At 37.6% G+C, this 144,179-nt stretch overlaps 2 protein-coding genes and 1 pseudogene across 4 annotated transcripts; 1 reads left to right on the top strand and 2 right to left on the bottom strand.

Moving 5' to 3' along the window:
* Window positions 1-5,842: 5,842 nt before the first annotated feature.
* On the bottom strand, window positions 5,843-11,796 carry LOC119630214 (uncharacterized). 2 transcript variants are annotated; one of them, XM_038018782.2, is made up of 3 exons: window positions 10,885-11,796; window positions 9,844-9,906; window positions 5,843-6,828 (listed from the first exon to the last, which is right to left on the bottom strand). In XM_038018782.2, exons 1-3 carry the CDS (start codon window positions 11,207-11,209, stop codon window positions 6,041-6,043), a joined length of 1,176 nt encoding a protein of 391 aa, XP_037874710.1. In that variant the 5' UTR covers window positions 11,210-11,796; the 3' UTR covers window positions 5,843-6,040. The 2 variants fall into 2 exon arrangements, with proteins under 2 accessions (XP_037874710.1, XP_062530828.1); XM_062674844.1 differs by having other exon boundaries at window positions 9,844-11,796.
* Window positions 11,797-22,914: 11,118 nt separating this feature from the next.
* Window positions 22,915-115,944, top strand: LOC101744934 (lachesin). 2 transcript variants are annotated; one of them, XM_038018783.2, is made up of 11 exons: window positions 22,915-23,174; window positions 43,939-44,095; window positions 57,598-57,704; window positions 77,396-77,603; window positions 83,451-83,612; window positions 90,221-90,343; window positions 98,105-98,279; window positions 103,286-103,395; window positions 105,961-106,023; window positions 107,641-107,790; window positions 113,784-115,944. In XM_038018783.2, exons 2-11 carry the CDS (start codon window positions 44,002-44,004, stop codon window positions 113,867-113,869), a joined length of 1,278 nt encoding a protein of 425 aa, XP_037874711.1. In that variant the 5' UTR covers window positions 22,915-23,174; window positions 43,939-44,001; the 3' UTR covers window positions 113,870-115,944. The 2 variants fall into 2 exon arrangements, with proteins under 2 accessions (XP_037874711.1, XP_012545610.1); XM_012690156.4 differs by having other exon boundaries at window positions 22,919-23,174; window positions 90,215-90,343.
* On the bottom strand, window positions 47,838-47,972 carry LOC119630293 (U6 spliceosomal RNA; annotated as a pseudogene).
* Window positions 115,945-144,179: the final 28,235 nt, after the last annotated feature.

The raw sequence follows: 144,179 nt of genomic DNA, 5'->3' as shown, positions 1-144,179 counted from the left end.
TTCTCTTGAATACCGTCTTAAGCAGTTGTTCACATGCTTAACATTAAGGAAACAGTTAACTTAAACATTTTTTTTAGTTAACTAAATAGTGACGTTGGACTGATATAATATTATATTATACCTAGTCAGGTCATAAGTATTGTCACACAGTAAAAACTTTTCTTTTAGAATGCTGGCCACAAAAAAGTTTATTGAATTCGAATTTAGAATTGTTCATGAAAATAAAAATATATACTTTTAGAATATTACTCATTTTTAAATATGGAGTGGACGCTTAAAGAAGACCGTGTTGCAGTTATTAAGTTGCATCGTTGCGGTTACGCGCCAATTCAAATTTTTAACATACTGAAAAATTTGAATATAACCAAAAGATTCGTTTATCGTACCATCAAACGATACAATGAAGACTCTAGTGTAGATGACAGGTCAAGAAGTGGTTGCCCTCGGTCTGTTAGGACTCCAGCAGTGATAAAAGCTGTGAAGGCGCGAATTCAAAGAAATCCCAAACGTAAGTAGAAAATATTGGCCCTTCAGATGGGGTTAAGCAGAACCACGGTGAAAAGGGTGTTAAATGAAGACTTAGGGCTTCGGGCATATCGAAAAAAAACAGGACATTGTTTGAATGCTCGTCTAATGGACCTGAGACTGAAGAGATGCCGCGCTTTGTTGAAGCGGTACGCGGGAAAAAATATCGGGAAATTCTTTTTTCGGATGAGAAAATTTTTACCGTAGAAGAGAGCTACAACAAACAAAATGATAAGGTGTACGCACACAGTAGTGAAGAAGCGAGCAACCGTATTCCGCATGTCCAACGAGGTCATTTTCCATCCTCGCTCATGGTATGGTTGGGAGTTTCTTATTGGGGCTTAACAGAGGTACATTTTTGTGAGTAAGGTGTAAAAACGAATGCAGTTGTGTATCAAAATACAGTCCTAACGAACCTTGTGGAACCTGTTTCTCATACCATGTTCAATAACAGGCACTGGGTATTCCAACAAGATTCGGCGCCAGCTCATAGAGCGAAAAGCACACAAGACTGGCTAGCGGCGCGTGAAATCGACTTCATCCGGCACGAAGACTGGCCCTCCTCCAGTCCAGATTTGAATCCGTTAGATTACAAGATATGGCAACACTTTGAGGAAAAGGCGTGCTCAAAGCCTCATCCCAATTTGGAGTCACTCAAGACATCCTTGATTAAGGCAGCCGCCGATATTGACATGGACCTCGTTCGTGCTGCGATAGACGACTGGCCGCGCAGATTGAAGGCCTGTATTCAAAATCACGGAGGTCATTTTGAACAAACTTTAGTGTCATAAGAATCTATGTTTTGTTAAGTTCATTTTGGTATATGAATGGTTACATAATGAATAAACTTGTTTCAATTATTTTACATTAAACATGTGACAGAATTTATGACCTGACTAGGTATAATAATATTATTTTAAAATTGTTTAAAAATATTTGCGTCAAGCGAATTCATATGTCATTTGCTAGATCATTGGTACACTTACAATTAATTACGATTTCTTCACTCTAGAAATAGGCATTATGATGCTACCCCCGTGAGTGTGTCCTCACTAATTATCAATTGTTTACTGTGCAGGCGTAATCATTTAAATGACCGTCACGCTAACTTATAATCTTGGAAAAGTTGCGTCTTTGAATACAACTGCAATATATTATTAAATAACGAACTGGTCTAGATAGAACAAGCAGTATTTTTTTTGTGTTATAAGGAAATCGCCGGACTTCCGCTTACGTCGGGGGGCGATAGGCAGGGCATGTCACAGTTGAACCGACTAACACCCCTTGTCAAGTATCACCTGTCCATTTCTATCGCGAAGCAATAGTGCTTTCCGGGTTGAAGAGTGTGACAGCCGCTATGGAATAAAATTAAGACTTAGATCTCATGGTTGATGGATGTCTTCAATTTGAATACATCAAAGTCAGCCAAGTCCAGTTAGTAATAGTATTATCTTCTGAGTCGGTCTCTTCACTGCTGGAGGTCGTGTCTAGTTTGAAATATCAAACACTTGATGCACTATGCTCTTCCACACCTTCCTGTCCTCGGCGGTCTTTATAGCGTCGGTTATTGCCAGGCCGGTGAGTCTTTACTAGATCAGAGCAGCGGGTAGGTGAGCGTCCGCGTTTTCTTCTCCCGTCAACCTGACCAACTACCATCAGCTTCTCTAATATATTTGGGTCTCTACGAGCGATGTGAAGTACGTGAGAATACATTGGAAACAGGTAGCGGTTAGACTTGTGGTAATACCGAGCTCCTTCAGAATAGATAAGTTGGTTCGACGTGCAGTCAATGGAATTCGCAACATCCGCCCAAATAGTCTACGTAAAACTAATTTCATTGATCTTTGTCGAATAGTCTGTCCATTTTATTGAATAAATTTCCACTTGTACGACACGAACTCTTAAGATATTGCTCGGATTAACCGAATCAGGATTCAAAGTCGATAAGTTGAATTAATTATTTCTTGTTCTTCTGAAAATTGCACGCTTTAATGGAACTTTAATTGAGCCGGATAAGTCTCCGATACTTTTATTTCAAGAAATGGAACAAAGAAACAATTTATTAGATTAAAGCATGCCTTGACGCTATCATGGGACATTCTCTATTGTCTTACAATGATTTTGATTGTACAGAAAGCGTTAATAATGATGGAATTTGTAGAGTAGATGAGGATATGAATGTGACGTAACTGTTGTTTATCTTTAGCTGATATTTAAAATAACTAGAAAAGGTATTCATTTCTTTGGTTATAGATTACTACATCTACAAATTTATGGTCAGAGTTTACATAAATGCATGCAAAGTTTATTGAAATTAATGAATTTGACTGACCCTTACGATATTCTGATTGTATTCAGATTTCAAAGGATTCTGTCGGTTTGTTTGAAGTGTTATGTTGTAAATTGGTATTTTTGCACTTTTATTCATCATCATTAGCCTGTATCTCTCCACTGCGGATGTAGGCCTCTCCCATAGTCCGCCACAATGAACGATCCTCCGCCTTCCGCATCCAATCTCTCCCAGCATATCACCGCAAGTCATCGGTCCAACGGGCAATGGGCCGGACATACGTGTCGCAGAACCGATGGCCGATGGAGCAGACGTGTTCTGGACTGGAGACCGCGTACCGGTAAGCGCACTTTTATTAATGTACACAAAATCCTTAGTCAACTAAAAATCATATAAAAATAACAACAATTGCATGAAAGCCTTCGACAACTTACTGTAGCCTATAGACCTCTCTGAAGTTTCCCGATATACACTTAACTCATACTTTTAAATTATACTTTTACTATTAAAACCTATAATTGACGACCATTCACTAATACTTCCATCCATCGTTGCTAATGTATGAATGCAGTTTGACAACGTAGTACGCAGCAAGCAATCTAAATGTGCATTTTATTTGAGAAGTGTTAAATCAAGTGTGTGAAGCGCATCGATACTAGGTTTTGTTGAGAGGAGCACGTTGTAAGTGCTGTGTTGCATAATGCAGTCGGCAAGTCGATGGAATTGCTATTACTGACTCGCAATAACTGAAAATGTTTTGGGGAAAGTTTTTACATTAACTTCGAACATCAATGGTAAGCCGTAAAATAAGTTAGCATGGGTAGAAACCAACTAATTTCAGTATTTGCTCTCTATAATATACATACATAGTAAAATAAACACAGACGTGGTAGACAGCGGCGTATGAGCACTCTCTTACTCTTCGGCGCGCTCAGTAATAAGCCGCTTATTGTTTGATTAAGCAAGCCAGTCCATACCCGTATCTCATCATTCAGACTCTACACTTTAGCAGATTATTATAAACAATATCTTACTTACTTATCTTATCAAAAAAAACCTTCCCTGACTATTTCAACTTTGCTCATCTTCTTATACTTCTGTCTACGCATCACAAGAAAATTATGCAAGATTCGCTTGGAACTTTTACAAGTACTGTATTTTAATAGATTTTTTACTTAATTTATAACATGCAAATACGCTACCTTCAATAAACACATAACATTTGTTTAAGGTCACTGATTGAGCAAACTGAAGACTAAGATTTCCGAAAAATCACAATTGAACTACCACAATAAGATAGCAGATATTCCGTGAACTCTGTACGAGCCGCAAGGGGCTTCACTTTAAACTAAGTTTAGCCTAATGTTTCGCAAAGGCTTAACCGACAGTTAGTAACTTCCCCATGCCCGAGTCTAGTTTATTCATAGGTCGTTGTGATCGATTCGTATATTACCATTTCAAAACAGCTATTGAGCTGGGAAGGTACGTATCTACTGTGTATTTCGCGAGCGGATCGGACTATATTTGAAATGTCATCAATAAATACTGTCAGTTGTTTGAAGCTATCGACTACGACTATCAAATTTGAGATTTATCAGCGCATATCTATATATTAATACGTGAAGCAAAAACTTTGTATCCCTTTTTACGAAAATTGCGCGGATGGAGGAGTATGAAATTTTCCACACTCATAGAGAATATAGAGAACAAGTGCACAATGCTAATCATTTTTAAAAACAATGCATAAAAGATACATTAAATCAATAAAAAAAAACATTACACACACTACCATGTATTTGACGCACACACGCATACTATTTATTTATTGTCAAACTTTTGTTCTTGACGAATGTGGTCAAATTGAGAATAGATTAAATATTGTTTGTATTTATTAATATTTTTCCATAGTGTAGTCTTGATTATAGAAATATAATAGTCTTTGAAAATAGAATCATAATAGTGTACAAACTTACAATTTCAATTAATTATAGTCGAATCTAGGCTACTACTAGGAATTATTAAAGTGCGTCTCTGATTTTGTGCTAAACGGATCGTTTCGAATTGGGTCTACTGACGATTTCTATAATCTTTGTGTCTTAGTCCGTATGTTCCGTGGGGAGTGCTCTGAGGATTTTAGAGATGACCCTTTGATCTAATTTTATTTTCGCACCACCCGCCACCGGAGCAAAGTTCCTGTATAATATTTAAAATAATTGCGTTAATTCAGCCTCATTTTGTCAAAAAATGTTTTTTGTGCTATCAAGACTTCAAGTATATTTTTCGCCCCGATGCTGTCACATATTACACATATAAGCCTTGAGATGAGTCCAGTCCTGAGTAGTAGACAACACGCTAGTCGCAAAAACTAAACATCACTTGGGCCATATGCTCCTTCGTGTTTACAGTTGTCGAAAAAAGTGTATGTTTTTTATTTTAGCTTGAAATGAATGAATGCGTTTATGTATATTTGACAGTTCACTCCATTGCAATGGATGCAATCGCAAATGAATCTGACTGTCGTGTAAATTAAACTATAAAATAACATTCTATAAATTAATCTTAAGTCCTAACTTAGCTAAACAACTGAGATACCTGAGACGGGAACTTCTAGATGCGCCGGTATAGAAGCGATATTATTTGCTAGCTGGTGGCTATGAGCTTGTTTACCGCGAACAACATTTACGATATTTGATTGACGAATACATAGGTTTATTTAAAATTAGACATTCTATGATACTCTTATGATTTTTCTTTTGTTTGCGTAATCTTTGAAATTCGTTTTGTTGCAAACTATTTCAAGGTACAAAAATCCTGTACTTGCTTGTTAGCTAATTTTTTTTATTACACTTGTAGGCAGATGAGCATACGGCCCACCTGATGGTGAGTGGTTACCGTCGCCCATAGACTTCGGCAATACCAGGGACCGAGCCAAGCCGCTGCCTAAGAATTAATGCACATTGTCTTTTGGGAATTGTGTTTCGAACTGCTCTGGGGTAGACCGGTGATGTATAAAATAAAAGAGTGGACTGTATTATTTGGTAAGTTTATAAAAAGAGTAAAACAAGATAAACAAGTAAGTGTCGCGGGCGGCGTTGCTGCACGAAGTGACGAAGCCGGTGTCAATCCGCTACCCCGCGCCGCTGTCCTCCTCCCGGCGCCCGCGCCGCGCGATCGTCGATGTCCGTGCATCGACAGACTGCCCGGGTTGAAGTATATATGGGTACTTCAATGAAGAGGGAGGGGACAGATGGAGTTGAAGCCTCGCACCACGGTCCCCGTCCTCGTCTTGACCTCTGCGACCCGTGTGATGCCGTCGCTGCCCGGATACGTCTTGGTAATGCGGCCCAAAGGCCACAACAGAGCCGGTAGCGTCCTGTCCTTCACAAGGACTAGCGTCCCTGGTATCAAGCTCCCTGTAGAGGTGGACCATTTAGATTTCTGCTGCAGCAGAGAAATGTATTCATTAATAAAGCGCTTCCAAAAATGCTGCCTGATGAGTTCCACTCGTTGGTAGCGCTCCAAGCGCGTGATGTTGCCGTCGGTAATCTGCGGGTGCGGAACTGACGTGAGCGGTCGTCCAATCAGAAAGTGAGCAGGAGTAAGGGCAGTTAAATCTAACGGACGGACGGAGGAAATAGGAGTAAGTGGACGGGAATTTAGAATGGCCTCAATTTGACATAAGCACGAAGACATTTCTTCATACGTGAGGTGAGTAAGACTGAGGAGTTTTTTGAGATGGCCTTTAGTGGCCTTAACCGCTGCTTCAGCCAGACCATTAAAATGAGGGGAATAAGGTGGAGAAAAACTAAAATCTATGCCTTCTTGAGACATGAATGACGCAATGTCTGAGTTTGAAAGGACGCCTTTGAGTTCGTTGCAAGCACCAACAAAGTTTGTCCCATTGTCGGACCATATGCTGCGGGGCTTGCCTCGACGAGACACGAATCTTTTGAGAGCAGCTATGTACGCCTCCGATGACAATGCGGTGACGAGCTCGATATGAACAGCTTTTACTGCAAGGCACACAAAAATGCATAAGTATGATTTTACTAATTTACAGCCTCGCCCTTTACGATCAGCGATCAAAATTGGCCCAGCATAATCCACACTACAATTCAAGAAAGGAAATTGTAAATCAGTACGAGTTTTAGGTAATTGACCCATGATGGGTTGAACATTTTGTGCTCTATACCTAAAACATTTTAAGCAGTTTCTGACGACAGTCTTAGACAGATTTCTGCCTCCTAAGGGCCAGTAACTCTGGCGTATGTGAGTTAGTAAGAGCTGTGGTCCAGCATGTAAGAGATGCAAATGTTCAAAATGGAATATTAATTTAGTCAAAGCGTGTTTACTGCAAAGAACTATAGGGTGTTTTATATTAAAGTCATATGGGGAGTTGTCAAGCCTACCACCAACGCGTAAAATTGAATTACTATCTATAAATGGTGTTAATGAAATAAGACGACTGCTACGTGGTAGGGACTTCCCTGATTTCAATATAAAATATTCTTCGGGGAACATTTGAAGTTGAGCATTATGTATAATGAGATTTAATGAGATTTGTAGTTCTTCATTAGAAAGATTAGCTATATTTTTATTTGATTTGTTTTTAAAGTTATATATCGCTCTAAGTATGTAAGCAACTACTCTTTGTAAATAGCGTAAATTTGAATATTTAGTAATAAGATGATGAATTATGGAACTACCATGAGTTTTATTAGTATGAAGCGTATCGACATTACTACTAACTACATGACAAACTACGTCTGGTAGATCTTGTTTCATATTGGGTTTTTGTGGCCAATATTCTTGTGATTTAAATAGATAAGACGGGCCCGACCACCACAGCGAACTGGTGCTGATAGCATCAGCCTTCAGCCCACGGGAAACAAGATCCGCCGGGTTGTCCTTCGACGGCACGTAGCTCCAAGTACAACCAATCGTACTCTCTTGAATTTCGTTGACTCTGTTGCGCACAAAAGGCTTAAGTCGATTAGGCGACGTCGACAACCACGCCAATACAATTGTGGAATCGCACCAGAAATAAACGTTGTCTATACGCATGGTTAGAGAGTCACGAACTTTGGTACACAGTCTTGTAGCTGCTAACGCTCCGCAAAGCTCAAGTCGCGGTATTGTGGTGGGTTTAATAGGAGCTATGCGACTTTTTGAAGCCAAAAGTCGTACGCAAATAGACCCTGAAGCTTTAATTGAACGGATATAAAGACACGCACCGTAAACCTTCTCTGAAGCGTCGCAAAAGACATGAATTTCGTTATTTGTTGAGTCACTACATGAAATAAATCTAGGTATCTTCAGCTGATTAAGAGAAGATAAAGTACTAGTAAAGGAAGACCAAAGATGCCTAAGTTCTTGAGACACTACGTCGTCCCAGTTGTACTTGTCGATCCAAAGTCGTTGCATGAGAATTTTTGCTTCGACAACGCACGGACTTACCAGGCCTAGTGGATCGAAAATTTGACTTACAACCGACAACACGTGACGCTTTGTAATTTTACTACAGATGTCAATATTAATGGAAAAAGAAAGCATATCAACATTGCAACACCATTGCAAACCTAATGTTTTAGATGAAGTGTTGACGTTACTATTTAAGTCTAACATATTGTCAGTGGAAGCGTCGCCACGTTCTGACATTATTGCTGATAAGATACGAGAATCATTTGATTTAAATTTACGCAAATGAAATTGAGCTGATGACAAAGTATCAATCACGCCTTTACACAACTCAATAGTACCTGAGAGAGTGCTATTACCGCTTAAAAGATCGTCAACGTAAAAGTCGTGAATTATTGCATGTTTGACGTCTTCACTTACAGCTGAGGAAGCCAGACTGGTCAGGCATTTCGTGGCTAAGTAAGGCGCTGATGCTGTTCCATAAGTCACCGTGTTTAAACAATATACTTTGAGGGGAGCATTGTGATTATCGCGGAAAACAATGCGCTGAAGAGATCGCTGCGAGGGGTTTACCTCTATAGATCGATACATTTTCTCAATGTCCCCTGAGATTACATATCTATGCTGACGAAAGCGTAGCAATATGGAAAGTAAGTCGTCTTGCACTACAGGACCAATCATTTGGATGTCGTTCAGTGAAACGCCGGAAGTTGTGATCGCAGATGCATCGAAGACCGTTCGCAGCTTTGTGGTTGTGCTGGACTCACGAATAATTCCATGATGAGGCATGAAATAACTGACTCCCTTGTCAGTAGATGACTCTGAAAAATTGCGAACTTCACTTTCCTTAGTCATATGCCCTAGCTTTAGGTATTCATGCATGAAGTCTACGTAGCGCTGCTTGAAACCCAAATCACGCTGAAAGCGTCGCTCTAAGGATAAAAATCGACTTATAGCCATTTGAAGAGAGTCTCCTAATATTTGAGGATCCCTTTTTAATGGAATAGAAACTACAAAGCGGCCATCGTCGTTTCTATAAGTATTATGAAGAAAATGTTGCTCACATGCATTTTCTTCATTTGTGAGTGAGTGTTTTAATGGAACTGAATCGAGTTCCCAAAAACGTTCTATATTAAAATTGACGTCGTTTTTGATAAGACTACAGAAGTGAGATTGAGATTGAAGGCGTGGAGAATAAGCCACAAGACCTGAAACAATCCAACCTAATTTCGTTTCGTGAAGTGTAGGTTGATTCTTACCTAAATCGATGGTATTATGTAATAATACTTGCCAAAATATTTCAGCCCCTACAAGTATATCTACGACTGACGGAATGTTGAATGTAGGGTCAGCTAGATTTAGACCCGAAGGCAGAGGGACATGAGTTCTAGGTATGAAACGCGAAGGCAATACTTTTGTTACCTCAGGCAATATTAGACAACCTAAGTCGACTGTATAGTTACCGTAATAGGACTCGAGCGTGAGATTACAAGACTGTGTACTATAAGAGGTCTGATTGTTTATTCCTGTGATTGTAGTGGAGCTAGTACCGTGTCGTGACAGCCCAAGCTTGGATGAAAGGGCGTCTGTGACAAAGTTGGCGGTACTACCGTTGTCCAGCAAAACTCGGGCGGGGTGCTTAGTGCCATCGGCACCACGCACTCTCACCATAGCTGTGGAAAGCAATATAAAAGAAGCTGTATTACTGTGTTCAAAATTGGCTGAAAAAGCAACATTATCAGCGCCTGGCATGGGGTTTGACGCTGCGCTACGCTCAGGCTCTGAATGTAAAAGGGTATTGTGTCGTGCTTTGCAGTACTTGCAATGGGATAGCTTGCACGTTCTATCAGTATGACCTAAGCGTAAGCAATTCATACAAACTTTTAAATTCTTTGCCTTTTCAATGCGCACCTCAGTAGGTAAGCTCCTGAATGTTTTACAGGTGTAAAGCAAGTGATTTTCATTACATAATGGACATTTCGAATGATTTGATTGAATTTGATTGCTATTAGATTGTATGATGTAATTTGTAGATTTGTTATTGTAATTATTGTTATTTGTTTCTTTAGATTTAAGGTTGATTTTACTATTTTCTTCTATTTTTTCAAGTAGGTTAATTTGATTTTCAATAAAAAAAATAAATTGATTTAAAGTAGGGGGCTCTGAAAGTTTGTTACGATGCTCCTCCCAGTATCGGCTTGTGCTGCTGTCTAGTTTCTGTGAGATCATAAAGATGATTAATGTGTCCCAATGTTCAGTTGGCTGCTTTAAAGTTTTTAATGCCCTAATATTTTTATTTGTGACATCAATAAGGTAGCGCAAGCTTTTACTGGACTCTTTGGAGCACGGTGCAACACTAAACAACGCTTGAACGTGGTTGTGTATTAACAGCTGGTCCTTGTCGTACCGCTGACATAGCAAGTCCCAAGCGTTATTGTAATTTTCACTGGTAAAATCTATATTTTTAATAACTAAAGCCGCGCTGCCGCGTAAACAGGACCGAAGGTAATGAAATCTCATAATATCATCATTACATTTATTATTATGGATGAGGGAAATGTAGGTATCTTTGAATTCGAGCCAACCCTGAACGCTACCATCAAAATGTGGCAAATCAATTTTGGGCAATCGAACATTTGTGTGTACCCTACCTGAATCTTCTGAGTTGGTAGTTGCTGAAAGCAGGCTTCGCGCCAGTGCCACCGCAGGATGGTATTGGTCCTCGAACTCACACCGGGATTTAAAGTCGTCATCGGGTGCGTCCAACAACGTCTCGATCTCCGTCTGTAACTTGTCGAAGTCGTTGTATAAACACTGAATACGCTCATAACGTCCTTCCAACTCAAAACGTTGCAAGTCGGTCAAGCTAGAAAAACTAGTAAGAGGTTTAATATAATTTCTGAAAATAGTAAGTTTGGCTTTAATTGCACCTCGTCGCTTAATAAGAGTATCTAAATCCTCAGAATGTTGGCTCATAATGTATTATAATAAGCAAAATAAACAGAAATAATAAGAATAATGAAATAAGAATTAAAGAATAAGAATGAATTTTGATTGTAAGATGAGGGTAGTTTTTATTTTGGCAAATTGAGGCGAAAATTAGGTAAAAAATTGAATGCGCTAAACGGCAAAAATATGAGGGAATAAAGGTTGTCTGATTGGAACGAACTCACTCAGGTATGCAATCCGTCCAATATTCCGAAGTCCAATATTCACGACTCCTTGCAGCTTCAACGTAGTGAACAGTAAAACGTCCGTTCGTTTTTAAATGGCCAACCAACGCCGACAGTTTGTTGTACAGGTTTTATTCCGGTGAGTTTTAAGCTGACAAAACTAAAGGACCATGTTTCGAACTGCTCTGGGGTAGACCGGTGATGTATAAAATAAAAGAGTGGACTGTATTATTTGGTAAGTTTATAAAAAGAGTAAAACAAGATAAACAAGTAAGTGTCGCGGGCGGCGTTGCTGCACGAAGTGACGAAGCCGGTGTCAATCCGCTACCCCGCGCCGCTGTCCTCCTCCCGGCGCCCGCGCCGCGCGATCGTCGATGTCCGTGCATCGACAAATTGATTAAGAATGGATTCTAAACTATCAGTTGAAACAGTTTGTCATATTCGTCAGACATGATGATATAGCTTTTAAACCATAATTTTCCTATTCATAATCAATAATAATTTTCGCGCGGTAGCCTATGCGTTGAAAACATTTTTATATTATATCTTCAAAATTTAAGTAAAGATGTTTTTACCACCTTTTTAAGCCAACAAGCATGCTTCAGTATTATTTATAAAATATAAATTTAAACAGAGTATTGATTTGATCATATTGTTTTTTTTAAAATTATATTTTTATTTTTTTAGTCAAATTGTACAAAATTAATATTTATCTATCAATATTAATGTTGAACTTTTTAACTTATGTTAATACTTTAGTTTGTTGATGAAAAGTTCTTCAATTATAATATTATGAATGTGGAACTTATGCTTTGAAATGTTGAACGTGGAATGTGGAACTATACAAAAGGAAAGAAAAAAGTATTTTGAGCACAAGTGGTGCCGTGTCCTCTCATGTATGATTCTGTGAACAGTGAAGGAGTAATTAAGCGAGTAGATTAGTTCGCGCGAGATTAATCTAACGATTTAAGACAGTTAATCACTTTGCCTATGATTGAATGTACTATACTAATATCATTTGATACTTTAAGGTAGATCGGGCTGGGTATTAAGCAGGAAAATAGTAAGTATTGTTACGTGCTAGGGTTTTGGATAAATAAAAATTTTACCGAATCACAAGCTAACACTATATTCAACACTTAGAACACTTAAAACACTCAAAAAACTCTTTAAAACTCTCAATTCATTTGTTCTGCTTCGCTTCAGGTGATTCCGTTATTTAAAATACTTGTGGAGAGAGAGTACTTAGCGGTAGGCAGCGGCTTAGCTCTGACGTCCATGGACGACGGTAACCACTCACCATCAGGTGACCGTGTACTCGTCTGCCTACAAGGGTAATAAAAAAAACTTTACAGATTTTGTAGTCATTACAATAAAGTTTTATCATACGTTGAGATCGACGAGGTGTCACCATTGTGGACACGACCTGGACACGGCGGAGCATACGCTCGCTATCTGCCCCGCTTGGGAGGTGCGGTGCCGTGTCCTGGTCGCAAAGATAGGACCTGACTTGTCGCTGCCTGGCGTCGTGGCATCGATGCTTGGCGGCGATGAGTCCTGGAAGGCTATGCTCGACTTCTGCGAGTGCACCATCTCAACGAAGGAGGCGGCGGGGCGAGTGAGGCAAAGCTCTCCTCACTACGCAGAAACCCGCCGCCGCCGAGCAGGGGGTCGGGACCGGGGTCGTATCCGTGACCTGGCCCCCTAAGAGCTAGGGGTCCCACCCGTTTTATGCGGGGAGAGACCCAGACGTGGGGTGGCGTGCTTTGCACGCTCACCCGCAGTAGGAAACCGGATGATGGTAGACCGCGTTCCCCCGACCGCTCTGGGGGAAGGTGTAACGCGGCGCCATCAAGGCGGGCTCTCGGCCCGCTGAACGAAGGAACCGGTGGTCGTGTCGCTGGCGGCCACCGGTCCGGCGTCCGTGGGACGGTGGGATGGATGTAATGTGCTCTGCGTCAACCCTGTCCCGCCGTCTCAATAGCCCCGACTGGGCTCCGGCCCGGTCCAAGGTAGGGCGCCGGTTGTGAGCGGCAGGAGTTTTTAGTGAGGTTCAACTCCCACATACCCCACCTGCCGCGCGGGTGGGGATACGGCGATTTTCTCCTGTGGAAAAAAAATATCATGCGTTGAGATAGATTAAACCGTAACAGTAGTTTTAATCGGTACTAATAAACTATCTTTTAATTATGTGTCAGTCTGTTAGATTAAATTAACGACGGATATGAAACTTCTTAGGACATAACGAATGGAAATCTAGATAAAGCTTTGAAAGTAAATACATTGGCAATTTACATACAACCGACAAAAATACACAATGTTCTTTCGAATCAATATTGTAAAACAATTTATGTAATATTCATAACGAGGCATGCAGCATGTGTTGCGAATTGCCTTCGTTGCTGCCCATACAAGTGTCTTTATATGAGCCGAGCGAAATTCAGGCGACCAAGCCTATTGGCCTTGGGGTTGCTAGGGCAGGAACCTGAAAATTTCCCCTTTTTTTAAAACTCTATTTGGGCTGATGACATCACGGCCCTTGTGCTGATTACCGCAGCTTGGTATCGACATTTCTGGCGTTACCCACTTCAAGATAAAGAGGTAAAAGTCTCAAATTGTCAGACATAGCGTGCTGTGCGGTATCACAACAAGTCCTGTGGCCAGTATTAAGATATTAAGAGGAGGAAAATGGAAATTATTGCTAACTTGGTAGTTAGGTGGGATATTAAATTGCCATGCATCTTAGGAATCATTCTGAAAATGTGCTTCGTAGAAGCGCCTGCCTTCAATTGGAACACATGAATATTTCGCGGCAAAAATAGGTAGATCGTCAATTCAAAATTTGAGGGAAGCTGTAAGTACATAAACTGAGTAAGAATCCTATTAAATTTTTGGTATAAAAATATTAGTCTATTTTGGGATATATTTTTTTATCTAGTAACCCTACCGGACATTGTTTCGTCGGGAAATTGAATTCCCCTGTAAAATTCAATATGATTGCCAATCGGCGGGTTACAGCGTGCCTCTTTTGTGTTTGAGTATATTTCTTTCAAGGAAAGACTTGCATATAAACTGCATTGCAACATGAACTCTATGAGTTGAAACATACGGTTCATTTTCATATCTTGTATTTTATTTGAAGAACAGGTGTAGATCACTTTTATAGATAATTTAATTAATATTTTGTTGGGAACCGATGCTTATTCTGTAGGTTTTTTGGTGTTTATGTTTTTCGCCAAAAATAAACTCCAAATGGTTATGCATGACAATCAGACTACAATTTGTTTGATTTTTTGTTTTGAAATCAAGTAAGCTATAGGTGCATGTTGGCGTTAAGCCAGGGTTTTCGCACAAGTTTTTTTACAATGAAAATACAATACAAGTCTATAAAACTTTAACATTACTTGTTTAATACAAAAAGCCACGTCTTAGTTCTTACACAATTAGCCATTTTGTGATGGTTATAGTAACTACAACTTCTTTTATACAGATAAATGTAATTACTGCGAAATAATTCACAAAATATAGCTTAATATTCACAATATATATTTTAGTGATTTTTACATGACTGACATTAATTTATTTTACATGAATTACTTTTAACTTACATATATAAACTAACATTTTTATTATCCAGTCTAATAATAGATGGCGCCAACATCATTTGCATAACAATAACAATACTTAATTCATTTATTACTGTTAATTATATAAATATAATATAAATTATTATTAATATTTATGCTTTATTAATATTTAATTTATTATATAGTCATTTGTGTTTTTAAACAATAATATAAATAATAATCATATTCTGAACCTTTTTACATCAAAACAGTGTCTGCTAAATATTAAATATGGTAGAATAACAGTTTCATCTTGCTAATAATAAATAAATATTAACATAGAAAAAGGGTGCGTGTACTTATGTACGCGCGTAAGAAGTTATACTTTATTTTTATTAAATTTATATATATATTTTTTTTAAATATTAAATAATTAATAATAAATATTTAACGTTAAAAATTTAAAAATATTTAGTATGAATTATATTAAATAATAGTTTTGTCATTTATATTACTAAAAAATGAATGCTGATAACACTTTTTTTTACGAGTGTACATGCGCGAAAGTTCACCTGCGACTATATTCAGACTCGCCAAGTTACGTCGGTCGTATTGTAATGAGCGATTTAGTGGGCGACTTCATTCTGTTAATTTTGTGTCAACGTGCGCGCGCATCGTAAAATTTCACTCTCATAAATTTTTCATAACGCGCCTAAAGAAGTATAACTTCAATAAACTAGAATATATATTATTATGTTAATTATTGCCAATAGTAGCGTTTGCGCCTATATACACATATGTTACTAACATGACAAATCTAAGAAATGCACTTTAATCTAATTGAAAACAAACTGCCCTCACAAGATATAATTAATACGAATACAAAGGATCGGACTTTATCAAAAACAAATATTAGATTCCAAACTCTGGAATCAACTGACCAAAACTAGTTTCGGATAATATTTGTCGAGTATCAGCGAAACGTGAGTGACCGTGCATGAAGCTTTGAAGCATTCTGGTTTCGGCAAATTGTACCTTATGAGTACTAAACTAGGGTACCGTTTAGAGAGGCAGAGAAAGTTTTCTTTTTGTCTGGTTTTGTATTGTTTGTGGAATAAATTCTTTTCGAAAATTGTTATCATAAGTTTGATTTAAAAAAACTTCACCCAAGAGAAACTGCTCTGTAAAAGTTCTTAAAGAAAAGCATTACTATTAAGAGTTTGAGAACCTTCATTCCGTGATCACGATCATTTATTTTTTCTGATTATATTAGTCATTTCACGAAAAGTATGTATGATAAAAAAAAATTTATTCAATCTGATTCTGTGAAATTGAATGCTAGCAGTTAAGATAGATTTGCTGGCCAATAAGGCATGTTGTCGGACTAGAATACCTACCTCTCTTGCATCTCTTCACTGGATCTCATAAAAATCGACTATGATGTTCACTGAACGATGGTTAGTAGCGTTCTCTGTGTATCATATTGGCACTTCAGATTGGTACACTTTGATCACTGGTTCACATTTACCAGTAGGTACATAGACAATATTTAGCTTGTGATATTTATGAGCTTCGGTGACCACTCCGCTGGCACGGACACCAGGAATGTTCAAAGTTCGCATAATTTTTTTTTTATTTTTTTTTATTGCCTCAACGAAATAAATAAATAAAATGTAACTTTCCAGCTATCAGTTGTAAAATGTAACTTTCCAGTTTTCGTTACCAGTTAGCTCATAATTAATCTACAATTTGGATGTCCTTTACCTGAATGGTATTATATACATCATGCATATTATATACATCTTTCCACCCACGCCTACTACTGGACATAAGCCTTCCCCTTTAGTTTACACTATTTTAATTATGCAGACGCTTAAATAATTTAAACAATCTGGGATTACTGGAATAATTAGTGATTTAGAACAAATGGGTTTATGGATGACCCCCACGTGCGACCGCTGTCAACAAGAGAATAGAATGGCCACGACAAAGGCGCTTCACTAGCTACCCACTCTATATTAAAGTATATACATATATAATATAATATCATCAATGAAACTACACTTATCCGCTAAATACTACATATATGTCGTTCTCTACAAATAGGACATAGGTTCTTTACAATTTGATAACGGTAGGCAGCGGCTTGGCTCTGCCCTTGGTATTGCTGAAGCCCATGGGCGATGGTAACCACTCACAGTCAGGTGGGTTGTATGCTCATCAGCCTACAAGGGCAATAAAAAAAAGAATAGTACTTCAAAAGTGTTTGCTCATGCACATGAAAAAAAGAAATCGTTTAAAAAAATCATTATAGCACTTATCTAGTTTTTAATAGTCGATTTACGATAGGTCACGAGTGTGATCGACAAAAGCTACGCTAAACAGCTTTGTAAGTCCGCTGAAGCAGAACTTGAAGACGTCGTTAGCAAGTCACTACTGATAAGAATTTCAATAGAACATGTCTCATTCATGTGCGTCTCACGGGGCCTTTCATGATCCTCGCTCACTCACACCTTCTTTCGTGAGGTGTATTTACTTATTCTGTATTTATTTAAAGTTGTTTAAATATTTATCCAACAAAATTTTCGAAGCGGCCGTCACATTTTGACTACAGGAGGGATCTCACAGTAACACAATTAGTTTATCCATCTTTGGATATTTGATTAAAATAAATTAATACGTGAAGCAAAAACTTTGTATCCCTTTTTATGAAAATTGCGCGGACGGAGGAGTGGGTATAAAATTTCCCACACTTATAGAGAATATAGAGAAGGAGTGCAGAATGTTAATATTTTTTTTAAATTATGCATAAAAAATACATTAAATCAATAAAAAAAACATCACACACACTACCTTCCATGTGTTTTATTTAACACACACGCATGCATACCATTTGTTTATTGTCAAACTTTTCTTACTGCTTACAGTCTGTGGTCAAATCGAGAATAGATTAAATATTATTTGTCTTTGTTAATATTTTTTATAGTGTAGTCTTGGCGAAATTTGTGATTATAGAAGTATAAAATACAATCATAATAGTGTACAAACTTACAATTCCAATTAATTATAGTCGAATTTCGAATACTGCGGGACCACTGGTTTGATTAAAATTGGCTAATTACAAATAAGTTAATTAACATTTACAGATTAATTTTTACCTTGGTACAGCTTGCAGTGTCTCATTTTACACGTAGGCATAATATAAAATTGTTAGAGGGACGGGAAAAACTAATTTAAATAATATCAATGGTTAATTTGATCGTCATACACAACTAAAATCTGTAGCTTTGAAGCGAACAGATGATCGGTAGCCGCCTATCCAAACTACGCAATTTTAGCCCCGTACCCCGCATTAATATACTGAATCAATCTAATTTGTCAATGAAAGTCAGAATCAGACTTCGATTGCGAAATGAATGTCTTAAAATGCTGCTTGTATAAATATAACTAGATGATGACCGAGCTTTACTCGGTTTTTTTTTATAACACCATCTTGTTGTGTCTTTAAAGCGGTTAGTTGCCCTTAATTAAGAAAAATAGTATTCTTATTCGCCAATAGATATCGGGAAGAGTTGATTATTGAAAACACGAATAAAACAACATTTTCTGAAAATAAATCGTAGCTAGATCGATTATCGCCCCCGAAATCCCCTGTACACTAAATTTTATGAAAATCGTTGGACCTGTTTCCGAGATTCAGATTTCACTCAGTAAACAGCACGGACTAGGGATGAGCACGAAACCGGCTGTCTCCTCTTTTTCTCACAAAATAAGCTTTCTCTCACTCCCTACACAGTTTTCGACCATTATTATTGTTTGTGCATCAATCGTGGCAGTGATGCTTACATTTATCATTTTATGTTCTTAGAACAACTCTCGTATTAATTATGTTCTCATAGTAAATTATCTTTAATTTACAGTGCTATAATTATTTATTACTATTTTATTAATAATTGTTGAGGATAGTTTACAGGTTCAGTTTATTAAGTGATCTCATTTATACATCTATTGCGTAGATAGGTGGACGATCTCACGGTCCACATGGTATTGACTGATTGCTGGAGATCATAGACATAACAACTTGAATGCCATTACCCGCTTTGATATCTCACTCGTGTACTGATTACGCAAATTATATTTTTGCGGTTTTGATTTTTATTGCACAACGTTTTTCCTACATCTTGGAAGTAATTCTTGAATGTGAGCTAAGTACGTATTTCATTAAATATATTGGTACATACATCGCTAGATATAAGTAGACCAGGCGCCTTATCCTTTAGGCCACGATTATACGATTATCAGCCTAGATTCACCACAGACCATTCCGGAGTATATTATTATGAATAAATAAAGCGGCATTTTAGCGGCCCGTATTTCAGATCAAAACCAATTAACGTCAAATCAGTAATATCGGGCTACAGTTGCTTACCGATTCCGTGATTTATTCATCTCGAGGGGTACCTGCCATTCGATTAGATTGGCCCAATATAGTTCTGTATGGTAACTTTGTATGTAATTATTGACGCGCGTTCTTATAGAATTTTCTCAATTTGATTTGTATTGGATATTTTGTTGTTTAGACAAAGAAAATCAATATGTTAAATAAGTACATCAATCAATCATTGTCTATAGGGCAGGAAAACTCATATTGAAACAATATGGATTTAAGTAATAATTTATATTTAAAAACTATTCAGAGTCACAATAAATTTTATTTTAAAATCTAGAGATCACAGAGATTAAAATAAATTTTAACTATTTAGTGTTTTTTCTATTTTTATAGTTATTTTCCTAAGATTAGTAAAATAAGCGGATATAACTTTAAAATCATGAAGGAAAACCTTACCTTTCTGAAAATACTGAAAGCTTTTCAGAAAATGTGGAAGACTAAACTTTAATCGAATTTTACTGTAGAGTTACTCAAGTTCTGAGTTCAAGTTACAATAACAAAAACTCATAACACATTGAGCGTCTTATTTTCTTTATTTATAACGCACGCTTGTTTAACTGGCTCTTACCACAGTTTTTAATTTCAATCTATTCCCGAAATTTCAGCACAGCTCAAAACACCTTGATCAAGGCTAGATAGATATAGACTAAGATATTTTTTTTGTTGCTTAGATGGTTGGACGAGCTCACAGTCCACCTGGTGTAAAGTGGTTACTGGTGCCCATAGACATCTACGACGTAAATGCGCCACCCATCTTGAGATATAAGTTCTAAGATCTCAGTATAGTTACAACGGCTGCCCCACCCTTCAAACCGAAACGTATTACTGCTTCACGGCAGAAATAGGCAGGGTAGTGGTACCTACCCACGCGGACTTACAAGAGGTCCTACCACCAGTAAATGATTATGATCATTAGGAGCAGACAAATTTGTCTATCCTGTTTCTAATCTTTTTTTGGTTGTTACAACTGTTACTGGATAACTAAGATTTAGGTCTTACATAAATCTCTTTATAGATCTGTTGCATAAGATACTAACGACAAAGACATTAAATTTCATTAAAGTATTAACATTGATGGTCGTAAACGCAGATAAAAATACACTTGACATTTAAGAGTCATAAACAAAAAACTAACAGACTGACATACAACGTAAATAGTTTAAAGCCTTACCATCCAGAGGGACTGTTACGCGGGTACTCCCTAATTGCGCGATAAGCTGATTTTTTCCTCTGAAAACGTTGTTAAATATTTTACTGCTTTTTCTGCTGTACACTTCACAAGTAGCAACGCCAGCTGTACTAGCTATTGTTGTAGTTACTTTTATTTATTTATTTATTGCTTAGATGGATAGCTCGACGACAGCTGGACGAGCTCACGACCCATCTGGTTTTAAGTGGTTATCGGAGCCCATAGATAACTACAACGTAAATGCCGCCACCCTCCCCAAGACATGAGTTCTAAAAACCCCAGTTTTTATGATACGACGGCTGTCCCACCCTTCAAACCGAATCGTATCAAAACTTCATGGCAGAAATAGGCAGGGTGGTGGTACCTACCCGTGCGGACTCGCAAGACGTCCTACCACCGGTACTTGTATTTACTACCGCTAAGAAATGATCAGTGCAGTCTTCTTAATTACCTGTTTCTTTTATTACTCTTATGTTACGGGTTGTGTCATGGTAAAGCTAAAACACCTATGAGGAGGCAGTCTTCTCCCGGTGATGGTCACGGGGCGACCTAAGGGGGTTGAGACTGCGCCGCACGCTACCGTCACTCTAGCGCGCTGGCACCAGGAGGACGGGACGTCGCGTCGGCGGCTGCGGACTGCGATGCGGTCCGCATTTTCGCCGTCGCTATCGTCGCCGAACATACTGTGGAAGAGCAACCCGGTCGGCGGTGTATCGCGTTCCGACCCGGCAGGCTGGTTCTGGCCCAGCGGGGTATCCCGGAACACCAGCGGCATCGCCCGGGCGGCCTGGTAGGCCCGCCGTACCGCGGAGACTGACGTCGTTGGTCGTCGACTATCGCCTCGACGACCAATGTCGTCGGGCGTCCTCGGGGTGGCGCCGCGTGTCTGGTTGTAGAGTTGACCGCGGGAACCCCCCTACTCTGACCGGGTTTTGACCCCGGACGGAGATAGGACGCCGGGTGTAAGAATGCAGGGGAGTCGTTTAGTGGGTGGGCACTAAATTCCTTGGGCCCGCAGTCTGCTCTCAACACCTGCAGATCGTTGAGTCTCACATACCCCGCGCGCCCCCTAGGCGCGGGAACCTCGCAGGAGGTTCAGTCCTCGGCTCGAAAAAAAAAAAAAAATGGGAAAGCTAAAACAAAAGTTAGTATTGGTCTATTACAAATAAAAGTTTTGATTTGAATATTTATTACTGTAGAGTACCAAGCTGATCCACGGTCCATGGTATTTTTTACTTCGTGAAACCCATAAGCAGCCCGATGGGAATGCCACCACCTGCCTCGAGACATGAAGCTTAAATCTTAGTCCTTAGTCTAACCCATCATACCGGATTGCATGGCTGTTTCCCGGTAGAAATATCTAGATCGGTAGTACCTAAATGCTGGTAAATACACGCTAATTAATTAATCTATATATCTATACACTAGACCTAACTTAAATTTACTTTATCAATTATAAAATAGAGTAGTATTTTCTTAGATCTTAATAGATATAATTATAACGAAAAGTAGATAATAGTTAACGTAATATTCAAATGTCTACGAATGACACCTAGTCATCCGTGACCATAAAAACTGCACAGTATTTGTAACGTCGAAAATAAGGAAACGAAATTAAGAAACAATAGATTAAATCATAAAATGAGTTTTCATTATAAAATACAGATCAATATCTTTTTATTTAAAAATCTGAGAAAAAAAGATGTGTAGTGTCGTGTAGACGGGAACGAAGTTCCTTATTATAAAAATATTAATTTTATGTTCTATTCGAGGTATAAAGAAAATAAAACTGGAGGTTTCGCAACAACCCACGGTCATTCGGTAACGTGCGAACTTATTGTGGTACACTTCATTCACGGTTGTTTGCATAAGAGTTAGTGTATTGCGCAAACGAACGCCAGAGCGCCAGATCTCAGAAGGTCGTGGTCAATGAACGATAAAAATATATTTTATTTTTTGTACGTTATTACAAAGTTAAGTCGGACACTGTGCGCATTACTAATAAAAATCTTACGTTACGGACGCTTTTCCCGGTTAGGGTACCCCTCCGTCCCATAAGGAACTTCGTTCCAAAAATAGTATTAATATAATTTTAGGGTTAAATTTAATATCCGAGATGTTCATTACAAAGTGTGCGAGTGAAAAATGGTCGCATGTCTCATGACGCATGAAATCGCTCATCAAAAGCGGAAGAGGTAATCCCAACGCATTGCTGCACCACTGCAAAAGTTGAACGACCGCACGCATGCGCGTCTAATCTTCTACATCCGAACAACCAACGGGACGTCTTCCCAGCATCCGTCCCTAACTGCGATCAAATTTCGATCTTAGCATTAAACTGAGTAGATCCTTTACTGGGGTTCGGCTGGGCTTGGCGTGTGTGAGCTTCGAAGGCTCAGTATCGTGTCGCTCGCCGCGGAGTGAGTACGTGTGTGTCAAGTTAATGACAAGTCGCCCGCGAAAAGTTTTTCCACGAGCTTTTTCAACCGTGTCGAATTTGTTTTGGATGTGAAGTACTGAAAGGTTTTTTTAGTGACACACCAATATCGGATAGTGTTTTAAGGTAAGATATATTGGTATTTATTACTTTTCAATTGGTGGATTATTCGAAATATTGCCTTAACAAAAAAATAAGTAATGAAATTGATACAAACTTGGGTATGTTTTTATAAATATATAACTTATATTCAATTTCATATAAATATAACCAAGAAATTAGAAACCATTTTAACATGTTACAAAATAAATAAAGCTTCCATAATAACATAATTTAGTAATGAAATTGATACAAAATTAAACCTTAGATATACGTGAAGGGCTTAATTTTAATCAGAAATCTGAAGACCGCAGTTTTTTATAAAGCTGAGATTGAGATTATTTAAATATATCTGAATTTGATACTTATTTCTGACTAGTGCTGTATTTTACTTAGTAAAATATGTCCAATATTAATCGGAATGTTAAATTGAAAGGTCAACATGACATGATCGTGGGTTTCCTTTTATAATATTTACGGATTACGGTGGCCGTTTATAGTCAGATGGGACGTATCATATTATGACCGGTACATGATTAGGTACGAGTATCTGCGTTCTTGGATTCGTATTATTATTGTCATCGTTTACCATGTCATCTCGAAGGGCGGCCATTGTACGGAGCTGAATTCTCAACCTATTTATATCCTTTTAAATAAATAAGTGGGAACAAATCACGTCGAAGTCGTCGTGGCCCAAAGGATAAGACGTCCGGTGCATTCGTATGTAGCGATGCAACGATGTTCGAATCCCGCAGGCGGGTATGAATTTTTCTGATGAAATACGTACTCAACAAATGTTCACGATTGACTTCCACAGTGAAGGAATAACATCGTGTTATAAAAATGAAACCCACAAAATTATAATTTGCATAATTACTGGTGGTAGGATCTCTTGTGAGTCGCCCGGGTAAGTACCACCGCCTGCCTGTTTCTGCCGTGAAGCAGTAATGCCTTTCGGTTTGAAGGGTGGGGCAACCGTTGTAACTATACTGAGACCTTAGAAATTATATCTCACGGTATGTGGGGCATTTACGTTGTAGATGTCTATGGGCTCCAGTAACCACTTAACACCAGATAGGCTGTGAGATCGTCCACCCATCTAAGCAATAAAAAAAACGTATGGTTATGCGGCCCCAATTTAAGATTTCCTGTGCTATTGGTACCACAGACTGAAATACATACTTATACGTTTAAATGTGTACATATATAGATAGTAAATACCCAGACAAAGAGTAAACAAACCTGTTCATCACGTAATATTTGCCCCATGTGGGAATCGAACCCACGACCCTCGGTGTAAGGGTCGGGGGCGTTAACTTCCGCACCATTGATTCATTCGTGTCTTTAATTTTATCCTTGTTTATTTATTCACACTTATTCTATAATTATTTAACGGCCGTCTGGTGTAGTGCTAAGTGACATGGTCACTACACAAGGGGTTCGCGGGTTCGAATCCCGCCAAGGGAAGATATTTGTATGATAAATATAAATCTCTTTTCCAGGGTTATGGATGTATGTTAAATATATGTATGTGTATAATAAAAACCTTACATTTATTTCCGTTATCTGGTACCTGTAACACAAGTTCTTTGCGAACTTATCACGGGACCAGTTAACGTGGCGTGATCGTTAGTAAATATTATTATCATTAAAATTTGAGAAACACAAAAAACTTGAGACAGCTATTTCCAAATGTTTTCATTGATAGCACCTGTCAATAGGTTCCAAAAAATATATAGAAATATCGATAAAAATTGCGGACTGTTTTGTCTGTGTCTATTAGTAAATAGATAATTAGATAGATATATAAATTTTGAGCATATGCTTCGAAACGGGTGGCGGTATCTAAGTTGCGTTTCGGAGACCACTTAACATTACCCTGAGCTTGACCGCCAAGCTACAGCAACTCCAAAAATTGTATCTTTTGTGATGCTACTAATATTTAAAAACGGCTATTATAATTTAAAATTTCAAAATAATTTCAAAAGTAAAAAAAACGCGATTAACTTTAGATGAAGTATACCCTGGGGACAGTTGAGTGATCAGATCTCATGTAGCATCATATTTTAACAGTTATAATTTCTATTTAGCGATCTATACATATCTCTTAGAACAATATTTCCATTATTAACAAAATATTGAGTTGGTATTTAAGATTAAGAGAGAACTATGTATATGTAAACTAACTGACCCGGCACATTTCGTAGTGCCTCAATCAATAATTAAAAGTCCTAAACTTTTGTATAAAATAAACTTAAAACAAACAAAAGGAATCCGTCCGACGGGGGACACATCAAAGGAAAAACAAAATTGTTATTTTTATTTAATTACGAGCATTTTCATATTTATCTACCTTTTGAACCTTCTCTGGACTTTACCAATAATTCAAGACCAAAATTAGCCAAATCGATCCAGCCGTTCTCAAGTTTTAGCGAGACTAATGAACAGGAATTTATTTTATATATAAAGAAGATTAGGGACGCAGTATTCTTAGCTCTTGCTAATATATTAATTCATCTCAGAGGATATTATAGAATAACTACGTCTCTATAGTTAACAATATTCATAATAGTTTCATTAATAAGATTTCGGTGATATGATAAAAATATATCTGGTTAAAGCTAAAGTTTCTTTCACTGAAATAAAAAAATATCTTAAGCAATAACTTTTAAATCTCTCTACGCACTTTTTAGTGTACTGGTTGTGCTTTCAATGAGTTCTTTTTACGTTTACATACGACATGCCCACGAGCCACCTGATGTGAAGCGGTTACCGGATTTTATAGACCTCACAATGTCAACGCCGGCCACTTTCAGATATGAGGTTAAAGTCTTTCGTCTGTTCTCGATACCTCGTCTCCCACTCTTTATTCCACGTTGCCCATATCTCCCTACTAAATATCTATATATATAAAAATAAATTGCTGTTCGTTAGTCTCGCTAAAACTCAAGAACGGCTGGACCGATTTTGCTAATTTTGATCTTGAATTATTTGTGGAGGCCCAGAGAGGGTTTAAAATGTAGATAAATATGAAAATGCTCGTAATTAAATAAAAATAACAATTTTGTTTTTCCTTTGATGTGTCCCCCGTCGGACGGATTCCTTTTGTTTGTTTTAAGTTTATTTTATACAAAAGTTTAGGTCTTTTATTTATCGATTGAAGCACTACGAAGCCTGTCGGGTCAGCTAGTATTAAAATAAAAGAACCGAATCTAACCATAAACAAAATAAATATATCGGTTACCCATAACAGACCATTTATTTAACAAAAAGATGTCCACCACAAAACGTTACCTAGTGTTTGTAACAGGTTTTCATCTGTCAGCCGCAGAGCAACGCGGAAACACTCGTAACGTAACCATTTAGTTTGTGTTCGAATTGTAACGATACAATGTGAAATGGCCGTAATTGTGATAAATTAGACTTTAGCAATTGATACTAGAATTTAGTACGTATTCTATACGTCCGTATTTATTTATATATTTTTATTATTTAGATGTGTGGACGAGCTCTCGGTCCATCTAATGTTAAATGGTTAGCGGAGCCCATAGACAGCTAATCTTATGATGACTGATTAGAATTACTCTTAGAAATCCAGACTGAAGTCGTCGTGACCTGAAGGATAAAGCGTCCGATGCATTCGTCGTATCTAGCGATGCAACGGTGTTCGAATCTCTCAGGCGGGTACAATTTTTTGTAATGAAATACTTAATAAATGTTCACAATTGATTTCCACGGTGAAGGAATAACATCTTGTAATAAAAATCAAACCCGCAAAATTATAATTTGCGTGATTACTGGTGGTAGGACCTCTTGTGAGTCCGCACGGGTAGGTACCCCCACCCTGCCTATTTCAGCCGTGAAGTAGTAATGCGTTTCGGTTTGAAGGGTGGGGCAACCATTGTACTGTAAAACCTTAGAACTCATGTCTCAAGATGTCTATAGGCTCCGATAACCATTTAACATCAGATGGGCCGTGAGTTCGTCCACTAACCAACGCAATAAAAAATAAATAAATAAAAACTTCCTTTAACTTTACTTATTCCATGGGTGACGGTAACCACACTCTCAATTAGGATATTGCTCATTTATGGTAAAAATAAAAGGTTCTCAGACCTCTTTATGTTTAGAAACATCCACTAGCAAGCTTCCAGGGTCAGTGGGGCGAAATCTCGCTGTGCGGTTGTGGGCTTGTAGTGCAATGTAGTGGCTTCGTAAATTAATTTGACTTAGAAAGCAAGTAGAGTATTGAAATGAGATGATGAAATACAAGCCTAGATTGTCATACCGGTTTTAGTTTACGAGCCCATCTTAATACCAGGGTATTTTACGATGCCTCAGTGTTCAGTGTGTCAACTTGTATCCCAGACCCTTCTAAGGGTAGATATAGTGGTCGTTAAATCGGGTCTATGAAGTGTTCCAGAGTTAATAGTTAATGAAGGAAACGACATACTACCAACTCCTGATTAGATATGCATGTTGGGATGTAGGGGTTTTCGGGTATCGTTTCTTTCGAATTGAACGGGATAGTTTTGTATTTAGTTAAATGTAAATATACTCTTGTGTCGTCGTAATGTGAAGTCGTCGTGGCCTAAAGGATAAGACGTCCGGTGCATTTCCGGTACCAATTTTTCTAATGAAATACGTACTTAACAATTGTTCACGATTGACTTCCACGGTGAAGAAAGACATCGTGTAATAAAAATCAAACCCGCAAAATTATAATTTGCGTAATTACTGGTGGTAGGACCTCTTATGAGTCCGCACGGGTAGGTACAACCGCCCCGCCTATTTCTGCCCTGAAACAGTAATGCGTTTCGGTTAGAAGAGTGGGGCAGCCGTTGTAACTATACTGAGACCTTAGAACTTTTATCTCAAGATGTGTGGCGCATTTACGTTGTAGATGTCTATGGGTTCCAGTAACCACTTAACACCAGGGGGCTGTGAGCTCGTCCACACATCTAGGCAATAAAAAAAAAAGTGTGCTTACATTAGGTAGCTGTTTTTGTTCGAGGGCAGACGTCCTCCCTACTTGAGCGGAGCGAGACCCGAAGACTCGCGCAAAGGTTCCATCGGGGTTGTTTAATAAATCCCTTAAGCCCATGTATACAGCTCTCCTCGTTGTGAGTATTTCCTAGGAGATTAAGACCCTGACACAAAAAAGCATAGGTATGTTTTTTATTGCTTTAGATGTAAATCAAATTATAACTCGCCTGGTGAGAAGGCGTTACCTTAGCTCATAGATCGAACGCCGTAATATCATTTGTGCGTAATAGTGTCGTAATATTAGTACAGATTACAATTATGATTTTACTACAAATTCATTTTTTTTATATTGCTTAGATGGGTGGACGAGCTCACAGCCCACCTGGTGTTAAGTGGTTACTGGAGCCCATAGACATCTACAGCGTAAATGGCACCATCCACCTTGAGATATAAGTTCCTAGGTCTACGTATAGTTACAACAGCTGCCCCACCCCTCAAACCGAAATGCATCACTGCTTCACGGCAGAAATAGGCGGGACGGTTGGACCTACCCGCGTGGACTCACAAGACGTCCTACCACCAGTAAATTAATACCAGTAAAGTAATTGCAGATTTAACACGTTTACTGCGGGGCCTTTTCTGAGGGACTCTCAAACGGTTCATATGAGGTCTTTTCAAGGTAAGATTGGACTTTTTTACAGTGTAAATGAGACCACAAAAAAGTAAGTTTTCGATAATTTCCATACGCAAATGTGGATCACCTCCTGTGGTGAGCGAAATAACGTAGTTTTAAGTGTCGCACAAGGGAACAATCATGCTAGGGAGCTTTTTAAACCGCATAACGCAATCGACGTGTTAACCTCGCATGTTATCATTCTAGAGAACGAGCTACAGAAAGGATATTTTCGACGGAGCCGGTGTTTGGGCAAAGTAGACTAACAGCCTTGTAGATTTTAAGAATTCGGATATACGCAAAATTATCATAATGTTGTTGTTAGGTGTTCTCCGCATTTCTTTGTATCTAATTGTAACAGGTACTGCAAAAATTGAATCTTATTTCATAATTATTATTATTGGAACGAAGTTCCTTATGGGACGATGCGGAGGTGTACCCTAACCGGGAAAAAGCGTCCGTAACGTAAGATTTTTATTAGTAATGCACACAGTATACGACTTAACTTTGTAATAACGTACAAAAAATAACATATTTTTTATCATTCATTGACCACGGTCTCAGAGCGTTCGTTTGCGCAAACTCTTATGCAAACAACCGTGAATGAAGTGTACCACAATAAGTTCGCACGTTACCGAATGACCGTGGGTTGTTGCGAAACCTCCAGTTTTATTTTCTTTATGCCTCGAATAGAACTTAAAATTAATATTTTATAATAAGGAACTTCGTTCCTATTCGGTGTCCCACGACACCACACATCTTTTTTATGTTGATTTATAGACCCTAACTGTATGTTACTAAGTACAAAAACGGCCACGTAATTTATACGTAAGCAACATAACAAATATTCTGTGTAAGTATCTGTTCAGTAATTCATTATTGCTAAATATTTAGATGAATATTTAAACGAAACTTTTCAAATATATATTTTTAAAGCATGTGGAGTGAAGTTAGTAATTACTTAGCAATATAAAGACTGCGTGTGGCATGTCAATTAAAATTTCCGACAATACTAGTTAAAACTGATCGGTTTTGCGGCAATGGCTATTAACAAAATTCCGTAACAATGAGTAGATTATCTCGCTACAGTCCCAATATAAATCACTAAAGCACAATTGTTTGCGGGATGTGTTCTTTCTATACACGTCAACAGCAGACGTTAAACAATGGCTGTCTAAAGCTTATCCTAACATTCGAGGGTGAATAGTAAATACAATATGGCTCTGAGCGGATTTGGTTACGGAACCGTGTTGTATCTTAGAATTGAAAATATAACAGGGTGCGACACGAGGCTTCGACGGCGATTATTTTTGCAGAAAATGAAACAAACGGCAAGTTTTTAGGATATAGTATAGTAGTTTTCGGCGCGCTCTTTGTGGTATCGTGGGCTTCGTTGAGTCGGAGTGGTGGAGCTCGATGGGGTTTGATTGGTAGTCGAGTCGATTTTGGAGGACGGGTCTTAAGTGGCTCACACCGTGTAGCCCCTCACGCGTCTGTCTCAAGGCATAGTCTCCCGGCAGGAATTGGAAGAAGAGGAGGACCTCGGTCTTACTCTCCTCACTTTTCTTCTCTGGAGGCGCCGGTCATAGCTCGGTCTGTTAGCACCCTCGACCGGGTATCCATAACCAGATTCCGCACCGTTAAAAAACAAAAATATGAAATATAGTAGTGCATGCACTCTTCTTGAAAAAAATATGTTATTGCTTGCAATAAGAACGATGATTTACTACAATCATTAAGTTTTCGTGTTAGTATGATTATAATTGCCAAATAGTGGAAAAAACTTAAAAAAAAGCGCGCACTTAAAGAGTACTTGGTACTTGATACTAGAAGAGGGGGTTTACATTTTTTGAAATGATTAAAATTCTTGAGATTGATATTCGTTATAAATTTTTTTTTAAAGAATGGGAAAATATAATTATATGTTTTCAAACCATAGGTGATAATGTGGCGGTGTGGTGGTATCAAGTTACCACCGGTCTGAATGTTTACGTCGAGAAATTAAGATGTGTAACGACTGCTAAAGTACCATAACTGTTTCAAATCAATTCAGACAACAATATTAGGTGTCAAAGTAGGCAGAGGTATTGGGACCGTGTCATATTAGAAGGTCATTTAGTATCCCATTTAACCGCCTTATGTTACTGCGTGTCAAAAGACTTAATTACACCACAACGAACATCTGGCAGTAGTTATGGTATATGATATGTGGTATAGTTAGACTACAAGATATTCAACAGATACCTGAATATATATTTTTATTTCCTACCTAAGCTGATGCTCTAGAGATACCATGTCAGCGTCGCCGGGCTAGTAAGTGAGCACACGGGGCTCAAACCTGACGATGTTGCTAACAAGACCCCAGGCAAGAACCGTGCTTCGCGGAATCTACCACTGGATCGGAAACGCGACTCACTGAGAAGATCCGGCAAGAAACTCAGTGGGCCGTGTCTATGGGTTAATTTACTCGCCCAGCCCTTTGTCGCAAGCGACGGATTCGACGAGAACGATGACCGGTGCTTTGAATACCTAAAAGCGCCGTTAGTGGATCGGGAGGATCCGAGATGACGTGTTTTGGGTGACGTCGATTGTTTACCATTTGGTCCGCAGGATCGGCTATGTAGTTACCGGCGGCCACAATGTTCTCTGTTCTCGTATCGTGCCACTTTACCGAAATGGCGCATTGATGCCGACTGTAGATACTTACTGATGGACTCTAGGTCCAAGGTCGTCGTAAAGGTTGACGTTCCGATGAACCACGAGGCTCCGACGGCTATCCTGCAAAAACGGGATTGAATGGCTTGAAAGTGTAACGGGCTAACGGGTGAACGGGGTAACGGAAGGGGGAAGGGCTAACGATAATTTCAACATAAATTTTCATATACCAAATCTATATATTAATACGTGAAGCAAAAACTTTGTATCCCTTTTTACGAAAATTGCGCGGCCGGAGGAGTATGAAATTTTCCACGCTTATAGAGAGTATAGAGAAGAAGTGCACAATGCCAATATTTTTTTTAAATAAAGCATAAAAGATACATTAAATCAATAAAGAAAACATTACACACACTACATACCGTGTATTTGACGCACACACGCATGCATACTATTTATTGTCAAACTTTTGTTCTTGACGTCTGTTGTCAAATTGAGAATAGAATATGGTTTGTCTTTGTTAATATTTTTTATAGTGTAGTCTTGGCGAAATTTGTGATTATAGAAGTATAAAATACAATCATAATAGTGTACAAACTTACAATTCCAATTAATTATAGTCGAATTTCCACTACTGCGGGACCTCGAGTTCTTTAACAACAACAACGTTTGGATCATCGCTCTCCCGAGCAATTTCCCCGCTCGGTCTTCCCTTGTCGTTACTTCCCAAAAACACAACACCTACGTTTATTAATCTGCTCAATATTAAACTAATTGAGTTGCGTGGAGGCCTGCGGGTATGGGTATCGTTTGAATGGACTCTAACATCGTCAGGACTCCGTGTACTACCCCGTGCAATGAAAAACATGTTCCATTGTTCAAATACTCTAGTTAGAACAATGGTCTTTGTAAGGAATTTTGCAGCTGTTTGCAGTTTCGGAGAGCCGATGTAGGGTTTTTGTTAAATGAGGGGTAGACCGTAATTGATATTTTCGGTCTTTAAATGTTTATCATAATTATATGAAGAGATTGCGTATATAATTTAAAATGCAATTTCGAAAAGGGCACATGTCGCCTAATTTGTCAAATACGTTTTTTCATATACACGTAGTTTTGAGGCTTACCTACACCCATTTTATAATGATTCCAGTAATTTTCAATTGATAATTAACACTAAAATATATCTCAAAAGTTAATATTTTAAATTGTACACTGCTTTAGAAAATAATCAGTTTTTTTTCATTTCCTGAACATTAAACATTTTCAGAGATGTACCCTTTTCGAAATTGCATATTCAATTTACTAAATTTCTGTATGAGATTATGTTGAGATTATCTTGCGACTATATTATAGAAAATTACAGAAGCCATTTAAACTGCAATGACTCAAAAATGACACTGAAGCTTTTCTTCCATAGCTTTCTTAAGGTTCAACTGGTTATAAGTAAATAGTCACACCCATAGATATGACAATTTGAACGTTCTATCCCACCTTGAGTCATGACGAAGAAGTCTAAATTGTATAGCCTAACTGTTTTTTATAACCAAACCTCATATATTATTATGAGGTTTCCGCGCCTACATGACGCGTGGGTTATGTGGGCTCAATGATGAATTGTATCCATTGTGTTCAGTTCCTCAAAGTATATATTGATAAAAAAGTATAAATATATTATTAAAGGATCCTCAGGGACGCGGCGACAATTGAGACATTTTACATCCACACGGAATAATATATTCTCTTTATACACGTTACGGTGGGTAGAATACGAATGAATCATAAATGTGCTAACCGCCGGTATTTATACGATCATATTGATCTATTTTAATACAAACTTAGTAAGTAATATTAAACATTGTTTATCTTAATTATTCTGCTGATTATTTACGTACAATTATTATTTAATAATATCGAATTGTATAACATAAATAATGTTATTGCGCCGGAAGCTGCCAAGCGGAAGGCGTCAATAAAATATTATAAGTATAAAGACATATGAATCAACTATTTACTTGATAATGAAATTACTAATTATACTAACTATATTATAGGAATAATAAGTTCTGTACATTTCCTAATTATTAGGGTGTACCTTAACTAGTTCCTAAATAATTTATTATGTGAGGCTGGAAGTGTTACTCGATAACAATACAGAAAACACTAATTAATAAATCACCTGTCACCCGACCCGGTCAAACACCGCAACCAGTTAATACGTGATTTGACAATTTTTATTCCACCTGTAACTAGCCTAGTCGATCCTTAAGCTATCTATTGTATCAAAATGTGGGCAATAAGATCTTTTTTTTATTGCTTAGATGTGTGGACGAGCTCACAGCCCACCTGGTGTTAAGTGGTTACTGGAGCCCATAGACACCTACAACGTAAATGGCACCATCCACCTTGAGATATGAGTTCTGAGGTCTCAGTATAGTTACAACGGCTGCCCCACCCTTCAAACCGAAACGCATTACTGCTTCACGGCAGAAATAGAAAGGATACGTTTTCATGTGAACTAACAGTGTCCTGCCACAAATAGTAACGCGTTTTTTTTATTATAATCAATATTTTAATAACTTTATCTTTTATTCTGCCTTGGACGGAGATATAATTTGGTATTAGCGTGAATGCATTCCTCTATTGCTCTTAAGTAATTAACTAACTTATCAATAATATCTACGTAAAGGCTAAAAGAGAGAGAGAAGATTATTTTTCTAAACACAGATCTCAGCATCCTTCATTAATTCCCTTTCAAAATTTTACTTCAATAGTTTGAGAACGTCACTTAAATAGTTTTTCTAAGTTTCGTTCTAAAATTAGCGATGATGGATCGCATTTGTTCGTTCAAAGTGACTACATTGTTTATAGAATTCACCATGTCTTTCTGAACCCCAGATTGCGAGCTCATGGTGGGACAAGACATTCTGTATATTACGCCAATCTTCAGCACTAATTAAAGCTCTTTCACATTCCGACCAGACTGTGGCACGTCTCGTATATATTTATTTAAATACTGTAATTAGCTTGAACCACGAACTCTTAATTCAAGTAATCCGCAAACAAGTCTCGAAACATTACAGTTTTCAGCGAACATTTCTCAGTTGCTTAATTAACCAACAAAATTAGTTATTGTTATGAAAAAGTAACAAAGCGGAGGAAACTTCACGACCGGAGTTGCTGAAGTGTTGGGGGAATCGGATCGGTCTAATTCACTAGCGATTTTTGTAAACTTGTTTGTTAAGCTCAATGGCCAAATGGTACTATCCGAACTACATAACTCATATTACGCAAGTTCGTGTTTTATTTAATTTATTCACTGCTTATTAGAAATAGACAATGATGTAAAATGATAGCAATAACATGTTTTTTTTTTCAGCATAAGTGATGATTAAGATGGATAATCATGTTTATCTGCTAACTTTCGAATTTTTAAAAAAAATAGTTCCAAGCCAGTACACATTACCAATCACGTTAATAATCTGAGACCCGTGGAGGGAGTTTTGAATGTAAAGGGATAACGATTCTTTAATCCTTTTTACGATATTAGTTAAACAAGAAATCTGATTCGCGCTAAAGACATTTTCAAGATAAGACATTTTCAAGATAAGACATTTCCATATAAAAACAAGCTCTGAACAACAACACTGGAAGAGTTCGTCCAATCAGTAAAATATGTTTCCGTTATGGTTTCCTTTAAAAAGACATTTGAACAGTTTTTGCAAATGTTTTTCTTTTTTCAAACATTAAGTGATAAAATTCAATACTTTCATAATAAATCACAAATTAAAAAAATATCGACTAATTACTTTATAATTGTCATCACCAAGAAACGCTCGCATCTCAAAACGTAGGCCAAGCCGCAAGGAAATTACACTAGAACGGAGAAAAGTTTATTGAATTTATATAATGCATAACAAATTGTACTGTATTTCTTTGCAATAGAGCACAAAATCAGTTCGAGCAACGAGCACAATAGTTAGCTGTACCACATGTTTGTCTTCAGTTAATTTGAATAAAACAGTCATGTTTTGACTGTCGTGATCATCGGAATGTAAATAATAATTAATTAATTCCACTTACTATACGAATAGGTTAACGCTGGAATCGACAAAATCAGCGTATTCCGGAAACATTACACCTTTATTATACACTGGCTATCGGTAAAGGTTAAGCAAATGATTTCTTGGTGGTTAAATGAAATAAGTCCTACCTGAAATGAACATAAAGTACAGAATAAAGGTTACGGTACTGTTTTTTATTTATTGCTTCGATGGGTGGAAGAGTTCACAGACCATCTGATGTTAAGTTATTACTGGAGGCCATAGATATCTACAACGTAAATACGTCACCCACCTTGAAATATAAGTTCTAAGGTCTCAGTATAGTTGCAACGGCTGCCCCACCTTTCAAACCGAAACGCATTACTGTTTCACGGCAGAAATAAGCGGGGTATCTAACCGTGTGGACTCACAAGAGGTCCTACCACCAGTAAATTTCAATGTCTCATAAAAAAGTAATTTAACTACTTAGAACCTTATTTTACATTATGTATAGTTTTTATTTATTTAACCGGTAGCTAAAGTTATCGGTAAAATAGTTTGTGAACATATTAAGTACACACAGAAAACATATTAGTTGCCGCAGGATTCAGCTAAAGCAGATTCAAAACGCAAGTTAACCGGCCCTCTTACCGAAGTGGATTAAAACAAGAAGGCCACGGAAGCTTTTGACATCAAAAGCCATTTCCCGATCAACCTCATCGTCCTGTACATGATATACAATCAGTGTTTTACAGATTAGATTAAGAAATGCTATCACGAAAAACATCCTAATTTGCTTGTTGGTCTACAGTTGTCCAACGGCAATAAAGAAGATCATTAACTAGATCAAGTTCTATGTCACGACAACGTTGAAAAAATTTAAGCAATAAACGAAAAAAATTGAACTCATTTTCAGATTCTCCTGTTAATACAGATTTAATATAAGAAGATGTGGCGAAAATGTTCCGAGTCACGCCCTTTATTACTCCGCTCGAAAGGTTTAAAGATATTTTCAATTTAATCGCATTATAATATAACCCTTGGAAATATTCATAACCGCAAAAAACGGGGGAGGCCTCGTCTCGAATAAAAATTGACGATTTCCAATAAAGGTTCGGATAATGTTTTAGGGTAGGCAGAGGTGAAAAGTTATAATATATCTCTTTGAGTCTGTGTGCTTTTGATAATTCTGCGATCATCCGTCATTCTTCTATGTGTGAGGCTGAGGGCAAAGCTTAGGGTCGACGATTTTCAATTGCATTAAGTTGATCTTAATTAAACTATCAACCATAGAATTGTTTTTCGCAATACAGACTCACCTAATAAAAGGCTCATTCCATGGCTAATAACCACTAAAACTCCGGCCTTACATATCCGACCCAAGGGACCGAGCAACGCAAGGCCGCTCTTGCCAAAAACATGTCTCGTCAGATCCTCCGAATCCACTCTCGGTGTTTTTCTCGGCTCTACAAGTATCGCTCACCGCTCTCATCAAACTAGTCGAATGCGACGAAGAGTTCGACGTGCAATCTAGCTCATAAGTTCCTCCGCAACAAAGTTCCTCGCGGGATCTTCTCAGTGGGTGGCGATAATGATCCGGTGGTAAATTCTGCAAAGCACTGCCCTTGCCACGGCCAATGTTAGCAATTTTCTCAGATCGAGCCCGTGAATAGCCCGTGAGGAGCTGGAATAGCCTCTTAGGCTACCAGCGATCAGATAAAGGAAAAAGCTAAGCCTCAGCAAAATCGAGCTGCTACGGCTACAGATCATTCTGTACCCAGTAAATTAACTTGGATAAAACACGATAGACGCCTCCCGACCTAGCGCCAGCCTCCTGATTTTTATCTATTCATTATCAAACCCTATTAGCACGATATTTAGAAAAAATAAATTAAAAAGGGAGTATTATTTGTTTCTTAACCATACCACTGTTGCCCGTAATAAAGCTCAAAGGAAACAAATCAACAACAACGTCACAATCTGAAATTTAACCTAGATACTATTGTATAATCGCGTATGAAACTCCAGGGCACAAGACGAGGTCAGTGGACTCTACAGTTTACACAGGCTATATAACCAAGCCGGATGGATGCGATAGTCGCCTCACCCTCGACTCAGCACGATCATTAATCTCCTACCTTTACGTACATCTTAACTGCTCGTTTTCATCGACCTGCATCTTGCTGTCGCGGACCAATAATACACTCTTGTTCGAAGGAGAGAATACTCGCTATCCTGATGCAAGCGTGAGCAACTAATTTTACGCTACAACTATTTAATTTACGTTCCTATTTGATTCAGACTGTGTAATGAACTTGCGCCTTGTTGTTCCCATAGGGATATAGCATGTCCTTGTATAAATGAAATTTGAGTCATTTGCGGTAGGCATTGGCTTTTTCGACGTCTGTATTGGACGGGAATACAAAAAAATTTCGAAAGCCTTGACCAACTGCAATGGGAATTTGAGTGAAAATTTCAGATTATTCGGAAAGTTAATTTACACATACGTACATAATGTGAGTGTATTGATGTTTTATTGATATTGCTAATGGTGTAGATAACAACAGTTGTATTGAACCCATGAACTACAACAAGAAACTGCTTCTGCTCTACGACAGGAGTGCATCAAATAAAAATATTTTTATTAATTTATTGCTTAGATGAGTGGACGAGCTCACGGCCCACCTGGTGTTAAGTGGTTACTGGACCCATAGACATCTACAACGTAAGTACCGCCACCCACTTTGATACACGAGTTATAAGTTCTCAGTTTTAGCAAATACAACGGTTAGCCCGCCCTTCAAACCGTAACGCATTACAGCTTCACGACAGAAATTGGCAGGGCAATGGTACCTACCCGTGCGGACTCACAATAGGTCTTGCCACCAGTTTTCGACCATTATTATTGTATTGATTGTGACAGTGATGCTTACATTTATCATTTCATGTTATCAGTGCAACTCTCGTATTAATTATGTTCTCATAGTAAATTAATTATCTTTAATTTACAGTGCTATAATTATTTATTCCCATTTTATTAATGATTGTTGAGGATAGTTTACAGGTTCAGTTAATTAAGTGATCTCAATCATTAATTTATTGCGTAGATAGGTGGACGATCTCACGGTCCACTTGGTATTAGCAGATGTATCACTCGTGTACTAATTACACAAATTATATTTTTGCGGTTTTGATTTTTATTGCACAATGTTTTTCCTACATCGTGGAAGTAATTCTTGAATGTGAGCTGTACCTAGCTAGTACCTGCCCGTGCGGACTCACAACACGTCCTACCAGCAGTAATAATCAAAATAATAAATCGAAACGGAAAACATCTTAATAAACTAATACGTGAAGGTAGCCTTAGGATGAACCTGCGGACAGAAAGTTGAACGAGGGGGTAGCGAGAGTCGACCCGGGCGGTCCGCCACGGACGGCAGGAACGCAGTCAGACCAACTCATATTTGACTTTTTACTTTTCGAGGTTTGGCTCTGAATTGTTGACAACGCACGCTGTGTTCATGAAAGAATAATTATATTTCAGAAAAAAATCCGCGTCTTGTTAACATTGTTATCATACTATTCGTTAATTAATAGTGACTTTGGAATGAGCTTTCGTAGATACTGCTTCCCGAGCTTTATGATAATATGTCTTTTTTAACATGAGGCTTAACGAATATTGTTAGAGATAGGCCGCGGATTGGCTATGACCACTCGATTTCTTGTTATCCATAATAATAAGTTCTTCTTTGTGTATTCAATTAAAAAAAAAACAACGCAATTTAAAATTATTGTTATTTAATGTGTCAATTTACGAGCTCACGATCCATCTTGTATTCAGTAGTTCGAAGTCCATAGGTGGGGTATCAAGTTGAAGTTTTAATTACATTTATATAGCCTCGCGGCAGAATTATGCAGTATGGTGATACCTACGTTCCGTGCTCACAATAATAACACCTTGCCACTAATCATTACGTGAATTTATAAATTTTGCAGATTCAATTGTTATTACGTAGCGAGATATGATAGAGCAGATGTGATTGGAAAAATCTAAATGGTACTTACGAGGCTTTCAAGATAATCTTGCTTTAATAAGATAATCTTTAGTATGATCTTCCTTAAGAGATTTGTAGCTGCCTACGATAATTGAACACAAGCATAGCGTATTGCTTGATCCGAATTCATTGGTTGGCTTATCCGATATGTGGGCGTATATGAGTTCGTTACATCAATATCTCATTGTCATTACTGCTTTTATTGTACTCAAGAGCCTATAATTTCGGTATTCACTTTCAAACTAACACGCCATGTTAATTTGATACTTTTATTTGTTCAGACAGTTAGGTATAGTATAGGTACTTAGGGTGAAGTGTGTTCGCGTTTTACTTTTCTGTTATTATTTAGTAAATGCAAAACATCTACCAATTCTCTTCCAATTCCGTTTCTGTTTTATTAACATTCATAGCCATCCAATTTTCAGTTCTGTTCCCATACGCAGCAGTCGAATTTACTTTATCGTCTTCCATATTGATACCAATACGCAGAGGGAGTATTGTTTTGTTTCCAGAGCATTCAAATATACCTTTTGTTCAAAACGCGAAATATAATAATGGAATTATGCTTTAACAACGATTTTAAAATTTTACTTCAAAGAGCTAAGGGTTTTTATTCTATAATATTCTCATTTTTATGAAAATTGTTATCAATGTTTTGAATGTTTTTTTTTATAATTAAATCATTTTAAACTACAATTTCTAACTGTAGAAATAATATGCAAATAAGGCTATGTCGATATGTCACAAGAAGGCCGGCTTGTGGCTTCAGTGACCACTGAAAACTAAGTAAGCCGTGAGTTCGTCAAACCACATACTATACTATAGCTTAAGATAGAATGCAAAAAAAAACCGGAATTAACCATCGTATCTTAATCGAGAAAATAGTGTTCCAATTACACAAAACACTAATTATTAAATAGAAAAAAAAGTTGTAATGATTACTAAACGAATGTAATTAGTTTAAAATAACAACGATGTAATATTGAACAGAAGTGACGCTGAAGTTTTTAGTCAATTTCTCTTTTGACACAATTGAATTTGATCGTCAGGGATAAATCAAATTTCTGGGCACGAAGGGAACGCTACTTCCGGGGTTGCTACGTACAGGTATTCCAGGGTTGTGATTGAAAGCAAAATGACTTTCATCCACCAAATCTGAATATTAAGGATTCACTCTAATTTCTACGACACCGAAGAAAAGCTATGCAGGTACAGAGTTTTTTTTTATTGCTTAGTTGGTTGGACGAGTTCACAGCCCACCTGATGTTAAATGGTTAGACATCTACAATGTAAATGCGCCACCCACCTTGAGATATAAGTTCTAAGGTCTTAGTATAGTTACAACGGCTGCCCCACCCTTCAAGCCGAAACGCATTACTGCTTCACGGCAGAAATAGGCAGGGTGGTGGTACCTACTCGCGCGGACTCACAAGAGGTCCTACCACCGGTGTCTACAGTGTCGTGGAATGAGCCACGCCACTGTTAATCACAAATTAGTTAGAGTTTATTAGATCTACACAATCATTATGTCTACTATACCTTAAGCATTGGCTATATACAAGTCATCTTGTAAAATTAAAGTCGCTTTTGTCGATGAAAATTGAAACTTGACGTTACCATAACAGGAGGACTTAAAATTGAAATCAACCAACTAAATCACCAAACCCTCTTTAAGTTTTTCGCTTGAACCAAAAGGACGATCTCATTCCTGTCACAGTTTAAACAATCTTTCTCGACCCAAGAGTAAGTTTCAACGGTACTCATTATAACATGCAAATTGACCATCTCCGTCTCAATGAACAGATGATCCTTGCGTCGTTTCATTACCATTATTAATGAGTCGAAATATTCAACAGCATGAGTTTATTTATTTGCGGCTGGATTTGCTCGAGTTTGTCCCCAAAAGTTCATATACTGGCTTCCCTATTTTAGCTGTGAAATACTTTTCTATTCTGTGTTAGAAGATGTTTATGTATGCTAAGTAAGATAGAACAGTAGCTTTGCAACTTTATAAAAACAACATGATGGAACCTTAAGTTATTTGTGACAGTTGAAATAGGACCGCGGATTCGCCTTGACGACTTCGCCGACTGGAAATCTGAGGTGTCTCCTTGTCTACTTGTAGTGTTGACCGCGGTAATCGCTCTTACCTCTCTCTCAGTCGTCTATTAGGTTTTTTTTATTGCTTAGATGGTTGGACGAGCTCACAGCCCACCTGGTGTTAAGTGGTTACCGGAGCCCATAGACATCTACAACGTAAATGCGCCACCCACCTTGAGATATAAGTTCCAAGGTCTCAGTATAGTACAACGGCTGGCCCGTCCTTCAAACTGAAACGCATTACTGCTTCACAGCAGAAATAGGCAGGGTGGTGGTACCTACCCGCACGGACTCACAAGAGGTCCTACCACCAGTAATTACGCAAATTATAATTTTGCGGGTTTGATTTTTATTACACGATCTTATTCCTTTACCGTGGAAGTCAATCGTGAACAATTGTTGTTCATAGAGACTTTAGAACTCATATCTCAAGGTAGGTGGCGGCATTTACGTTGTAGATATCTATAGGCTCCGGTAAGCACTTAAAATCAGGTGGGCCGTGAGCTCGTCCACACACCTATGTAATAAAAAAATATAATGAAAACACTGCGTGTGTGTTGTGTATTATCTATAGTCGGTGGTAAAATAAGTGGAGCGTCAACAGAACGATATGACCCCGCAATCTAATACACAAGGGCGTTGACCTCGAGCTCCAGCTTTTTAATTACCTACCAGATGGTAGCAAAGAATCTTATTCGAACAGTAATATTCTGAAAGTTATTTAATATCATCTCGTTATGAATCAATAGAAATTACACTTGTTTCTATTTTCTTAGATCAGTTCCTATGCCCGGTACTTTTAATTGATATCCTATGTACGTTATAGAGTTTACACATGGCCAATATTATTACACATTGTCTATATAATCCTTCATTTCGCAAAGTGGGCGATAACGTCCCCTTGTGGGCACTGCAGGCCTAAAGGTGGGCGGTAAGAGACTAAGAGACCCAGAAAAAAATGGGGGCGTTGTATAGAGGCTTGGGAGGCGATTTGTAATTTCGTCTAGGATTACTCTTAGACACCGACTGAGCTCTGGCTATAGTGGTTTTTAAGTAGGTGAAAAAGTGGGGACGGCAAAAAATAATTTATTCTCAAAGTGGGCAGTAGACAATATAAGTTTGAGAGCCCCTGATCTAATCTATAATCAATGTATTAAATTAATGGGAAAATATTCCGATGTTTTTAACAGCTATAATTCATTAACTTTGTAAGTTAAGTTAAACTAGAATAACGAATCCCAAAGCTCACTGAATCAAAAGCAACTACAAAATCTAATTACGTATCAAATGATTAATCGCTCCCACGTGACTTAAAAAAGAACATTAATCAATATTATATCTAAATAAGTGACAAATAAAACATATTTTATTGTAACGATAAGATCAATTCGACGTTGTGAGAGGTTATTAGCGTCGAGTGACAAATGGGAAATGTTGAGTCAACGATAGTATATTTTAGTTTCTAAAAGATAATACTTTAGTGAGTTTAGTTATATTTATTGTGCAATAAATAATATTATCTCATAGATAATGTATCGTAAATTCAAAAATATTCTTTAATCTACGTTGTGCTAACAGACACGACGACGGCATGTTTTTAGAAGTATTTCCGGTGTATGGTATATTAAGGTACACTAGGACTATCCTACATATTTCTACCGCAAAACATATCCGCCGAAACCTCGTTTCTCAAAAATCTGCCTTAAAAAGTTCTCAAAAAAACAATAACTGAAAAAAAAGACTATCGCAGATCATATAATATTATACTAGTATTTACCAGATAGATTACAAAAATAATCAATTAGTTATCTTACATTAATAAAAAAATGTGTGTATGTAAGTCACACACGGTAGAAGTGAAACTTATAAAAAATAAGAATAATCGCAAGGGTCAACCACCAATCACTCCGCAGTGGAATGGCGTAGCCTCACCCTGGGGGAACCACATGCATGATCACGGTATCTCTACGCCAGGCAAGTATACTTTAGCAAGAGAAATCCGAGAACGTCTATCAACTGTGTAACATCTCGTCATCGCGATTCAGGAATTGTTGAATTTACGTGCAGCGGCATCAGTTGATAACAAACTAAATAGAAATAACTATAAATCATCTTTTTTAGTATGAGGTAGCGCCCTCTGTGAATCGATATTTTAACTTCACGTTAAATATTTTCGTTTCATCGAGTTTGAAATAACACCCAACGATTCTAAAGAAGCTTCACTTGAAAAAGAGTTAGGATGTTGCCTAGTCAATGCTCTAATTTCGAACGTTTTTTTGCAGAAACTAAGTGAGCGACATGAGAAGGCTGAAGCGCCCGATGGTGTCGGCGTTTGATCGGTGTTGATGGTCGAGCCTGATGCGAGCATGGCGTGGAGACGGGGGCCCTGCAAAAGCTTCGCCATCAGCGTCATACAGATCATCACTATTATATGTCAAGGTAATTCTTAATTATCATGAAATTTGATTATCATCTATGAAAAAATTGCCTGCTGTTTGATTTACTATTTCAGTGTACCAGGTCTAGCGCTGATCGAAAATCGTGAGGTTTCATCGTACCTCTTTCTTATCTTCGCATCGATCTGCTCTAGCAGGAGCTTTCTTTTTTTATGAATATAGGGTTACTGGTGGCGCGGAGGCCTTTCCAGTTTCACCAGAACAGGTGGGCGAGCAAAGGCTCAGAGAGGAAGAGACAAAAGCTAATCTAATTTTCTGCCTAACACCCTAACTCCTAATAGAAGCGCAGCATATTGAGAAAATTATTAGTTCCTATTTCTGCTGCAATATAAATAATCTTGTGATGTGGGTTAAAGAATGTAGGTATGGTTGCAACAATGCAAGTGCGACTTTAAGGTTTAGGTTTTTTTTTTTTATTGCTTAGATGTGTGGACGAGCTCACAGCCCACCTGGTGTTAAGTGGTTACTGGAGCCCATAGACACCTACAACGTAAATGCGCCACACACCTTGAAATTGGGTATTTTTCTTCTTTGCAATCTTCGTCCGCCAATTACCACATTTTCTACACGTCCCCTAGATTCGGGACCCTGTTAGGAGGTCCGGCTCTCGGCACGAAAAATAAAGTACGTCTCCTCTCTGCTAACTTTACTACAATATTAAACTTTATATCTTTATACTCTATTTCCAAATAAACGAGATTACAGCATACCTGGTGTTAAGTAATTACCAAAGCCTAGACATCACATCATGAACACCACCACCCACATTGAGACTTGAGTATACTAGGATATCTTAATTTTAGGGCCATGACCACTTCCAAAAAATGTTATTTTACCTTGTGTTTATTGTACCTTGTAACAGACGTCATCGATGTCTCTCAGATATGAGTAACACTTGACTTCCATCAAGCAACTACTCAAGTTTCCATCCAAATAACTTACAGTATGTATCACATATATACTCATTTTAGTTGGAAACTCCACAGCGCGAGTGCACCCATTCTTCAACCGACTAATTCATCGCAACTCGGATGTGAGTGAAGAGATTTAATTACTCAAGTTGAAGGCCCTTCAAAATATTGTCTTCATTAAGAGCTCGTGCCCTTTGAGACTCGTTTTATTTGAAAAGTTCCTCCGTAATCTTGGAACTTAGTTAGCTAGTCTATTAACGTTTGTGACGCTTGTCGCATTAGTGTTGACGCGCCGAATGTGTACCTGAATGTTTGCGCTTACTGCCATACTTCGAGATGTGAGGCTGTGTATTCACTAATACCAGTTAGTGGTCCCCGGTAGTCGAAATTCGACTATAATTGATGGAAATTATAATTTTGTACACCAATATGATTCTATTGTCAAAGACTATTATACTTCTACAATCACAGATTTCACCAAGGCTACACTTTATACAAATATTGATAAAGACAAAACAATATTTGATCTATTCTCATTTTGATCACATACTCGTACTATAACTGACAGATTGCAATAAGAAAAGTTTGACAATAAACAAATAGTAGGTATGCATGCGTGTGTGTGTCAAATACATGGCAGTGTGTGTAATGTTTTTTTAATTGATTTAATGTGTTTTTTATACATAATTAAAAAAAAAATTAACATTCTGCACTCTTTCTCTATATTCTCCATAAGTGTGGGGAATTACATAGTCCTCCGTCCACGCAATTTTCGTAAAAAGGGGTGCAAAGTTTTTGCTTCACGTATTAAATAGATATGGAGTGTTGGAAATAAGGTGTTGCTGTGAGCTAGTGAGAGCTGGCACCCAACTTCATTTATCATGTTTCCAAGTGTTCATTTCAAGTCCAAGTCAATATTTCACCTATTCTCGGCCGACTGTAAGTCATTTATTCGGGTCGTCCGCTCATACCAGGTGAACAGGCCTCGCTGCAGCCAGCATTTCATTACCCATACACATAAACGACGGCCTGATAATAACCGCTTTTAAAAAAACTCATTCGTTCACACCTACATTCTTCACCAAGTATTTCAAATTTACAACTTTAAGTATATGTCGAATAAAATGAGGTTATGGGTGTAAATAAAAGGGAAGACGTGATTTCAATGTATGTAATTTACATGAAATACAAACGAGTAAATCGTGGCTTGGAAGGAAAGTATGCAAATGAATTTTACTAATGAAAAATAAGTCATAATTATTTCACGACTTTCAATTATGAACTCACAAGATTACCTAGTTGAACATTCTTAAATGCAAACCGACATAGATTGTACTCACAATGTTTCCTTTCCGAGAGCTGGAGCAAAAGTGCCGGTGTGAGAGGGAAGAGAAGGGTCGTCGTACCCCCTTTCGGGGGCACGGAACGGGCCTCGGGGCAAACCCCACTGCCCGGAACGAAGCTCCCTGCCACATAGGGCAGGGGTGGTATGGATGCAGGACGAGACGGGGGAGGACTGTTCGCAGCACGTGTACGGTTGCATAGCATCGACAAAATATATATACTTATACATAATACGATGGGCTTGATGTTTATTGGACGAACGATGCCCGTGGACGACGCACCCCAGCCCCGGCTGCTGTCCTCTGCTTCCTATGCTACAATTTTTTTTTTTTTTTTTCAGAGGGGAAATTTGAGGACGCGATGTAGGCGCTGTCGTCGGCAAACAGCGCCAACTTCACGTCGGCTTCCCACGCTTGGAGGTTGCCCTCGAGCGTGGGAATGTCGTTGGTGTAGAGAGCGTAGAGGACTGGTGCCAGGACGCTTCTCTGGGGAACGCCAGCCGTGACTGGGCGCACCGACGACTTGGCGCCCTCGACCGCGACAAGGAAGGATCTTCCCTCCACGTACGACCCCAGCAGTCGCACATAGGCGTGCTGGAGGTCCGTGTTCTGCAACAGCTTGTAGATCAGTCCCGCATGCCAGACACGGTCGAAGGCCTTCTCGATATCGAGAAAGACTGCGGCCGTGTACTGGCGCGCGTTGGACCGATCCGCCAAGTGGTGCATAACGCGGACCAATTGCAGCGTTGTCGAGTGACCGCTGCGAAACCCGAATTGCTTGGGTCTGAGAAGGATGTGCGGCGACACCCTTCTCAGCAGCAGCCGCTCGAACAACTTGCCCATATGCGACAGCAGAGTGATCGGACGATAACTGGAGGGATTTCTCCTATCCTTGCCGGGTTTGGGCAGGGCAATAACCTTGCCCAATTTCCAAATTCCCGGGAAGTGTCCTGTGGACAGAATGGAATTGAACAGCCGTGTCATGAATGACACGACCGTTTCGGGGAAGTGGAAAAATGCGAGGGAGGGAATACCGTCCTCGCCCGGCGCCTTGCGCCTCTTCATCCGCTTGATGGAGAGGCGCAATTCACTGGGAGTGATGAAATCACCATCTCCCAACGGTGGCACCGGGGAGGAGAGTAGGCTTGCTACGCTCTCTTCCACCGATTGGTGGAATGCGGCCTCTGAGGGTGCAGAGTCGTTGGGAGCGAACTGCCGCTCCAGCATTACGGCCAGGACACCGGCGCGGGCCTGAGCCGAGAAGCATCGGTTGCCCCTCTCGTCCACGAGTGGACAAGTCGGGGCAGGCCGATTTGAGAGCTGGCGGCAAAGTCGGTGGAGGGACACGGACGAGGGGTCCTCACGGGCCTCCTCGATCCGTTCCTCCCACGCATAGCCCCGATAGGAGCTAATCTTCGCCGCCATCTCCGCTTCCAGCTCATTAAGCTCGCGCTTGATCCTGGGACAACGAAAAAATGTGGAACGCTTCACGATTTTGCGTGTCATCCTTGCGCAGGGGATGGCCCCTGCGCAAGGATGCTAATCTGCCCTGCTAATCTTCTCTGTATCGTTCCAATTTTAGTATATGTACTGCCGAAGCAAGTACAGCCGGTGTGACGCAGGTCACTCCCTTTTTATACCATTTGTTCGACACCATAACATTTTAAGTTACCCACAATATTTTTACAAAAATAATTATTAAGGTAATCGATGGAGTTTTACTTTGTTAAATTGATTTGATTTTATTACAATTGATTTTAAAATATTAGGACTAAAATAATCTTATCAGCGAAAGTAATTCATGTTTAGAATTGACCAATCACAATAAATGTGACTACCACCATTTCAACAAAAATGGAAGTAGTTAAAGGAATTCGGCCTCGTAGTAAAACCGCCTAATTATTAACAACATTGACATTGCGACATTGTTCACAAATCAACAAATCGTCATTAAATAATTTAAACAACGATTTTATAACAAATAAACTTAAAATCAAGTTTCTAAAAATCGTAAATCGTGCGACATATATGTGGGATGCAGGCTTCAGACAATAAATAAAAGTTTCGCGTTTACTACTTCCACGTTTTATTTCAATACTATTAATATAAATTTTAATCGTTCCGTCGTGCTCGTGCTTCGTTCGTCGTCGTTCATCTATCTGTCATTCTGTCATCTCATACGTCATCCCCTTCCATTCTCGATATACCGCTGCGTTCACAAACATCAACTTGCATCCATCATATCATGCGTTCAATAAAACATCATTCCCACATATATGTTTTAAAAATGTAATTCGCAAAAGTACTTTGATTTCGCATCAGTAGAGACAAACGCTTAATCCCACGCTGCGTAAATGAGATTCGAAAAACTTAAAGCGAAAAAATACAAATAAAGCCACAAAATTTCAAACTAAGTTATAGGTTTGCAAAAGTAATTTGTTTCAGCTTATTTTCATTACATATAATGCAGTTCGCTTGTAATTTATAAGCGTGTGTACCAGTTAACACACTTCACATTAAGTTCCTTGCAGTCGATGCGCATGATTCTTCTATTGTGCAAGTTATTTCATCTTTAAAAACACATACTTAGTAACAGTGCGAGTGTGAGTTATTTATTTATGCGCGAAATGTACAGAAAAAAATATTTCAAGCTATATATTGAGAGAAAATGATTCTCAATAGGAAAGAAGTGCGTGTGAGAGAGAATCAAAAGTATGATAATAATTTAATACAATGAAAGAGTTCAAAGATATTAAAAATAAATATTTATAGTTGAACTTGCTAATCCGGCAAACGTTGTTTTACATTAAGTTGTACATTGTTTCTAGAAAATATATTTTTTGGGTGGACCACCCTTAACATGTAGGGGTATGAAAAATAGATATTGACTGATACCCCATATGCGTACAAAATTTCATGAGAATCGGTTGAGCCATTTTGCAGGAGTACGGCAACAAACACCGCCACACTAAAATTTTATATATTAGATATTTCAAATGTCAAAGTAACTAATTTTTTAAATCAAAACAATTTGATTCAATTTGATTGTCATGTCATCACATTGTCATTATAAATATGTCAAAAGCTAAACATATTGAGCATACCTGTTTTGTTGCTTTCGCATGTTTTGTTGTATTTTTTTTATTTTCTTTTAAAAAGATAAACTAATAACAAATTTTATATGGTAGTGGTGCTAGCATTTTTAAAGAGGCTGATATTTTTTAAAGGGTAGGGTATCTTGTAAGTCCGCACAGCTAGGTTTCACCTCCCTATTTTACCGTGAAGCAGTAATGTGCTTCGGCTTGAAGTGTTTGATACTGTAAAACTGAAATTTAGAATTCATGTCTCAAGGTGGGTGGTTGCATTTGCGTTGTACTATTACTATGAGCTCCGGTTGCCACTTAACATGTGGACTGTGAACTCATTCACCCATATAAGCAATAAAAAATGCAAAACGTACTAACAATAAAAATAGAATAAACATTTAATTCATAAGTCGTGTTGTCTAGTAATCAATCATAAAATAAGCGATATAAATATTTAATCATATTCCTAGTCAGAAACGAATGAGTTTCCATTTGTCATACAATATTAGAATCCAAAATGTTTCTTTTCAATCGTGAATTATTTACGAAATCCAAATAACAATCAAACTCGCCGAACGTTCGCTTCACAAAGAAACCAAAATATGTTTTTTTTTTCATTAATTCTTGAATAAGATCTTAATATCGCAGCGACGAAATAATCTTTTCCGACAAAAAAATAAATTATTCGTCTCACAAGTAAAACCCGTGGCTGACGTCTGTGAACAATACACCTGATATTTCTTTTAGGTAAAATATTATAACGTATACGTAATATTGTCTTTCATAAATGTAGATGACTAGTGTGCTCAATGCGAGTATTTAACGTTCTCGATAGCGTAAAAGTTAACTCAAATTTGTATGGAGTTGGAGCATTCGCCTACGTTTGCCGCTAGAGATGCTGTTTCACCTTCAAATTCAGCACTATGTCTTGTTTTGTCGTGCGCACATAACTTATGTTGCAAGCCAGATTTTGTTTCTTTTTACTTGTGTTTTTTATGTATCTTTTTAGCTTGTGATGTGTATTGTGAGCCTAATAAATAAAGCCAAATTTCAGTTAACTTTTACATTATCGAAAACGTTACAAAGCTCGCACTAAGCACACAGATTAGCTCTCAATACAGACAAGCAGTTACCGAAGACCAAACAATAAATTGAATACGGAAACCTTCACACCTGATTCAGAAGTCCAATGAGGTTTATTTGTTATTACTACTGTACTATATATTAAGAAATGTATGAATGGCTTACGAACACAAAAAGGTCAGAAGGCCAAAGCCCATGTAGATCGCATTGCTTTTATGGATCACACACCAGAGGAAGAACGAAGAGACGATCATGCTTTAGACAGGTACACTATGGTACCTCTATACTAATATTATAAAGCTGAAGAGTTTGTTTGTTGGAACGCGCTAATCTCAGGAACTACTGGTCCGATTTGAAAAATTTTTTCAGTGTTAGATAGCCCATTTATTGAGGAAGGCAACAGGCTATATAACATCACGCTAAAACCAATACAAGCGTAGCCCTAATAAAGAATGTTTCAAAATCGGGGATCTTTTCCCTTTTGAGAGCTTCCGCTGCGTGCGCTGCAGAAACGGTTAAAGTTTCGCTAAAATAATTTATGACAGAATTGTTCCCCTTTAAAAGATCTAAACAGCATATATCTATATGTTAAGGTTGGCTCACTATAACGTTTTTTATGCTAACCAAATTTATTCTAAAATAAAGCATTATTTGTGAACTATTCTACACGCATGAAGTCGCGGGCAAAAGCTAGTATAGTTATAAAAGCAGCTAAAGATGACCAAGATCAAGACCGTCTGATGAATATTCGGACAGACTGTTGTCACTGTACTGTTCTATGAGTAGAACATATAACTAGTCAGGTCATAAGTATTGTCACACAGTAAAAACTTTTCTTTTAGAATGCTGGCCACAAAAAAATTTTTGAATTCGAATTTCGAATTGTTCATGAAAATAAAAATGTATACTTTTAGAATTTTTAAATATGGAGTGGACGCTTAAAGAAGACCGTGTTGCAGTTATTGCGTTGCATCGTTGCAGTTACGCGCCAATTCAAATTTTTAACATACTGAAAAAAACGGTCATTTTGAATAAACTTTAGTGTCATAAGAATCTATGTTTTGTTAAGTTCATTTTGGTATATGAATGGTTATATAATGAATAAACTTATTTCAATTATTTTACATTAAACATGTGACAGAATTAATGACCTGACTAGGTAGTTAGAGCGCACAAACATCACAACTTTAAAGCCGCCACCCGTCTTAACCCCTTGCCGCCATGTATGTCACCGGTGTCCTACGCGGCGCACTGGAGTAATTATGTCGATTTCTGTTGCTACGAGGACGGCACTGAAAATTTCGGGAATTAACGAAGTGACACAACATTACTATTTAAAAATGTATTTATTGCTTTTCGAAGTATTCTCCGCGAAATTTGACACATTTTTCCATACGATGGAACCAATCATTGAAGCAACCATTCCATTCGGAAGTTGGGGTCTCCAAAATGGCCGTTTTGTAGGCGTCCACAGCTTCTTCAGGTGATGAAAATCTCTGTCCACGCAATTTATTCTTTATTTTATGGAAAGTATAGAAATCATTAGGGCTTAGGTCGGGGCTGTACGGCGGATGGTCTAATAATTCTATGATTTCTTGCTCTAAAAACTCTTTTGTTCTGTGTGCGGTGTGAGAACTCGCATTGTCGTGATGGAGGTTGATGCGGCGGTTGCAGTTCTCTTTACGGAGTTCAGAAACGACCTGTGGCAAACAAATGCTAGCATACCATTCTGCATTAACCGTTCTTTGTCCCTCAAGAGGAATAGTCGTAACATGGCCGGTTTTGGAGACAAACGTGGCCACCATTTTTTTTGCAACACTCCGTGAACGAACAATTTTTGTTGGCTTTAACTCATTTTCGAACACCCAAACTCGTGACTGGTTTTTTGTTTCGGGTTCGTACGCGTATATCCAGGATTCGTCACCTGATACAATGTTGTATACAGCATTTGAGGATCCTGCGTGGAATCTTTCGAGAGTTCTGACGCACCAAGTAACGCGAGCCGCTTTTTGCTCTTCACAGAGCGAATGCGGTATCCATCGGGAAAACAACTTTTTTACACCTAATTCTTCATGCAAGATTATTTGTATTTGACTCATGCCAATGTCTAAAGTAGCCTGAATTTCGCGGTATGTCACATGTCGATCTTCCTCAATCAGCTTACGCACAGCATCAACGTTTTCTTGGGTGACTGCAGTTTTTGGACGACCTTGACGGGGATTATCACTGAGCTTGACACGTCCACGTTGAAACTCAGCAAATCAGCGATAAATTGTGGTTTTGGATGGGGCTTTATCACCAAATGCAGAAATCATCCGGTCAACACACTGTTTTTGTGTTAAACCACTTCGAAAGTCATAATAAATCATCGCTCTTGAATTTTCTCGAGTCAATTCCATTTTCTCAACGACTAAACAAGTTTGACAAAACCTCGTGACAAGACCGAGAATATTTTTTTAAATCAATAAATGGTATTCGATTTTTAAAACCAAGGAGTTTTCAATTAAAAAGATTTTAATATGACAGGAACAGTGGAAATTTTCCATTCCCGATACTTTTAGTGCAGCCTAGTAAGCGCCTGGTTGCCTAAATTTTCCTTCGTATATTTTTAATGTTTTTTTTTATTGCTTAGATGGGTGGACGAGCTCATAGCCCACCTGGTGTAAAGTGGTTACTGGAGCCCATGGACATCTACAACGTAAATGCATCACCCACCTTGAGATATAAGTTCTAAGATCTAAGTTCAGTATAGTTACAACGATCGCTCTACCCTTCAAACCGAAACGCATTACTGTTTCACGGCAGAAATAGGCAGGGTGGTGGTACCTACCCGCGCGGACTCACAAGAGGTTCTACCACCAGTAATTACGCAAATTATAATTTTTCGGGTTTCACTTTTATTACACGATGTTATTCCTTCACCGTGGAAGTCAATCGTGAACATTTGTTGAGTACGTAATTCATTAGAAAAATTGGTACCCGCCTGGGATTCGAACACCGGTGCATCGCCCAACATGAATGCACCGGACGTCTTATCCCTTAGGCCACGATGACTGTGAATAACTGTAATGTATGTATGCTTAAGTTTTTTAGGTCTCTTAGAAATAGATTAATTCGCAGTATCTACGGATTAATCTTTCGCCAAGTCTACTAGATATTCCGGCACCTAAGGCGGCGTTAAGCTATCATATTCTTTACGATCTCAACGCATTAGCATATCGTGGTAGAGCTAATCACAATGCTATTGAAAATATTGAAATAATTATCACACAAAACGTGCAAAATCGATTTGAAATGTTGCGTATTAAATACCCTAGACCCAACATCCAGATGAAATATTAAAAACAATACAATTAATGCTCTAGACAATAGTATCGCTCATCAAAACAGCCGTTCGCCGAACTACGAGCTTCAATAATGAACACACTTCGCATCCTTGCTGATCTAAGTGGAAAATGACAAGATATCAGCATAAGCAGTTTGCTAATTAGCCTAATCCTAATTATAACGACTACTATAGGTGATTAATTAAATTGTGCGATATATATTAGGTTTTTACCAACGAAATCGCCTTTTCTATACTTAATATTATAAAGAGGAAAGATTTGTTTGTTTGTTTGTATTGAATAGGCTCCGAAACTACTGAACCGATTTGAAAAATTCTTTCACTATTTGGAAGCTGCACTATTCCCGAGTGACATAGGACATTGACTATAATATTTTTTGAAGAAAATTAGGGATCCTTATTAAAACGCCAATAATGTAACCAAAGGTGTAAAAAAATTACCTAAAATATTATTTATATCGCGTGCCCTGAGAAAACTATTGATGATAGAATAAAATAATGTACTACGACTTTGTAGAACACAATTGTGAGGTCACAACGTTTCGCGATAGCGTCCTGCCTATTTATGTTACGGACTGTATTATTAAGTTTTACTCTTATGTGTATGTTAATCGTTGTCCATGCAAATTAATATCAAAAGAACCGCGAATTCGTCTTAGCTTCTACACTATTAAGAAACAATTGTATTTTTATTAGCACACGGTCTAATGTTATACTATACATTTAAATAGATCCTTGATCTGATTTTATGCCTACGAACTATAATTTAAGAGGCGGTAATGTGTAAGACCCGAGGCTTCCTTTGTGCGTTGTTAACACGATATATTAAATGTAACTTGAACTAATGATTAGACCGTCAATGTAAGATGTCTAACAGTTCATTAGGTCGTGTGCTAGTTATGATATATTTATATTTAACAGCGTAGATGAGCAGAAAAATAAACGAAACTATAGTATTGTGATTGCTCAGGTTTCTAAATTTCTCTATTTTGTATCAATTGATTTTTGATAGGTAATGATTGATGTGAAATGACTAAATACTTTCGATAGCTTGATGAGCCCGTGAGCGTTTGTGTGTTTGATCGGAACCCATGATCATAAAAAAAAAATTAAAAGTAATCTAACCGTAGGAAATTTAATAATTAATATAGTTAAATTGAGGCTTATGCTCCAAACGTTAAAGAAGATTAAAGTTCTGCGATCCGCGAGAGTCTAAGACTTCACTGATTCATTGGAAATTTCTTCCGTAAATATACATATATGAATATACATAATATAATGAGTAGAATGAGAATGCGAGAATGAATACTGGTGGTAGGACCTATTGTGAGTCCGCACGGGTACCTAGGTACCACCACGGAGTAATGCGTTTCGGTTTGAAGGGTGGGGCAGCCGTTGTAACTATACTGAAACCTTAGAACTCATATATCGAAGTGGATGGCGGCATTTACGTAGTAGATGTCTATGGGCTCCAGTAACCATTTAACACCAGGTGGGCTGTGAGTTCGTCCACCTAACGAAGCAATAAAAACATTTATTTACAAACGTTGATGGCTTGTTCATGAAAACAAAAGTAAATAAATATCGATGAACCTTTTATTGCTGATTACAAGTTCTGAGATTAGGGTATGCATATATTATTTCGCTATGAGAGACGAAAATAATACGAGTAAAACCACAGGATATGTTTAGCAAAGTATAAAAAACTATAAATAGTGAAATTCACGTGTAACCTCATAGAACAGTCGTAATAACATTTATTCAGCCCTCACTGGGTTACGATAATATTATCCTTGATCTGTTACAACGAGGATGATGTTCATTTTCACATTTAGTTATTTCAAATTAATAATTTATATGGGAAATATGTTCACGGCCCATAGGTCGTCGTTTTTGTATCCTACCAAGTTAAATCTTCGAAAATTTTGTGGTGGAAATGTTTAGTGTCAACTTGCAACATGAATTCACCATTAAGACTGAAGACAAAATACTTTAAGTATTAGAAGTTAAGGGTATTGGAATCGAGCAGGAAAATCTCGAAGAGAACACGAAAGGCATGCCTAAATTCGATGAATACGTACTTAACAAATGTTCATGATTGACTTCCACGGTGAAGGAGTAACATCGCGTAATAAAAATCAAACCCGCAAAGTTATAATTTGCGTAATTACTGGTGGTAGGACTTCTTGTGAGTCCGCGCGGGTAGGTACCACCACCCTGCCTATTTCTGCCGTGAAACAGTAATGCGTTTCGGTTTGAAGGGCGGGGCAGCCGCTCTAACTATACTGATACCTTAGAACTGATATCCCAAGGTGGGTGGCGCATTTACGTTGTAGATATTTATGGGCTCCGATAATCACTTAACACCAGATGGGCTATGAGCTCGTCACGCTACTACGAACAGAAAACGGACAAACAGAAGCTTGTAGCTCTATAAGGCTGGACTCGCTTACCTGCTGATTAATAATATTGTACATTATCTTAGACATTCTCTCACAAAAATGTATATGAATACAGTAATAGCTTATTTTGATGTTTAATTCTGACACAGAAAAGACATCGTTACATTTTGTGATCTTATAAAACTTGTAAATGTCAATTTCTGGTTTCGCTAACAAATACCGCTTATAATTGTTTTTAAAATACAGTATCAAAATCACGAAAAACAGGCACCAATTTAATTCTCGGTGGGATGGATGTAATGTGCTCTGCGTCAACCCTGTCCCGCCGTTTCAATAGCCCCGACTGGGCTCCGGCCCGGTCCAAGGGCGCCGGTTGTGAGCGGCAGGAGTTTTTAGTGAGGTTCAACTCCCACATACCCCACCTGCCGCGCGGGTGGGGATCCGGCGATTTCCTCCTGTGGAAAAAAAAAACCACTTTAATTCTAGATATGACGAGATTTAAAAAACACATCTCGATTAAGCTTTCAAGATACCAGGGTAATTAAAAATGAAATTTAAGTTTGATTGGCATCGAAGTCAATAGTTGTGGAGTTATGTTCTTGTAAAGTCTTGAAGATACTCACTGATCTTTAAGCATAACGCCCGTTGGCAAATAAGTTTAACTTATTAAACTAACACCATAACATAGCTTTCAAAGAAATTGCTTTGAAGTTCGAGTAGTTTTTAGATAAAAAAATTATTGCACAGATAGGTGGACGAGCTCACCTGTTGTTAAGTGAATATCGGAGCCAATAAATATCTACAACGTAAATTCCGCCACCCACCTTGAGATATGAGTTCCAAGGTCTCAGATTTGACAGTACAACGGCTGCGCCACCCTTCAAACCGAAACGCATTACTTCTTCACGGCAGAAATAGGCCGGGTGGTGGCACCTACCCGTGTGAACTCACAAGAGGTCCTACCACCAGTAAAAATTTTATTTACGAATTTCAATTACGAGAAATTCATATTATTAACATATTTTATTAATTTTTAATCCTGTGAAAATTCACCTTGGCTGCGCGTTTGTAACCTTTTTTATCATTGACTACTTTTCATCCGGATTAGTTTCTTAACACAGACTTTTTCAGATCTAGCCTCTACCAGCTTATCGTTTGAGGAGAGGTGCTTTATTTCTAAGTATAGCCTCGAAGATATGTGAAAAATAACTATATTAATTTCAGTTCACAACTACTACCTAACATTAGAAAACGATGTTGTTCGTATTGAAATAAGGTTTCCCAAAAAATATCTAAATAAGTGTATTGTTTCAGTGTTAACAGAGGAGCCTCGGTTTGCTGAGCCCATCCCTAACGTGACCGTGGCTCTGGGCCGAGATGCCAGCCTCCCGTGTGTCGTGGAACATCTCGGGACCTATAAGGTGAGTGCTGCAGAGAATAAAAAAATGGCGTACGGTAACACACTTTTTGAAGTGAAACTTCTTTAGAATCGTTGTGATTTCAAACTCGATGAAACGAAAAAATAAGTCCATAGAGACACAAACACATAAATGTATGGCGAGAGAATGAGATATACGCATTATACGTGAAGTTAAAATATCAATTCACAGAGGGCGCTACCTCATACTATAAAAAGATGATTTACAATTATTTCTATTTAGTTTGTTATATTTAGAAGATTGTGTATATTTAGAAGTACTATTAACATGGTCATTGACCATATCAGTTACTCATTAGACTTTCTTCTTCTTCTTCTTAGTCGAATACTTCATTGCTGAAGGTCGTGTCCTTGAAAGCCCTTCGTGGCTCTTTGTACCCTCAGCTTCCATTTGCTTCGGTTTTCGGCTTCTCTCAGGGCGTTCGCAACAGAGAGTCTAGTGACCGCAGTTATCTGATCCGACCAACGGTTTGGTGGCCGGCCGGCGGGTCTTTTCCCTTCCACCTTGCCCACCACAATCAATCTTTCAAGGTTGTCTTGTGGCCGCCGAGCAATCATCTTTTTACGAAGTTGTATGCGATGACCAGATGTTTTGTCATTATTAGACTAAATGATTATAAATAAAACATTTGATTAATAATTATTTCAAAGTTTTACTACCTCACCTATTACTAGGAACTACGTGAGGTTAATTTTACTCAATTCAAACCGTAAGTTCATCAAGTTTTACAGCTTAAAGTTCGAACTTACTTCTAACTTAGGCAACGCTAGAAATCTCGGTATTTACTTTTCAAGTTAATTTAACAAACTCTAGTTCATTTTCACGCAGTTCAGACCACCAGCACTTGCCGAGTGATATAAGAAATGGGGCTCTGATTATTAAATTAAACAACACCTTCTAGACACCTACTACTACATAATATCTATACTAATATATAAATCTACACTGGTTTTACGGATATTCCGTTATAACTACTGAATCATGCATTCGATTGACTTGAAACTTGGTATTCATGTAGAAAATACATGTACTTAATGGATAAGCTAATATTTATATGAGTGCTGGACTCCCTACACCAGTTGCGGGGGCGTTAATGATGAGAATCTTTGTGGGGGTGACAAATAATAATGTTAATTTTAAATGCCCAGTGAAGCGGGCGGATACAGCTAGTTAACATATATTATTGTCGAAGAATGCAGACAAGTATGTGACCCTAAAAATAGGGGGTGATACTAATGGTCAACAAGGTCAGGGTCGTAACGAAGTTTCCACCTACTTTAGCCAGTTAGGGTTCTTCTAACGCCTTGCTTTGACAGCCCACGCTTGTATGGACATGACATGTGGGTCTGGAGACCATGGACGGAAGTTTGAGGGACGGGAATAGAATTTTTTTAAATGTGCTAGAAATAAGCCATGGTTAACTCAGATGATTCTACACCGAACATCCTACATCGTAAATCATAAATTTTCCAGCTAGTTTTTTAGCTAGTTCATGATATTTGAATATTATTGCAAGATCACGGGTAAACTTAAGACTAAGGTTACGATGTTAGGAGCAGTCAAATCTGCCTACTCTTTTTCTAGTCCGTTTTTGCGGGATACCACTGGAACTCGACAAGTCGTCCCGATAATACACACTTATGGTATCGATTGGTTTGAGATCTTCAGTCAAATTAATTTAATGAAACTGAAACAACCTGTACGTAGTACATAAACCGGTTACATAGTAATATTCGCATTGTAACTAACGAAGGTAACCCTGCTCTCCTAATAAACGAATTGTCAATTAAAGATCGAGGCAATTAACTTTGTAAAAGTATTTCTTGAAAATTCCTAAAATAAAATCATCCCTAAAGTATGTACGTATCTTAAACAAAGAACATTAAGAATTTAATTTTCTCAATTCTTCACACACAGTTGAAGGAAGATCGCGAGGGCAGATTTCCCGAGGGGTTAGAAGGAACCGTCACTCTTACGAGTGCGAGTACAAAGTTTGTCGTTTTGCGTTTTTCATAAAATATGATGTTGTGTGGTTCGATGTTGTTTCAATTTGACAACTTTAAATGTGTGGGTAAAAAGTTATTTATTACTTCTTAACAGTGAAAGTTTGGGCTCAAACGTTGAATGTACAATTTTGATACTTTTTGTTAATTATTGAAAATAATTTATTTTTCAAAATCCTTGTTTTCGATTTAATAATAATTTGTACATCTATAACTTAAATTACATAATGCCTGTAATTCATTTTCGTGTACATAAACACGAAGTGTATTAACGTCAATCCATTTTGAAATACATTCATTCAAATTGCTACGTCACGATTAAATCGTAATTCGGCGGTCGTAACCACCTATTACCAGTTTCAATGAAAGTATGCGCAATGGGAGAAGATTTACTGTACGAAATCAAACATTGAGGCTATGTCATATTATTTATTATGTAAATAACCTTTTATCCACCCACATAATCTTTTAAGAAAATTATGAACACACACATTACACATTAAACTAAAATTAGCTAAAACTAAAATTATGAGTTTAAAAAGTAGGATAGCCGCTACGCAGTACAATAAATTACTTCCGTTGCTTACGAGACGCAATAACCTTTTAACGCCAAGCGAACGGTGCGCTCATCCAACTATCATCTATCGCAATATAAAATAATAATTCAATAAACGATGAAATTACACACACAATCAGCAAAGTAAAGCTCTATCAAATTAAGAATCAACCATCCCTTAGAAACGGAACAGCGAAGACCAATATTTCCTTCCTAGCAATTTAGAGACCATGATAAATAGTCAGAGGGGGTTTTAGTGCAGTAATTTCAGGCAGTATTTCACTGAAGCTCGGTTATTCATTAGATCGCGTCATAGGTAAAGGTAGAGCGCGCATTACGAGAGTAATTACTGTCGTTTCAGTGATGCAATAGTCAGCAAGTGCACGCTTGGATCTTGTGCTTATAAATTTGTGTTATTTCATATTAATGTGTTGTATTACATTTTCGTAGTGAGGTAAAGTCAAACCGTTAAAGCTTTTTAATCATTCAATAAGGCTGAGGCAAACCTGAGACAGCATTGTAGTGGATTTTAATTGGAAATTTTGTAGATATAGTAACTACATGTTTCGTAATTATAATTTGATGTAGTAATGATTATAATATTAATATCTTACATATACATTTATACTTTCAATAGAATAATCACACGCTATCAGACCTACAAGACAAAGTGTATCTAGTTAGTTTCAGTTTTGTGAATTATAATTGTTATGTTTTTAGCTTAACCACCGCAAAAAAAATAGTAGTCCAAAAGAAAACATACGTACGTACTGCTACTACTACGACATGGTATACCATGTATGTATGTACTACATGCCCTGATTATTTACTTTTTTATTATTTAGATATAATGGATATATTAATAAATGAACGAGCTTATCTACCTACCGCGATTACTTACTTTTTATTACTTGAATTTTTTTTATTGCTTCGATGGCTGGACGATCTCACGGCTGACCTGGTTTTAAGTGGTTACCGGAGCCTATAGACATCTACAACGTAAATGCCACCATCCACCTTGAAACATGAGTTCTAAGTCTCAGTTTTTACAGTACAACGGCTGCCCCACCCTTCAAACCGAAACGCATTACTGCTTCACAGCTGAAATAGGTAGTTGGTGCTACCTACCCGCGCGGACTTACATTGACGTCCTCTACCATTATTAGGACATTATAATATCTAAAGGTTTGTAGTGGCATTTACGTCTTACATGTCTATGAGCTTCGGTAAAAAAAAAAGGTTACTAAACCCTCGAGACATAAGATCGAAGTCACAGTTGAACTGTGAATCTGATCTCTCACCATTCGAACCGGAATCCTTTGCGGTAGACGCAGGTATGTTACCTGCCAAAACAGGACCTGATATCAGTAAATAACCAGAAGAATGAAATGAAGCAAAATTTAAACAATATCTCAACTCGAAATACGTTTATAAATCGTGAAATCACACAACGAATGCACAGCGCTATTTAAGTTATTCATGAACTTGAAAGCTCCGAAGCTCGTTTAATATGAATATTCCAGGAATTTCAATTAATTAAAGGGTTTAATCAACCGTTTGATTTAGTAATGACGACCACAATACTAGTAAACCTCTGATAATGAACTAAAGGTTAATTAGGTCGTTTCAGTGCTTCCAGTGCTTTTAACTGATATTATTACTTATTTATTACTTGTATTAGTTTATGTGGGAAAATTTTGACTCTTAGTAGGGCGGCCGGCGAGACACGTGTGGTAGGTGGTAGGACCTCTTGTGAGTCCGCACGGGTAGGTACTACCGCCCTGCCTATTTCTGCCGTGAAGCAGTAATGTGTTTCGGTTTGAAGGGTGGGGCAGCCATTGTAACTATACTGAGACCTTAGAACTTATATCTCAAGGTGTGTGGCACATTTACGTTGTAGATGTCTATGGGCTCCAGTAACCACTTAACACCAGGTGGGCCGTGAGCTCGCCCACACATATAAGCAATAAAAAAAAATTACCAACGCACTCCACAGTCATCATGCTCACCGGTGTGAAGGGCAAAGTGGCTGATTACAATTTGTAACTAGACTTCACGTTTTTCATATCGACTACTTATTACGTGGGCTGCTGAATGAAATAATAGTGGCTTAAAGGTTAAGACGTCCGGTGCATTCGTATCTAGCGATGCACCGGTGTTCGAATCCGGCTGGCGGGTACCAATTTTTCTAATAAAATACGTACTTAAGAAATGTTCACGATTGACTTCCACGGTGAAGGAATAACATCGTGTAATAAAAATCAAACCCGCAAATTTATAATTTGCGTAATTACTGGTGGTTGGATCTCTTGTGAGTCCGTACGGGTAGGTACCACCAACCTGCCTATTTCTGCCGTGAAGCAGTAATGCGTTTCGGTTTGAAGGGTGGGGCAGCCGTTGTAATTATATTTGAAACCTTAGAACTAATATCTCAAGGTGGGTGGCGCATTTACGTTATAGATGTCTATGGGCTCCAGTAACCACTTAACACCAGGTGGGCTGTGAGGTCGTCCACCCAAGCAATAAATAAAAATTAAAAAGAACATTATGTGTCCATACAGCTCTAGCTGATCTAAAACATCATAGTGAAAAAAAATGTTAACTCCAAAATCCCGTACCGCAGTTTCAGAACAGCTACCATCTTAAAACGAACCAATCTCATGATACAAACTCGCCTGTCATATTTCACCCCTTCCGTAATTAAGTAAAAGGGGGATAGGGTGTACTCCGAAACTGCCTCAGTGGCCTGCATTCTGACAATTAACTTATTCATGAGTGTTCCACTGTCTAATTATTTATTTTATTTTACGACGCCCATTATCCGGTAACATCCCCCGTAAATACTTAAGCGTTGAAATTTCGAGCTTCCAAAGGGTTGTCAGTGTTTTATTTCTTGGATACTGCGCGAAGTAGTTCTCGAATATGTACCATTATTAGCAATCTAAATAATCTCGTCAGAAAAAGTATTGTGGCATAGGCACTCCTAGCAAGAAAACATCACGGCTTCTGAACTGACTCCATATAGATTCTTGGGCGCAATATAGAAAATACTACTTAAAAAATTATAAATTATTTCTGTTTCGAAATTCGTGTCTATTTTTTTAATTCCCTTGTAGACAGACGAGCCTATGACCTACCTGGTGGTGAGTTATTACCGTCGCCTATGGACTTCAGCAACACCAGGGGTAGAGCCAAGTCGCTGCCTACCTACGCTCAAAAATATCAGACGGGTTCAAAGATCATCTTATTTTAAATGATTACGTTCAACGTTCAATCATAAATATCACCAATCACCGTGAGGCAGGAATTCTAATTCTCACTTCTCTAAAACAACGGATGCCCCACCCTTCAAAGCGGAACGCATTACTTCTTCGCGGCAGAAACAGACAGGGTGGTGGGGTGGTGGTGTTGCTGGTTCACAGGCAATCTACCACCAGTAATAATACTACCAGAACCACCCATTTAGTTTACTAAAACGACTAACGCCATAATATTATTATTAACATTTATTAAAATTCTCAATTATAGATATTATAACGTTGATATGATTATACAACTGCTCAGCTACCAGTGGTCATTAAATGTTACATAATATGTCGATTTATACCAACGCTTTCTAATAAATAAAAAAGTCTAAACACAATTATGAAAGCAACTCGTCAACAGCGAACATCGAGCAATTAATAAAAGCAGGCAACAATGGAATAATTTACAGAATAAACAACAATTTCCCTAATTTCATTGACGTAAGCACATACTGAACTCTTTACATAGCCCTCGCGTCCCATAATCAAACGAATACGTTTCAATTTACTGAAGGTAACTTGATATGAGACCTCTTTCACAATTTCGTAATTAAAATGGGTCATGAGGCTCCGTTTTTGCATTACGAATGTAGAATGTGGAAGCTTTCGCGCTTTAAAATCTGTTTATGTTAGTTAGTTTTGATATATAACACAAAATAAATATAATGTTTACATGAGCTTTCGATAATTGTTCGATTTATTAAAACTTTGTTGTTTGTAATTTTTGGCGAAGGGCGCCCTTGTCGTCCGTAAGCTCGAAAATAAAGTACTAATATTCAAAAACATAAGGTATTCGAAGTGTCTGAAATTTTATATCGCAAATTCAATATTTAAATTAATGAAAATAATATTTAACGAGAAACCGTTTTAACTCTACAGGAACTGCAATTAGAAACCATTCGTCATCCTGCGTATTCGGCAAACTTTGCTCCATTTTATTCAAATTATTTTTTTGTAATTCACAATCCTTATACCTATGCGAAGAAACGTGTATATTTTTCTTTCCGACACTCAAAAGGGAACTAATGCTACTGCCTTAATTTAATACTTAATTTGCCCCTCCCGTCACATAAGGACGTTGAACCATACATTCCGCCAGACTTGTAATTGCCACATCTCATGCAATACAGTGCTCTGAGGAATTGTTCGAGATGATACCGGCATCTCGTTTTTACCATCGCACCGCCGGCCACCGGAGTAAAGTTCACCCATACTACCTGGAGCCTTTACGTTCATCCACAGTGCGTTTCCAGAGATCTTTTTTGCCACGTACCATCCAGCTATGGAATGAGCTCCCCTCCACGGTGTTTTCCGAGCGCTATGACATGTCCTTCTTCAAACGAGACTTGTGGAGAGTATAAAACGGGAGGCAGCGGCTTGACTCTGCCCCTGACATTGCTGACGTCCATGAGCGACGGTAACCACTCACTATCAGGTGGGCTGTATGCTCGTCTGCCTATACGGCAATAAAAAAAAATACATAAAAAGTAGAGTTAAACATTACGTAACCGAAACTAAAGTAATGGAAATACGAAACATTTATTCTGTTAAAAGTTGTCTTCGTTTTTTAAAATTGTCCAAATTGACAAACAAAAATTGTGTAAACACACAGAGATTATAAAAACAATAACGATAGTTCATGGTACAAGCGTACAACATACTAATGGAATTCTTCGGGGCTTAAAGGATAAGGCGCGCACGGTCACTCGTATCGAGCGATGCAATTGAGCCGATGTTCAAAAGACTACCGTGTTAAGCGAACAACATCGTGTAATAAAAATCAAGCCACAAAAATTGTATTTGCATGTTTACTAGACAGTTGTGACATACGCCTATTCTCAAGATGGGTGGTGGCTTGCACTTTGTAAGACCTATGGGCTCCGGTAACCATTTAACACCAGGTGGGTCATAAGAACACCAGTACTCTAAATAAAAAAAGTGTGCCTTAATGTGTAAATCATTTTCCGTATCTGAGTGCTCGATTCATACACACACACATATATACACAAACACACAAACATAATCGTACTTTATTACACTGAAAATGATCAGTGAATGAGTTTGAGCGCACACCAGCTCAATATTTCAATGTTACTTTAAAGTTAGCCTACACAATCAGCAGTATTTTTAAATATAGGCTACATCACGGGTTAATAGCGTTTTTAAGATTGATTTTCTCGGTTTGTGATGATACGTGCTCCACGCTGCAAATTATAATTTTGTGTTCCTTAACTTTCCTTTCCTATACAAAAGATCCTTACTATTTAATGCTATCACAGTAAAGGCTACAAAAACTTTATCAGATTGAGATAACAGCGAAAAATATTAAAAAACCGGTTCAATAGATACCCGGTATAAACCGGCGGCACGGGAAACCCCTTAAGGGACGGACCGTAATCAAATACACCTTACCCGGTTCGAACCGGCTCACAACCTGCATCGCTTTTATTAAGTGCGTAAGTGATTTCTGAAGATGTTTACAATTTTTTGTGCGTTTACATAATAGTTTTTATTACAGATGTATAAACGAGCCTCGATCCACTGGACGTCAAGTGGTTACTGGAGCCCATGACAAGATCTATGCGCATTAAGCCAACAAACTGCGCTTGACAAATACTGGTGATAAAGAATATTAGCTACCATCATCTTGCTTTTTTTTACCGCGAAGCAGTCATGCGGGTTTAAATGGTGGGATAGCTGCTATACAATACATTAGCCGTAGTATAGCAGGAGTAGTGCCTTAAGCTATCACCGAATAATGAATTTATTACTGGTGATAGGACGTCTTGTGAGTCGACATGGGTAGGTACCACCACCCCCCCACCTGTTTCTGTCATGAAGCAGTAATGCGTTTCGGTTTAAAGGGTGGAGCAGCCGTTGTACAAAACGGAGACCTTTGAATTCATGTTTCGAGATGTCTATGGGCTCCAGTAACCATTTAACACCAGGTTAGCCATTAGCTTGTCCTCCCATCCAAGCAATAAAAAAAAAAAATAGGTAGGGGAAAAAATAATCTGGCGCGTTGCTCTGGATTCGACGAGCAACGCGCCGCCCTCGTCGCGGTCATAGGAGAGGACCTCTCGCTGCCGCGCGTCGTGGCTACGATGCTCGGCAGCGACGCGTCCTGGAAGGCGATGCTCGACTTCTGCGAGTCCACCATCTCGCAGAAGGAGGCGGCGGAGCGAGAGAGGGAGAGCTCTTTCTTTTCCGCACCGATCCGTTGCCGTCGAGCCGGGGGCCGGAGGCGGGAATACGCCCGTACGTCCCGGCCCCTGTAGGTAGCGGCCTCCCCCCGGTGAAGGTCAAGGGGCGACCTGAGGGGGTGAGGCCGCGCGGCGCGCTACCAGCACTCTAGCGCGCTGCCGTGGAGTGAATAGAGCGACCGGTCGACGGTGTATCGCGTCCCGACCCGGCAGGCTGGTTCTGGTCCAGCGGGGTATTCCGGGACACCAGCGGCACTGTCTGGGCGGCCCGACGGGCTGCCGTACCGAGACGGCCGACGTTTCAGAGCCTTCGATTCGCCTCGAAGGCTCCGTCGGCTGGGCGTCCTTGGGGTGAGCCGCGCCGTCTGGTTGTAGTGTTGACCGCGGTAGCCCCCCTACCTCATTCGGGTTCTGACCTCGGAGGGGATCGGACGTCGGGTGTAAGAGTGCAGGGGAGTCGTTTAGTGGGTGGGTCCTAAAATCCTTGGGCCCGCGGTCTGCTCACAACACCATGCAGATCGTTGAGTCTCACATACCCCGCGCGCCCCTTTTGCGCGGGGACCTCGTAGGAGGTTCGGCCCTCCACCCGAAAAAAAAAAAAAGGGAAAAATAATACAATTGCGACTACAACGTATTACGGGATTCACGCGGTGATGACTATGAGCCCCGCTAACCGTTTTACACCAGGTGGGCCATGGGTTCGTTTACCGTATTATCTCTACGAAGTAAATATGTGTATAAAAAAAAGATATTGGTTTGAATGTTAGTAACAAATTCTTCATTTTCTTCAGGTTTGTATTTTGTAAATTAATTTCGAATGTAGGATTGGTAAGAAAGGAACGTATGAAAAGAGTGTGGAATGGAGCTTTAAGATGTGAGTGAGAGAAAACCGAAAGAAAGCGAGAAGAGAATGACAGAGAAAAGAAAGATGGCGAAGGCGGTTAAAAAATTAGCAACGTGTACATAATAAAAGTGTTAATTATTTTTTAATTATTATTATTATAACAGAAGATTTTGGAATAGTGAAAGTTTTATTTTATAGGCTGTGATCTCTATTCTACATAAATATACCTGGTGAATGCCGACCCTTTAATCTGCACTGATCCGTCGTCCATAAACATTAGTCGTGTTCGTAAGCAGCTCAAGCAGTGATTCTTGAGCGCTACATACAACGGTCTATCTTTACAAGACCCTCATCCTTTATATATGTATTCTTCTATCTTAAGTATCTCAATTTGCGTATATTTTCAGATAGATAATTTCCCACGCCACACTTGAAAACCAACAAAAATAATATCAAACTATTTTCATAAAGACTTTTATTTAAGACCGACCAATCTGCAATAAAGTCACAGCTGTAGAAAATTATAACACAGAATCCAAAAGCAAATTATGAAATAAGACGTAAAGCTGGAATAGGAAGTGGTAGGAAGTGCAGGGGGAAATGTAACGAATTACCCCTAAGTATGTGACGAAAGAGACGAGAAGCTTATAGGCTTTGCGAGTGGCAAGTTCTGCAGTTATACCGTCTTGTTCTGGCGCCTTGAGGTGATTTACCGACAGATTAGGGCCGTCGATGACTTTGGTCGAAAACTTTTGGAATTCGAACGATATTTTTTTACTACTGGGGTAATTTTGTATGGCTAATGTATTTGTAATCGAAGGTTTTGCTGCTTTCCTGTCCTTAGCCAATATATGTAGGTAAATTTTATTTCGAGGATAATATACTAGTGAAATATTATCACGCTCCACCATCACTATCGTTGACGTTATCAAAATAGACAATTTCTTAAAATTTCTCGCACCCTAACTTTTTACATTTTATGACACTCGTAGAATAAATACTAATAGACTAATAGAAAGCCTTCTCAGAAAACCAATAGTAACTGTATCAAGTTTCATCAAAATCAAATAAATATTTCAGGATTGTACAGAGGACAAGATAGGATATAGGATAGAATGAGGATACAAATTAATTACATTCATTTTCAGTGCGCCTTAACTTAATTGGTCTACGGAATGCTATATTACTATAATAATATAGCATATAGTGTGTATTTTATGCTTATATACATTTCTGATTTACATTAGGTAATACATATATCTATATTATGCTATTGCTATATAATTTTTACCAACTTTAAGACATCAATATAACTTGAAATTTTGCCCACGTATCAAATCCTGATGATAACACTATAATATTAATTTAACTACTGCGGCTTAGTATCCTAACCAGGATAAATAATTATCATTTTAATTTTTAATACGGATTCTGCCGTGTTTTTCTTTTAATTATATTTACTTTATCTGTGTAAATAATCTCCCGAGAGAAATTTCTAATATATCCTATTAGCCGGCCCTTATTTTTATATAGCATTATTGTGAGTTAATTTACACAAACCCATAATGCAGGTCTACTGGTGTCACGAACAATGTATCAAATCCACGACAATTTCCTGGAAGCCATATAAACTATTTATCTTTTACTTTCTCACCTTAGTCTAGTACTTATTAGACCTTTACTGATGTCCTCATGGGTCTTGGTTTGATTCCCAGCTCAGCAATCCTTTTGGCCACAGAAAGGTCATTGTTGGACTTGCTTCATAAATAATTAAAGGCATTGTATTTTCTCAGTAAATAATATTGCTTCTGTTATTTTCTGATCTATAAACTATGTATCGAGTAGTAGATCGGTTGGTACGTAAAATCACGAATTAGCAAACACACTGTCTCAATTATCATAGTGAAATACACTGTATTACCTAGATCATACTTTATTATTCACCATAATAGAAGTATGTGTTAGATCTTATATTATCTTTGTGTGAAATTTCATTAATTTTTATAGTAAATTTTACGCACATTCTTGACTGTATGGTAAAGCTTATAAACAATAGACATCGCGATTTCAGGACATCGTGCTTGTATCTATGTTTTTAGCTTTTCCTATATTTGAACCCCTCGAATTAATAAGCAGATCGTGCTAACACAAGAAAAACCATGATTACAATCCGAAGTGAATAGACTATATCTCATCTTCATTACCGAAGGGAAGTCGTACATATAAATCATGCCAGTTAATCAGAAATTCCGTAGTCGATAATAGAGACCCGAGTGTTAGGTCGAAATTGATTTATACAACCAGTTTAATTCCTGTTTGAATAATTCGGAGTCTACAATCTTCGTTGGTACTTTTAATATTTTTTATTTTATTTGATAATATTAGATTGATGCTTCGATTTTAGAATAGCTATCATATTTTTGGAACGAAGATCCTTATGGGACGATGCGGAGGCGTACCCTAGCCGGGAAAAAATCCGTAACGTAAGATCTTTATTAGTAATGCACACAGTGTACGACTTAACTTTGTAATAACGTACAAAAAATAACATATTTGCTTATCATTCATTGACCACGATCTCAGAGCGTTCGTTTGCACAATACACTAGCTCTTATGCAAACAAGCGTGAATGAAGTGTACCACAATAAGTTCGCACTTTACCGAATGACCGTGGGTTGTTGCAAACCTCCAATTTTATTTTCTTTATACCTCGAATATAACTTAAAATTAATATTCTTATAATAAGGAACTTCGTTTCTATCCGATGTCCTACGGCACCACATATATTTTTTTTCGGCGTGATACTGGAACACTATATAAATATAGTTATAATTATATACCACAGCGTGAATGTCATAAGCTCACTTGAGGTACAGCGTCGATTCAATTTAAGTTCTCAATTTAGTCTTTGCAGGGTGAATTTACTCGCGAGAGGGCAAATCAGAACGTGTATCACTATCAGTGTTCAAGATAGGTTAGGAATTAGAGAGCCATAGAGTAGGTGATGTAGTAAACTTCAGCAGACCTACATGTTTGATTTAGCTCATGCTACTAATTAAATTTCTATCTGGACCAATACCATCAACAACTTAAAATTCAATTAATTGCTAACGGTCAATAGACCGTAGATAGCCTCATTAAACTAAATTGACCAACTGTCTTGAGGCACTGCTAACGCTTCCTTGTCAATGACGCATCTATCATATCTATCACTATTATTTATATTCTTACCTAAGTCTTCATCTTTAGCTCATCCTACCTAGCTTTATTCTGACGATTCGTCCAATTTGTCATAATTCTTTTTTTTCAGTCACAGCTTTGATGCGTATGTCTAGGCCTAAATTTGTCCGGAATCCATTTTGTTAAACTACGAACAAAAAGAGTTTAAGTAAATAATCAACTCTGTTAAACAGAATGAGATTCTTCATGAGTCAACGAGGAGGTATAAATTGTAACAAGTTTCGGCTAATGGTCGTCATTTCCGACGTTTCGCCACCGAACTTGACATCTTTAATTAAACTTTGTAAACAGACGTGACTGGTACATTTTTCTCTCTCCGTTAAATAAATTCAGTTCTGATGATGCTTAAAGGGATATTTTGAGGAGAATTTCGCAGTGAAAATTAATAAAATTGCGTTAATATTGTTGGATACTAAATTGCCAATATTGCAAATTATAACTTGAGTTTGTGTAACTTGAGATACGTGGAAAAAGATTCATTTTCCAATAGTTATATGACTACATCGGGATATTACTGCTACTCACGTTTGCCACAAATCAAACTTTCGATTAAACAGTAAAATATTAAAGTACTAAAGACTTTGCCATTTTTTATTAAGATATCTAAATCTAAGGCACTATAACAAGTAAAAGTCGATACACAACAAAATAATATTTTGCCTCATGTTTTATTGTAGGCTATAGTAACCATATAACCTCAAGTGGGCCTTACGCTCATCTAGACGCATCACTGGATACGATCTAATCGTAAATCTATAGCCGTTTCAGAACGGCAACGCTATAAAAATCATTTATAAACGAATTTGCTACACATCACAAATTCAAAATCTTTTCAAAACCCTTTTTTCATTACGACGTTTTTCAAAATGAAGTGAAGCTTCTTTAACATTTAAACCAAGATAGCAGATTGCTTTCGGATACGAAATGTACACACCCAGCGTCGCGAAGCCGAATATAGAACGTGTAGGGTTGGGATTAGTCTGCACGACTAACGTTATAATATGTACGAATGAAAGTCTGAGGTTTACCTATAATAAAACACGATAAAACGAATGATAATTGCTATGTAGCTTGAAACTATATTTGTGAGCCAATGGCTACTGAAAACAACTACTTTATTTTATTACACAACGGTTACCAACATCATCATCATCATCATCATCTCAGCCTGTCCATTGTCCACTGCTGAACATAGGCCTCTCCAAGTGATCTCCAGTGCGGCCGGTCCGTTGCCACCTGCATCCAACGTGACCCAGCGGTTCTTACCAACATGGCAAATTAGAATATAATAGGTATAACATATTTTTTTTAAGAAAATCGCGTATTCAGCCACTATTTGGAGTAGGAGTTATTCGTACAAGTTATTATGGCGAACTGTAGCACCCGCGTCGTGGTGTCTACGGTATTGTAATCTATACTAATATATAATCTACAGTGGTATTTACGGATGTTCCGTTATAACTACCGAACCATGCATCCGATTGACTTGAAACTTGGTATCTATGTAGAAAATACATGTACTTAATGGATAGGATAATATTTATATGAGTGTTGGTCTTCCTACACCAGTTGCGAGGGCGTTAATGATGAGAATCTTTGTGGGGGTGAGAAATAATAATGTTAATTTTAAATGCCCAGCGAAGCGGGCGGGTACAGCTAGTACATTATACGAAACATAGACTAAACTAGAACATCGTTAGGCCGCTCGGGGCGAATTTAACGCGTTTGTGACTTCTTCAAAGTAAACTGCGCGGGTTAAGCTTGTTCCACAGTTGGTCCTTTGGTTTCTGTATTGTTTGGTCGGCGGGATAATCCGTCTGCGCTCGCCTTACCACTGTTTTTATTGTTGTTCGACTGCAATACGTTTGTTGAAACTTTCAGTTTGTTGACTCGTTATATACATACTACGTCTTGAAGATGCCTCACAAATGTTTGTTTTATGGAGTTGCTTGTTACTGTTGCAGCTTGCAACGAATCTTAGAAAGCAGTCTGAGCTTGAATTTTATTTTTATTTTTCTGGCTATCAAAGAAAAGAGGATGATGCTATTAAAAACGTGGGGATCCATAACAATTACTGACAATAGTGATTAAGCATACTTACAAATGAAAATAAATCCTTACAAATAAAATAGCTTCCCTTCATAGATTATGTTCCGGTTTTTGAACATTGTTCCTCAAGTACAGTATTTTTTAGATTTCATTATTAGAAAAAGAAAAAAAACGCAAAGTCATTTTTATTTAAAAAAAAACCAATTCCTTTACGTGTATGCCCCGTGTATGAGCGACAAATTAATATATGAAAAGCTTCCAAAATCTACGCCCACGTTAGAAAGAAAAACGTATATTGTGGAAACATATCAAGCAGAGCAATTATATTATGTCTTCAACAAATAAATGTACCCGGAAATTAATGTTATAAAAATACGATTTAAGTACAAAAAAATTCTTAAATTATTACAAGACATAAATATAAATTAGCTTAAAATGAGTTCTAATGGCATCCTGTTATCTCAGTCTAGACGCTACACCATCTTGTCTGTTTCTTTCGCAAAGACATAATTCTTGTTTGTGGTCTGAATTTCAAGCCTGAAATAGAACGGGAAAAGTGAAATCTATGGGTAAAGCTTAATTGTTGTCAAATAATAGTTTGTACGCGCCGCTTGTTGTTAATGCTCTGCGGTGTGGTAGTGCCATCTCGTATGTTAAGAGAATATATTATATAATTATATACTAGTTGTACGAATTCAAATCAGACTTCCAACATTTCCAAGTGACCTCCAGTAACCGTCTAGAATGAAGCGGCCAAATTAATTATTATGGACGCCTCATCACCATTTTCATCAGACGTTTCTGTCATATTTCTAAGCGGCCAGACACATAGTTCAGAGCCAACGATTTTTTTCTTCGTCTTATAACACTCATTTTTATTGTAGTAATAGATACTCTCAAAGCGTTTTCCTTCGATTATCACAGTAAGTATTTTTAAGACCGTATCTGGAGAGGAAGATGAAGTCACGAACTATAACTGTGCGTGGTAATTGGGTGATTATCGGGGCGTACTTAAACTTAGAGAGGTCAAAGGTCAAATCAAAGTCTCAATTATAAAATAATAACAGCCGCTGTCCTACTTTTCAAGCCGGAGTTTCCTAATGATGCTGAAATTAAAAATCAAACCTGCGGAGATCGATTTTATTAGACATGACGTTTTTTATCCAAATTAAATTGTGGTCTGTTCTTCCGAATGTTGGTTCCTGCTGATATAATTAGACCACTTATGAGGTGCCGGTGTCAATGTCAGTGTCTGCCGTACAATAATTACAAAGGATAAACACGCAGTCAATGCAGATGGTTGAATTTTCCTCTCCATTGATATCTGTAGCTGACCAGATAGCAAACTATTCTGAGAAGTATCTTTAGATGTTTCGATATATTCGTGCTTTTTTTTCCTGTCTTTCCCCGTTCATAGGCTCAACGGGATCTTATTATTCTATATTTTCTTATTCATACTAGTTCTCACTTTTATGCCTCTCGCACTTTCAACCTTCATACTACAAGTGCATCCATCACCTTTCTTTCTTATCCAGGAAATTACTCCCACTACTTTATACTATTTGTAGCTAGTAAGTGTATACTTCTTAGTTTAATCGGGTATATTCGTGCATTGCTCGAGACCATAATCAGAGGTCAAAACATAACGATCTCCAATCATTCTTGCAACTTGTGGTATTTCTGTGCCACCTCTGTTATTAGTCTGCTTGTTCTCTAAGCCATTAAAATTCTCAAAACAACTAAATATAGCTGTGCCAAGATTAGAAATCAAGTGAATTGTAAACCGCAAGCTAACTCGAAGTAGACTAGATTATACAAAGCCGAAATCGAAGTCTAGAATAACAGTTGACTGTGAGTGCGGCTTGAATTCGATTACTCAAATAATAGCCAACTTTATACTTCACTACCTCACCACTAGCTTTGGTATTTTGTTATTGATTTAGTTATTTTTATTAATTGTATTATAACATATTTATTTTACTTTAGAATCCCAATCGTTTTTACGGTTTAGTCCATAGTTTTCATTATTTGCTTCGAAGTCTCATATACTTAGGTTTCATAATAAATGAAATAAACGCGTCATTTAACACTTTTGTCATAATGTAATAGTGAAATGCAGACAAACAAAGGGCGCTTACCTAAGCAACATGGATAATTTGAAACGATTTTTTAGAATAAGTTTTTAAATAATGTACAAAAGAATTAATGAATAGGAAAAGTCTTCGAAAACAGTCCTATTTTTTCCAAAATATTTTTATATGTAAGCACCATTGATATTTAAACATTTGAAGGTATTTTAAACGACAACTTTAATTCATATCACAGTGTCCACGGACTGAGATTGTAACGAGATAATCTTGAGTGGTGTGAGAGCTAACTCTATTAGTCTTATGGTCTCGCATCGTCTATGCCAGAAATAAAATTGAAAATAAAATTCCAAGTTTCGCGTGTCAGCACTTTGAAACAGTCTACAGTCTGCTAACAACGTGTTAGTATTTTGTCGAGAAGAGCATATTTTGTTTCTCGTCAGGGAGATATTAAGAGTCTGAGTTGAACAGCAGATTTTTTAATTTTTTATTTATTGCTTAAGATGGTTGGACGAGCTCACAGCCCACCTGGTGTCAAGTGGTTACTGGAGCCCATAGACATCTACATCTAGATCGTTGTTATACTGGTTTATACTTGTGGTAGGACGTCTTTTGAGTCCACGCGGGTAGGTATCAACACCCTGCCTATTTCTGCCGTGAAGCAGTATTGCGTTTCGGTTTGAAGGGCGAGGCAGCACATATGCTATTTAAAGTGGAATCTTACAACTCATTTCTCAAGTTGGGTGGCGGTATTTGCGTTATAGATGCCTATGGGCTAGGGTAACCACTTAACACAAGGTGGGCCGTGAGGTCGTAAACCCGCTTAAGGAATAAAAAAAAAAGATGGGTCGAATAGCTATTCATCTTTAAAAGTAAAAAAAACACATATGGTAAAAGTATTCCGGAAACTATTTTGAACCAAATAAGGCGATAACTCTTCTACTTAATAGCTATGACGAATTTTTCTTATTAATATAAATTAAAATTTTCTAAAATCGATTGAAAGTTAACGAATTATGTATCACAATCGTTTTAAAATAGGTGAACATGTATGTTTGTTTGAATTTCATCTCCAGTTGCCAATAGAGTAACATTCTCACAAATTAATACGTGAAGCAAAAACTTTGTATCCCTTTTTACGAAAATTTCGCGGACAGAGGAGTATGAAATTTTCCACACTTAAAGAGACTATAGAGAAGAAGTGCACAATGCTAATATTTTTTTAAAATAATGCATAACAGATACATTAAATCAATAAAGAAAACATTACACACACTACATACCATGTATTTGACGCACACACGCATGCATACTATTTATTGTCAAACCTTTGTTCTTGACGTCTGTTGTCAAATTGAGAATAGATTAAATATTGTTTGTCTGTATTCATATTTTTTTATAGTGTAGCCTTGGCGAAATTTGTGATTATAGAAGTATAAAATACAATCATAATAATGTACAAACTTACAATTCCAATTAATTATAGTCGAATTTCGATTACTGCGGGACCTCTAGTTCTCACAAATACACGTGACCAACCGTAAGGACACAAACAATGCTTCGCGAACGTAACCCTCGTCGTAAATAACATACGACCGCGCCACTAACCGGCCTGCTATAAAGTTTCTATGTTCCTACTTTTATTGGAAGGGACCTGAAATTTTTAAATATTCACACGCCGTCTACTGCATTGTTCAGTAAATGAGATTAAAAATCCGTTTTATGTAGACATCGTTTTGAACGAACACAGGCTGTGGTCGGTGATGTAAATAATATGATTAGGTTATAGTATCATTTTTTTGTTGCTAAGATGGTTGGATAGGCCCACCTGGTGTTAAGTGGTCACCGGAGCCAAGAGATATCAACGACGTTAATGGCGACCCCCGTCTTGAAACATGAGTTCCAATTTTCAGTTTTTACAGTTCAAGCCGAAACGCATTACTATAATACTTTACAGCAGAAATAAGCATGGTGGTGGTTCCTACCCGTTCGCTGTCATAAGGCGTCTTACTACCCGTAGAACAGAGACGGAGAATAATTAAATAATGTTATAAAAAAGGATTGTGTGGTTTTATGAAACCACGCTAAAAGTGAAACTTTTTTTCAGATTATGGACATTTAGCTCTGACAAACAATATTCACATTAAACACTGACAAAAACAAACAAAATAGCGTGGCGCACTGGCACAAATGAGTAACAGTTTATACACTACACGGTCAGTTGCTGCGAACTATAGGAGCCGCCATATTGGCCTTGGCTGCTCTCACGAGCGCCTTTCACTTTATCCCTAATCCGCGGCCGACCGTCACGCGACATGCAACACACAGACGGAAAAGTTTGATGTATTAAACGTTTCACTTTAATGTTATATAATATGTTACCTAGGTCGCCTGGATCCACATCGACCGCCAGATGATCCTGACCATCCATCGTCATGTCATCACTCGCCTGGCCCGGTTCAGCGTGTCGCATGACAACGCCATGACCTGGCTGCTCCACGTCAGCCAGGTCCAGCAAGAAGACAGAGGATATTACATGTGCCAAGTGAACACCAACCCTATGATCAGCCAAGTCGGATACCTTCAGGTTGTAGGTGAGTTTTATCACAATACCTTGCTATCTCTTTGTTGTTTAAAGCAAGCTTAAGCTACTTATCTATACTAATATATAAATCTACAGTGGCTTTTACTAATGTTCCGTTATAACTTCTGAACCATGCATCAGATTGACTTGAAACTTGGTATCCATGTAGAAATAAATGTACTTGATGGATAGGCTAATATTTATGAGTATTGGACTCCCTAATAAAAATGACAATATATAATAATGTTAATTTTAAATGCCCAGCGAAGCGGGCGAGTACGTCTAGTCTATATATATATAAATGAATCTGCGTAATGTATGTACGTAACTTCAGAACGTCGGCAACAAATTGAATACTTCTTTTTTTGTTGTATTTGTATTATTATTCTTTACTGATAGTAGGACCTCTTGTGAGTCCGCCCGGGTAGGTACCACCACCCTGCCTATTTCTGCCGTGAAGCAATAATGCGTTTCGGTTTGAAGGGTAGGGCAGCCTTTTTAACTATACTTGAGACCTTAGAACTTATATCTCAAGGTGGGTGGCGTATGCGGAATTGATTTCCGCATCTTCTATCAGAGGATTAGAAATATAATAATGTGCCCGAATGGCACAATACCAAATCTCAGTCGACTAAATCATGTAAAGACCTACATCAGCCGATGTCCAATACGAAACTTAAAAACTTGGTCTTTTTCAACAAATTATCTCGTCCTAATCCCATTTCTTTCCGATTACAGCTTAAAACATTTCAACCAATAAAAAATCAATTAGACAAAACCAAACCACTAATTTATACTAATTGTAAGTTATTTATTAGTCTAAAATAATAATTATCAAATTGAGTTCTCGATGCTCAGTGATCGGTTACAAAGTGCTGAACTGCCAGACGCTGTGTCTGGGTTATACCAAAATTCACTTTAAGACTATCTTGCGCCTTAAAATATAAACGAAACGAGTATATCTATACAAATAAATAAAATTAGAGTGTCTGTTTGTAATATTGAAATAACCGCTTTTTACTACATGCACATGAATATATATACGGTACATACACCAAAATAACATTTTTTACAATTTTTGTCTGTCTGTCTGTCTGTCTGTTTGTTCCGGCTAATCTCTGGAACGGCTGGACCGATTTTGACGGGACTTTCACTGACAGGTAGCTGATGATATAAGGAGTAACTTAAGCTACTTTTTTTAGACTAGCTTCGCTCCGCGACGTCACCCGCGGTACGACAATAACCGCGGGTAACATCGCGGGACTCAACTATCATCAATAATAAAATTTAATGTTTCCGAAGCGAAGCGAGGGCGGGTCGCTAGTATAATATAAATTTATGATTTTAAATACCTATCATGAAAATACTTTTACCTTAAAATTAAGATAATAAAGTAACGATTGCTTTTTTTATGTTCTTATTCAAATTGAAGCACTTAACTTTTCAATGAATTACAATATTCACTCGTTCTAGACACGTGAAAAGTTTCAAACAAAAGCTGGAGATTAATCTAAAGTTTTCTTTAAAACAACTCCACATTGTTTACTTAAAGCAACTTTCGTATTAATCATTTCGTTTCGAAACGAGACGTTAAAATAATACTTGTTTTCGCTGAATCCATTAGCACTCAATTACCAGCTTTTGTATTCAAGACTTATTTTGAGAAGTTCGTGATGTCAATTTTTTAGGAGTATTTTAACCTCCAAAATTAATGTAAAACTTTTTGTAAAAAATCAGAAATGTAAGGACAACGGCAGCTATGAAAACAATCTCGATCATTAGATGAATACATTTGAACTTTCAACATATTTCTCAAGATATATTTTATGAAAACACAAAACCACCAAACGTGATTTGAAAGCGCCGTGAAAGTCGCGAGACCTTTAAAACATCTCTAGATCGATTTTAATTACGTTGAAGCTTTAGAAATTCTTTCAAATGACATATTTAATATTTGGTTTAGACTGAAAATGAAACTTTCAGAATTCGTACACTTTGACGAAGTTTGTATTAAAATCTATTATTATTTCGGCAAGCCACCTGGGGCTGCGTAGCTGATGCTATTAGCCCAAGAGCCCGTGGGCTCTACCTGTATGTATTTGACCAGACCTGAATTTTCGTACATTGAGACCCCTATACCTACCATGCATGAGGTGGGGACTCACTAAGCTCAAAGTGGTCGACGCGCCGAGCGCTCAGGTAGGACAGGTACCGATTTTGATGGATTTTAAATCCATTTGACCACGTCTGCCGTTTTGAAATTTTGAAAATATATGATTATTATTATCGGAAAATAAGAATGGCAGACCATTATCGCGCATTTTACTTTGCGGCAGACCACTTTGAAAATGCTAAAAAAATAAAATTTTGAAAGTAATTGACCAGATCTGCCATTGATATAATAATATGTTGTTTATTATAGTCTTAAAAACTTATATTGATCACGGCAGACCTCTACATTGCGTACACACATCAACATATAATAAAATCTTAGCTACTACCCGGCCAGATGTATATTATGTTTTCCGTTCACTGTTTTAGAGGAATATAATTTACTTGCGATTTACTTTAGCAATGTATTTACCGAAATTAATATTTTTTTATATTCTATATACTAAACTTCATTAGTTAGACAATAAAGAAGTGAATTTTTTATGGAATAATTATAAATAATACAGTATAATGCTGATCAAAAAATTATTCAATTCCTCATTTTTATCATTCAACGTTTAACTTGCCAGTTATACAATGCCAAAAAATCTAGTGATGTAGATGATGGAAGGTTCCAGCTATTCGTTAGCAACTATATATATATGTATAGATGTATGTACATATAAATGTATTTACATATCGAGGGGGGGAAGGCTATTTGGTTTAAGCGATATTTCGGTTAATACGCTCTATTTATCTTTGTAATTAAAATTCCGTCTTATTTGGTACAAGTATCATCAATTCGATGTCTTTAATTGAACTTCAATTAAGCTTACCACATTCATAATTCAGCTCAAGTAGTTTTTTGTCATATTTAAAAAATCCCACTTTAAATGGCTGTCCTGTAAAGTTGCAAAAATGTCGATTAAACCAAATTACCCGTCAACATCATACGAGGTCTCAGTAAATGAGTGTCGTGGATGGATTTACTGTCCATCAACGCTAAGTGATAACTTATCTTCTTACCTAAGAATTGTTAAAGTCAGTAACTTTTTAAGCTATTGTATAGCTTTTATCGTGGGCTTTGAACGCGGCGACTGAATCAAGAAATTCCGTAACGAAAATAAAACCTAACACGCCGCCTACCATGTAGCTCGCGTTCAACATATTCACACGTTGCGCTTGTGTAGTGCTTGTGAATAAGCGCGCGGCGTGACGTCGCACTGCATGCGCATCATGAAAAGTCTGCCCATCTCTCTCTCGCGCGGTCTAGCATAAGAGTGTGAAGGGGACAGTAAATGTTTTGCTTTTGTTAATGTTTATAAATATAGCGTGGTATTATTTTATTATTGTTTTAATATTAAATTATTATTGTCTTTACCGCGGCAGTACCCGAGTGCCATACGTGTTTTTTTCCTATTAGAAAAAAAAACATGTAAACAGTGAAATGATTATATCTGTATACGCAATTCAATACTTCCTAAATTATGGAATACCTCATAAAAAGATAGTATTGATATTGTTAACGCGATTTGCTCTCAATCTTACCGGAATGGATTCCACAAGCATTGTTGATTTGAAATTTAGATGACTCAGGAAACATTCCAATGCATGATTCAACAAAATAATAATCAATTAAAACCTAAATCAACCTGCGACCCTGCTTCACAGAGAATGTAATTAAAACTTTCGGATAAAATGCTAAAGGTCGAATCGGATTAATCAGTAGTTAGTAGGTAATCGAAAATGGCTATAGATATTTTATTAGCAAAATGGTAAACACCGACAGTAATCCACAACCTCCTTACAAAAATTCGCTAAACAAATATTCTTTCAAATTAATTGTTGAAAAAAATTAGAAAATAATAAATATTATTGGAACAAAAATGAACATATCTTCAATTGATTTTTCAGGAACATAGAAATACAATAAGTAAGATCTAATTATTTCCGTTTGTTATCGGTTCAGTGAATATTTCAAAACAATACTAACGATCTGCAAATCGGCTCTGAAGAAGATTTGCTGTCGAACGATAGGCAATTTTCTCAACTGCATCTTCATTATTTGGGGCATCAAGTTAACAAAGAAGAATTAAAAACTCAACTTAGTATTAAGCTACAGTTTCAGTTTAACGATTGAAGGTGATTAGTTGCAGAATGAACTTAATTTTGTCAAATTCAGGATAGTCTTGGCGAACAATTCACCATTCACTATATATTAAAGGAGGCACGGGTATTCAAAAAGACAGTTTCGAGTAGCAAGAAAACTTAGCGGAGTAAGAGATACTATGTTGCTCCTTTTTATATTATCTTCTACTTCTTCTTACCTATATCATCATAATCATTATTCTTTTGTCCTTCTTCCAGTTAAAAAAAAAAAAAATTATTGATTAGGTGGGTGGACGATCTTACAGCCCACCTGGTGTTAAGTGGTTACTGGAGCCCATAGACATCTACAACGTAAATGCACCACCCACCTTGAGATATAAGTTCTAAGGTCTCAGTATAGTTACAACGACTGCCCCGCCCTTCAAACCGAAACGCATTACTGCTTCACGGCAGAAATAAGCGGGGTGGTGGTACCTACCGGTGCGGACTCACAAGAGGTCTTACCACCAGAACTTTAGGGCAAATTAATAAAAATCCAATGGAATCTAAGATCACTGATCGGAGGCGCTGGCGGGACATATAATGGTCACGACCCTCAGCAGTGCGGAAACGACGCGAGGAGGAGGGAGTCTAAGAGACAAAATTCGGTTCAATTCGAAAGAATCGTTGTTTTAAATTCCGTGTACTCTCAGTGAAAACTCTAGATATGATTAGAAAGATTCGTACTTACTTTTACAAAAACATTTTTGTCAAGGGGCACTTTTTTGACCCAATTTTTAACAATAACGATACCGAAACATTTATAGGAAATAAGTAAAATAAAGTTTGCGTGATTGTTAAATATATAATTTTACTCTTTCGTTCAATTATTATATACTTCGTACAATTTGGACGGAATTTTTTTAGAAGTAATTATAAAATATTTAATTATAAAAATGGGTTTTCCCTGTTAATGTTTAAGCTTGTTTCAAGTTTAGCATTAATTTAAGTTCAATTTTATATTATACAAATTTAATTAATCATGGTTCATGAAATAAATCTTGATATTAAGCATGATCTGTACATTTCTGGGTGTATAATATTGAATTTATTATGTTTTAATTTGTTTGATGATCAATGTTTTTATTTCTGCGACAATTACTCCTGTCTCCTACAACAGTAAATTTGAAGATTCTAAAGTGTTCGATGCTAGCAAAAAAGATGTGTGGTGTCGTGGGACACCGGATAGGAACGAAGTTCCCTATTATAAAAATATTAATTTTAAGTTCTATTCGAGGTAGGTATAAAAAAAAAAATTATTCGGGTATACATTTTTTTATGACGTTTTTATTGATAAAAGTAAAATAAAAACTACTTTACAAAGTCATCAACTTTATTTTATTCACAACTATTTATAAAAAATATATAATAAAGATATGTTATTTTTTGTACGTTATTACAAAGTTAAGTCGTACACTGTGTGCATTACTAATAAAAATCTTCGTTACGGACGTTTTTTCTCGGTTAGGGTACCCCTCCGCGTCGTCCCATAAGGAACTTCGTTCCAAAAGTAAGATTTTTTGGATTGATACATTTCAAACAAATAATTTCTCACCAGTTCCTCCAAATATCCTGGACGAAAAAAGTACGCAGTCAGCTGTTGCGGTGAGAGAAAACCAGAACATCAGCTTGGTGTGCAAGGCTGATGGATTTCCTACGCCCAAGATCATGTGGCGACGGGAGGACGGACAACCGATATCTGTGGACAGAAGGAAGAAAGGTAAATTTAATTTGAGTAAATGATAATCTTTATTCACTCTCGTAGGAAGACGCGTGGCTTAAATGGAGCCGCTGCGACTTTCAATCATAAGAGACATTGTTAATAGTCTAGTCTCGTTGTATCGATTTGTATATTTTTAAAGAGCTAAACTCGCTGACTTCTTGGTGAGAAGCACGCGTGATAACATTTAGACTAAACTAGATTAGAGTTACAACTTTAAAACCTAAATAGAATTAATTACTAAACGTATTAAACATTTATATTGCACGTTTATAAATACGAATTCTATTTAGAATGTAATTAGAAAGTCAGCTGAAAAATAATATATTATTTTAACAAGCCGCAAGCCCAGCTGTCGCTAACTATACAGTACAGGACTCTAATGTTCACGAGTTTATGACAACGGACCGGGACCCGTTTGAAATGAAATGTACACTTGATTCTCAAGCGAGGGTTGAAATTCTATTATATGATACTTAAAATTGGTAAGGTTAATTTGGGGAAGGTTAATCCGGAGCATCTGCGTCTACCGAGACATTTGTTTTGCACTACAAGTTCCACGGGATATTCGAGTGATAAATACAAAGGAATTGCTTAAAAAGGTCTCGCGATCACTGTTTCACTATTGGTACTGGATTATTCCACTTGTATGGGAACCATTTTGCGTTTTAATCAATTACCTATTCCAACGATTTTGAATGAATTAGAAATAATGAATTCGTGTGTAACAAAACTCATTAATTTCTCTTATCTTTCATTGGAAAAGATTTTAAAATAAAATAAAACTATCAGCTTGCAGAAGCTTGACTGTGTTTCTGGCAATCCATGAAAAACAATAATCTGTTTTTATATATTTGTTGCCCTTCTATTGCCTCATATGCCTTAAGCATACGGCCCACCTGATGGTAAGTGGTTACCGTCGCTCAGGGACTTCAATAACGCCAGAGGCAGAGCCAAGCCGCTGCCTACCTTTAAAAACTCTCCACAATCCTCGTTTGAAGAAGGACATATCATAGTGCTCGAGAAACACCGTGGAGAGGAGCTTATTTTAAAGCCGGATGGTACGTGGCAAAAAGTTCTTTGGATGAGCGCAGTGGGTCTAGGTAGTATGATGAACTCTACCCCGGTGGCGGGCGGTGCAATGGTAAAAACGAGATGATGGGATCATCTCAAACAATCCTTTAGAGCACTCCCCATGGAAAATACGTTACAAAATATAGAAAGAGCTGAAGTCCCTCCACAAATCCAGAGGCTCCAAACGATCCCTGAGAATGGGATTATCGACAATCCGAACGGCTCTCTTCTGTGTGGAGTTAAATGGAAGTAGCTGGGACTTAGGAGTCCCGGCCCAGAAGTGGGAGCAGTACTCCACGCGAAGTTGGACTTATGCTTTATAAATCAAAAGTCTTTAATTTAACGGCACTTTACCATGAATTTTCGAATCATCAAATTTAAAGCAGTAAAATATAATATAATAGAGTATTAAAATACATAGCATCCCTAATTCATCTCACCTACATGAAATCCACTGAAAAGGATTAACGCAAAGGCAGATAATTATAGCTCAGGAAAAGCTGAGTTTCGCCAAATTAAACGACAGAAGCACCTATTCGGGTAGCGCTCGACAAAAACCCGAAAATTGGAGTTTAAATTTAAGAGCGATTTCCTTGTTCCGTGCGAGAATTAACGTGCGGTGTGAAGGGTGCACTTGTCGCTAATTGTGTGTGACCCAGTCCGTTCACCTCTTAGTGTAGGGCTGCTATAGATTCTATTCTTGTTTTTATTTATTTTTGAAGTCTTACGACCGGTACCGTACGAATATCTTACCAGGATTTTTACTGTTTTATTGTATTTATATGTCTTTCTTTGAATTTAATATTCGAAGAAAATCAATTGCTAATCATCGTTTTCAACTTGAGCTATAGATGATAATTGTATAGGACTAATAGAATTACTTTAATATACAGTCGTGTGTATGTATGTATTAAACACCAAACGTAACGTAAATGTAATTTTTTTGAAACAAAATCGGTAGCATGTATTTTGTGTCATAAAAATTTGTGGCTGCGAAGATTGCCTATCATTACTATTACCTATTGTAGTTTTTGTACCAGTCTACATAATAATAAAAGCACAGGGACTTTAAGTCATACACTTTACATTATATCCGTGAATCTTTTTTATTTATTTATTTTAAATCACAAACATTTTTTGTAGATTTTTGGCTGTTTCTCGTTTTTGTTCACGCTAATCTCCGCAAGTGCTGATCCGATTGCTTTAGATGAACTTTTGTGTTTTGTACGATTATAGGATTTAATATTTATTTTATTATATAGGTACTACTCATTTGACTTTAGATTTGCGTAACTAAGCTTTTTTTTATATGTAGCTACCACCGTTCCATCTATTTTTGCCGCGTAGCGCTAATGCATACCGATTTAAAGGGTAAGACAGCCATTACATATTATGTACAAACCGCATATGAACTCATTCGTTTGATCATCATTCATATTTTATGAACTCATATTTGTCATGACACTCCCTATTTATAATACAAAATTATACTAGTATTTAAAACTTATAATTTAAATTTGTTTTGCTACTACTTCAACAGATTATCCTCGATCAATGACCAATACCAAGAAAAGCCCTATCACTACACAATGAGGCGCCTCTAACAGGGCCTCAAATCCTTTAATTCAGGGACGACTCGTGTTTGTTTATTTAAGAAGCGGCATACAGCCCTAAATTTCGACATGTCACGCCCATCTGTTACGATTATTTGCAAAGGACTCCCTCCAACAAATGTTTTAATTACGCTCGGCATCAGAACCCGTTTTCAATCCTCATTCGTGTTAATCTTTTGTTTAAATTAATACGGTCGTTTCAAATCCGATTTTTTTATTTGTACGCTTTTGTCGAACAGGTCAAGTCGAGTGCTATTCGGCACTTCGAATAGGGTGCCCGATTCTTGTTTTTTTAACGTGAATTAATTTTGGAAGTTTTTCCAAAGCTGTTTAATTGGGTTTCACCAGTACAATAGATGTTTTTGTTCGGTTATACACGGGGTTAGTTATGTTAGGTTTTTTTGGCACTATTATCATACCGATTTTATCAGGATCGTGTAATTTTGTTTTAATGAGGCTAAATTAAGTTCAGCGGAATGTCTGGTCCCTTAAAATAATATAAATTAATATAAAAATAATAAGGTACAATACTATTCTCGAACAAAGCACAATATTTTCTTTATAAGGTCCAATTTAACCACAAATATTTGTTCTAACCCACGCTGGCAGCGAGACTAATCGGATATATAGTTATGCGCTTCGATCCAATGTTCTTTCTCTTCTGAATGCACGTAACCAACATCACGTAGGGTCGGAACAGCATTTCCTTTTTTCGTGCTGTATTGGGATTTGGCATGTATTTTACAACTGGCTGCCTGTCTAACATCATTCTTCTTGGGTTTTATCTCCATACCTATATCTATTGCAACATGCCACAGGGGGGGTCTTTTGGTGTTTCTTTTACAACATCCGTTTTTTCTGTCTATTATTTGCATTTCTTTTTCATAAGCATTTACACTACAATTTAGATATACAAATAGATAAAAATAGATAGATTTAGATAATAGTAGTAATGAGTATATAAGAGGAAGTGTGAAAGTATCCCCGGTTATTAACAAATTAAAGAGCGGACGGTTAACATAGTAGAGAGAAGATGCATGTGACTAGGAGATGTATGGAAATGGTAGCGGGGGACCGAAAAAGACATGAATGCAGTGTGTGAATGCTCCTCTCTCTCTCATATCGTGAGAGAGAAGCGAGTGTTGAGATGACGGCTGAAGGAAGAGAATGAAAGAAAAAAATAGCTGTGCCGACTCCACCTAGTGGGATAAGGTGGAGAAAAAAAAGAAGAAGAAGAAGATAAAAATATCACTATGGCGAACGTTGTTGGAGGTCCGTGTTCATCAATGAATGTCTGTGGTTTGATGTTAATGATCCTGATTAATGGCAAAGCTTTAAAACCACTGTATAGTTTTTCAGTGAGATTATTTCACGGTCCGAATCTAAACGGTAAACGCCCGGTAAATGTATTCAGTAGGGGGCTCTCATTATATTCATTGTAGATTCGTGTCGGCGACGGAACGCCACCTAATTGTAAATACGGGAAAACTCATTTGGGCACTCGATGTCGACCCAAAACGGACGGCAGTCGAATTTTTAATTTCAACCAGCAACGCTCCTTTAAAATTTCAGGAATTTGAAACATTAATTGGAGAGAGCCCGATTGTGATCGAATTTGAAACTGAGACCCTACTGGCGAAAAGGATCGAAATAGAGATTGTAACTCGATTTGTTTTTTGGTACAAAGAAGGATTTAGCTGTACAGTACCTGTTTTACATATTTAAGTATTTATGGTAAGCTACTTGTGGGCAGGGCGTATATAACATACATAGGTAATAATATATACATAATTATATTTATCATTCGATCATGCTTTATAACAATATCAGCTTTAGCGATATGAGGATGTGTTTTAATTTATTGTATTAATTTAGTACTTTAGTTTAGTAATTTAGTAATTTTAACGTATTGTGACGTGAGACATTTTACTTATATTTATTCAAGATTCTACATGACACTCGTATCTAAAGATGTGACTTTGTCGGGCAAGTAGATACTATTTTTTTAGGAAAATGCTAAAATGAGTTCGTGCAAAAAATAGAATGCTCAAAATTTATTTATAAATTTTAATAATTACTGCCAATATACCCATTTCTGTCGCGAACCAGTCATACATACATCGTGAAGAGATGGAAAACCTTTGAACAATATGAAACTTCGATCTTATGTCTCAAGGCATATGATGGAATCTACCTTGTGATGTCTATAAGCTCCGGTAACTATTTAATACCAGATGGGCCCTGACCTCACCTACCTATCGAAGCAATAAAGTAAAAAACAGATCCAGAGCTCTGATTGTAGAAGGTGCGTGAAAATCTCGTATTAAATGTCACCCATCTATGTATGAAAGACTACGAGGGCGGCACTGAAAATTTCGGGAATTAACGAAGTGACACAACATTACTATTTAAAAATGTATTTATTGCTTTTCGAAGTATTTTCCGCGAAATTTGACACATTTTTCCATACGATGGAACCAATCATTGAAGCAAACATTCCAATCGGAAGTTGGGGTCTCAAAAATGGCCGTTTTGTAGGCGTCCACAGCTTCTTCAGGTGATGAAAATCTCTGTCCACGCAATTTATTCTTTATTTTAGGGAAAGTATAGAAATCATTAGGGCTTAGGTCGGGGCTGTACGGCGGATGGTCTAATAATTCTATGTTTTCTTGCTCTAAAAACTCTTGTTCTGTGCGCGGTGTGAGAACTCGCATTGTCGTGATGGAGGATGATGCGGCGGTTGCAGTTCTCTTTACGGAGTTCAGAAACGACCTGTGGCAAACAAATGCTAGCATACCATTCTGCATTAACCGTTCTTTGTCCCTCAAGAGGAATAGTCGTAACATGGCCGGTTTTGGAGACAAACGTGGCCACCATTTTTTTTGCAACACTCCGTGAACGAACAATTTTTGTTGGCTTTAACTCATTTTCGAACACCCAAACTCGTGACTGGTTTTTTGTTTCGGGTTCGTACGCGTATATCCAGGATTCGTCACCTGATACAATGTTGTATACAGCATTTGAGGATCCTGCGTGGAATCTTTCGAGAGTTCTGATGCACCAAGTAACGCGAGCCGCTTTTTGCTCTTCACAGAGCGAATGCGGTATCCATCGGGAAAACAACTTTTTTACACCTAATTGTTCATGCAAGATTATTTGTATTTGACTCATGCCAATGTCTAAAGTTGCCTGAATTTCGCGGTATGTCACATGTCGATCTTCCTCAATCAGCTTACGCACAGCATCAACGTTTTCTTGGGTGACTGCAGTTTTTGGACGACCTTGACGGGGATCATCACTGAGCTTGACACGTCCACGTTGAAACTCAGCAAACCAGCGATAAATTGTGGTTTTGGATGGGGCTTTATCAGCAAATGCAGAAATCATCCGGTCAACACACTGTTTTTGTGTTAAACCACTTCGAAAGTCATAATAAATCATCGCTCTTGAATTTTCTCGAGTCAATTCCATTTTCTCAACGACTAAACAAGTTTGACAAAACCTCGTGACAAGACCGAGAATCTTTTTTTAAATAAATAAATGGTATTCGATTTTTAAAACCAAAGAGTTTTCAATTAAAAAGATTTTAATATGACAGGAACAGTGGAAATATTCCATTCCCGATACTTTTAGTGCAGCCTAGTAAACAAAGCAAATTAAGGTAATTGGTTTGGTAAATGTCATTGTCTTATTCCTTGTACGGTTTAGGGTTAACACAAAAATAAAAAATCTTTCAATCTTAATTGTCTAAATCCACCAGTTAATGCTGTATGAGGTTTGTTAGTCACGGTCAAAATATGAGCTCACGCCATATAAGATCCCAGAATACTTGTAAACTCAGTAATTACGCTTGGTACCGTATTTTACTGAACAGAAATCCTCAAAATGTCCCTAATACACTGCCGTTTGTTCTAGTGACAGTGTACGAAGGTGAAATGCTGAATCTTCAACGCATAAGTCGCACGGAAATGGGCGCGTACCTCTGCATTGCTACCAACGCTGTGCCTCCGTCTGTCTCCAAGAGGATTATTGTGGACGTTGAGTGTAAGTAATTATGATACTTTATATTTCATCGTTTTGCGAATAGTTAGGTGGAAAGGTAAAATGTAAGTATCAAATTTATGCAAACTTCGATTCTGACTCCTCTGTTTTTCAAGCTTTTCCTTTCCGTATTCTTATCAACCATAAGAATTAGAAAGAAACCATTAAGAATAATTTACTGTGGAATTTTAAATATTTTCTACTGCGTGTTAAATAGATTCATAGATTTTTCTTTTTGGAATTTACCTGTAAATGCTTGTGTGTTCCTAAACTTACCTATTAAAGAAGGGTACATAAATACTGTTAACCTGGATTTTTTATAAGAATTTGAACGACATTTGAGCTGTCGTAATACTATACCTAGTATACCTAATCTGTTGTGATTTGGAATAATTATTGCGTTTGTGATCGTAGCAAAAGTTGTTGTATATATTGTATATACTGCAACCTGTTCCTGCTAAGTAAGTAGTACTACCTAAATACTGCTATCTTTCACCAGTGACCGAATACTAATTCATTGATATCACATGTTAGTTCACATTAAGTCTCGGCTGCGGCTTTAGGAGATAACATTAAACATTAGACATTCAGCAAAGCGTGCTATCATGACATTTAAATTGATATAAATTAAATCTTTATTACATTTCTGCTGCAGACTCTTGAACAAGTAAAATAATTTGTGTAAGCTAGTCTGTTCTTTTAATCTAATTACATTCGAAAAATATATAGCATTTTATGTGAATTAGTTTCTTTACCCTGTTCCTAAGGGGTTAAACTTCTCTACGACTAATGTAAAATTTGGAATGTTCAATTTGAGTTTTAATGTTGAGAGGTATAAATTATTACGCTAATTTTAGGACTTTCTATAACACATTCTGAGAAGTAAATAATAATAATATGATTATGTATATCTATACGAGCTTTATTAATCTTGATCCGGGTCAACTGCGGTTCATTGAACCATAGAGCCTTTGTTCGGAAGATCAGCACCAATGTTTGATTAACCAAACACAGTTAGCTAAATTGAGCTGTTAATTTAATAATGTTTTATCGACTATTCAATTTCTGTCTACGCGGTTTGCTCGAGTGAGATCTCAGAGAGTGGTTTATATAGAGATTTCGTTTCGTTCTTAGAACAATTATTGCATTCTTTTTAGCATAAATATAATTACCATCGATGTGTTGCTAGTAGGAAGCAGTGGTTACCAGTGATGAACAGATAGGCTGTGACTACTTATAAACTATGCTTCCACCAGACAGGAAATAAAACACAAACTGCAGTAGTTTACTTAAATCCGTACTGTATTCTTCGTAATTCCATTATTCAAATTTATAAAATTAGCACTCACTACAGAGTACCCCCTCTTTCTCGTTTGTCTCCCCTGACTTCCTTCTCCGCCACTCCCTTCTTCCCCACTGTGCCCATTTCCTCCGCTAGCCCCAACGTACCTCATCCCTACAACAGTCTTTGCTCCCACCAACAGTATTTCTACGTGGCAACCTGATAATTGTATTAATTGTAACTTTATCCATGTTATATTCTAATTATTTTACAATGCCGGACAAGCTAATGACTGACTACAAAATATAAAGCGTATCATCAACGAATACTATACAAATAAAGTAACCTTAAAAATAATACAACTATCTTGAAAATTTTACAAAATCCTTACGTTCTGTTGCTGTTACTGTTGCTCTTTAGTTTTGCTTTGGTGTGGTTTGGTATACTTGTTAATTAAATGTAATAGAAATCTCTTACTCGAGTCATAGAATTCGTTATAAAATTGTTTTCGAATTATTTTTTAACTAAAAGTACGAACGTAGCTTTGTATCGTATATAGCAATCCATTCTCCATGAAGTTCAAAGAAAATTCAGATTTTACGAAAAAAATACAAAGAAAATAATGTAAAAATAATGTGACAGTGGTATTATTTATTTGGCCTCATTCAGCTCACGATTTTAAATAAGATTATTCATAAAAAAACATACATACATTAGTACATACAGTACATATGCAGTAATGCGTTTCGGCTTGAAGGGTGGGGCAGCCGTTGTAACTATACTAAGATCTTAGAACTTATATCTCAAAGTAGGTGGCACATTTACGTTATAGATGTCTATGGGCTCCAGTAACCAATTAACATCAGGTGGGCTGTGAGCTCGTTCACACATCTAAGCTCAAAAAAAAAGGGTGCGTGTACTTATGTACGCGCGTAAGAAGTTATACTTTATCATACTTTATTTTTATTAAATTTATTTCTTTTTTTTATATTTAAATTTTAATCAATTTGAAAAAAAATCGATTAAACAACATCCTCAAACACGCATATTGGGCATTTGGCATTGAAATCGTATAAATTCGGTAATTCTCGGTACGGTTCGGAAAGTTCACTTGCGGCTATATTCAGACTCGCCAAGTTACGTCGGTCGTATTGTAATGAGCGATTTAGTGGGCAACTTCATTCTGTTAATTTTGTGTCACGGTGCGCGCGCATCGTAAAATTTCACTCTCATACATTTTTCATAACGCGCCTAAAGAAGTATAACTTCAAAAAAAAAATTGTCACAATGAAACAATTTTTTTTTTTAATCTCAAATTTCCTGTTCACCAAACCAGTACAAATTTACAGTAAATATTTTCCTTTTTAATTAAGAAATCAGGCAGGAAATACAGAAAAGGCGAAATAAAATATATTATTTCGATGCTTTAGAAGATTTTCGTAAATGTTTCCTTGTGCGTTTTACTGTTTTAATAAGTATTGATTAGCATAGTACATGTTATTCGTTCTACTATACATTTGGTACTTTGAAATAAATATTATTAGTAGTAATTATTAGTACAAATCTGATATACCGATCTTACGAAAATTTATTAAAGACTCCGCAACATTAATATTATAAAAATATTATAGACATTGTTTCTTAAATTTGTAATGTTAAAGTATTTATTAACCCGACACATAGTTCCTATTTATTTGCTGAAATTAAGGATCAGTGACGGTCGCTTTGTGAGTCCGCGCGGGTAGGTACCACCGCCTTGCCTATTTCTGCCGTGAAGCAGTAATGCATTTCGGTTTGAAGGGTGGGGCAGCCGTTGTAACTGTATACTGAGATCTTAGAACTTATATCTCAAGGTGGGTGACGGCATTTAGATTGTAGATGTTTATGGACTCAAGTAACTACTTAATACCAGGTGAGCTCGTCCACCTATCTAAGCAATAAAAAAATATCGGATATAAAGTAGTCTTTTTCTTCGGACTGGAGCATAATCTCCTACCAGGTTCCTAAGGACGTGCCTCTGGCGGTACAGTTAGCGTTCTGGAGTACTCCACTGAACCAGCATCAGCATGCAGGGTCGGAAGCGTGACACACCAACACTCGGTTGCTATCCACAGCAGTTATGGAACTGTTTTGCTGTCGTGCAGCTCGCTAGAGTGTACAAAGCAGCTCTGCATGCCATTACCGCCATTGACCACCATTATGTCTTAATACGGGTGGCTACATGTATGAGACTTAGGCAAAATGGTGTTACATGTCCACGTGGGTCAACATACGCTAGCGTTCTTGAATCAAACCTATCTTGATACTTTTTATCCAAAAAAACATGTTTATGACGAAGGGAAATGTTTTCAATTTTACAATACCAGCGTTACCGTTCGCAGCTGACTAAATAAATGGCTATGTCCACGGTAATTGAAAGATAATATTTTTCCGCAGGGCTGCACCCTCCGAAGATTTCCATTGCAGACAATCAACGTTATCTAAAGGAAACTTGCTATGTTTACGTAAAACCGGAGATTTTGTTGAAATATACATATTATATTTTACTATTTTAAACCCAGTATTATTTTTGTAAAATGTCTGTAAATCGAAAATAAAATTATGTTTTATTTTTCCCTAAGAAATTGGCGGATAGCTTGGAAACAATATTTTTGTAATTTTAACCGACGTAAAAAAGGTGGGATTTTTCAAATACCTCTTCTCAAGAACTTTTTTATGTGTAGCTCAGAACTTTTTTCTAAGAGAAAACGTTTTGATTAATGAAGAGCTGGTGCTTCTCACTTGGTTCCATTTAAGATTCATCACGATTTGACCAGTCGTTTTTGAGTATTTTATGACCTGATGACTCTGCTACTCCGACGATCTGTTAAAGTTCTATCTTCATGGACTAGTGATAGCTTCGATTACCACTCATTACCAAACCATCGAATGATTTTAAGGATGGCAGATACGTCTTAAGCTTCTTCAGACACAGCTTCCTGAACTTCAATCAAATTTAGTGCCATAAAATTTACATATACGACCGTTTCATTGTAATAGATATAATACTAATTTTAAATTATTCACACGTCCCGCACGGTTGATAAATTATAAACGAGTGATTCTAAGTTCAATTTACGACGCGAACGCTTTATCTCCTGCTCCATAATGAAGTCGCGCGAACATAAAAATTCCAACTATATATAAATATTTTAAAAAGTCATAGAATATTAAAACGTATCGCGCACTGTTGAAGTAATATTCCTTGTGAAAATTGCCATCATAAACTCTCAGAAATTTGAATTACGTTCTTGGGTGTGGATTTTATTATCGTCGTTGCGTGAAAAATCGTCGGAGATGCTCGGATGAGCTCGGGAAAGTTCGGCTCGATCCATCATCATACGAAGTTTATAAATTGCTCGTTCGTTTCCCTGGGTCGCTCTTATGATTGATAAGATACAGTAAAATTAATAGATTTGCTTTTCAATTTTACGTGAACAAAAATCGTATTAACAAATAAGCCTTATAGTATATAACTTACTATATACTTAATATACACTACTACTTACCATATAATTATTGGCCCTGCCTATTTCTGCCGTGAAGCAGTAATGCGTTTCGGTTTGAAGGGTGGGACAGCCGTTGTAACTATACTGAGATCTTAGAACTTATATCTCAATGTGGGTGGCGCATTTACGTTGTAGATGTCAATGGGCTCCAGTAACCACTTAACACCAGGTTGTGAGCTCTTCCACCCAACTAAGCAATAAAAAAATTAAAAAAATATCTTGTAATTCAAGAGTTTAGTAGAAATGTTCCAAGGGTAGTAGGTACTAGTCCCGAGTAATTATTCACGATAATTATTCAATCTGTAAATCCTTTTTGCGTAACCAGTTTATCCTGGAAATTTCGCGCTCAATCTCCGTGTGTTCAAAGGTAATTTGCTACATCTTATCCGGCTCTGAAATTGAAACCCTGTCGCGGTGTCTTCTAAACGTAATGACATATCCACCGTCTAACGATGTTTAAAAGGAGTCCTTGACGACAAACAGCGACTCAGCTATACTCCTGGCATTTCTGATGTCCAAGTTATGATAAACGCTGATCGTCAGCAGGTCCATATACCTATTCTAGAAATAATAAATAATGTATCCACTTCATAAATTGCCCACAAAAATTATTAGTACAGAAATACTAATTTAAAGTGAACAATTTATACACTCGCCGAGGGGCATGTTCCAAGTAAATTATTACATTTCTACCCATTTTGTGATGTGAGTTACAACATAATAAAACTCATCATGTACTTAAATTACTTTTCGAATTACTTAATATCGTTCTGGGAAACTGAATCCGTTGTTACGTATTCTTGCAGCTTAAGGCAGTAGCCGCATCGTTATAACTATTCTACTCCGACATGACGGGCTAAGATAGCTTTGATCTGTATGGTTCTTACAAATAACTTTCATCTATCAACAAACGGGCCTTTCCTCACTCCAGATCATTCCATTCGCAAATCCTTAAAAAGATCTAGTCTCTAATAGTAATGGATGCGTCATTTGAAGAAATTGGATATTTTTTATTAATGAACTTCCAAATTTATATTGATACCTCCATTGATTCCTCCTTCATTGATACCGGCATCTCGTTTTTATTATCGCACCGCCCGCCACCGGAGTAGAGTTCATCCATACTACCTGGAGCCACTGCGTTCATCCACAGTGCGCTTCCAGAGAACATTTTTGCAAACAAGGCTTATGGAGAGTACTTAACGGTAGGCAGTGGCTTGGCTCTGCTCCTGGCATTGCTGAAGTCCATGGGCGACGGTAACCACTTACCATCAGATGAGCCGAACGCTCGTCTGCATACAAAGGCAATAAAAAAAAATTCATGCATTAATTTACACGTTAAAAGAAAGATCAATTGACTTCGAATCGTTGTTCATCAGTAATTTGCGATTGTGATTGACGATTTTCATCTATCACTAAGAGGAAGCCTCATTATTTTGCTGAATCTTGATATTGACTTACATAAAAAAACCCTAGATTAATCCAAATACTATTTCTGTCGTATCGCATCGATTCCAGTAAATGGTCGTCATTTTAAAAGAGTTGAACGCTCGATTAATATTGGTAGCTTTACTGATATTCTCCGACAAAATATAAGTTTGAATTTTCGATATTTATCTTATAAATCTTTCTTTCTTTGAATTTTTCTTGTTTATTTTTAGTGTGCTATTTTTCTTTTCATCTCATTTAGCTTAAAGAAATTGAAAAGGCTATTTTAGATATCGAATTTCGACATTTTAATTGACGTACCGCCATCGAAAATAGAATCACTTGGTAAAGAAATCTAAATACCTACTTTCAAATTTTATTTCGTACTTAACATAAAAATTGTTTAAAATTAAATTAATATTAGAACTAAATTAAAATTATTCAGATATATTACAATAACAATGTATGTAAATGTATTGACTAAATTATAATTCAATCTAATTATTTTTCAATTGTAATTATTTATTGTTCATGTCGTATTAAGTCCTAGGAATTGCTTTTATCTGTTAACTGAAAAATAGTTGTTTATAAATATTTTGCGTTGTTAGTCAGAATAATATATTATTAGAAATGAGTTATCATGAGACTTTTTATTTCTTCCATAGACTGAAAACTGAGCTCTCAACCTACATGATGCTAAATTATCATCAATGCCTATATATATAGAACGTGAATACTACCACCCACTTTGGGACATGTGACTGAATTTACAATTGTAATGTAAGCTTCAAGCCGAAGCGCATGACTGTTCCGATACAGAAATAAGCTGGTGATACCTAGCCGTGGAGGTCTATGATACACCCTATCATCTAAACGGAAGACAGCGACTTGCTTTACCCCTGGCATTGCTGACGTCCATAAGTGACGGTAACTACTCGCCATCAGGTGGGCCGTATTCACGTCAGCCTATAAGGGCAATAAAAAAAAAATTACCCTTCAAGCCCTTTAAGTACTTTCCAATACGTTCTTTCGTACTCTTTTTCTTCTTTTTCTCCACCTTATCCCACTAGGTGGGGTCGGCACAGCAAGGTTTTCTATTCCATTGTCTTCTATCAGTCGTCATTTCAACACTCACTTCTTTCTCTCTCGTATCGTCATTCACACACTCCATCCATGTCACATGGATGATGGACCGAGGAAGGAAGGGAGACCTTGCACTACAATTTCCATACATCTCCTAGTCACATGCATCTTCTCTCTACGCATCACATGTCCATACCACGCTAACCGTCCGCTCTTTAATTTGTTAATCACCGGGGCCACTTTCTCACTTCCTCTGATATAATCATTTATTCATAGGTTTTTTGGTACATAAACAGTAATGCCAGTTGTTCATGATCGCAAAACTTTAAATTAATTAAAGTCTGACATTCAGATGTTATAAGTATACCACGAATGCGAGATTAAATGTATTTTTTTTTTGTTTAATTTCAATTTTTGTTCCAGTTTCACCCATGATCTGGGTACCGAATCAACTAGTGGGTGCTCCGGCCGGCACCGACGTGACGGTGGATTGCCACACGGAGGCCCACCCCCGCGCCATCTCCTACTGGGTCTATGATAACGTAATGGTACTTCCGACTAAGAAGTACGCGATCAATACTGAAGAAAATTCGTACAGGTAAATTAAAAATTAATTTTATTAAATAACTAGCGTCCCGCTCCGGCTCCGCTCGGGTCAACAAAAATTTCAATGATATTTGACGTTGTTTTATTTTTTAAATAAAAGAACACTTATTGCCGCATAACTATAACAGTTAGACGTATGCTGTCGCGACACTTTTTGTGAGTAATAATGCGTTCTACAAAGTCGTAGTACATTATTTTATTCTATCATCAACAGTTTTCGCAGGGAACGCGACGTAAAGAATATTTTAGGTAATTTTTTTTACACTTTGGGTTACATTATTGGAGTTTTAGTAAGGATCCCTAATTTTTTTCAAAAAACGTCATGTCACTCGGGAATAGTGTAGCTTCCAAACAGTGAAAGAATTTTTCAAATCGGTTCAGTAGTTTCGGAGCCTATTCAATACAAACAGACAAACAAATCTTTCTTCTTTATAATATTAGATTTGCACAAATTAAACACTGTTGCGTGCTGGAATGGGGGATAAATAAAAATTCTACCGAAGTACAAATTAAAATTGTATTAACACTTAAAACACTTAACGAATAATTGAAAAATCTCGATTCACTTCTTCCGTTTTGCTTTAGGTGATCCGTTCGCTGTTTCGCTTCGAATAGATCCGATATATATCGTGCCATCTCTGCAACGCTTTTATAGTTGATACGACATCCCTAAATTTATCGAGAACATTCTGGGCAAGTCGAGAAGCTTCGATATGTGTTTCCGCTATCTGACGATAGATGGCGTTGTACTTCTCGAGCGTTCTCGGTGTTACTAGTTCCTTTGATATTCCTTTCTGCTATTCGGCGATAGATGGCGTTACTCTTACCAGCGCAACAATACTGATATTATTAATTTGTAAGTGACCATGATTTGTTTAAGTGAATGTATTTAATTTTGTATTTGTAGATAATTTTCTGTAGACATTCGTTTTGTGTATGTAAACTAAATTTACTTACTATGACTTCCTCTGCGTTGCCTTGGTTGCTCGGTAGAGAATATTTTGGGCTCCAAATCTACATGCCGTGTCACCTTAATAATGTCGATTGGTGGGTAGAACGTGTTGAGTCCACGCAGTAATAAGATCTACTCATCCGGAGTCCTCATGCATTTATTCTATTACTAAACTTTAAGTTAACTCCTCTTTTTCTTCGTCTTAGTACCCTATCTTTTAGTCAGGAAATAGGATTACACTATTAGTGAAGACGGATAATTTGTACTCATGACAGGAAGAAGTTGAGCACAAATACACCGCTTATGATTATTCCGGGTTATACAATTACTCTCTAGAAATAATTGAGACTTGATCGTCATTCAGGATTCGATGTCCGTTGTTTCCAGTACCTGATCAATGCTCTATTATTCCCGATCATACCAGATCAATGGACGTCTTTTATTCTACGCTAATTAAAAATAAACATGAAGCCAAAGCTCGTGGAGCATTCTTTTAAGCCAGTGTACGAATTAATCAAAAATTACTTAGAAAACAATAGACCGAAAGGTCAGTTACAGTTCAATAATATATGACTTTCTTTTTCTTTTTCTTTTTTATTGCTTAGATGGATGGACGAGCTCACAGGCCACCTGGTGTTAAGTGGTTACTGGAGCCCATAGACATCTACAACGTAAATGCGCCACCCACCTCGAGATACAAGTTCTAAGGTCTCAAGTATAGTTCCAACGGCTACCCCACCCTTCGAATCGAAACGCATTACTGCTTCACGGCGGAAATAGGCGGGGTGGTGGTACCTACCCGTGCGGACTCACAAGAGATCCTACCACCAGTGATTACGCAAATTATAATTTTGCGGGTTTGATTTTTATTACACGATGTTATTCCTTCACCGTGGAAGCCAATCGTGAACAATTTGTTGAGTACGTATTTCATTAGAAAAATGGGTACCCGCCTGTGGGATTCGAACACCGGTGCATCGCTACATACGAATGCACCGGACGTCTTATCCTTTAGGCCACGAAGACTTAGTGCTACACAACATTTTTGTACCAACTATCGTAACAAATAGGATTAATTGTATCGACGCTCCCCGACACTATGATCAAGTAATCCGTGAAGGATCGCACAATCTGATCCTTTCAAACGGAAATTAATTAAACTAAAATTTTGATCTTATTGTCTTGAAAAGCTATTAATTTGCTAAACCCTTCCGGTCTGGTATGAAGAATGTGTTATTTGAATAATACATCCCTAATAATCATGAAATACCATGCATATTTTATTATGTTTAATTTTCGTTAGCAAAATGCTTTACTATCGCTTGTTATCATTGTTAATGTTAATGTTAGGGGCATTGTAAAACTCCTCCCTCGTATAAGCTTCCTTGACTGCAATAGACGAAGACCTTATACTAATATTAAGCTAACCTGTTTTAGTCAGTTTAATTTTAAAATAGTTGTGTACGTAAGCAGCTACAACGTCTTATAATTTTGAAATTTCTCCCGGCTTGGGTATGAATAAGTTAGGTGTAGTTATACGGCTTTTTTTCGTAAGCTTAAATCACCGCAAGACTCATCTGTAATCAGTATTTCAAACTATTATAAATATTTTGAACTGTTTTTATATAATTAAAAACAATACAGGCTTTCTGTTTCAATGTTTTTTTCTATTTATTACCAATGATAAATAAAAGAAGTGACAGTGGAAAGTGGTTATTGTCCCTTGGATAGTGTACCAATATTTTTCATTAATTGTTTGAACAAGCCATTTCGGTGTCTGTTTGAACGTGGCAATTCATATTTATTTTGAATAAACTACCATTAATAAAGAAGTTGATGGTACGGCGATAAAACAGAGGTCCTTTTTACTTATAAGTAAGAAAAAATATCGTATCTCGACAAATTAGGAACAGGCGTAAAATATGTTCTTATGTAAATATGACCAAATATAAATGATAAATTTTAAACATTAGACGATCGCTAGCTAGTTTCTTTTATTAATCCGACTTGGAATCTCGTCGATATATTTCTTAAAGTGGTCACTAACCAATGAGAAAATCCACTTCAAGCACGAAAGTCTAACTAGATTTCAGCTAAATTAGATAAAAAATATACAATATGAAACTTTCCAAACGTTGCCTATATTAATAAACGTAATCAAACAAATATGGAAGTTTCCCTTTGCTACATAAATATCAAACCAGTAAACAACAAACAGTCAATTGTTCGCTGAGCGCGTTGAGGTAAATCAGCGTCAAGTGATCCCTTTTATAGAACACTGTATAGAACTGATACAGTAGTGCAACTTTTATTCCTATTGTATTGAAGATTGATTGAAAAGGCTTGAATATTGTAGAAGATTCCTTAACCTGCATCGATGTCTTTAAATTTAGATTATAAAAACTGATAAAGCTGATGTTATGTCATCCCTTAGTCTGTATTGTCAAGAACAAATTTATAACCTTAAACTTAGGACTTTCCCATAGATTGCTGAAGTATTAAATTTACACTTTAATGTAATCACTACAGTTCTTAATGTCGTTTATAAGAATACTAGCTGACCCGGCAAACATTGTTTTGCCATATATAAGATTTCTAGGGAATTTCTAGTGTAGAAAAAAAACTAACTTATTGTAAGTGTGTAAGGATGTGGTAAATGAGTGAAAGAGGTATGTAGCGCTGTGAACGATGAGGGAATATATAATAAAAATAACAAAACCTCATTTAACCACATAATACCTCATTATAACAAAAAAAAATGTCCAAATAAAAAAAAATATGTTAGGGGTGGACAACCCTAATTACTTAGGGGTATGAAAAATAGATAGTAGCCGATTCTCAGGCTTACTGAATATGCATAAATAAATTCATGAGAATCGGTCAAGCGGTTTCGGAGGAGTATGGGAACGAACAGTGTGACACGAGAATTTTATATATTAGATGTTACTAACGGCTCATAAATACATATCTTGTTAATTACAATAACCTGCATTGGCCGGGATCAGTGAATCGTATGTTCTAGCTTAGGATTAAGCAAGGCAGGTTAAATTTGGCTATCATAATGCATCATCCACAAGAACTTCCGAGCCTGACTAGAACTAACTAAACCTAACAAGAAATATTATTTTAACTTTCTTTACTGTCCTTTTATATACAGTAACACGCCCTCTCAGTTCCATCCGATTAGTCCCAATCGTCGGTCCTCTGTAATTGATGAACCGAAATTATCGTCCAACTGCCGATCTTGGGTACGTTATTAATAGATTAGGAAAATAAACGTTCTATCACGATTCTAGTGCGGGAAATTGGTTTATTAGAAAATTTATATTTAGTGAATTTAGAATATTATTATTATTTTAATTATTAGGTACTGTCGATGTTACATGTAATTACAAGTGGAAGCATATACTTTTATTGTAAGTATGGTTTATGCAAAAAATGCCGTGGAAGCATATAGATACATACTTCTATCGTAAGTATGGCTTATGCAAAAAATGCCAAGAGAAAGCGGAGCTAAAAGAGATTTGATAAATCCAGGGCTGCGAGTAGAATTAAAAGAAGAATTAAAAAAAATGAATTTGGGTCGAAGACCTCACACGATCAGAGTGTATCTGGAATAAACAGATATGCAGCTGGAGTTTTCTCGAACTTCAGCCATTTTTTCATCATCGATCTTGACAGTATTGTAATATAAAAAGGATTTTAAATGTTTTAGATTTGAGAAAAGTCATAGAAATTAGACAGAAAAATTACAAAAAGACAGACATTTACAGATTAATTTTAATAACTGGTAAAATTATAATCTCGTAGTCATAATATTGTACAAACATAAAATGTACTGTGCCGGGTATTTCAGTCAGATGTAATAATAATAATTCAATAAAACTAAATAAGAATTTCGGTATTGTAAACTGAAATTGTGATGTTTTGAAGCTTGAAGGATCAAGCATCGTAATGTCACGATGTAAAGTATATGGGTAAAAGCTTAACATCGCATCAGCTGTGATGTTTTTCTGATAAAAAAAAAATTAACGCATCATCCCCAGGGCCCACATGAAGCTAACAGTGCGGAGTCTGCAGCTCGGCGACTTTGGCAACTACAGGTGCATATCGAAGAACTCATTAGGAGAGACTGAAGGTTCTATAAGGCTGTACGGTAAGTGTGTATTAATAGATCTAAAATCAATAGTTGTATTTGCTTATCTATTTCTGTTTTCCAAGGAGCGTGCTGTGTCCATTCATTCTAATCAATCGAATAGGGGGCATGTGGATCACTCCCGAATTAGGACTCAAGTGACAGTTACTAAGATAACTTACTTATATAAAAGATCAACACGCTCGTAAAATTGTATTATTTACTGCACTACATGTAAGACGGAGTTGAATGACCGCTCGGGGCGCCTGTCACCTAAGCTTCATGTTGACGGCCTTAAAGAATTTCAACTTATCAAAACGACAACTAATTTAACTTTTGTGGTAAAAAAAAACGATTTGTGTTAACTTTAATTGTTTTCTTGTTTTTGTTATTTTTTGGTTTTGTAATATATATTTGTTTCTATGAAACAGGTCTACAGAAGTTACAGGCCTATATGATGTTAACTGGTAACCGAAGGTCATTTAAATCACAACGTGAATGCAAATGACTATAATGAGATCAAAGCATCAATTCAATTAAATATGCAATTTCGAAAAGGGCACATCTCTGAAAATGTAAAATGTTCAGGAAATGAAAAAAGCTTATTATTTTGTAAAGCAGTGTAAAATTTAAAATATTAACTTTTGATCTTAGAGTTAATTAGCAATTGAAAATTACTGGAATTATTATAAAATGGGTATAGGTAAGCCTCAAAACTACATGTATATGAAAAAACGTATTTGACAAAATATGCGACATGTGCCCTTTTCGAAATTGCATATTCAATTATAGAAAAGCTCTTCTACCGTACGAACCAGAACAAATGAACAGAATGGCAAAATTAATCCTAAGTTATGTCTTTCGACGTGTGACTACGTTCATGTTATACTCACAATATAAATCTTCTTTAGTGGTAACACTCAACACCCCGTAGGTCCTGAAATTATAATTAGACAAACGCGGGTACTTTCATTTATTCCGTAGAACTCCAAACGAATTTAATTGTAACATAAATTACAAGCACACTTCAAAGTTTAAACTTGAAAAAAAAAGACGTGTGGCGCTCGGGGACTGCCGCGGTAAAGCTATTGCAAAGCATTTTTTATCAACTTATGCAATTACAATTAGACAATAAATAATTTAATATTAAAACAATAATACAAATAAGACCACGCTATATTTATAAACATTAAAAAAGCAAAACATTAACTGTCCTCTTCACACTCATAAGCTAGACCGCGCGAGAGAGAGATGGACAGACTTTTCATGATGCCCATGCAGTGCGACGTCACGCCGCGCGCTTATTCACAAACACTACACCAGCGCAACGTGTGAATGTGTTGAACGCGAGCTACATAGTAGGCGTAGTGGGGGGTGTCAGGTTATTTTCGTAACGAAATTTCTTGATTCAGTCGCCGCGCTCAAGGCCCGCGATAGAAGCTATGCAATAGCTTAAAATTAAGTAGAGTTTCTATTGGTTAAAAACTAAAGTTAACTAACTACTCGCTTTGTCTCGGTATAAATTGGTCGGATCTGGAGGGAATAACAAGTACCGATTCCTCGGGCTCGCTCCAGACAGTGTCAAATATTAACATTCAAGTCTAGAATTAGCCAATTATACCGGGCTACAGAAGTTCTTATGAAAATTCATTCGCTTAAGGTTTTCAGGAGTCTTAATGTAATATTTACAAAACAGTTTCAAGATTTACATCTCGGTTCTTTCTGAGACTAAATTGACTACTAAGAATGTGCATAGGATATGAAACTATGAAAATTGTAGTCTTTGATTCAGTGATTAAATAAATATAATAATTAGTAGTAGTACTCGTATTAGAGGTAATTAAAACAATTTTTCATTAAATTAACGAAATTCAACCAATTTGCTTGAATTCATTTTGGGTTTTACATTTTCTCGTTTGTTTTGTTATTACCATTTATAAAAAAATGTTCTCTTTTTTCCATTAAAACTCACCAAGGGCTACTAATGTATTCAATAAAAACGTTTGACAAACGGAAGAGGAAATGCCACTTAACTGTTCTGTCTTTACCCATTAATGAAATAAAAAAATTATATAGTAAGTACTTCTGTATAAAACTTAATTCGCTCCATCGCCATTTCGGTATTGTTTACTTGCTTAAGAGTCTGTCATGGTCTCCTTCACAGCATTTCCCGAGCGTTACGGTATGTTATACTTTAAACAAGTCTTTAAAGTATTCAGTAGGAAACGCCGCGGCTGTGTGTTGTCTATGCTACCATTGTTGGCACGCGTTAATTACCACTTTACCCGGTGCTCGTTTTCCATACTCGATAATGAAACTTTACTGGTGGTAGGACCACTTGTGAGTCCGCACGGGTAGGTATCACCACCCCGCCTATTTCTGCCGTGAAGCAGTAACGCGTTTCGGTTTGGGGTAGCCGTTCTAACTATACTGAGACCTTAGAACTTATATCTCAAGCTGGGTGGCTCATTTACATTGTAGATGTCTATGGGCTCCAGTAACCACTTAACACCAGGTGGGCTTTGAGCTCGTCCACACATCTAAGCAAAAAAAAAAACGCGAATCTAAATTCCCTGATTGTTTCAGAAATTCCTATGCCATCGTCTTCACCAAAAGCCACAGAAATGAAGAGCAATGCCAACAAAGAAAGTGAGTACTGAATTTTATGTAATTCTGATTACAATATCCGATCTTTACCACTCGAAATACCTTTAAAGGTGAAGCACGAGGGTGAGTGGCGGCCGTCGTTGTTTACCGCTGATTTCGACGATTCTATCTCATAACTCATTTGGATAGGCGGCCAAGCTTATAACCAGTACCTAATTAAGCATATCTGTAATGTGCAATTTGATAGTACAAACCGATATTCCTAACCGTAATAATCGCTTGAGTCTACAAATTGAGCACTTCATTACTTAGGAGAAATGATACGAACTCCCTAAACTCCCTAATTATGCCATAATAGCAGGATCATATTACAGCTTAATGTAGCATAGAAATACCACTAACTCTTCGCATACACTTTAGTACATAGTTCTTCGATGTCCTGTTAGTCAAGTTTTTAGTGATTCTGACTTTTGTACCACGGAATCTAAGCTCATTTTATTATCGAAGTCGGTAACTTTATTAAAAATATTTGCCTTTCAACATTGCGGTATATTATGTTATTACCTCGTATGTATATTTCTGAGAATCATTTTGCGAGAGAAAACTCAATATTGGGATCGTTGGCGTAAGATGTATATCGTTTATTACTTGTTAATTTCATCAAAAAAATATAAATAACATTTAATCAAACTTATTATCTATATTTAATATTATAAAGCTGAAGAGTTTGTTTGTTTGAAGGCACTAATCTCAGTAAACGATTTGAAAAATTCTTTTAGTGTCAAAGAGCTCATTTATCGAGGAAGGCTATAGGCTATATAACATCACGCTAAGACTAATAGGACCAATAGGACTAAGCGGAGCACCAATAAAGAATGTTTCAAAATCGGGGTATTTTTCCCTTTTGAGAGCTTACGCTATATGTAGATATACGCCAATGTAACTATTCCACGCGGACGAAGTCGCAGGCAAAAACTAGTATTATTATATCGTAACTATGCGGTGTCACATTTGCTAAACTTTGTAAACAATTAAATTTAACGGACGGTCGACAATAGGCAGCAGGTGCGCTCATTCAAACAAATTACATATTGAATCCTGTTATTAGCGCATGTGTTGATAATCGTACACGATTTATAAGGTCGACATTATAGTGTTTCAAATAAGCTAAGCTTGCACTAACTACATTCAATGGTAAAATTGTGACTTTTACTAATGTATCGCAAATTGAGTTGTATTACTTTAGCTTGTCGGGTATCCGGGAAGCACAGGCACTAGGCATATTTCGTTTTTCGGAAATAACCAAATCCTTACTATCTTTATTGAAAATTTTAAAAGTTTCGGTTGAAAGCGACTTATATCGAATGTATTCCTAATAATAAATGTTATGGATGGAGTTTCTTTAAAATTAAATGGACGGGAATGACATTAATATCTGTCTATTCCAAAACAATGGAGTATCTGATCGTCTGCCTCGCAGTGAGCTATGTCTATGGACTCCTAGCCGAAACGCTAAGCGTATTGTTTATCCAAATTCTTGGAGGAGCTTTTTCGCTTAGAAACCTACATTTAGTTTTAAATGTCTTCTGACTCCATTCCTGATGACGGTAAGGTGAGGTGACCCAAGTGTCGTGGGTAGTTAGTGAAGGCGTGTTGCAGGTCCGCGGCGTGTAAACGCGAGCCGGTCGGTCCCCCGCGCGGACTCGAACACGGAGCGGCCGAGCGTGGTCCGCGCGCAGCTCGACCGCTCGCCGGAGCGCGACGCCGCCCAGCACGTGTACCGCCCGCCGCACACGCACCACGTCTCAGGTAACACATCCGTTAAAGGCGGCGTGTACGATTTCCTGCATTCAAATTGACTTACTTCTTTATTCGCCAACCGATTTATATTAAACATTAGCCCACTGAGTTTCTCGCCGGGTCTCCTCAGTCCCTTTAGTTACCGGCAGCCACGATGTGAGGGTTCTCGTGTCGTGCCGCTTTGTCGAAGTGGGTGGGTCCCCTTTCCGATCTGCTGGTAGACTCTGCGAAGCACTGCTCTTGCTAGAGCCAGTGCTAGCAACACTCCCGTGCGCCCCGTGAGCTCACCTACACGTCAAGGCGAAGCTGAAATAGCCTCTCAAAGCTATCAGAATAGGTAGAATAAAATTATTAATCAAACGTAATTATTCGAACTTGATCACAATACATAAAAGAAAAACATTTATTAATAAACCAATTATTAATATTAATTGATCTACATGAACGGAAAAATCAATTATTCAGACTATTATCGATTTGATGATTTAAAACGCTTTTGTTACGTCAGATCATCTCAGGACCACGGCTGTTCGTAACGGGTGGTTTAATTTGTTTTTAGATAAATTAGTATTTAAAATGATATGTTATGTCAGATTCTACTTTTTGAAAACTAAAATTTATTTTCTTAGCACTGGTACTGAAGCATACTCATACACTAACAGAATAACATTTGTTACTCCAAATAAATCTAAATATATTTTGGTTTGAAATCAAAGTCAGAGGCTATTCGAGAATTTAGTGTTCGTACCTCCGTCGGTCCTTTGATTTGTAGATCAAGACAAACATAGAAATTTTATATTGTTTTTAAACTATCTACCATTTCGTTTCATACATTCTTATGGAACAGGATATAGTCATAATTGAGCCCCGAGCTAATAATGCATTCTCCTTCCATGAAGCTAGATCACAAACGCAATTATACGTAGAATTCACCGCCGTAACCGAATTACCGTCCCTCAAACAGCCATATTTTAATACGCAAAGCCTTTAATATAAGAAGCCACAAAGCGAGTATCAAACCTAGGGAGGCTCTACTTACCTCTTTGTGTTCTTTGTAACATTATACTGCATTATTAAAACGTCTTACCTCTCTCCTGGTAAAAAATAAATGTGTCCCGTGAAGTCTCAGGGAAATGGTTAGAAGGGAATACGTAACGTTCTCGGATGTGGCAATTGTTAAGATGAGCCGAAGCGCTCAGCTCACCTTGAGACTTTTATCTTTCAAATAATATTCTTGCAGGTACAGGTTAGCGTTGGGGAAGCATTTTTTCTGTGAAGAATGGTATTATTAGCGAAAATAATCTAAGTTCTAATAAACAGTTCACTTTTGATATTCTGATTGATTATTTTTTTGGTTAGTGAGCTTTGGAGAGATATTTGAAATTCAGCTTAAATTATTGACGCACTGCTTATTTTATAAATAAATCTAGCAGAGCAAGAGATTTTTTTTCTTATTTGCACGAGCTCACGGTCCACCTAATGCTAAGTGGTTACTGGAGCCCATAGACATCTAAAAAGTAAATGCTGCCACTTACCTTGAAACATGCGTTCTAAGGTGTCAGTTCTTACAGTACAACGGCTGCCTCGCCCTTCGAACCGAAAAGCATTACTGCTTCACGACAGAAATGGGCAGGGCGGTGGTACCTACCCGTGCGGACTTACAATACGTCCTATCAACAGTAATTACATAAATTATAATTTTGCAGGTTAGATTATTATTACACGATGTTATTCCTTCACCGTGGAAGTCAATCGTGAACATTTGTTAAGTACGTGTGTATATCATCAGAAAAATTGGTCCTTGCCTGCGGGATTCGAATACCGGTGCATCGCTACATACGAATGCATCCGACGTCTTATCATGTAGGATACGATGACTTCAAAAATGGCTTAAAAAACACAATTGAAATGTGGAAAATAAACATTGCCATAACGTCTTATCCAAAATTCTACCGGCACACAATCACAAGGAACTTCCAATCAATCTTCGACTGTTCGTAAAGTTTAAACAAAACTCTGTCGGTTCAGAGTTGTTACCTATTCAAAGATAACAAAGCTATACACAAGAAAGACGATCGCGAAATCCACCGCTCGGGTCTCCCTCCCCCGGTGCGGTGGCTTCCACCAAATAGAGATTAAACATTCAAAGAGTTCGCATACACACTTAACCCTAATAAATATTCAACGCGGACCGCGTACAATCAATTCTTGCAGGTCTGCGCCTCACTGGAAAAACTGTTTGAGGAACCCGTATAATATCATATCAAATAGAGATGCGTAACATTTGAATAAATATAAGGGGGTATGAATTTGGATAAAGCTTAAACTACATAGTTTTTGGGGGTATGGTTATCTGAGGTGGAATAATGTGGAGAAATTAGTCGGGTAAGTTTGATAGAATCATTCAATATTTAATACAGCCTGTGGCTACTGGGTTATTTCAGATTATTAATCATCTTTAATTCTCGTTTTGACCTTTCCGCCTTAGACTCCAAGCAACAATTACATTTGAACTCTTATTAATACAGTTCTTACTAATCAAAGATTTCCGTCGCAAAGCACTTAGATTTTTGCAAAGCAAGCGATTTTACGCCCCTCCTGAGCTGACAGTAGCTATTTTTGTTTATAGATATCTGTATTGCAAAGTCCTAGCATATGACATGGAACATCTGGAAATTTATGGTGGAGGAGCGCTGTTATTGAAACTGCTCTGCTAAAAATAGTGGACATAAAATCTACTCCTGGAGTGAATACGGGTCTTATAATTCTCTGACACTTCTAAGGAACGTACGGTAGAAAAAACAGAGAAATCCGAAGTCCCTCCGCAGATACAAAAGTATTACTTGGGACGTCTTGAGTAGGTAAAGCAGTTTGCAATCCAGATTTAGACCTTCTGTCAATAAAACGAATAGCTACATCCGTTTTGTGATCTCAATCAGCTCCGACAATCAAATAAACGAATTGCAATTTAAAAAAATCGTTAGTACACGTATTGTTTTATGTTCTTTCACTGATTTTTTTACTATATTTGTTTATTTTGTCATATCAATAACTCCCTTAAAATTTATACAGCAACCCTAACCGGTTTGTTTGAATACAATAAACAACACACTAATCTGTGAATCAAATATTCGGGAACCGTATTTGTATTGGGTATTGAGAATCGCATGCAAATAGAAACACATCATCGATATAAACAAAACAAATCCCAGCTTTGTTTGCGGAGGCGTCGAATCTTCGTATAAGCTTTAGAAGCGCTCTTATCGCGCACTAGAATTCAAACGAAATAGCTATGCTTTTACGAACCACTTATGGGTGAAGCCACTCTTGGAGACACCAATAATTTTTTCACAACTTCAAAACTTATTGCAATTTGCTATAATAACCGGCAAACTTCTTGAGCATTTGTTGACGTAGTGGGGGTAAGTTTGCGCATGGTACACTCACGTGCAAAAACATTACTTACTCTGCGTCATAATGCAATTAAATTATTAAAATTAAGATATGTATTTATTTATATATTTATTAGAACATCAACAAAACATATAGGTTAATAATTGTAATAATTTAATCTTGGGGTAAAATAGATATTCCTTCTATTAAGTCAAAACTAGAGCTGTTGCCAGGTCTTGGTTCAGTTGAAGCGAAGCTGGTATTTGTAATTTTTTTTTCGTTATCATAATCTTGACCATCATCATCATCACTGTTTTCATCACCCGAGTCGCTATCATCGTGATGAGTCGACATAGGGCTCATCGGCGTAATTTACAACTCGGTCGATTCGGTCTTCTTTTTTGTCTATAATTAATTATTTTTTGAAGATATTCGATTCGTAGTAATCGAATGTTACTTTTTTCATTTACCAGCTTCCGATTATTTTCTGTTCTTTTTTTTCCCTTCTGAAGCCTAGCTCTTTCATAATTCGTCGTAAGCTTCATTCCGAGCCATTAAAATTTATATCTTCTTTAAATGTTTCGAAGCCTTTCTACGGTACGGAGTTTCGCTGCTTGTTATGTAGTTATTATGATTACATCTTTTTATTACAGATTGAACGAAACTATCCATTCCGGTAACTTTCTTCTTCCCTGATCTTTTCTTACCCGGAGTCCGCAACACGGCGAGCAAGCCAGAGCCTTTAGCTTCGTTAATAATGCACCTAACAGTACTCACTGATGTTTTTGTTGCTTCCGAAGTCTGTTTTAATTTTTCCATATCATTCTTCCCGTGTTTTATACTGAAGCAATACACGTCGTACACAAATTTTCTACCCTTTCTTTTAAGTACTACACCAGTTTGTCACGGCATAGTGTATGTTTTATAAAAAATCAACAAACACTCAACAAATAGCAATGGCAACAAAGTCCACAAGAAATTATAACAAATAACTTAACGATTAATAACGATAGACTTTCCACTGTACGCAAGCGTACTTTTGGGAGCAAGCGGAATGAGGGCGCGGTGCGGGACGCAAGGTTCGACTGATCTACCAATAACGCGCTCGATACGATTTCCCCTGCCGTCGCGCCTCACCCTCACCACCAAAGTGATCTAAAATTCGGTTCTGCGCAGTCAAGGTCATTTGCTCAAGAAGTTTGCCGATTACTATACTATGGTTTAGATTATACTTTTTAATTATTATTTATCTATCTTAGTTTTCTATAGATTCACTTTTTCATATTTACTAATAAATAACTAGATAATGTCCGGAAATTCCACAAAACCATAATAAAGAGATGATTTCTGAATCTGAAATGGAATGAGTCGTAGAATGGCCCGCGGATCAATTCAGTGTATATTCAACTTTACTGAATGAAAGAAGCAGTCGAGTGGCAACGATAATTTGGCGTTTACCTGAATACAGCTCAATAGTTCCGTCGGTATTACTATGTGATAAAAAAGCGGTTAAAATAATATTAAAAACAATATTTACTATTATTTTCTACAGAATATACAGAAAATTTCGAAATAACTAATCATAATATTTTTGGGGTTAAATAGAATTTCTATATATTCCGCTCAGATGGAATTATATATAGATGATGACTAAATATATGTAATAAAGCAGCTTTTTGATTAAGATTTTTAGCAACCGTTAGTTAAGTAGACACTAAAATGTCTACAAATACGCATGAAGATACCAGATTAAAAAGGCAGCCAGCAGCCTCATATTCACTAAGCACTCAATAATTTTGCAGTGGGAATATCTACAGTAACAAATGTATGTGGACATTATTATCACACGTACCGTACCGTACTGTTTGTGCGTAGCGCTTGTGTTTGTGCGACTCCTTGATCTCGAAGCGGAAGCCCGTTACAATGTTCCATTAAAATCAATTTCAGTATTTCATTATTCTGTTTTATTAACTGCTTCAGCGTTTTTATTGAAGTATTTCCATTACAGACACTTATCTCCTCCTCTCCTATTACAGTTACGAGAGTTTTTATCGGCGCTCTCAGGTACTTTACCAAGATATTTGAATCAATATCGGGTAACATTATCTTTATTTTATTACAGTTACTTTTACTTCAAATTTAATTTTATTCGTGGAGTCAACCAACTGAACTCCATATCATCCTGTGCCTTCATTGGCGTCTATGAAGTCGCAGATTTATTGATTCGCATTGTTTGACGATTAGCCGGATTGGTTATTACCACATTAGATCCTGTGTCTGCTCATCGAGGATAAAAACTGACCATTGAAATTGGTCTCTCACAGCCACATCGTTAGCTACTAAGGCATTACTGGTGGTAGGACGTCTTGTAAGTCCGCACGGGTAGGTACCACCAACCCGCCTATTTCAGCGGTCAGGGTGAGGCAGCCATTTTAAGTATACTGGGACCTTAGAACTCATATCTAAAGGTGGGTGGCGGCATTTACGTTGTAGATGTATATGGGCTCCGGTACTTAACACCAGTTGGGCCGTGATCTCGTCCACCAATCTAAGAAATAAAAAACAAAAAAAATGATACTTGTCATAATTCTATTTTATCCTTGTTACAGGAACGAAAGCAGTGCATTGTTGGAGACCTTCAGTATTAGCTTTTTTTGTCTTATTTCAAATGGATTTTGTAGCCGATTTTTTTTGAAAAAGTGTTTTTCATATTTTTTGTGTATCAGTAATTGTTAACACCATTATTGTTGTTTTCTATTTGTTTTTACATATAACATCTTTTAGCATTTCGATGTGAGAAATATATGTCCTGAAAAATATTAAACATATTTAAATCGTTTAGCTAAATAGCACTTTCTACGTGCAACAAAAAATTCATTTCAATTTAATGTAATTTTTATGAAAACTTTATTTTAAAAGTAAAGAAATAATTATTAAAATTTTCCGGATAAAAATAATTATAGCAAGAAATTTACTGTAACTTTTTTTTTATTAAGATAATATTTAAAATATATTCTTTGTTACAACAATATATACATTATTATTTGTATACCTTAGGTTGGCTACAGAAAAAAAACTTACAGAATTTCATAGATTCCGACAAATAATCATTAAATTCAGAGACTCCACTCTTATCTGTGTGAATACGATCAAAACAAAATGATATTAAACTAAAAAGAACCATTTTATATAATAAAACTATCAAAAAAACATATCATCCTAAAAATATATGTCATATCCTAGGCGAAAATATAGAGTGAGAAGAAAATATATTTGTAAGAAATCAAGAATGTCTTTTTCCAAATACAAATGTTAATTATTCTAAGACAAGACAAAACTATGAAACAAGGATAATCTATTACAAATTTATACTTTTTTAATCTACAAACACGCTCTTAGAACTCTATTAATAATTTTCTCTACTAACTTTACATCGACTACGCCATGGCTTAAGTTTTAAATATTATAAGGTATGTGAACCCAAAATGTATGCTTGGTATCATATTTATACTAGCTTCAAAACAACGAATGAATCGATAATGCAATCGTGTACGTGACGTCACATATATATTATAAACAATTAGTTAATTTGTATTGTTAATAGCACGAACATGCTTTTAGTACTTGATTGTCTACTATATATAGTTCGGCATATTTTTTAACAAGTCTTTTGTAATGTCGAGGCAAATATATTTTTGTTTGTTGTTTCATACTTGGCGATCCATTGTTAATTGCATTTAAAAGTTTTACTATGCCAAGTACACTTAAAAAACGCAAAATTTAACCTAAATTACTACCGTAAACCTCAAGGCAAAAATATCTGAGCGTATGTTTTCCAGATATTGGAGGTAGATAATTTTTCGAGGTTTTCGCGTTGTCGAATTGCATTATTATATTGTTATGTTGAAAATTAGAATTAACTAATTGCACGCGAACATCAACTGTTTAACACATGCACCAAGCAAGAGTAACCTCTGTGTTCACGTCCTTCGAAATAGTAATGAGTAATGGGATTGAAAAATGATTTCTTGTAGTGTTTAGGTATTGCAAGTTCTTTATAAGAGCGCCTTATGTTTTAAGTAATTTCGTTTTGAAATAGAACAACTAATTGAATATTACAAACGGATTCCATTAAATTTCAATCATTTGTATATCCCCCGTTAATAAGTTGCATAAGTATAATATGTACGTTGTCATGCGGACTTATATCGTCTGCGATAGTTTTGCACAAATTATTCATAAACCTCATTACACCCGCTCGTCTCTAATTTAAATCCAGCTTCATATTCATGTCTCTATGTGCATTTACCTTTCTACTTACTACTACTATACGTTTCAAGCTCGGCTTTGCCTGTTGAGCTAATTCCATGTCGTGTGCCAAATTTAATGTTAATTTTAAGAGAGTTGATTTTTATATTATTGTTACGTTCTAAGATGCAGTGGCGTTAGTATTTTGGTCCTAAATCAAACAAACAAAATTATAAAACAAGCTTGCTCCTCACGCTTGCTAAGATTTGTAAATATTAAAAGAATAATTATTAATTATTGCACATTGAAAATATTATAATATTTAACATCTAACTACAATGATTAATTACGTGTTAAATAGATGTATTAATGTTGATAAATAATGTATCTTTTATTTGATAAGAGATGTGTCTATCATTATTATATTAGTTTAATTATACCTTGAATGTACAGAATCGTGTGATTTTAATGATGTACATACATACCGATACAATAATAAATTAGTATAAAATAAAACACAAACTTAGTTTTATTTTTTCTTTCTGGGTAATAAAATTCAAACGCCGTATTGATATTTTTCAGAATACGGTAAGTGGTTAGTTTTAACAAATAAAAAAGAATAACAAGTTGAATAATAAGCTCACGAAACCATTTAATAATAATTAAAAGGTTTTGATTCGTGTAAAGTGATATAAACCAATCCATAACATTACAATCGATATAAGTGTGACTCATTAGGTATGGTATACTTCACATTTTAAAAGTACCAGGATCAAGACACATGGTGGATACTAAATTTCCGATTTCGCTTAGTGCTAACATTATTTACGATATCGACGTTTGATGCATTCAAATAGCTAACAAACTATAAAATAAGAAATAAAAGATCTTCCTTTTTTGTACTTTAGTCTACAAAAAGGCAGATGGAGTTTCTGCTTCAACATATTGGTTCTGCAAACAAAACAACAATGTTGTGTTCATCTAAACGATTTGTTGTTATTGTTGCGTGTCGACTCAGCAAGCATACAATTAACTGCAATTAAATTTAGATTATTTTTATACAAGATACTAAATCGATGAGATACAAAAATTTATTTAATAAAATATATTTTAATGAATCGTTAAACCACAAAATGAATTGACAAAAATGTAATCTAAAGCCTGGAGCTATTCTCATAAAACTTACCTAAAGAAATACAATTGAAAACCAAGGGTCTAGAGGACAATCTTATCGCGTCCACTGACAGACATTATCTGGAATCAAATCGATTACTTTAATTGATTCCCTCTCAGCCTTCTAAAACCGATTCATTGCTTTGTAGTTAAGATTCCGGCTGCGAGCGCTTCGGCCGAGTTTAGTTGAAAGAGCACCCGCTAATGTAGAATAAATGGGTATCCTTGAATTACTTTTAAGTGGTACTGAGTAAATAATGCTTTTAGAAATTACTTAATGACATTTCATAATAACTTTAAATTCGAAATTGACTCCAGCAAGCTGCCGTTGCGTACACTTTTCAGTATTCTCGTATGTCGTATCATGGACCGAAATTCGCGCCAATATTACCATTCTTCGAGAACTCGGCATTAAGCAGCGTCTTTCGGCGCTCGTGCATGGGCGCATACTATTATTTTTTGGACATGTCTCCCGGCGAGGAAATGACTCCATAGAGCGCCTTGTCGTTCAGGGCAGAGTGGAAGGCACACTTTTCAGTACTCTAGTACATGGTTTTAGAAAAACAACCAACAGTGCTAAGCTTACAAGGTGTCGCTTTGTTTGTAATGACGTGTTCATATTTACTTAATTTAAAAAACCTAAAATATACTTATTACCAAAAAAATCATCGAAATACTCATGAAGGAAGAAGTCTTTGTTACATTGGCGGCTCCAAACCACAGCAGCCACCATGGGACAGTGGTTCCGGAAGTGGCGCATTGATATCAACCCCTTGAAAAGCACAGCGGTGCTCTTCAAAAGGGGTCACCCTCCAAATATCATTTCGAGTTAACACCATTCACTCCATCACCTTTTTCGACCAGCCCATACCGCAGAACTTGAAGGTTAAATATCCAGGCCTCACCCTCGATAGAGGGATTACATTCTGTCCCCACATTAAGACGGTACGCGATCGAGCCGCGTTCATATTAAGACGCCTCTATCCGATGATTTGCAAGCGAAGTAAGTTGTCCCTTCGTAATAAGGTGACACTCTACAAAACTTGCATACGCCCGGTCATGACCTAGTATGGTTCGTTCACGTGACTGGCACTAATTTGAAACCCCTTTAAATCATACAGGATACAATCATGCATTTTGCAGGATAGCCATCGGAGCACCGTGGTTCATGAGGAGCGTGGATCTTCACGACGAGCTTGACTCCAGCAGTAAGTATTTTCAATCGGCATCAGTGCGTCATTTTGAGAAGGTGGCACAACACGAAAGCCCTCTTGTCTTGGCCGCCGGTAACTACATACCCGATCCTGCGGACCAAATGGTAAACAGTCGACGTCGCACTTAACACGTCATTTCGGATCCTCCTGATCTACAAACTGTGCTTTTAGGTCTCAAACACGGGCCACCGTTTTTGTCGAACCCGTCGCTTGCCACGAAGGACTTGGCGAGAAAATTAACCCACAGACACAGCCCACTGAGTTTCTCGCCGAATCCTCTTAGTGGGTCGCTTTTCCGAGGCGGTGGTAGATTCTGCGAAGCACTGCTCTTGCTAGGGCTAGTGTTAGCAAAGTCCTCAGGTTAGAGCCCTATAAGCTTTCCTTCTCGCTCGCTCGGTTACCAGCTTAGGTAGGAAAAAAATAGAAGATAGTTGAACCACAAAAATCATAATTTACTTTCGCAGATACAGACTTTATATTACGGCCCTACACTACTCCCTAAAACTAGCATAAATTCAAAACTTACTCATCCTCAACTATTCTCAGCTAGAAAATATTATATTTTGTTCATTTGTTCACGTTCCAAATAATTTTGTACCAAGAAAATATAATATTTTCTTTGAACAAAATTCACGGTTATCGTTTCCAATATTTTGATAGAACACGTCCACTATGAACGAGTTTATTTACATGAGAATGTACAGCATGTATACCATCGGGACCCTCATAAGGCGATGCACGAGTAAGCATGATGTAGACTGGGCCCAAACGACACTTGTAAAATTTCACGCTAAGTTGCCTGCCTTATCTATGTAGCTACAAGAAAATATCGGAATAAGATTATGTTGCAGTATATTTTTGACTGGAATATTGCGATTTTTTATTAAATACTAGTGGTCCCGCAGTAGTCGATATTCGTCGTCGACTATAATTAATTGAAATTATAAGTTTGAACATTATCATGGTTCTATTGTCAAAGACTATTATACTTCTAATCACAGAATAAACTATAGACAAATACTATTAAAGACTAACAATATTAACCTATTCTCTATTTGACCACAGGCTTTAAAAAATAACAAAGATTTGACAATAAACTATGGAGGGTAGACAATAAACACAAAGTATGTATTTTTAAGTGTCGTGTCAAATACATGGTTTTTTTTTTTTTTTTTGGTCAGGAGGAAATCGCCGGACTTCCGCCCTCCACTGGGGATAGAGGGCGGAGCATGTCAGAGTCGAACTGACTAAAACCTCCTGTCGCTCAACAACCAACGTCCAAACCTCGCATGAGACAGAACTCATGAAGAGGCAGAGGGGGGAAAGTGAAGCGTTTAGTGCGGAGCACATCTCTCCCATCACCCTCCCCCTCGGGACGCCGGACCGGCGGTCGTCGGCGCCACGACCACCAGCCCTCTCGGTCGGCAGGCTATCCGAAGCCCGCCTAGATGGCGCCGGTTAGAGTGAGCTATCCTACGGAATACCCCGCTGGACCAGAACCAGCGTGAGTCGAGGATAGCCGGCCTTCCATCACCCGGATGCTCTTGCGTAAAACGCGTGCAGAGCAGCTTGCACGTCGTCTTCTTAGGCCCCCTTCGCCGGTCCCCAGACCGACATGTGAGGGGGACCCGAAACACTTAGAGGGCCAGGGCTTGGGCGAGATCCGCCTCCCTGGCCCCCGCTCGACGGCGGCGGGATTGTGCGTCTCTCACGCGCCCCGCCGCCTCCTTCTGCGAGATGGTGCACTCGCAGAAGTCGAGCATCGCCTTCCACGACTCGTCGTCGCCGAGCATCGATGCCACAACACTCGGCAACGACAAGTCGTTTCCTACTTTTGCGACGAGGACACGGCGCCACCCCTCCCATGCGAGGCAGGCGACGAGCGTATGCTCTGCCGTGTCCAAGTCGCAATCACAATGGTGGCACTCTGCCGTCGGCTCGGCTCTGATCCGGTGCAGGAACTCACCGAAGCAACCATGCCCAGTGAGCACCTGCGTGAGCCGGAAAGTGAGGCGTCCTCTGTCACGATTCACCCAATCCACAAGGACCGGGCGAATCGCCTCGACGGTCCTACGACCGGCCGAAGGATCAGCCAGCCGCCTGGACCATGGCTCCAGCACGGACCGCCGAGATTGGGCCCTCCGCGCTCTGACCACACTGTGGCTGGGACGCGCCACGCCCCGGGCGCGAAGGTCAGCCCGCCACTGATAGTCAGCGGCGAGCGCCTCCGCTTCCAGAGCCCAAGGCGGCGTCCCAGCCAGTACACACGCCGCCTCAAAGGAGATGGTGCGATAACCACGGATGACCCTGACCGCGATGGTGCGTTGCGGCCGTTGCAGCAGCTTCGCCACCCCCGCGGCCAGGGACTGGCCCCACACAGGCGCCCCGTATAGGGCCATTGATCGCACCACCCCCGTATAGAGACGGCGCGTCACCTGGTCAGGCCCCCCGACGTTGGGCAGAAGCCGGCTTAACGCGCCGGCCACCCCCAACAAACGAGGGACCAGGTGCTGAAAATGAGCACGGAAGGTCCAACGACTGTCCAGAATGAGGCCGAGGTACTTCAACTGCACCCCGACCCCAATCCGGACGCCTCCAACCACAATATGGGTATCGACAGGTGGCACTCTCCGGGGCCTGTGGAACCACATGGCCTCGGATTTACTGAGTGCCACGTCGAGGCCCAATCTCCTGATTTTGCCGATGACATGCGCCACCCCAGCGGTAGCAAGACGGGCAGACTCAGCAAAACTCCCCCCCCGGGCCACGACCAACGTGTCGTCTGCGTAACAGATTACGCTTAGGCCCGGGAGGAGGGCACCCCTCAGTACCCAGTCATACCCGATATTCCACAAAAGGGGGCCGAGCACCGACCCCTGTGGAACACCGCGCACGACCGGGAACCGGTGCACGATCCCACCGTGTCCGGTACACGTGACCGATCTGTCCTCCAAGTAGGAACCCACCAGCCGGCGAAGGTAGGGGGGCACTCCGTGCCGTTCCAGCGCCCCCCCTATCACGGACCAGGGCAGGGTGTTAAACGCATTGGCGATGTCGAGAGACACCGCCAAAGCCACCCCACCCCTGGAGACGGCCTCCTCCGAGAGGGCCCGCACGCGAAGGATCGCGTCTACCGTTGAGCGGCCCTCTCGGAAGCCATACTGCTCCGCCGACAGATCGGGTCCCACCCTGACCAGATGCTGGATGATGCGGGCCGCCAGAATGCGTTCCAGCAGCTTGCCCACCTCATCCAGCAACACGATGGGACGGTACCCGGCGGCAGTATCCGCCGGGCGCCCCTCCTTTCTCAACAGCACGAGTCTGCCCGTCCTCCACGATGAAGGAAACCGTCCCGACTCGAGGCAGGAGTTGTAAAGCCTCAAGAGTCGGTCCCCTAGGGCACCAAGAGCCAAGGCCCAAACCCGGCCATGCACGCCGTCCGGGCCGGGTGCAGTGTCTTTCGCGCACATTTTGCGCACGGCCACACGGAGCTCCGCCCCCGTTATGCGGGGCACCTCAGCAGGGACTTCGCCGTCGTATTCCGGCGGCGCGTCCATAGCGGGAGCGAAAAATCCCTCCCGCTCCTGCGGGAACAGCGCCGAGACGATGTCCCGCAGCTGCTGAGGCTGGAGACGCTCCGTGATCGGGGGGGCCCATGGGCGCATTTTATTGCGCACCATATGATAGGGCCGCCCCCACGGATCCTCATCCAGCGTCTCCAAGAGACCCTCCATGTGTTGGTTCTTGGCTCTTCTGATGGCCAGCTGCAATGCCCTCTGCGCGACGCGAAATGCGCCGTGCAGCCGGGCCTCTGCCGCCGCGAACGCAACCGGATCGTTGCGCCGCGGCAGGCGGCGGCGGCGATGCCTGGCGCACTCGCGCCTCGCCCGAACGCACTCCACGCGGAGTTGCGCAATTTCGGGCGACCACCAGTACGCCTGGCGATTAGGGAGTCTAGGGCCGATCCGGGGCATCGACGCATCACAGATGCGACGCATCGTGTCCCGGAACCACCCCGCCTCTCCCTCGACCTCGACCGGGTGTGGACGCATGGGCGCCCACGCCGCCACCGTAGAGGCTTCCATCAGGAGCGCCTTATTCAGGCGCTTCAGTGCCCACTTGGGGAATGACCGGGATGCACCACGGGGGTGGTCCCCGTGGACGTCCGCGACTGCGGAGCGGGCGGAGAGATCAAACCGAATATATCGGTGATCTGACAGCGTCTCCGCCCCCTCCAAAACTCTCCAGTCGCGGATACGGCGTGCGATGGCCGGGCTTGCGAACGTAACGTCCACAATAGACTCGCCCTGCCACCGCACGCACGTCGCAACCGAACCTCTATTCAACAAACAGAGGCCGGCCGCGTGCGCCCACCTCTCCAGTAGCCTACCACGAGCGTCCGAGCGGGGGGAGCCCCATGCGACAGACTTCGCATTGAGGTCCCCCGCGAGAATCACTGGACGAGGAGCGAGGCGGCGAGCAATCGCCCCGATCCCGCCCAGGAAATGCCCGAACTCGACGGTAGGCCTATTCGGAGAGAAGTACGCCCCGATCACGACGGTCCCTTCCAGCTGCACCGCGACGAACCCTTGACCCCTGGTCACCATCGCCAGGGGGGGGATCGCCGCGTCTCTTCTTATGACTATGGCCGCCAGGCCGCCGTCGTCCCCAAACCAGCAATCATTTGCTGGGGGAACGAAGTACGGCTCGGCGACCACAGCCATATCTATGGACCACTCCGCCATGCTCTGAGACAGCATGTCCTGAGCTCTGGCGGAGTGGTTTAGATTTCCTTGGAGGAAGCGATAGGTGCGGTCCATTACTGTTGGACCACATCCATCGCCCCCTCCCCTTCACCGCTGCCCCCGCCCTCCGGCACCGGCGCCGCATCGGGGATTACAGCGTTGGCCAGTGCTCCTCTGGCCAACCTTCTCTTTTGTCGGCGCTTTGATTTTCGGCGCCGGTTGCGTTCGGTATTATCACCGGACGGGAAGCACGCCTTGCCTCCCGCCCGGTGGTTTGCCCTGCGCCCGGCCGCAGCGCACAGAGCGCAGTGCGGGGCGGCTGTGCAGGACGCCGCTTTATGGCCCGGCTGGCCGCAGCGGAAACACAGACCGCTGCGGTCAACCGAGCTAGTGCACCTAGCGAGGCCGTGCCCGGTGCTAAAACATCGGAGACATCGCCAGGCACGTGGTTCTTGGAGACGCACGTGGGCCGCTATCCAGCCCACGCGCAGTCTCCCCGGGTCCCCCGTCGATCTTCCCGGCGGAGGAGTGGCCAAGGAAGTGGCTGCCTCCACAGGGCAGCGCGCCCACACCGACCTGGCTCCAGAGTACCCTGAGCGAAGTTCGCCCACGGTCACGCTCTCCAGGGCACATCCACCTTGGGAAATACATGGTAGTGTGTATAATATTTTTTTATTAATTTAATGTATTTTTTATGCATAATTTGAAATAAATATTAGCATTCTGCACTCCTTCTCTATATAAACTATAAGTTTAGGAAATTCTATACTCCTCTGTTCGCGCAATTTTCGTAAAAAGGGGTACAAAGTTTTTGCTTCACGTATTAATATATAGATTTAAAAAAAGGGGAGGAGCATTGAATTATTATTACGTGACTAATTATTTTCTGAGTCACTCTTAAGCCTAAGACATTTAAAATTTAATATTTAACAGCACTGGTCAACCATTGGTATCATGAGGGCAATTTTTACTAACTTACAGCGAAATCTTCATGCATGTCAAACTTACACAGTATTTCTGTAAAATGTTTAAAAAAACATAATCTTTGTGTGTCCTAACTTCCCCAATTCTGAATATAAAGCGCAAACCATTAGAAATCTGAAACTTTAATTAGCTTGAGAAAGTTACAGCATTGTATTCACTATTAACTGATTTACTCCGCTGATTTCCGAAGATTCCTTATATGCCATAAACCGTTTATACCTTACGATTGTAACGTAAATTTTTGAAACAATTTAATTGTTGTGAGAATCTACAAATTGAAATACGATTGTGAGGCTCTTCATAATTTCTTCTCCCAAAACATTGCAATGTCTTTTCTACATACAATCTTTAGTTAGAGTCGAAGCATGATTCATATGTTGATAGTTTTTGTCCATTAATATTTTCTCGTTGTCCTGGAAAAAAATATAATATATTTATTGAATCTTGCTGGAATGAGCTAATTAGTCTTGGCCAAATAAAAAAATTGTCTCCGGGGAATTGTAAAAAATTAGATCACTTTCAACGTTTAATAGCTTAGTAGTTAAAAAAAGGCTTCGTGGAAGTATCCGACTAACTGAAAACAAACAAAGTAATCAGGATTACTAAAATGATTCATTAAAATATTATTATCGCGATCCAAAATTATCACATTTCGAAATCTGTACTAATATCGTATCGTATAAAATTCTCAGTCCAGAAATTTAATGTACCCAAGAATAGTTTGGTTCTATTAAACGCCGCTGTTAATTCGGAGATGATTTGTTGGTGTTTATAGTTTAACAATATCTGTGTTTCAATGGCGGGATATCTACATTATTAATTTAAAATGGGGCTTTTTACTTTCTTTCTTTGCCAGGGATTCAAATACGAATTTCAATAAAGACATAATAATATAATAAATACTAAAAACAATAAATAGGTCGGAATTATATATATGATTTGAATTTATAATTGATTCAACATGTTGATTGAGCGACTTGTAGTCTCCCAGTGGTCATAACCACAATCATAAAAAAATCGTTGTAACTATACTTGAGACCTTAGAACTTATATCTCAAAGTGGGTGGCGCATTTACGTTGTGGACGTCTATGGGCTCCAGTAACCACTTAACACCAGGTGAGCTGTGAGCTCGTTCACCCATCTAAGTAATAAAAAAAAACAAAAACAAAATAATGACACCTCTATTTAGATTTATTCTATAGATTACTTTTTCTTTTTTGTTTTCAAATCCAAATTTATGTTGTAAAGGTAATCAAATAAATAGTAATAAAAACCATTTCCAAACATTTTTATTGATGATATTGTGTAGTAATATAGCTACCGAACAAAATCAATCTTAAATAAAAGCGTATTAAAAAATGTGAAAAAGCTAATGAACTTTTTGTTTTTGCCTCACTGAGCTCCTTTGCCCGTAAAAAATCTATACTATATTAAGGAAATATATACTATAGCAAGGTATACTCGTACCATATACTTTAATATAGTATACTAAGAAAAAACGAGTAAGTTGAAATAAAATAGTCCTTAAGCTACTGCTTGTGATTCCAGATTACAATCATTTTCATGAGTTTCTGTAATAGCTACTCTTTGTGATTTCTCAGCAGTGCAACACAATAGTACGTCCTTCTTCAAATGACTACTACTTGTGATAACTATCTTGGGCACGGCCGAGCCAATTGCTGATCTGGATTCCACGGCCGTTATTTATGATTAGGTGCGAGCCAGAAACTACGTTCAAAACTCGTTAAAGGCAAAACGGTAGATAGAAGAGAAAAAGTAATAATCAGGAATCAGCAAAAATCCTCCAAACGAGCCAAGCCCACCCAGTTTGTTGATTAATATAGAGTAATATTACACTCAAATAATTGGAGTAAACTTCCCTACAATAAAGTAAAAAAAGCTCAATAAACAACAATAAAAGCGTGTAATATCAATTTCGGTTCACAATAGAGACACATTGCGGATCCCAAACTGTAGATCCTAAAGAGAAGTAGCCACACACTTTGCCGATTTTAACGTGGATTATTTTCGGATTACGTTTGAATTTTTATCTATACTCTAAGCGGATAGCGGCTGCCCCACGCTTCAACAAGAGCGATTGCTTCTTGATAGACATATCGTTACATGCATATCCGTACTGGTATTTAATAATATGTTATACTATAGTTAATTGCTGATTGGTAGTGGCAGTATGTTTTTATGACACGGAGACGGAGATTACTCCAGCTTTCTTCATAACCACATTCTACGATTCACGGGATTAGATAGTGCAGTGTTATTCTAGGCTATTGCCATACATTAGATACATAAAAACCAATTAAACCCCTTTACAGATATTACAGTCCACTCTTTTAATATTTAAAAGTTAATTTAATTAATTGTCATTTATCGTAACCTACGAACAAACCTAAAACGTGAGTCGAAACCCGTTTTCATACGCGGGCAACACTTAGAAGGCAATGTATCACATTTAAAAGCAATATCATATTTTTCCTTCGGGATGCGGGCGTTAGTTTTTTTTTTTTTTGTAGCTGGAACAAATTTTCCATGAATTTAGTTCACTGTACGGAGAAACGTGATACGAATCTCAACGGATTTTAATACAGCTGTGTGTTTCTATTCTAATAAAATATACGCTGTATTCATCTCAGCCCACACACGTTGTCACCATCATCGTCGTACCCATCTCTGCAACGAAGCGTTCGTACATCGCAAGGGTAGAACGGGGGTACCCATTACAATAGCTTTGAGATTGCGACCTCATCTCTCCAGAACTCTGAGGACTTCGACTATGACTTAAAACCACTTAAAAGCGGGTAGGCCCTCACACACACATACCCCTATACAATTATGAAAAAAAAAATTGTTACGCCGGTAAGAGTAACGCCATCTGTCGTCAAATATCAGAAACGAATATCAAAATAACTAGTAAAATCGAGAACGCTCACGAAGTGCAGCGCCCGCGAGCGCCATCTATTATCAAATAGTGTAAGCACATATCGAAATGACTCACCCTATCGGGAATGTTCTCGATAATTGTAGAGTTGTCGTATTGACCATAAAAACGTTGCAGAGATGAAACGATTGGCAGTTAGGAAGCGGTTCTACTCGAAGCAAAACAGCGAATGGACCACCTGAAGCAAAGCGGAAGAAGTGAACTGAGAATTTTAAAGTGTTCCATAAGTGTTCTTTTTTTTTTATTGCTAGACGGGTGGGCGAGCTCACAGCCCACCTGGTGTTAAGTGGTTACTGGAGCCCATAGACATCTACGACGTAAATGCGCCACCCACCTTGAGATATAAGTTCTAAGGTCTCAAGTATAGTTACAACGGCTGCCCCACCCTTCAAACCGAAACACATTACTGCTTCACGGCAGAAATAGGCAGGGCGGTGGTACCTACCCGCGCGGACTCACAAGAGGTCCTACCACCAGTAACTAAGTACTAAGTATTTAATAAGGTTTTAATTTGTACTTCGGTGGAAGTTTTATTTATCCCGACGCCCATTACGTAACAATATATCTATATATGGATGATAAATGAAAAAATATGGACGATATGCTGGTTCTATTGTTAAATTTTTCCGTTGTTTACATACAACAATAATTATTTAGTAGTTGTCAATTATTTAAACGTATTACGAGTAAAGTAAGTAATTTTAAATTCATGCCATAAATTATGACAAATTTCGATCCATCGTCGTATTTCGAAAAATAGAACACGCAAATCCCCAACGCAATAATCAGCAAAATTCAATAATTACGAAATAATTTAAATCATTCGTGAATTGGAAATGATAGCATTATCCCGCGGGAAGCACGGATAATGACCCAATGTGCTAATAGCACATCGATTATAAAAATCGGTTAATAACGGGTACTATATGAATACAAGGATAGGTGCTAAAAATGCGATGTACGCAGAATATGTTATATTACAAAGTTACAAATATGAAAACTAGAATGCTCTCAAGGTAAATTTGTAGACATTTATCACGGAAAATAGTTTGCAGCAAAAAATTAACAAAAAGTATATTACACTTATTGTCAACTAGTAAAATTCATCCACACTCTACTGTGACCGGCGCTAAATTACAAAAAGTTTGCCCTTAGCTCCTGCGTCCATGTATAGCAAAAAAATGGTCTGCGCGCTATGAACATCGGTATGGTCGTTTGATTGATACCCGTGCATAATATGTACCACAAATAACATTATTGAAGTTGATATATTTGAACATGGTAACATTTGAAAGGTATTGACGAAAAAAGTTGATAATAATTAAAACACCATAGATGCCAGAGTGTAAATGATGTCGTTCATCTTGAGACGTAAGACCGACGAGACTATATATGATTTAATACAAAACATAAGTTTCTCATCAATGAGTTGACATTAGTCGTTCATATCTGTACCAATAATATTATGAACACATGCTTATTAAATATAATAATAATAAGCCTTTATTGCTGTTTTACTAGCTTAATACATTACTCAATAATAAATTAAATTTAAGTGCAACTTATAATCAATATCAATTATTCCGTTCGGCGTTCGGTGTGGTTTTAAAAACAGCTTGTCTCTCGACAAAGGCCTCCTCTAAAGATTGCCAATATTCTCGATTTTTGGCCATTCGACTCCAATGCGGGCCGGCTATACTCCTTATTTCATCTTCCCAACGTTTTGGCTGTCTTCCTTTTTTCTACAGCCATCCCGTGGGTACCACTCTATAATTATTTTGGTCCATTTCTCGTATTTCTCTCTTAAGATATGTCCTGTCCATCTCCACTTCAGCGTTCTACTTATTTGGATTGCGTTTTTAAATTTAGTAAGTCTTTTTATTTCCGACAATCTAACTTTGTCTCTTCTCTTGACACTTCTTTCTATGCTGTTCTGACATACCTGTATTTTATTTGTTAATTTTTCGGTTAACGCCCATGTCTAGCAACCGTATGTCAAACAGGGTAGGATCCACGAGTTAAAGATTTTTCTTTTATCTTTTATGGACATCTCTTTGTCCTTCATAACTTCACTAAGGGACCAATACCTCTTCCATGTGTTGGCAATTCTTCTATCGATTTCCTTTTGCATGTTGTCAGTGGTAGAGATCAACTGTCCTAAGTAGACATACTCGTCAACGTATTCTATGTGTTTAGAGTTTAATTTTACGTTGTATGCCTTTGAAGAATTTGTCATAAGCTTCGTTTTTGTGGGATTTATTGAGAGCCCGGCTTTGGCACTTTGATCTGATAATTGCTGTAGCATTTCTTCTAATCTTTTCGGGCACTCTGAAAATAGAATCAGGTCGTCAGCAAAGCGAAGGTGGTTTAAATTTTCCCCATTTATATTGAGTCCATTATTTGCATTCCATTCGAGATCCCTGAATATCATCTCCAGAACTGCTGCAAATAGCTTAGGTGATATGGGATCTCCTTGTCTAACGCCTCGTTCAATTGGGAATTCCTCACCTGTTCTTTCGAATCTAATTTGTGCGGTACTCCGGGGGTATACCTTTTTGAGAATATTTATATATTTTTCTTCTATTCCCTGACTGTGTAATGCTCTCCATATATATTCATGTTCTAAGGAATCGAAAGCTTTGTTGAAATCTACGAATCCTAGATAATAGATTTTATTGTATTCCTGATATTTCTGAAAAAAATTGTCTTAGAACATGAATGTGGTCTATTGTCGAGAATTTGCTTCTAAATCCAGCTTGCTCCTTTGACTGATTTTCATCTAGTTTTACCGTTACACGAGCTAATATTATTTTTGAATTTTTTTTATATATATTCGACATTAAGCTAATTGGTCGATAGTTCCCGATTTCGCTTTTATCCCCTTTTTTGTGCAGTAGTATTATCGTCGATCTTGTCCAGTCATCTGGGATGTCTTCGGTCTCCAAAATTTCATTAAATATATTTGTTAATATAGGCGCGATAGTCGGTAAAATAGATTTGAGAAGTTCATTAGTTATTTGATCTGAACCGGGTGTTTTATCAGCCTTTTGCGTCTTAATTGCTGTTGCTGTTTTTTCTGTCAATATTTTCGGTACGGACTCGATATCACTTAGTTTGCATGGATTAAGACTTCGACAAGGATCGATATTTTTATATCCTCCTCCTTGCGTCGTATTCCTCATTGCTGAGGGTCGTGACCACCCTTTTGTATCAACTTCGCACGCACGATTTTTCTCCATCCATTCTTGTCTCTGGCGGTGTGGAGGGCGTTGTGAAACGTGGAATCAAGAGCGGTGCGGATCTGGTCGGACCAACGTATTGGGCTGCGCCCCCGAGGTCTTTTCCCATCTTTATATAAGTTGCGATAATAGTCTGAAGCTGTTTTTAGGATTTCAGGTCTTTTACTTGTTACTTGTCCACTTTTAGTTTTTACGCGTGGCATCCAGTCCTTTTTAATTCCTTTATTGCCTTCTTTATTCCGCCGGTTCTGTGAATGTGTTTTTTTAAGGTGTTTTGTCTTTTTGTTTTCTTGTCTTTCCTGATCTTTTCATTTATCCTCTTACTAATTTCTGTTATTTTTGCATGGCTATCTTTGTCCTGTGTTCCTTGTAGCAGTATCTTCCGTTCATGTAGCAGCTGTTTCGTTTCAATAGAAATTGTTCGTTTATCTGCTATGTTTATTTTCTTTTTTGTTTCTGTTTTTAGTATGTTAATAGTATTTTTGTATTTTTCCCCAATATTTATGTTTTTGCTCCGAAATTGTTCAACTAGTAGTTTTAAGTTTGAGATAATGATATCGTTGTTATCAATACACGTTAGGGCGGGGCTGGCGTTTTGCCATCTTCTATTTCTTTTTGGGCGGGTGCTTATCAAGGTAGCTCGGACCATTCTATGATCTGTATGAAAATTTATGTTATGGATTGTAGACGCGTCTTTGAAGGATTTAATATTATTAGATAAGATGAAATCTATTTCGTTCTTATAAAGTCCGTTCGGAGAGACCCATGTCCACTTTTTCGTTTCTTTTTTCTTGAAGAAGGTATTGAGAATACTAAGTTTGTTTTTTAGGGCAAATGTAACTAATCTTTCTCCGTTCTTACTCCTTTTGCCAATTCCGAATCTGCCAACCGTATACTCTTCTCCGCTGTTAGAGGTTCCTACTTTCCCATTGAAATCGCCCATAACGATAATGTTTCTGTATGAATTGTCGATAGCTGTTTGCAAGTCACCATAGAACTTTTCTATTTTTGCTATGTCGTCTTTCTTTTCTGATTCAGTTGGTGAGTATGCTTGTATAATAGTCAATTTATCTGATATTTTATCAGAAAGCACTATGTTCATCACAGTTATTCTCTCAGAGATTCCTTTGGTTTCTTCTATTTTGTCGGATAGCCTCTTTTTTATTAGGAACCCTACTCCATAAAGGCCTGGCGTTTCACCTTTGTAGTGTAAGATATAGTTTCCGTGGTCTTCTATTCCTTCTCCATATCTTCGCAGTTCACTGATTCCTATTATGTCCCACTTTATATCTTTAATAGCTAGTTCAAATTCCAGTAATTTTTCGGAAGTTCTCAATGATCTGACGTTATAAGTAGCTATGTAAATGTCCGTTCCGTTTTTATTTTGTCAATCTTTAGAGGGTCTTGGTCATTTTCCCCCACGAGGACCAATCGGCTTGGGGGAGTTTTATTTGCTTTTGTTGATTGTGGAAGTTGTTTATGAATTGTTTTTTGATTCCGTTCGCCGCTATCCAATTGCTATGCTTTTTTGTCTCTTGAACAGGCTGCAGAGGTAAGAGAGTTGGATCTAGCTCTCATCAGGTCATATACATTCACTACCTCCTTCGATGATGATGCAACCTGTTGTTTTTTTGGCTGCGAGTATTGCGGAGAAGTAGATACTTCCCTTTTTCTTTTCTCATTAGTGTTTTCTTTTTCCCTTACTATGAGTTGATCGTATTTTAGATAAGCTATTTTGCCTTTATTTCTTGCTTCTATTAATTTTGGTATTAGTGCTTTCCGCTTTTCTAAAACATCTTTAGAGTAGTCTTCTGTGAAAGATATTTCTTTCGACTTCTTCTTGTTCCTTAATATCTACCTTTTTTTCAATTCACTAGCAAAGGATAAGAGTGTCGGCCTTGGTTTGTTACCTTTGATTTCTTTTCCTAAACGATAGATCTTGTTTATTTCGCAATCTTGGATATTTATATTTAATTTTTCCAAAAGTATTTCCTTAGTATTCTTAAGCAGTTGCTCTGTAGACTTTTCCCCTTCCTTCAACCCGTGGACTATAATATTGTTACTTTTCTTGTCTCTCTGCAATATTTCTATCTTTTTTCCAAAAGTTCAACTTTAGATCTTAATTTTTTGTTTTTTTTTATCACAGGTTCTAATTTTTCACCTATTTTTTCCATAATAGTACTTGTTATAGATTCTGTTTGGTTCTTATTAAATATGCATTACGTTAATTAGGAGAAGTCTGCTATATATTCTACTTATGTTCTGTGCATGCTCAATGCATTGCAAATCTATCATGCGAGTAAATTTAACGTAAAAGTCATCACTGTGTTGTGTTTATTACCTGTGAAGGTAAATGAGCATTTTTTTTTTATTGGTTAGATGGGTGGACGAGCTCACAGCCCTTCTGGTGTTAAGTGGTTACTGGAGCCCATAGACATCCACAACGTATATGCGCCACCCACCTTGAGATATAAGTTCTAAGGTCTCAAGTATACTTATAACGGCTGCCCCACCCTTCAAACCGAAACGCATTACTGCTTCCGTGCGGACTCACAAGAGGTCCAACCACCAGTAATTACGCAAACTATAATTTTGCTGGTTTGATTTTTATAACATGATGTTATTCCTTAATCGTGGAAGTCCATCGTGAACATTTGTTGAGTACGTATTTCATTAGAAAAATTGGTACCCGCCTGGGTGCGAACACCGGTGCATCGCTCAACACGAATGCACCGGACATTTTATCCGTTAGGCTACGACGACTACAACTTTCATATGGCTCAGGTGTATGGTTGATGCATCAAGTAGACATTAGCGATGCCATAGGCACCAGCGTGCTGCTAACTATTGCTTAGTGATGATAATGATCTCTGTAAACGTAAGTAATGTGTTCTCGGAAATTTAATTAAAGAAGTTTGAAGAAAGTTGTATTTTCTAATACGTATTCTTGTGACCCAGTAGTGAATACTTCAACAAAAATAAGATATCGATGTTATTTCTCAAGGTGGGTGGCAGCAACCGCTAAGAGATGACGTGAGTTCTTTCAACGATCCACTGAAACACAGTTCAATACTGAAAAACAATGATCAAAACTGGAGTAATTGATTTTTCACTCGATAGGCATATTATGTACATAATTATGTATAATATGGGCAAGTAAACTCCCCTCATGTTAAACAGTTATCTGAGCACATGAAGGCGTCAGGTCGAAACCCTGATAACTTATTGAAATTGGGCCGTGGCCTTCAAAGTGAGTTATATTTTCGCCCCGAAATAGGCAGGTCGCTTTAACAACCTAACCAAATATACCTAAAATAAGGAGGAAGATGTTATGAAGTTAAATAAGGAACATCTCCGACTACAATTGGACGATAGGAAAGTAGCTCGAGGGGGCCAGAGTTACAGGACTTGGAGGCTACATAAATCATTATTTTTATTCATAAAATGGCGGTTTATTATCATTAAAATTCTCTGATCATTTGAGCACAGTAATTGTCTATATAATACATACAATACGACCGCAAGGGAAACGCAAACAGCGTGTTTGTTTGTTATGAAATTTAATTAAGAAATTAAACATATTACATTGCTTATAAATAACGGTATATAAATTATAGTTATATATTGTTTAATCGTATTAAGGTATTGTTAGATGAATACAAATACTATACACTAAAATAAACTCACACCCACCATCACGTCTCTAATCGTAAAAAGTATTTGAAGCATTTTATAAACAACGTGTTTTAATTAAAACTGATTAAAATTATGTTGAACAACTACAAACACATTTCAACTATTTACGAGAATGTTGATTTTAATGTTATTTATAAACTTTATCAACGTAGTGACAATGGATTTACAATTTCGACCTATGATTAAGCTGTCAGATTTAAAAACCTCAAGATATTTTACGGAAAGAAAATTGGAGAAAGCCACCGTGAATGTTTATTATAACAATTTGGCTTGCAAAAATGGACTACGAAGTAAATCATGTACTACAGATGAAGTGAAATTAAAAATGGCTTTCCAAAGTAGTCCTACGGTCATAGTGAAAACAAGGCCTATAGTGACAGTGCCTTCTACTACACCAAAATTATCAATTACACCAGATTATATTCCCACAAAAACTAGTGAACAAACCAATTCTTTTCGCTTACCACTGGCGAAGATCATAGCTTTACAAGCTAAACTTGATATTGTCACTTCGAGTACAATGGCGCCATTTGTAGGCAACACGAGTCCAACTCCTGATGAACATGAAATACAAAAATGTGCTAATTTGGCCAAATGTGAGAAGCATTTATGGAACATTGAATAAAATAAATTACGATATTATATTTATTGTTCAGTGATTTACTGATTACTTTTAGTATTTAATTTACTAACTTAAAAACTACCGCCAGTAGGAAACATAAAATCATGTCTCTGTGATATTCAAATGTAGGCCACCTTCCCTCCGAATTCTTTTACTATGTTACTATCTAAGTAATTGAATTTAAATATGTCAGACTTTACAATATTACCTATTTGTTCAGCGGGAAAAGTGCATTCCAATTTAAAGTGTAGAACATCTTTTTTACCAACATAATTGAGACCGCAGATATATAGTTGAAGTTATTCGTCTATAAACTATTTTAACTACCTATTTTAAATAGATCCAGTGAGCTAACTTTCTTTGTCGACTTCTGCCCTATGACAGCTTGTAAAAAAACAAGTAATTCACCTTAAGTCGTCTGTGGATATACTGTGAATATTTCACACAGTTAGAAGGCTTTCTAAATCTAAATAGTCCCGTATAGTCCCGTAAATAGCCGTTAAGAAGCCTGATATTTGAGTTATACACAAACTGAACGATTATGGAATTCAATAAAATATATAGGATAATTCATTCGTTGTAGAAAATATATTTCTGATAAATCAACTCGAATTAAAAAAATAACTGACTATTTTATTATAACTTATGCGTTATAAAAAACTGCGAATTATGATTTACATGAAATCATTTCAATTTTCATAGCCGAATTAATATTATCAAATACCATAAGCGTAACATTTACGTGCTTACAAAGTTTTCATTTTTTTATTAATTTTTCAGATAACGATATGTACGTTCATTCAAATTTCATATCGTTTGTGATATTTATAATCATACTGATGACTACTGTTGAATTTATTTCAACGGCACCAAAAGAATATTTTGGCCCATCAAATGTTGAAGATCTAAACACATCAAAAGCACCACTCGACTATTTATATGACTATTTAGATTCTACAACATGTGTCAACGTGAAAGACAAAAACACATGTGGTATCCTAAAAGATAATGATTATCCTAAAAAGCCTCTAAGTGCTACTATTGTAGTAGGTGCAACCAAAAGTACAGAAGGATTCTTCAAAGATGTAATCACACCAACAATGGAGAATTACGTAGATTTAAATGTGCACTGTGCTAGTTCGACTAAATGCACCCAGTTGAATTGGGATGACTGACTTCGATGCACGGGAATCAGGAAAGTTTAGCAGCTCAAAGTTTATGTTTAAATATTTTTGGAGGACCTTAAAATGAAATAAAGCAGATGTTTTTGTAAAATTTACATGTCATATTTTAATTGTGCGTTCCGTTTTGAGGAGTAGGGCAGCCGGCGCTATACTCCAGACTTTGATCCCGTCGTGTTCTAATTGATATGAGAACAATATTGTGCTTATGAGGTGAGATCGCAGCTTATTATTTACCTAATTGCTAAAATGTGATGATTTGAAGCACGAGATATCTATGTAAATTTAAATTATTCTCTCAAGCACGCCCTAATTAATTATTTGTGCAATTCACCTATTTATTTACTGAAATATAATAACACAGTATTTTAATATCAATATTTATCAAGTTGTTTAATACAAATTAAATAGAGTTATTATAATATTAAAAATGAAAGACGTATGTACGACTACTTTGTCAAGAAAGTACCGAGACAAGATCAATAATACACAAAATATTATATATTCATCCAAATTTATTTTATCACTTTCAAAGTAGATATGCCGCTTCAGAAACGATACACTTACGCGCACGAATAATCGAAGCGAATTAGTTTTTATATGGTATTTCTTGAGTTATTGGCCAAAAATTCTTTCAAAATGATGGCCGACCGTGTGCAAATACACATTATCGTAGTGCAGAATACAAGAATTTTCTTTTCGCAAATCTGGCTTTCTTCGTGGAATTTGCTCTCTCAAACATCACACATTTTTAGTCACGGTTTGACCTTCCGGTAAGGATTCCGAGCGCACAACAGAACAGCAATGAAAGAAGAAGAAGAAGAAGAAAAATCTTTATTCGCCAGAAATATAGTTTACAAGATATTATGGATATAGGACATAGTTTCATATATTTCGCTTGTTTAGGCATGCGAAAATTTAACTTATTTTTATATTAATACTAACACAAAATTTACTAAATCTATCCATTTTTACATTCTATCACTTTTTATTCTAATATTTTATTATGTACAACACTTATCATTTAAAAATTCTTGCACACTATAATAAGCCTTATCTGCTAGCCATAAATATAATTTTCTTTTAAATTGAGTTAGTGGAAGATCTCTTATGCTGTTTTGTTGTATTTTAAAAATTGAGTTTAACTAGAACATACATAAACAAACCATATATTATCGATGCTTTTTTGACAGAACGTATGGCGAAGTAGTCAATTTATTGACTGTGTTGCTGCGTTGCAACTGGATGTGCAACTGAAAGGAGACACTAGATTTAGTCTGCACGATATATGAACTTATAGCCTGCTTGATCTTAAATGAGCACCAGATCCCATAGAAATCACACAGTGAATGCTGCTAAATGAGGCCGAAGTCTCAATTGTACTTTTTACCAGTCGTTCCACCCTTCAATTTGAAGGCCCGACTGCTTCGCCGCAAAAATAGGCATAGGTATGAAGGGGATTTACAATATACCTCGTACTACAACAGATTAGTTTGGCCTCACGTGGAGTACTACTCCCACCTCTGAGCTGGGGCTCTCAAGTACTTCCCTTTGACTCCATACAGAAGAGGGCCATACATAGAGAGGCGAATAGTCGATAATCCCGTTCTCACCGATCCTTCTGGATCTAAAGGGGGGATTTCTGTTCTCTCTCTGTTTTGTTCCAAATTTTCCATGGGAAGTGCCTTAAACGATGTTATTCCTTCATCATGGAGGCCGTTCGTAAATGTATTTTAAGTACCTATGTGTAAGAAAAATTCTTACCTGCCTACTGGATTTGAACCCTCACATAGAAACATTAATTTATCCGAGTACCACCGGCCATTTTATCTTTTAGGTCACCAAGATTTTTGTGGTTCATGTGCAGCCGTGATTAAAATTTAAAGATGCCCATACGATGCCCATACGATGTAAGCAAGTTAAAATTTATTATAAAATTTCAGTAGAATTAATTGTCATCAAAATAATATGGATGTATTTAATCTCAAATAGAAAGAATTTAATCTAAAAACATAATATTATATGGAGCACAGAAAACGTATTAGTTTGAGTGAGCGATAAAACATAAGTTCAAATTTCAAATTTACCCAAACAATATTTTTTCGTATTCGACATTTCCAGCGTTATATTTATTCGTACGGACGGACATAAAAACCGTGGCGCGTCCGAAGCGGTGTAATATGAAGAAAGGGGATTTACCCTTGTCAAGTGAGAGACGGGCGACGTAATAACCGGCAGCTACAGAGATAGCACCGACTCAATAAGACGTGTACTGGACAGTGGACTAACGCCTTTTTGGGCATTTCGAGGATATGAGGTGAAGTTGAGCGAGAATGCGAAATTGATTATCTCGGACCTAGTCGCGGGGACACTGTTACATTATGTGTAGTAGTAATCATGCAGTTATTAGAATCCCAATTGATCTATGATTTTGTTAAAGCACTTTAAAGGAATACTGTTTTTATTGTTATATAAAGCTTAGTGAAATAAAATACTAATTAATATATTGGTAGGCAGCCGATTTACAGCTCCCATATTAATAACTACCGTCATAAATAAAAAAATAAAAAAAGACGCGTGGCACTCAGGGACTGCCGCGGTAAAGCTATTGCAAAGCATTTTTTATCAACTTATGCAATTACAATTAGACAATAAAAAATTAATATTAAAACAATAATAAAATAAGACCACGCTATATTTATAAACATTAACAAAAGCAAAACATTAACTGTCCCCTTCACACTCTTAAGCTAGACCGCGTGAGAGAGAGATGGGCAGACTTTTCATGATGCTCATGCAGTGCGACGTCACGCCGCACGCTTATTCACAAACACTACACCAGCGCAACGTGTGAATGTGTTGAACGCGAGCTACATAGTAGGCGTAGTGGGGGTGTCAGGTTATTTTCGTTACGGAATTTCTTGATTCAGTCGTCGCGTTCAAGGCCCGCGATAGAAGCTATGCAATAGCTTAATAATAAATACAACAGTGCACATTCATGCGGCTCCATACTAAGATTCCCTGTATTATAGGTATCAGAGACTGAAATAGATTATAAACACCTAGACAAAGAGCAAGTAAGCCTGTTCATCACACGAATGTTTTTGTAAAAAGTTCTAAAGGATGACAATTTCTTAAGAAGAATGTGCACCTCTCCAAAAAGATTCCACAGACAGTTACATACACTAATCGCCATAACATTCAAAACATTTCGGCCAATTTACGTCCCACTTAACAATGAATCAAACTTCTTATAGCTCCAGTTCATTGTCACTGGGTCGATCCGCAATTTTCTTTTACCAAGTTTTTGCATTGATAAGTATTGCGAGTTGAGATATACATACATTGGCCAAAAATAAATAGAATATTATATATAATTCAGAATTGATACGAATGCTTTGTCCAAATTAAAACAACGACACAAATATCATCAGTTCTATAATTTAAGTGTAAAAATTTAATCCGGAACCCAGCAGTTGGCTTTTCCCTTGCACAAATTTACGTACGCAGGTAATTCTTGTTTTTGAGGAGACTTTGTGCTTACCCATAAAATCTTGGTACTCAAAGTGGAAGGTGTGGAAACAATTGGACCAGCTAAATATTGGATGCTAAATTTAGGAGATGGTCGCGTTGTTGATTCATCCACACAACCGTAGTAATCGTCTTCTGCTGAATCTATACCGCAGATTCGTAAAGCATCTCCTTTTCTCAATGATTTGGATCCATTTGACTGCACTATTTTAAATTTCATGTCTTTTTCATGTACTCGTGAACCGTTTGTAAAGTGTTTTATATTCCTTATTTTCTTATAAGTTTTAATTGTATTTGTAATTATTTTCTTCGGTAAATCACTACTAATATTATGAAATGTACCTTGATTTGTTTTTTTTAAGCTATCTTCTTTTTGTATTTGCTCAAATTTTCTTTTCTCTAATGGTGTAGCCAATAGTAGTGTAGTTAGTACAATCAATGTTATTATCATGATACTAAGTTTCATTTTAAACTATATGAAGAACTTGTAATCCAAAAAGAAAATAATAGCTATTTTACGATACATCGTTAATTCGAAGTGTGGAAATGAATTGGTTGTTAAAAAATTATTTACAGTCTTATACAAGCTGTAATGGGATTTGCCTGTCATGACCCTACTCTTCTTGCTTATAGAATAGGAAGGAGAGTGACGGTTTGATTTCGGACATGTATCAGTATGTGGTCTGTGGTGATGCTTAAGCTGCGTGGAAAAGTTTACGACTCACCAGATGTTAAGACGCTGCCAGTACCCACCCAAAAGCGATACCAGTGCCACCACCCAACCTTTAATTAAAGTGACGTTTAAAAATGATAGTCAAGTCCGAACTGACTTAGCTGTATCCCTGGCATTCGTGACGTCCATAAACGATTACATTCCAAAAACGAATCACAGGGTATGAACGCCTTTTTTTCCAAAATTTCATTGAATTGCAATTAATTATCAACGACCAATGCGTGTTCACACTCATGCCCTTTTAACATTAATCAAGAGAGGAATATGAGGAAGACGTTAGTAGAAAAAAGTGAGAATTCCTAATCTATGTATCTATCAGCCCACAAACGTCCACTGCTGGACATAGGCCTCTCCCAAGCCTCGCCACAAAGACCGGTCCTGCGCTGCCTACATCCAGCGGATCCCCGCTAACCTCAATAGGCCCTCATATAGTCCATCTTGTGGGAGGCTACTAATTCCTAATGCGAGCGGAAAATTGGAAAATAGTAGATATCGGAGGCCAGCTCGACCTTTACAGTTCTATGGATTGACTACCATCAAGTAATATCTTTCGTTCTTATGCCCGCCCGCGTAGGCAAATAAAAAACTTCCTATTTACATGTAGACGTGACGTATCCAAGCAGCGGCATTAATTCATTCGCATACATTTACCGATTACCCACGGCCCGTGCCTCGCGTGCTCACCCGTGCCGATAAAAAGCCGTTGGAGCGCCAAAGAAACGTACAGCAATAAGATTTTAGGAGAAAATAAAACGCGATAGGAACACGTGCCCATAACAAAAAATAATTTGATGGCTCCCATATACGGAGGAATTCAATTTGGCGAAGAACGAATCAATCTTAGTTATTGGCCCCGAGCTTCGTGTTTTACACGTTCTCATAATAAAACTATTTGGGACTTTTTACAGGGCGGGGCAGCATTCCTCTGCATCTGCGAGCTATTGGATACTGATATAGGGGTATCACGCATGTTAAGCACGTGTTATTTTATTTGTTTAAAGTTACGGTGCTGTACATCAGTAATACGAAAGTAAGTTGTATTAAAGCAAACAATAAATCAGAGTTGTATCTTCGATTTCGATTTATTAGCATAAAGTGGTATTCATAAACGTCAAATCTTGAATGTCACAGTAATTTTGAGACATGAATTTGAAGACTCGATTGCTTTGGTAGATGACTATAGTTCCCTTTGAATTAATGTAACACAGGTGGTACTCGGATGTGGTAAATATGTAATATAAATAATACTGGGAAGAACTTCAGCATATTTCAGAACACAATGCCGTTCCAGGTTCGTGAAGATAATTCGTGAACAAAATATTTAGTACATGGTTACGTAAAAATATCTGTACTTCAATTAAGGGTTCATAAAACAGAAAATACAATAAAGGCATACGGTGATAATGTCACACGCATTTCAACCCTTAAAAACGACTGAAGTTTGGAAAACAATTCTCAGAATAACTTCTTATCGTCCAGAACGACTTGAGTATTACACGCAAAGATAGAATTATATCGCACAGCTGTCTTTAGTTGTGTTGTAGGTAGTTGATTATTTAAGGAAATATTTATTGTTCCCATTATTAATAAGCGATTAAAAAAGGTTATTATTCTTAAATTTTATTTAACCGTCCACCTTTAACTGTCGTAGTTACTTAAGTGAGTGAGTACTGTACGGGAATGCTTATATCTCATCTCTTACTATGGATGTCGTAAAAACGAGTATCTGTGGTCTATACTAGCATACAATATAGTAAAAGTCACACCGACAAATGGCACCGTCGAAACTCTTTTTGCTGCGATGAACCGTCCTCGTGATTATTGACTATTGGTGGTTACTGAAGCTCAAATACAAAATGACGTGTTACAAACCCTGAAGTGTGATTTTATAGGTCCCCTTCCCCATTGCGTCATATTCCTCAATACTGAGAGTCGTGACCACCTTTCTGTATCCTTTTATTACCAACATTTTGTTATATATCAGAAAACATCCATAGATGCTTCTCTCCACAAAATGTAGTAAATTATTTTTTTATTAATTAGTAAAAAATTGGAAATCGAAATAATCGTGATAATCTACTAGTTATTTCAATATCTGACACAAATAATTCTTATTTTTGAAACTAAAACCGTTGCGTTATCAATGACAACAGTCGATTAATTTAGCGAATTTATTTTGTGGCACCCATTACCTACCGAACAATCACCCCACTTATCGGAACTATGAGGTGCTACTCTTCAAGCTGAAACGTTACCATCATAATAATATATGGTGGAAATAGACTGGGGCTCCAATAAGTAGTCACTAGTATTTTTGATCGGTATTTTTTTTTTATTAATTGTTTTTTTTTTAATTATATTTAAATACGAATTACATATTGATAAAATGATGAAATATGAATAATATTTTTCAATCTTACTGACAGAATAAAAAAAATTAACTGGTTATTTAAAGAAAAAATCAAAATTATCGATAAAGTTGATTATTGAAAACACGAATAAAACAACATTTTCTGAAAATAAATCGTAGCTAGATCGATTTATCGCCTCCGAAATCCCCTGTATACTAAATTTTATGAAAATCGTTGGAGCCGTATCCGAGATTCAGATTATATATATATTTATATACAAGAATTGCTCGTTTAAATATATAAGATATAATCTATTTGATTATTTGAGAATATACTACTCACGAATAGACATGGGAACAAAAAAAAAACATTAAAGCAATTGACAATGTCACAATGGGATCGTAACATTTTTGTGAAATTGTTCCAACCCTCTTCATAATGATTTAGTATAACGGTATGAATATCAGTTCTTCTAATGCTGGAAAAGAACAGCATGTCCGCTTGTTACTTCTTTGGATTAATTAAGTTACTTAATAAAGGCTTCTTAGTGAATCTTATTGCGAAGTGCTATGAAATATTTACACAACTGACAGGGCTAATTGTAAACTTGCCTGATTTGGTACTTGTATAACCGCCTAGTCGAGCTCTAGGACGAAGCGATTAAAGTTTTACCACTGTTCCAAAGTAAATTAGACGTAACTCAATGTAACTGCAAGAGGCCTAAATAAACGTATATCCATCGTAATTCATAAAAACTTCAAGCTCATAGTTAACATTTTGATCTTTGTAGCTCGAACAAAGAAATCAGATTTTTGTCGAACGATCGCCTGTGGCCTCCACTAGGTTTCCTAAAGAGTCAATTGAAAAATGAATACCGTGCCGTTGGAGCCTCAGGCTACGTTGCGCCGTAATTTGATACCCAAAAACTCAACCCGTAATGAACAAAGCAAAGTATTAAATAATTGAACGCTCAAACGAATTTCCCGTTTTTAATTCAAGCAATTTGTCACCGTGGATCTCATGCAAATGAGTTGTTAATAACTTAGTTTTCTGGTACATTTTAAAAGGGGTCCTCTTCTTTTCTTGTTACTTTAAAAGCTCCAGCTCCTGAATGAGTTATGTCGCGACGCACGTAATTAAGTTTGCGACTGATTTAAATATAAGTTGAATGAGTGAGCGAACATTGTTTTTGGTTGAGCGTTTTACTCACAGTTTCGAAAGTCGAACTCGCAAAATGTTTCCATATTTGTATTTCAATGGACTCTGATGCCTTCTTCGAACGAGATTTAAAAAGCAGCAACTTAGTATTGTCGATGTCAGTGGCGTTGACAAAACAACAATGCAATTACCAACGTGCTAGCTAACTTTAATGACAATAATAAAACCGATAATTATTCGTAAACTAGATAAAGGAATATATAAGAGCAAGCGATTGCATATTAATGAGCAATGCTGTTAGAATGTATTCCGTCTTTTTCCACTGATTCAGCAATTGAGCGGGGGCCTTGGTAACTCAATCCATGATTTGTTTACTTGTGTGCTAAGAAAAGTATCACTATTTTTATAACACCTATAATGATTGTCTCTGGTGCTCCCACTACTAATCATAGCAGCACCCGCTATCGCAGTAAAATTCGTCTCAGCCATTTAGAATCGCTACAGTTGTCCAAAGATCATTTCAAGAAATGTTTGCTTCTCCACGCCTCTGGGCTAAATTCTCCACGACCGTGTTTTCTAAGTACTTTGCATATTCTCTTTTATCGACATTAAAAATAAGTCGTCAGTGGTAAATCGAAGTCATTACATTGAATTCTTCTTTTACATTGAACTTAACACAAAAACTCTACTTCATCTTATTCTGTCCTAATTTGCATCAGTCCTCTTAAGAAGACTTCCAAATCATAATAAATGAAATACAAACATCAAAGTCACTAATAATTCAGAAGCCATCTTCATAGTTTTAAGTGCAAATCAATGGCCTTCCACATAAGCCGTTTAATAAGTTACTTACGAGTTGTCACTAACTGGATGATTTTGAGCTTCAGGACGCAATCGGCTTTATTTAATAATGTCTATAAAAGCAGTATAGTAGCTTTGTATATAAATATTTTTTTTATTTTCGGTAGGAAAGAAAGCTGTTCCAAATGCTAATTTGTCTAAATTAAAATTGGTATCTTGCTACGATCAAACTTTCCCGTACACAAAAAAAATTGAATCTGGATGGCAGTATATATATCATACTAAGAAACTGGTCTAATAATTAACCTTAAAAGTAATATAGGAAGGCCTTGTGCCTAATGTATTGAGTACCTACATTGAAAAATACCTCGT

The sequence above is a fragment of the Bombyx mori genome, chromosome 22 (genome assembly GCF_030269925.1).
Source record: "Bombyx mori chromosome 22, ASM3026992v2".
Classification (NCBI taxonomy): domain Eukaryota; kingdom Metazoa; phylum Arthropoda; class Insecta; order Lepidoptera; family Bombycidae; genus Bombyx; species Bombyx mori.
This window is presented reverse-complemented; position numbering and strand designations above follow the sequence as displayed.

Bases quoted from the DNA above. Each gene is read 5' to 3' on its own strand.
- LOC119630214 (XM_062674844.1), bottom strand. From the start codon at position 11,209: ATGAGCCAACATTCTGAGGATTTAGATACTCTTATTAAGCGACGAGGT. The intron at 6,829-9,843 runs GTAGTACCGCCA...TGTGCCTTGCAG, and splicing joins CCGAGTTTTGCTGGACAACG to TAAAAGCTGTTCATATCGAG.
- LOC101744934 (XM_012690156.4), top strand. From the start codon at position 44,002: ATGGTCGAGCCTGATGCGAGCATGGCGTGGAGACGGGGGCCCTGCAAA. The intron at 98,280-103,285 runs GTAAATTAAAAA...CATCATCCCCAG, and splicing joins ACTGAAGAAAATTCGTACAG to GGCCCACATGAAGCTAACAG. The intron at 107,791-113,783 runs GTAACACATCCG...TCCTTGTTACAG, and splicing joins GCACACGCACCACGTCTCAG to GAACGAAAGCAGTGCATTGT.